This window comes from Coloeus monedula (assembly GCF_965178545.1).
Source record: "Coloeus monedula genome assembly, chromosome: 8".
NCBI classification, from domain to species: domain Eukaryota; kingdom Metazoa; phylum Chordata; class Aves; order Passeriformes; family Corvidae; genus Coloeus; species Coloeus monedula.
The window spans coordinates 19379318-19523496 of record NC_138788.1 but is presented as its reverse complement, the minus strand read 5'-3'; the positions used below and the strand labels follow the sequence as shown (position 1 = coordinate 19523496).

The following is a 144179-nucleotide window of genomic DNA, read 5'->3' as shown; positions in this document are numbered from 1 at the left end:
TAGAAATTCAGAATAAAAGCTTTATTCCTTCCTCTGTGGTAGAAACATCATCAATGTCTATTTAAAGCAGTTAAACTCTGGTCCCAGAGTTGAAGAGAAGACTGAACTCTAACTTTGGAAGTGATCAGTGCTTGGACTCTACCCAAAGGCAGGAGTTTGACTTCCCAGCCAGCTCTTTTCTGTGCCAGGATCAAGCTTTCATGGTGCCCAGCCTCACTTGCTTTGAGTACCATGGCACATCAACAAGAGGAAGCCCAACACGTGTAGCTGCAATTGTTCTTCCTGTCCAAAACAGCTGATCAGAGCTGTGCCAAAGGCTGCTGCTTGTTTCCTTCTCAAGAGATAATTACAGCAGCTAGAAAACACCATTTGCCATGTTGCTTTTAATTCATATCAGCAGAAAAAACAGCTACTGCTACACTCACTCAGGGGCTGCAGGCAGAAGTCTGGGAAGGATGGAGTTGTTCAGTCTCAGCTGCAAAGGGCTGGGAGACTTTCTCTCAGCCATCACTGTTGTCACCCTTTGCTTTGCCTTGCCTTGACCCACAGTCCACTCTGCTTTCTGTGTCTGCTCTACAAACAATAAAGGCATCTGTAGTCAGGGGTTGAGCCCATTGCTGTGAAGGGAAGGGTGACCCTGTGCTTGAGGCATTGCTGCTGCCTGGAAGAACATGAGTTCAGGTCTGCTGCAAGCTCCTTGACCATGTCTTGGGGAAGTTGCAAAAACTTCCCAGGCTTTTGGTGGTTACTTCTCCTCAGTGAGCCAGAGAAGCTACCATAACCTGGCTGCTGAGGCAGGTGGTGTGTGGTGGTGTAGACTGGCTGAGTGCTCCAGCAACTGCTAACAGGGAGAACAGTGAAATCTGGGGCAGGAGGGACAGGGGTGGATGTTGCACTCCACAAGCTAGAAACACGTGCTTTTTGCTGGGGTGGCGAGGGAAATCCCAGAAGCGAGATACACAGACTCAACAGCTCAATAAAAGAGAAAGGGAGAGGCAATTAGATAACTCATAGGAGCTAGGAGGAAGAGGCTGTAACAGACCCCCACTTGAGAAAACCAGAACTCTTCTTGCAGACCTGGCAGCCATGTCCTTTTAGGCTAAACAGCCTTCAGAGCAGCTGTTGTGATGCTTTACACAGCACCCACCACCACAAACCCCAGCTGAGATGGGCCACCAGGCCATGAAGAGCAGCAATGAAAGTAGAACAGACAACTCAATTCATGGAACATCCCTCAAGCAGAAAGCACACACAGTGAGCCACAAATGCTTCTAGTGAATCTGAAAGCAAGTCCTCTTTAAGGTCAGAACTGGCCCAAATTGCCTATAATTGTACAAACTGATGAAAAGCCTGAGTGACTCAAAACCTAGGGAGTTTCAGCCATGGAGAATCAGGGCAGGGAAAGTGAGGAAGCAAATCAAGCCCTCCTGGTACAGCTGCAACCTCATGCAAGTCAGCACTCAGTGGGTGCTTTAAGATTCTATCCACCACAACCACACCAAATTCAGACTATGCCAGCATGGCAGCTGGAAGTGAAACAGTCAAGTAGCTGGACACCAAGGATAAATAAGATTTCTGCTAATCCTGCTTTCACAGCAGGATACTAGAAAATTTAGCTGACCTTTGTTAAATAAGCTCAATGGGTCCCTTGAGAGATGGTGAATTACTGTGAGTGAGCAAAGAATGTCTGCCCTGGGCTATAGCCTGCAGAGAGAGTTTTTTCTTACACAAGAGGCTGCAATCCACCCCCACTTCTCTGGACAATGTATTTCTTTTATGCTACAGGGAATAGGCCACCCCCAAGCTACTGCAAGGCAAGCCAGTTGTACCACATCTGTAGAACATGCCTCAGCAGCATAGGAGACACTCCGCACCACACAGCTTTTCAGCTGTGGCACTGGAAACTCTCACCACGAAAGCTGAGCTGCCAGCAGAGCAGTTCTTGCCCCAGGATGTCACTACCAGGCTGCCTGTTTCCCTGCTCACAGGTTTGCCCTCTGGACTGCCAGCATGTGCACCTGTGTGGGGCCCGGGATATCCTGTGGGATAATGGAGGACCAGCAGCAACTTGGGAGACAAGCCCATCATGGACTTCAGTGGCACAGGGTCCCCTGACTAATATACTGTGAATCAGTACACGCACAACATGGACCAAAATGTACCACAGCCAGATGCAGCCAGGCTAAAGTTTCATTGCTACACACACATTTCCTTTGGGAAATAAAAAAATTAAACACCTGTCCACCTGTTCCAGCTTGACTAGCAGGAATTTAGACCACCTCATCTGACTGGCTGAGGAGGCAGATGAGACAGAGCAAGGTAACATGAAGCTTTTTCATCTGTGTTCTGGCTGAAGTGGATTTGATGAGACACAGAGGTCACAAAGGGTGACATCAGTTGAGACATTAACATGCTACAGCAGGAACTACAGACTATTTCCTTTCCAGGCATAATAAAACAGAAAACAGTATTGCAAAGCTGCATCTAAGGTCTTCCATTCAGCATCTAACAAGCTGGATCAGAAAACCAATCTGAGCCAACCTCTTTAGAGTGAACTGAGCTAGGACAAATCCCACCTGGAAGTGATATGTCCAGAACTACATTTCTGGGCATCCACAATTTCTCCAGGGGCCCCTACTTTTTCCTTTCACAACCTCAAGTAGTGAGAAGGCGTAGGGATGGGAGAATTGCAATCCAACTATTTTCTTTCAATTTCTCATTTTTTAAGCAACCCCTAGGTACCTGGATAGACAAATACTTGGTTTGCCTACTCATGGCAAATTAAAACCAAAAAGTATGCTTCAGGTTGTTGAGCTCCCTTTATTTCTCTCTCTCTCATCTCCTCCCAACTCTGACCTCTCTAAAGTTCTCAACTGGATCAGATCACAGATTCCAGTGTCCATAAAAACATGAACTCTTTTATTTTAGTTTTGAATCCTATTTCAGTGACCCTGCCAGGACGGGGGGTTGGTAAGGAAACAGGATCATTCATCGTGGCTGAGCAGTACAATTCCATTTGCCAGGCTCTGAAATGAGAGGCACTGCTGATGAAGTCAAAAAAGGAAAAAGCTCCTCTGTGTCATTTTTCTCCTTTTCCCCACCCCAAGCCTTTTTTATTTCTTCTCCCCTCTCCACCCCCTCTGTCTCCCAGCAGGCTCTCTGGAGATAAAGGGGGAGAGAAGCAGAAAGATTGGTATCTCAAGGGAAACCACACCTCTCAACATTCAGAATATTGAATATGAAATGTCAGAGGAGTTATCAATCTTACTTTGAAGGCACAAGGAGCTTAATTTGTTAGTGCAGAATGCAAAAGCCATTCACTGACTCTTCAAAGAACATTCCACCACTGGAGGTTTGTGACTGCTCACTCTACATAGAGTCCAGGTAGGAAAGGGAGACACATCCAGTCCAATCTGTCTTAGGCAGTGAGGAAAGGTGCAGACAAGTAGAAAAATATACAATGGCAGCAGTGTTGTGCAGAGGAGCAGCATGAGGTGAGGGCCAATTCTTAGCTGGTGGAAAGTTATATGTGACTCCAGTTAGCCTGTAACATAAGATGATGCAGCCCAAAACATATAAGGAAATTAAGCAAACTGTCTGCTGACTCCAATGACTACAGCAGCTGTGAAACCAACTGAGCCTAATCCTTTCCTTCAACCTTAGGCTCATCCCTTGTCATCATCGAGATATCAACATTCTTCCTTACCTCTTCCCTAACTCTAGTGCATGTAGAGAGAAGCCTCAGTGAGGACCAGAGAGCAGCCTGAGATACGACAAATAGCCCTCGAACTCAAGAGTCACATACTACACAACATTATGGAGAACTGGATCCTGGCTGACAGCAGAGCACAGGGAGAGCAGGGATTAGGCTCCAGTGAGAACAGTGGAAAACAATACTGGTAGGGCATCTCCAAAACAAAAGAGACATATATTTATATACACACACACTGTCAGTACAACGTTTCTGAGTGAAAGACAGGTCAGCTCTATGACAAGCAGACAGGGGGTGGGACTGCTCCCTGCTGAAGAAAGAGAACACTGGGGCCATAGGCTGCAGGTTGTGTGTTCTGGTCTGTCTGGCTCCCCACCTCCTTGTCAGCCCCACAGTTCAGGAGGCTGACATTCCTAACCATCACCTGTTTTGTAGATTGTGTGATCCACAGCCTTCAAGTCTCCACACCATCCCTCTTCAGGGCAACCAGTAGGAAAAGGTTTCAGTCTTCCCCTAATTCATCTCTCTGATGTTATTCCTCAACACCAGTGGTTGTATATGAATCAGATAGCATATGACCCAGTTCTCTCTTCACTTGTTACCAAATTGCAGACAAATCAGATATGTGTTAGTTTCAGGGACCTACAAGAGATCATGTGTGTTGCTCTCTGACCAACATTTTCAAGCCTTGAAAATAAAGATTTGATTCTTAGTTGTACATTCTGTACTATTAAGAGTGTTCTGCTGCTCAAAAGTTAGCGTAAGTAGCACACCCATTCAGAGGATGGGAGAGGAAACCTGGGCACCCCACAGTACTCAGTGCATCCTGTTTAGGAACCAACTTGTGCAGACAAGTACAACTCCCTTGATTCCCAGGGAGCTACACTGATTTAAGCTGACTAAATGTTCAGACCCCAAGTTTTATACAGGAAAGTTTGAAAATGCTGGACTGCTGCTGTTTCCTGCAGAGCCAGCATGTGGAAATGAGGTGCTGTTTTTTATGACAGACTACTGTGCAGAAAAAAATCTCCTGGTCTCAAATGTGACCTTTCCATCAGAGGTCACCAAAAAGTCATCAGTGATTTCATCAGATATCAACCAACTCAATTACCCTTACGTGCACACACAGCAGTAGCAACGTACAGGTCACACTCATTTCCTTGTGTGAGTCAGTCACTCTGAGCCCAAGGCCACCAGTTAGAAGAAAGAAAGATCGTCTGAGATCCTGAATTAGATTTCTGCTCTTGGCTCAGATCTCATTCTCAGAAATATGCCTACTGAGTGATTACAGGAATAATATGCCCACTTCAGTGTTACAGGAGGGTGTCCTAGGGACAAGTGGGCTGCACAAAGGCATCTACCAACAGCCCAACACCTCTGCTCAGATGTGGATTTGCTCTGGCATATTTACCCCATGGATTTGTATGGTTGCTGCCCAATGTTAGCTTGGAAAAGACAGTAACAAGATGAAAGAATAATACAGACATGAGGGTGACTATTTTCCGAAGAGGAAACACTTGCTATAGCTGTCAATGATTTACAGGGTCATGTTGTTCATTGTTGACATATTTTATTGTCATTATTTATCACGCTCACTGCAGGAGCCCTAAGGAGCCCTGCACAGGAACTTGGGCCATGCAGAGCAAGGTGATGTACAAATACAGAAAGCTGTCGGGGGGGTAAAGGCACCGGAGTCCTGCCAGCTGCTGCCACTGCAGAAGATACTGCAGATTCACAGCAGGACATAAAAGAGGCAGTAGGGGGAAGATGGCAGGTGTCCAGAGTGCCAGAGTATTTCTCAGCTCAGCACAGAACAAAAAGATTCTCTTCACTCCATCAAGTTTATAGAGTTAAGTTCACAAATGCTAAATGCTTGCATCATTTTTAATGCTTTCTTACTGGCCACAAGGCTGTCAAAATGCAGAGGAACTGCCTGCGCAGTCAGAATCCTGAACAGCAGATTACCCAATAATAATTATTATTATTGGTATTATTACTACAGATTTATATAGGCTGCCTCTATCAAGAGAGATGTTGTACTCTCCTTGTGAAATAGCATTTTCTTTGCTCTTCCCAGAAGAATTAGAGGCTTTACAGGCAAAAATATACTGGCAAGTTATTCCAAAAGCACTCCAAGAAGGCAGAGGTCTACATCAACTATGTACATTTGCACCTGCTTAGTCTGTGATCACTTTTGTAGTGGTGTAAATCAGGAGCAATGCTCCAGACACTCCGCTAATACACATCAGTGCAGTTCACTGATTTCATATAAAAACCCCGCAGACATTAGACAGGGAGAGAGCGCAATCAGACCCTGTCCGAGATCACCCCGTGTCCATATGCTGTTATTCATTACAAAGTATGATCTCAGTGCCTAGGGGCTCCTAGGAAGGCCAAAGTCCCCTCCACTACAGTCTGCACTGATCAGTAATGACATACAGCACCTGCTTCAGCAACTTGCAATGAAAGGAGACAGAAACCAGGTATATTCTGGGTACACTCTCAGATGATGAAAGTACTGCCAAGTCTTGCAATTACATGGGGAGCCCATACAAGTCACAATTTTTCTTCAAGCCTCAGCTCCCAGTCTAGTGAGTTGATAAGATCTTGGAGAGAAAAACTGCTTTTTTACCCAGAGAAGCCTCACAACTCAGACCTTCAGGCTGGCCTTTCTGCCCATTTCTGATTCCCAACTGCATCTTCTGTGCATGGATGAGTTGGCTCTCAATCCTATTTATGCTAAATCAGTCTAGAAGGAACAAGAAGCCCAAAGAACAAAACAATGGGAAAGAAAGAATGGTTAACAAATGCCACTACAACCCTTGTGAGTCAAAACTGACACAAACTTTCCAAACTGAATTTTCAACGTGCCTGAACTTGAGTCAGAATTCCCAATTCAACCTGCACATTGATTTTACTTATTATTATTCAGATCTAAAGAAATCATTTATCTCTGTCAAAAAAAAAAAAAAAAAAAGTGAAATACCAAGACACACTAGGAAAGAAAAGAAACACGCCACTGCTCTGATACAGTGGTGGGAGCTATGCAGAGCTGGCAGCCACACCCCTCTTGAGAAACAGTGTGGCTCCTCCCTGCTCTGGTGAGTTCTGTGGTGTGTTGTTTTAGTTAAAGGAGTAACCCAAGTCTCCCAAAGAGCAGCTGCTGCTATTACCGATACATAGAGTTACTAACAAAACAAAAAATGACAAAAAACCCACGCAGGATAAGAGACTGTGCTGGCCCTTCAGGGAGCACAGCACCTGCAGTGCAGATGGGAGAAAAGGCATGGCTGTTAGCAGACAGCCCAAAGGCCTCTCTGAAGTACAGCATCCTTCCTGGACCATCCTACAGGTCCCACAGACACTCACAACTCCGCAGCACTGCCAAGCTCCCCGCATCGAAAGACTTTCAGGAAGTTATTTGGATACTGCTTCAGGACCATGCCCCACACTGCCTGTACCAGTAGAAGGACCCCCTTCAGGATCTTTTTGCACTTTAGCGTGAAATCACTGACCAGATGAGGTCAGAGGGAACTACGGAGATTGTCTTATTCAACCATCCTGTCCAAACCAAGATCAACAAGAGATGGCTGCTCAGGGCTGTGTCTAGTCAGCTTTTAAATATCTCCACAGTTGGAGACCCCACAAGCTCTCTGTGAAACCTATTCCAGTGTTTGACCACCTTATAGAAGTTATTGGTACATGGTTCTCATGTGGAGATATTCAGCCACCTCCTAACCTGATTTGTTCACCATGCATCAGAAATTAAATAAAATAACTCCACTGTCCCTAGTCAGCATGTTACTGGTAGTGTAAGAAACCTACTGCAATAGCACTTGGAGCCCAGCTGGAGCTCAGGAGCCCATATGTTACATCTGTCACACCATGAACAGACAAGACACAGAAAGAGCGAAGAAATAGGGTACAGAGAAGTGGCATGGTTCAGTTTAGCTCATACAATAGGCAGGACTAAAACCAGGGTCTCTGAATCCTCTGTTCACAGCATCAGGAGAACCGTGCTAGAACAGCCACAATAAAGCATCTGTGTTCCTCTCCGCCACCAAATTGGGTGATGTTTTTCTTAGTAAGTACAAGCTGTTACAAGTTTAGCCTTTACCTTTTCTGTTCATAGGTCCAAAAAAGGCTTTCTAGAAGATAGTTCCTTGTTTGAGTATTCCATCCATAAGGAACATGCTCCAATCTCAATTGCAGCGATTCCCCTTCAGAAGAACTTTCATTGCTATACAAGACATCTAAGGTCACTAAAGTTATCTGCCCTTACTACTGCAACATGGATTAACCATGGAAAGAGAAAATAGCCATAAAACAGGAATTTTCTGATGGACCAAGAGCAACATATGTCTGTAGGCCTCTTAGAAGGTCATAGGTTTCCTTCTCATTAAGACTGCCAGGTGCAAACACATACCCCCTGTGCCATGGTCTGTGATCTCATTTGTAGGGCTGTGCAACTTCTCTATCCAGGGCAGGGATACAACTGCTCTGAGAAGCTCCACTTTTCCCATTTGTTACCTTCTGCCAGCACTTTTCTGGTTAAAGGCAAAGCTGAGGGAAAGTTAAAGAGCAGCAACAGCTGCTCCGGTGTCTTCCCCAGATGTTCAGCTATGTTCAGCCGGTTAACGGTTTGAGAAATCATTCGTCAGCAAAGGTTTTGCTGCCTTGCAGGCTTATCTCTGAAACAACATGGTACTTACAGAAAAACTCACTCTCACCCTGCCACACTTAGCACCTAAAAACCCCTTGTCATTTCTTAACCACACTTTCTATTCTCTCTTTGGGTTGTAGACATTATTTGGTGCCTTGATGGACCGAGACCTGACAAAGCACCCACTCAGTAAAGACTATGTGCATGCACTCTCAAAGGTTAATCTGAATGTTTCATGAAATTAAAAAGTTAACCCAGTTTTTCCAAGTCCTGTGCTTCAGCATGTCTCCCTGCTAGAGTGCTTTCTTCTGCTGATTATCATTCAATTACTGTTATGATTCTCTGTTCCAGGGATTGATTGCAGAGGTCAGTGAAAGGAAGATTACAAGGAGTGTTAATGTTGAGATTAGAGTATGGTGGAGATCAGGGTGGAGCAGAGTGGCTCATGTCCACAGTTACAGCTGGTCAAATTGCAAACAGCAAAGGGCAGTTTTAAGAAGGCCAGTGTTAGGACCTCTTAACACCAGGTATCAAGAACTTGGAAGTGAACCACAGTGACAAGAGCTAATTGACAGCAGGATACATTCAGGACACATTAAAAGTGTTAACTGCCAATTAAAATGACAGGGCCAATATCAGGGCCACTACAAAGGTCAATTATGGGATTACAGCAAAGGTCTACAAGTATATAGGAAAAAAGCCCACCTCCAGCCACACAGAGAAACTCAGATGAGGAGCTTCCAAATGTGGGAGAAGACTTTTTTTGCCTTGAGGCAGCTGAAAGACAGAGGCTCAGTCTCTCACAGCTGGCACAACTGAGGTTCGGGGAAGTTCAGGAAACAATGCTGATTTACTCCAGCTGGGGTTTCAGCTGTGAGACCTTTACAGGTGGTAGGAGTAAGATATGACTTATCTTCTCCATGGTGTTAACAGCCTTATGGGTGTGAAAGACCTACCAAGAGGGGCAGGAGACAGATGTCTTTACAAAGGGCTCACTGGAAAAAGAGCACAGAGCACAGCTCTATCAGCCTGAGGAACCAGCCAGGTGTGAAAACAAGACCTGCTGTACTGCTTCTTTGCTAACGTTGACACCAGTGAATCTGGGATCAGAGGTTTTAAACTCAGCCTTGCTCTTTCCGTGCTTAATTACCTGTCCATCCATAAGCACATTATGTAGTGTGTGAAAGGGCTCCTCAGACCTCTGCTGAGCACTCCAATCATTTCAGAGCAACAGATGGAGCTTTATGAATAACTTTAGGGATTTTTTTCTTCTGTTTGCAGAAATGTCACATTGCACTTTGGACCTAACCCATCTTCACAGCTCACACTTTCTCACCCCCTTTGAAGGCATCTAGACATAGCTGTAGCACAATCAGGACAGGGGTATAAAAATGCCATCTCTCCTTTGCCCTCCAAAGCCATCTAGGTGAGGACTGAGGCTAGAGCATAAGGTGGGCAGGTAGAGAAGCCACACTGGGCTGGAGGAACATATGTGTAGATTTCCCTAGAGCCTGAGCTTTGGTTTGTCCAAAGAAAGATGCCCACATTCAGGCACATTCCAATTACAAAACTCTATTCCAGATTTGCTCTCCCCTCATATCAACCCAACAACACCTAAATGATCCCACCTTGAAACAAAATTGTTTAGTGCCCACAGAGACTGACCACATCCACCTTTGGGGCAGAGCATGTCACTCCAGAATCTTTCATACATGGAGAGGACAGTGATTCTCTGCATGCCACCCCTACCAAGTTCAAATTACACAGTCCTAAGTACCACAGAAGCTGCCCAGATTTCTTCGGAGCTGCAGGACCCACAGTGAAATTAACTGCAACCTGACAGCACACCTGCCTCTGCAGCATAACCAAGATGACACCAAAACCCCGTCCCAAAAAGCCTGACTTTTTATTCAAGCCTTGCAGCTGCCCTTACACTGCCCAGCTCCCAAGCTATACCAGAGCACCATTTGCCCAGGCTGCTAAATTATGTCCCTTTTACTGGCTGGAAAAGATCCCCTCAGTCCTGTGCTGTGCAGAGGCAGCCAGTCAGAACTGCACTGCCTCCTCAGCTCACCTCCAAGATGCTGCTGTAAATCCAAAGAGAGATTATCTTACCTGCCACAGTGTTACCTTCTTGACTGCCAGCAACGGCAAAGGGACTGGTGAAAAATGCTGTAAATTAATTAACATCAGACCTCTTGTAGCTGTTTGTTACTGTAAACAAACATTTTAATATGCAGTAATTAATTAAATCTGCCATGCTGTCCCCCTCCTCCCATTGATCTTTCTTCAGCTTTTCTTCTGCTCTGCCTCATCTTTTTCGCTTGGTGAAACAGATCACTTGCAAACAGAGACACAGCTTTCCCAGTGGTCCAACAGCAGCGACCCAATTCAAAGAGATCACTTTCCTCTTCTTAATCAAATGTTAGGTTCTTTTTTGCCCATACATCTAGGGTTTTTTCCTCCTCCTGTGCACATTCTTTTCTCTCTCTGACACTTTCCTTCTCGCTTATCAAATGCAAATATAAAACTAATTTTTTTTAATAAAAATTTAAACAACATTCCAACACTTACCAGTTGTTCCCCAGACAAAAAAGAAAAAAAGAAAAAAAAAATTCAGATTATGTATCTTGGCACAGTCCACTTCCGTTCATCAGAATCTTTCCAGCCCCCTCCTATTACAGCTCAGCTTTTTTATTCTCCCTACTCTAAACCAAGCCCTAAGTTTTCGCTTAAGCTGTAGGCAAGCTGTACTGGGCACTGCTCAGAAAAAACACATCTTCCAGTTAAGTTTTCCTGTTAGCTTCTGCTAACACTGTTACAACTAGTAGAAAGCACAAGCCCAGCATTCCAGTCAGAATGGGCTGAAAAACATCAAGGAGCTGGAAGTATAGGGCTGCTCCATGACAAAGTATAAGCCAAGACCCAAAGGTGACTGAGCAGCAGCAACACTCACCAGTTAAGTTTCACAATATCTAGAGAGAACTGCCAGACCAGCATCCATGAGCATTCCCTTCCCCCCTGCAAGGTGTGTCTTCCCATGTTACAAAGACCCAGGTATTGGTCCTGAAACAATTTGCTTTCTGTGGGTTGACTGGGCCTATTTCAGGGGCACACAGAGCCCAGGCACCAACATGGCATGGGGATCTGGCAGCTAAGTCCCAGCTATGGTAGCGACATGAAAACACAATAGAGATGTGATGGCAGGAACCTCAAGGACACTTAGGGCAGTGCCCTTTTCCACTATCACAGCAAATACCATTTGGACTCTGCCTAGCCCAGTCTAAGTTCCATTTGGCATGTTCACCTCACTTCCATGACTCAAAAATTATGGTAATATTTGAATAGTCAGAGTGCATAGGTTTGCAGGATGAGGACTGGGATTTAGGAGCGTCCCTGTATGTGCATACAGATGGAGGTAAGCGTATGACAATGAATTTACAGAAAGGTATGCATATAATAAATGTTATAGCAATGCATGTCATTTGTGGAAGGAACCCTTTCATTGATAGGTTGTAGCAGCTTCATATTCACATAACATTTCCAAAGACACCCAACAAAATTTTATTCCCATGGTAAAAAACCTGTTGGTGTGGGTGGAGCTAAGCCAGCGGTATTTGCAGCAGGAGGCAGATGGAGCAGAAAGGAGCTGCAGTTCCTCACCAGCACTGGTTTGTACTGCCACAGGGAGAAGTTGCCCCTCCTGGCAACCACAACTGCCTAAAGAACTGAGCTAGGGCCAGGAGCAGAGTCAGGAGCTGTGAGCCCCTTTGTGCTATCCAGATCATTTGATGCAATTCTTATTCCTTCCAGAGAACAAAATTTCTGCAGGACAGATAGAGCTGCCAGGCAGACCACCAGTCCTGTTCCATTGCAGAGGGAGAGTGCCCTAACCTCCACAAGCCTGCCAGAGTGTGCATGTCCTAAGGCTGCCTCATACTTTTTAAATTGTGGGCTTCACCACAAAAGCTGGCTCCAGTGAAGCCAACCACAGTCATGAGTACCCAGCCCCTCTAAGGAGCCAGCCTTGTATTTGCAGTTTTATTATCCATTTTTCTTTTAATGTCCTGCACACTTGAGAAACCCTGTGTGAGAGTCAGAATGAGAGAGGGAGAAAGAGAGAGAGCTCATCATGCCCATAAAAGGGACAGATTCTGATTAGCTGAAGTTATAAAAATGATTTATACTTGCAAACATTATTTCTACTTGTATTGTTTGCCTGCAAGCGTTAACATCACGTCATGGACACTGTAGCCAGACTCAGTCATCCCTTGAGACAGGACAGATGGCTAACGTCCCCTTCCTATCAAAGAAACCCCAGAATGCAGAATTGGGGTGACCAGAAGAAAGACTTTGCTCTGGCTCTTGGCACTTCCGAGCCTCATGGGAACATTCATCCTCATGCAGCCAAAACAGAGTCCCAGGCATCAAGAGGAGCAATCCTGATGTCAGCTCCTTCTCTGTGCTTGGCATTTCTCGAGCAGGAGAAGCATGCTGAGTCCTGCCTATATTGTGTGCTTTCCCCGCCTCCTGCCAGCCCAGATCTGGGTTTATTTCCTCATCCGTGATTATTGTAAAGAGGAGCAGAATGAAATGCAGATGCAAAACATGCTCGTAAGAATTTCCTCTCTCTCTCTCCCCCATCTGCCAGAGAATAGATTTTAATCTTTAATCCATGAGCAATCAGCGAACACTAGCGAATTGCAAATTACAGATGTTTTACTGTCTTTGGCATTTTTAGCTTCCTCGCTTCCCCACTGCCACTCAGTGTCTTTCTCACATCCTCCCCTCTTCTGCATTCATCGAATGCCACGCGCCATCACCAAAACCATATGACACTGTCATCATTTGGTAATTAAACCTTTACTCACTTTAAATACGCAAAGCTGGCTGGGGTAAGCAGCACTTAACCCTTTCCTGACAGGCTTTATGCATATTTGGAATGAAGGGAAGGGGGTGGATGGTGGACAGAACAGTAGGTGAGGGGAAGCCCAAAGTTTGAAACCATGTCCAGGTGCTGAGAGACTTCTCTGAAAGTATCCCTGCTCTAAGAGAGGCCAGAAGAGATGGCACAGGTCTCTGCTTGTTTCCATTTAGCTTGTCTGGACTGTGTGGTGGCACTGACAGAAAGAAGCACAGGCTCCTCTGTTAAACAAACCCCATGGGCTGCTGGAAGACATTAGGTTCCTGGTAAAGGAACTGCTCACCACAACTATAACCCTGCACCACACTTCATACTAAGCAATTACAGGCTAAGCCCTGGCTACTTCAAGTTGTTTATTAGCACAAACTGTCCCAGTCTGAGGTCCTTGGTTTGATTCTTTGCTGCCCCAATGGAAATCTCCAAAGAAAATCAAGTGCAAGGACAACAGGCAGACATAGAATAGATGTAGAACCATAGGTAATGCCTCAAGAGGGGTAGAAGGTAGGTGCGTAATCACCCTTCCTGGAAGTAGGTTTCAGCTGTGAAGGACAAGGAAGAACATTTATATTGCCTCTGTTGCAAGCTTATGGAGAAAAGACAAAATATGGCATAAATGCTTTCAGCAAGAGCTGCTGCACTGGCCTGGGTCTTGTATCTTAGGGTGGCTTCCAGCAGGGCCCCAGGCACAAGCGAGCTCTCAACCCTACTAGTCAGTGAGAGATCTGAATTCTCAGTGGAGGTTAAATCACAATTCATTATCAAAGGAGTCCAAGGTAAATCGGAGCTGGAGAGAGTAAGACATGGCAAGACAGGAGGGAGGGAGGGAGGAAGGAAGGGAGGAAAATGTTGCTGCAATTATTTTGCCATAGATTGGCAGGGCCTGCTTTCCCTGTAAGAAGACTGCAACATTTGGGGAAACATAAATAACAGTTGACAAGAGACTGCACCGTAGAGACAGGCAGTAATTGTTTCACCTCCCTCTGTGCCCTGTCCACTGTAGGCTCCCAAGGAACTACCTTTGTATCTTAGCTCGAGGCAGCAGCTCAGAGCCCCTCTGGACCAGGAACAGCCAGAGCCTTAATCATTTTCTACAAGTTTGTCAATTTAACAAGTGTTTGCCCAAGGGGCATCTGTCTTCCTGCCTTCCTTTATTCCTCTCTCTGCTTGTTTGTTTGTGAGCTGGTGCGTTCTGGCTGCTATCACCAGCTTCACACAAGTCTGGCTCTAAGCAGGATGTGGCCCTCACTGGAAGCAATATGGTTAACCCCAGTTTCAGAGGTTACTAAATGGTATCCTCTCCACTTTCTGCCTTCATTTCTTTTTTTCCCCCACCTCTCACTCCTGCATGTGTGGGCTGCAGCAGTCACATAGGGATCATTCTCTCCTGCCTCCCTGCACCAGAGACTGAGTTTACCCTATGGCAGCTGGAATTAAATTCATCAAAAAGCTGAGCACTGGCTGTTCTTGAAAACAATGTCTTTCAGCAAGGAGGAAGCCACAGGATCTGGGGCAGCACCAGGGAGCTCTGGTTCATCAAGGCATTTTGGCACAGCATCCTGCTGATAGGTGTGTAAGCTGAAGGTACAGCTGTGTTGGGTGAGGAAGAGGAGGAAGGCAGGAGTGAAGACTGACTGCTGATGGGAAGGGGATGCAGTCCCCTCCCCGTGCCAGGCCCCCAGGCCCTCTCAAAGTGTGACAGATTGAAACACAGAACATAGGAATTTTCACAGTACTCGAGACAACCAAAAAATAGGTACAGAATCATCTCTCTTTTTCTCTTTGAATGTAGCAATTAGAAAAAAAGAATACCATAAGAAACTTTACAGTGCCTGATTTTAAATGTATTAATTTGTTTTAAATTTCTCAGGGTGGGGTTACTTACAGAGACACTGTTCCTATTAGCCATGACCCTCAATATCATTGTAACATGCCATTAGAACAACTGAGCATTAAATCAAGAAAACAACTTACTCCCTCTCACATTACTCTAAGCTTCTGTTCTAAGAGAGCACCAAAATTTGGTGCCCATGATTACCAAGACCTGGTCTTAACCTTAGCCCAAACCCCAAACTTCAGGGTCAAGTCACTCATCTCTACAGTGAAGCAGAATGAAGGACACAGAAGTCCAAAGGCACCAGATCTCTTCCTTGTTGTAAAGGCCCAACGGACTGACAAAAAAATAGGGTGCTTAATCAAACAAGTGATAGCCAGAACTGTCATCCCGTAGTAAGAGAGAACAAAGTCCTGATGAGAACCAAACATCTCCCTAAGGATGACAACCCTACAGAACACATTCATTTTGGCTGCCTCAACCTAAAGCTTCACTTGAATTATAATGGACAGCCCATCCTTGCAGTCAAGAAAAATTAAAGACTCAGCAGCTGTGAGAGCTCTGGAATGTCCAATCAAACTTAGTTCTAGCCATTTGGATTGAGATGATTCTCCAGCTTGTATTTCTGGCTGCAATCAGACCTTTATTCTAATTTGGTTGTGGGACGACAAAGATTGAATCTTCTAGTTCAATGTCCCATCATACTGCTATCTACATCTCTATAGTGCTGTGCCTTTCTTTCTTCAAGAGAGGGCTGTGTTTGCCCGGAAGCAAGACAATATTTTTTCCTGAATCACTTTTATGGATTTGATTGTTCTAGTATTTCAGCACCAACACGTTTTGGAGATCCTTGCGCAGTATCTCCAGGACAGTTATTGCTGTCTTAAAGACAGGGTAAAAACACAGAATAAATTCAGCCAGTATCTCCTACAACACTCAATTAAGCCACAAATAGGAACATGGTGGAGGTTTGGATCCTATCCTCGCTTTGTTTTAGGTCTAAATATTAAATATGTGACCAAATTACTGAAGTGTTTAAAGGAGTCATTAAAGATGGGAGTGGAAGGAAACTGCTGGCAATTACTCCCCTGTGAGATGGGACAGGGAAGAAAGGATTGACTGCAAAACACACATGTTCCAGACATGGCTCTTATAACGGAACTGGTTGATAAGAGCTCAGCCAACATGACATTACTGCAGGCAGGCAGTACAGCAGTCCCACGAAACCTCCCTGCCACTCACCTGTCAGTATTTCTTTTTTTACAGGGGGGCTGGCCTTGAGCTTTGTACCTAGGTCAGACTAACTGATTACAAGCGAAGACTTGACCATGATCCCTTTAAGAAATGTGAGGAGAGGAACCTCCACTTAAACACTTAGATTGATGGCACATTGCATCTCACATAAACCATATGAGAGGCAAAAAGTCTCAAGTCCAAAGAGAAATCTACCAGGATGCTCACCTGTTGGCTTTTCTTGATCTTTGAGACAGCAAAGAAATGCTTCACAAGAGCCAGAAGTACCACAACAGCTACAGTTGGGATTGCCACCTCCAAGAAGGTATCACTGTGAATAACTATGAACCACAGATTCCAATGTTTCACTTCAGCTGCAAGAAACCTACAGCTGACAGCAGAATTTGTCTCTGTAAGCTGCCCTCTGTTCTCTATATGCTTGGAACTGCATCACAGCTTCTCCAAGACTTGCTGCCCCCAGGCCCTTCACATGCCAATAGCGGTTTATAATCTCATTCTCCTTACCACTGGCAGGCAAGTCTTTAAGAAAAGTGAGTGAAAAACCCAGGAAATGTGTGTCCTTATTAATCACTGTTAGGGCTGACAAGGAGGAAGTAAGTCCTGGACCGTATCTGGATACAGGAAGGAGAACTGGAAAGACTGCTTCCCAAACAGTAAACAAGGCCCCAGAGGCAGAGCCCAAAATTACTCACATGCAATCAGAGAAGCTGCAGTATGTTTACATGTTCCCTTCACTCTGACATGAGGATGGACAGGACCAAAGCAGACATACCAGGGCGCTTTCCACCTGCCACTTTGATCAAGAAAAGTCTCTTCTGCTTTCCACACCCACTTCTTGGTGATAAACATCTTCCCAGGTCACTTATAAAGCAGGCATGGGTTTAAGGAGAGATGAGCAAATCACAATACATGGAGCATTTGCCAAGTCCTGGTAACAGGCTAGAGAAGCAGAAACACAGCCACCCTTCCCACCAGTCTCAACTCCTTCTCCAGCGGATTTGGCCACAGTCTGCTATGTGCCAGAATGTTTTCCTCAGTGGCACTCTTCTCTGCATGGCACTGTTTAATATTAGAGACCCCAGGCAAGACAGAACAGAGATGGAATACGCACTTGCTGAGCACTGACCACTGTGGAATTAACAGGGAGACCAGTGAGGAGTTTCTAGGGAAGAGATCTTATTACCCATATTCTGTCCTCCCCACCACCCTTCCACAGCTTTGTCTGACTCACTGACATGTCTCCCTCAAGTCTTCTCCAGCCCTTCCACTCATCTAGCCTAGGTGTTTCACTGGCACACAGCCTGTAAGAACAAGGACTGCTCCAGAAAGCAACTTGAATCCTAGGTCAAATCTAGGTTCCCCGACTATATCTCTGGCTCTGCTAGCAATAGAAAGAGCCTCAAATATCCAGCATTCCAGGTGAAAAGATCCAACAAGACATTTTGCTGGGGTGGGCAAAGAGCTGCAATTGGGCAGGCAGAACAAAAAGGAGGAGTGGGAGTGAGTGCTGCAGAACATAAAGGCACTGTACTTAGAGGGACAAATGATGATGCAGGAGAGGTGAAACTAAAGTACCACCAAACTTCAGAGAGTCACTAATTGACATATACCAGTCACAGGGCCAGAGCTTCATCTGTGCTGCCATCAGTTTCCACAAGCCAAACTGGAAAGTATGTCACATCCTGTTCAATCCTGGGAGGTAACAGGAGGCTTTCAGACATGCAGGTCACTGTGCATCTATACCCTCCTTTCTAGCACACTAAAAGATCATGTAGAATAATGCAGCCCTCTCTTAGCACACTGCCCAATAATACTCACAGAGCAGTCTGCACAATGAACTGCAAGGAGAGATGGAGGCTTTAGGAGAATGCATGGACATGCAGTCCAGATGACTGCCATGGAAACAACTTGGCTAGGCTGGCTCCATCAGGAGGAATACCTGCCCAAGGCCAGCAACCCAGCAGGAATGCTGCTCTGTTGAAGAGAATAGGAGCCCATTTCCAGGCCATTTCTTCCATTCCTCCTGCCAACATCAGCTGCTCCCCTATTGTCAGGCTTTGGCCAGGTGCTTTCCATCAAAGTATCGTCACAATCTACTTTCCATTTTCCCTAGGCCAAAGAAGCTGAGGTTACATAGGAAGATTGCAGAATAGGCAATACATTGTTAAAGAGCTTCAGAAAGCAATGGAGGTAATTGATTCTGGAGTACTTGGTTGAAAAGAGGCAAGGTAGGAAAATGTTCAGAAGTATTTAACCTGGCCTTCTAGCAAACAGAGATGAGAAACTCTTAATAAGAGTCTCTTTGTAATGTTAGGGGAAGCAATACAAGCCACTTCCCTTCCCTTCTCAGTGCCATTTCTTATGTCTTCTCAACTTTTCCCCTCCAGCCACCCTCACCTCAGTGCTTTTAGGTACATGTGCTCTCTGTCTCTACAGCACCTTGCACACAGCTGCTGGCCTTACAGTGGTAACAATGACAAACTCCATTGGCAGACAGTCTCCTGGGAAAGATCTGGGACAAAAATGAACTTGTATTAGTACAGGAAAGGAAAGTGGGAAGTCCAGAAGTATTGTCATAGTCAGAAAAGGGCCTGGCAAAACCCTAGTAGGAAAGCAACACCAGATGGGCCTGCACAGAACACCATCACATGGACTGAAACCTGGCTGATGGCCCATAAAACAAAGGTAAGGTAACATAATAGTGATCAGGACGGCGAAGGGAATAGCTGAGTCTGGTGTCAGGCCAATTCACTGGTTTACTAATGACATAGAGCAAAGGATATCAAACACCTTAGTAGATTATACCAAATTTTCGCCTTTGTCAGCTCAGCAATGAAGGCAGGGCCAAGTAAAGACTCTTCACTCATTTTACGCCTATGGTCTAATACAAGTTCTTCTGCCTCAGTTATGGTCACAGCACCCACTCTGTGATGATCACTTCCCCTGCAAGAATGAAATAAACCCCATCCTGCTCAGCTTCTAAAAGAAAAAGAGATCAGTCTGCCTAGAAAAGCTGGAGGCAAGCTGATGTGCTGGGGGTTACCTGATAAAAACCCAATATAAAACCAGACAAGACATGAGGACCATCTATATAAAATAACTATCCATAGGTGCTTTCCAATACTTAGGAAATTCACAGCAGCTTAGGCTTTTTTTTTTTTTTTTTTTTTTTTTTTTTGTGGTGGGAGGTGTTAAGAAATGAAGAATGTTTGCCCTGGATGACTTTGCCCTCATATGGAGTGCTGCAGGACAAGGACATGCACAAAACCTGCCTGAAATAACCAACACTCAAGGCATTCCCAAGGTCATTTCACCCCACAGTAACTAGTTCAACTGTGTCTCAAGCAGCCACAGATGAGAATTTCCTGTTACTCTCTGAGGACATTTAAACAGTAAGACACCACGTCAGTCACTCCCAGACAGTAACTATCAGACTGGTGGCCAGGATCTGTGCAATCAGCACTTTAATTAGTTTGGCTATAGGTCTGTGGTAAACACATGCCAGTCAGAGGGCAGGCAGATACCCTCCCACACCACTCTGGTGGCATCGGAGAAACCAGCCAGAAGGAAAAAAAGGAGAAAGGTGGCTTTTCAGCAAAGTAGATGGGAAAGTCATGTTAGAAAAGACAGTGAGCTGGCCCTCAGCATCAATATACAAAGCTCATGATCAAAAGAGGGGTTTCATTCATGAATGAGGGAAGGAAGAAGCAGCATTTTTATAGGGCACCAGAGACAGAGGAATATCTCACTAAATGGAATTGAAATGAAGCAAGCAAAAGTCAACTTGCAGGTTACATGGAAGTGCCCTAAGAGAGAGGATGAAAGCCTTGGGATTATTTAGGTCACTTGAAACTTTCCTGGATAAGGCATCTAATCTCACACGGTAAAAAATCTTCTGCTCACCACCCGAGGAGGGATAGCCAAAGGACCAACCCTTATTCCCTATGCAGGAGTGGTTTCCACCAGAACATGACTGATGAAACATTCAGCTATCCCAGAGCATTACCCAGTGGTTAGCAATGCAGCCAAATGCAGGCAGAGCAATACTGAGGGCTCCTTGCAGGCTCCCGAAGCAGTATTGGGAAGTTTGGCTCATCATCAGCCCCTGATGCGAGTTCCTTCCTTTGCCCAAGCAGACTGCTGATTAACTAGGAATTAAGCTGGCATGAGACAAGATCTTGTTGATGTCTCTATAAAGCTTCAGCTGATAGACAAAAATAACTTTCATGTTGTCTATTCTGTTTTGTCTTCTGCAAACATGCCTGGTTCTGCCAGGCTGTCAGCCAAGGTCCTCCCAATACCATAGTTTTCTGCTTGTACTCAACACGAGGAGATGTGCAGCTTGCTCATGCTTCCTTTCCCACACATCCATGCTCAGCCGTGTGCAGGCTCACATTCACAATGTGCCCCACACATTTCCACTCACGACTCGGACACCTGCACGTGTGTTCACATAGAAGAATCCCCAGGCTGCCTGCATATGGGTGTCCACCAAGCGCTTGGGGATACACAGGGGATCTTATATTGTCACATAGACACACACTTTCTCACCTCCCTCTCAGGCATAATCATATCCCTATAAATGTGTGTGCATGTTTGACAATGCCTTCACTTGAAGGGATACATTCCCTCTCCTACTCATTCCCCACCCAAGCACTCACATGCACCACAGCACATATACTTTATGCAAAGCCCATACCCTTTAGACATGCTAAGACAAATTAACACTTACTCACATACAAGACATGCATACAACATGCATATTTTAACATGCTTGCAAAGAGTGCAAATACACTGCAAACCTACAGAAAGAAATACTTTTAAGTCATTTTTATCTATGTGTGTGCAAAGCAACCTCACTGAGAAATGAGTTGCTGACATTTCTGTAAGGGGAAGAGTCACTCTTTAGTAAAGATTAAGCTCTTTTTCTCTTCACAGTTCATCATTAGGTTGGAAACATGGAGCAGTTTTAAACTGCAGATATTTGTTACCATAATTAACATCAAAGATTCCTCACAAACCAGTTTAAGAGAAAAGAATTCTGTCCTGTTCCCTGTGCCCACCATACAGTCACCTCCAATGCCACCACTGATACTCATACTACAGCAGTACCAGGTCCCAGGTGAGGGATCAGGAGCCCACACTGAGCTGTACAGGGTGATCCTACAGCCAGTATCTGAATTCCTTCCTGTGCAGTACAATAGATGATGACAGTGGTAGGGCCTGTTTTGCCTGGATGACCAGTACCTGCTTGCACAATCTCCCCTTTCCCACCCAGCACTCTCTTTCCCTCTGCACACCTCTGTGCCTCTGGCTTCCTGGCAAACACACAGCTTTCCTCTCTGGACTCACCAGCGGGCACCTGGTTCTCGCCAGCCTCCACAGAAGAGTGACGGCGCAGATCTGTGCAAGCGCCGAAACAGGCAGCCAGACAGCTGTGACAGGGTGAAGACATAGTGGTCTCTGACACACACATTTACATCATCAACACAATCACTGATGTGAATTTGAATTCTCACCTGCTTAGAAGAATATTTTCCTCTCTCCAAAAGGTGCTAGTTGATCACTGCTCTTTCCAATGAAAATTTTTCATACTTTTTTGAAAGTATATTTTCTTCACAAGTCAGTGATCTGCAAGTAATGGAAAAGCTACATGTATGAACTTACTTGTTTCAGAATTATGTCTTTTCTTCTCTTTTCCCTAACTCTGCCCCCAAGAAGTATGAGGTGCTATCTAAGTGCAAAACTGCTAGCGCTTACACAGAAGACACTTTGGCAGGCCTGTCTCCTGATCACTTTAGCAGTCATAAGCTAGCTTCGAACTGTGTAAATTTTTTCAGAAGAGAAGCAGTGAGTTTAAGAAAAAAGAAAATAATTATGAGGAAAAACTCTCTGCTGTATTTTAGTTGTGAAAATTAAGAAATTCAAGTTAATTTTGTATCACATGCCAAAGCAAATACATGGGGGCTACTGTCCCAGGCTAAGAGAACACCAAATTTGAGTCAAGACTTGCAAATTTTCATAGGGGATTTTGGCCATAAGGGCTCATACAAGACCAAACACGGTCATATCAGAAAAGCATCTAGCAATGCATTCTTGGAGTATTCTCAAAGACTTCAGGAAAAAAAGGTACTGGCACTAAGATACCCTAACACAGATGTTAAGTAGGAGAAGAGAGAGTAAAAAGAAGTTTAAAGTCTCAATAAGGAATAATCAGACACCACAAAGGTTTTGATGTGAAAAAAGTACCCAAACTGTAAAGGGAAGGAGAAGGGGAAAGGGACTGTTCTTAACCTCTCCATCAAATTTTTTTCTGACACGGAATCCTTCACTGACCCTAGGAAATGGTTTTGAAATATTGATTTCACAGACAACAGAAGAGGGACACCTCTTAATCGCCACCAATTCACAAAATATTCAACCCTTACCTTGCAAATATTTATTGACCTCTGATGGTGAAAAACACTGAGGAATATAGGCTTTTAGATACTCTTTTGAATTCTCAACTGCAGCCAGATTACAAACAAACAGTATCAACAACCTCAAATAATCCCTCGATGGAGCCTTCAGGCCTCTGTTTGCAACATCAGCTCTCAAAACAAATGCAAACCTCAACAGGAAGCGCAGAGGGCTGCAGTAGCTCTGTGGGATAAGCAAAGACATCTGTGAGGAAGAACAAGGGCCAGCTGTGCACTCAGGGAGAACAAGCCAGGGGCCGAGGGCAGCCCCAGTGCGGGCACACAGTGGTGGGGCAGGACTGCACAGTGCCTGAGCACAGCAGGCAGAGCCAGGAGCTGCCAGCAGGCTCCATCAACAGGGTCAGACAGGACTGGAGAAAATGCTGCAACATGGGCCTAAAGACCATGCAAAAGCCACAGCTAACAGACATAACTGGAAGCAAACTGTAAGACACATATAAAGGGGGCATCCAGGAGACAAGCTACCTAAAATGCAAGGCCAAAGTCTATCCAAAAGGTCAAGAAAACAAGCCCACCAACTGCATAAACAAAGCAAGGCCCAGGTCTGAGCTTAAGTCGACCTCCTGGGTCCCAGCCCATGGGCCAGAGGGTGAGGGGCATGTGGAGGCTACAGGTGAGGCTGGTCAGAGCAATAAAGTTCACTGGGACATTTGATGCCATTTCACAGGATAAGGTACTTTGTCCCAGCAGGATGCAAGCAGCCTAACATCCAAGCCCTGCTCAGAACACAGTGCTCTATAGCCCATGCCCCTTCACAGACATCCCAAGAAAGAGCTTCCAAGAACTGCCAGAATGCTTCTGCCAAGAGGCGCTGCCTCTCTGTGGGATTCAGGAAACCTGGTGTGACCTGCTTTTAGACCAGCAGGTCTAGACAGGAGAAGAGCAAACCTGCTCTTGATTTTGTCCAAGCCTGAGGAGGCAACTTAAATATTTTGTTTAATAGTTCTTTACTAAATTAGCAATAACGTAGAGATACATTCCATCTGTATCCAGAGGTTCCCAGATCTGCTACTCATTTTCTTTGTGCCTTCCATCTACTTTTGCCTTCACTTCTCACGAGTAACACAGAAACCCTCTGTCTGTTTTTCCTACTTATCTGCTCTGTGCTAACTTTGAAAAGCATTTCTGAAAAGCATCCCATAAGGTTCTCAGATAGGTGCTTTGAAGAAAAATTCTTTCCTAAATGAAGATTTCAGAGCAAAGACTAGTCTGTATCTTTGCCTTCCAAGGTGACACCAGAGTATTACCTAGCTAAATAATGACATTACTGTTAAAATAATCTAACCCACCTTCACCTTTTTTTTTTTTTTAAGAGAAACTTGCATCTGTTGGACTTGTTCACCTTTAAAAAAATAAATTTAAAAAAGGAATAGTATAACTGAAAAATAATTTTTTTTATATTAGGTTGTTTTTTGTTTGTGTGTTTTGGTTTCAGGTTATTCTTTAACTCTGGACCATACGAATTTATGTGATTACCCAGCTGTAGACTTCTTAGAGAAAAATTATACTCAGAAATTACTAGTAATCTTGTTGTGTGTTGTTAAAAAAGAAAAGTGTTTTGATTCATAAAATATACAAGACTCCCACTGTCATCCCCAATGTATCAATCACGAATTAGTTATAGCTTGAGATATATATGAACAAATTTACAAACTTTACATCCTTCTCATTTTATTGCTAAGGTTTGAGCTATGCTTTTCTCCGCAGCTGTATTAGTTGAAAATACATCAAAGCTGAGACTTGCATTTAATCACTTGACTCCAGGAGCTGGGACTGAGACAAATTGCTGTTAGGGTAATCTTGGGGACTGCATTCCAAGAGCTGTCAGGGCAGCTTCTGAAGGTAGCTGGTAGATAAGGCTGAGAGGCAGCCGTCACACATGCCCTGCAATGAATACAGAAACCCCTCCAGTATTTCAGGCTGAGTCTGAGACAAAGTTCTTAAATGCTAGTGACCAAGGGAATAACAACATCCAATCCTTGTTCAAAATGCAGTCCCTCAGTTAACAGGCACTCAGTTCATTGCTACTGTATGATTCCTTTATCTGCTGGGTGATGATCATTTCTGCTTGCAAGTCTGATTAATTTGTAAGGGCATCTAGAAGTTGGGGAGCTTGTGTGCGGGGGGGGGGGGGGGGGGGGTGGTACTACCGGAGGCCTGGGCCCTAGGGTATAGCACATGTCCCACAGCCATAGGGAGGAGGAGGAGAGAAGATCCAGCAGGCAGGAATTGTGCAGCAAGATTGATTTATTTAATTATTTCACAAACTCTTTTATAGACTTTTTTCTTCATAGTCTAATTGGACAAAGGATCAGCCACCCCTTGGGGGTGATTGGCTAAAATCCTACAACATCCATTGTCAAAATATTTCTCTACTATACCATAAACAAGACTTTTCAAGGTTGCAGGTGTTTGGTTGTTTACATACTCTGCTACCTCTTCTGTGAGAGAGAAAAGTCTCTCACGGACTTAGAAAATAGCAAGAAAATCCTCGCTAGCAGCATTTTTGTATCTACAGGGGAGGGGGGGTGATTTCCAGTTTTATTTACATCTAAAGGGATTTGTTTCATTAAGAGTCCATCTGAGTGCATTTTCTGAACCTATACCTCTTGTAGATCTATCTCAGACTACTCAGCAAAACAAACAGCTAGGACTTGGGCACCTCCAGCCCAGCTGAGGTCAACAGAAACCAGAGAGCTAGTCGAGCTCGACTGACTGACACCAGCAGGACTTGCTCTAAAGCTGCTGCTCTGTGGAGCATCTCAATCAACCCACAGACAGAATTGCGGAAGGAGAGGCAAAATAAGTGCCTAACTTTCCCTTCTTGTGGGCAGCCGTGAGAAGGCCACCAGCTCACGCCCACAGCACAGCCAGCTTCCAGGCTGGCAGCAGAAAGCAGCAGCAAAGGAGGGCCAGAGGGACCAGAGCTGGGCAGGCCATAGTCCCCATCCACAATGGAGTGACCAGGGCTGGGTGATCACCACCCCTGGCCCACCTCTAGCTCTGCCAGAGGTACACCCAAGGAGCGCAGCAGAGGGCAGGGGCTGGAGACTTCCAAGGCATCACCCCCTCCCAGAAAAGGGAAACTGAAATAAAAGGCAGAGGGAGCCTTGTGTGTGTTTTTATTATTATTATTTCTGATTAAAGAGGAATTCATTTCATCTTTGCCTCCTGCCAGGGGCTGAGGTGCCGCCATTGAGGTTAACGGTGCGGAAGAATACAAAAAAATTTCATTGAGGAGGATTATAAAAGTTACTAGCTGGAACATTAACAGAAGAGTAACTTGTAAAAAATGCAATATTACAATATTCACAAGGACGGTAGAGCGTGGTAAAGCTATAAAATTCAACATTAAAATCTTCTACAGCCTAGATAACCTAGTTAACAAACATTGTATTGGAACTACTTTTTTTCCGCCGTGCTGAGGTGCGTGGGGCCGGGGGCGGCGGGGCCGGGGCCGGGGCAGAGCCTCTCCGCGCTGCCGGTCCCTCCGCGCCAGCAGCGCATCTGCGGAGGGGACGCGTGAAGGCGTGGAGCCGGCGCGGCTCCAGCCCCTGATTCAGCACTGATGAACTTTATGTCATTAGCAAAGCGTGGGAAGTGATTTGTCTCATCCAAACCCGCAAACAGGAAGCACGGATTCGTGTCATTTGTCACCAGCACCTAGTGCCCATACAAATAACAGCCGATATCTTTCCCTGCGCTGATGAAATTCTATGAGGCAAAAAGAAAAAAAAAAAAATACACAAAAAGCACAAAACCCAAAACAAGCAAAGCTCAGGAAAAAAACCACCAAAGTGGAGAGGATCAGACATTACTGTTACTATTACTATTACTATTACTATTACTATTACTATTACTACTAGTATTCTGCTCTTAATAATAACGGTCTCATGCAAAGACATCAACCGCAAAGATAAATTGATGCCATTCTCCCAAAATCGGCAGAAAGAGCTTTAATCTTTAGAGTCTCCTACATCAGGCGAAACTTATTTCTCTTGCAAGAAGTAGGGACGCATTTCCCCTTGTTGTGAGTTATTTTAATGTTGTTTGTCTCCGCATCCTTCTCCCCCCACCCCCTTCCCTCTGAGTCCTCGCTCCCTCTGTTCTGGGGGCTGCGGAGTCGCAGGAAGCAGATAGTGTGAAAGGGCCGGGAGAGAGGGAGAGGGAGCGAGAATTGCTCTGAGCGACTGCGGAGTGGAATTCAGTTCCCTGGGGAGTTAGCAGACAGTTTGTGGAGATGTTACTCCAGAGTTTCAGACTATGATAAATATGATAATTTGTATAAAATTTGAATGGGTTCTTGTTTTCAGGGAGAATGCCTCCGATGATGAATGTTCATGATTTTCAGATAGATGGCTGATAAAAAGTGTATTGAATTGTTGAAAGCGATTTTAATTTTAATTCTCTACCTGCAGATGTCTGATAATAATAATGTCTCCTAATAAAATAGGAAGGTGTCAGTTTAAGCAGCAGTATTTCGCTTCACTTCATCCTTCCCATCCCCAGACTGTGGCAACATTAACCTCTTCTTATAAAAAGGCACATAAAATTATTATAATTACAGAGTTATTAATTTTAAAAAGAGGGTTAGCAGGATTTTTTATTATTATTAATAGAGCTCGCACAGTACCCCTGCAAGTAAATCCCCGTGTGAAATGATGGATCCGATTGCTAATTCTATTATTAGATATTGCCTAGGAATTGCCTTTCGGGTTTTTAATTAGAGTAATTGAAACTAGAAGAGGCGGGGCTGATTATTTTTATTTTTTCCCCTTTGTTATTATTTAAAAGTCATTGATAATGCTCCCTGCATTCAGATATCGTCTTCAGAAGGAGACTTACAACAAAGCAACAAAGGGAAAACAGGCAGATCCGCGGGTCTGGAGCTTGAAACTCCCAAGCCAGCAGTGTGCGTGTATTAGGTTAATTGGGTTTTGTGGGTCTGGGGGATCTCTGAGACTATCCCTAACCCAGCTCTTACTGCCTCTGAGCTGGGCTGATATTTCATGTGTAAAAAAAAAAAAAAAAAAAAAAAAAAAAGGAGGTAAAAAAACCCCCAACAACAACAACTCTAGTAACGTGAAATCAATGACCTGGCAGTTACACTCTAATTAGCGCCTCCTGCGAAGCAGCCCAAAGCCAGCCCAGGAAAACCGCGCACAGGCACCGCACGCCGGGGAGCGGAGGCAGGCGCGTCCTCGGCGGGCTGCGGCTCCCGGTGCCGGGGGCAGCCTGGCTCCCGTCCGAGCCTTCCCCGCTGCCTCTCCCACCCGCGGCCGCAGCCGCATCCTCGGCTCACCCACTCGCGGCGGGGAGAGGCGCGGGGGAGGGCTCGGCCGAGCAGCGGGGACCGGCCCCACTCGGCTCCCCGTGGGGCAGCCGCCGAGGAGCCCCCGGCTTCGCTCTCGTTTGCCCGAGCTATTTTTCTCTCGCCCTGAAAAGAGCAGACAATATTGTCCATTCATCAGAAAGGCAGGAATTTGGTGCTTCTGGTTGACTCCGAGACGGGTAATTCAGGGAGAAATGAAAGCTGGATAAATGACTCGGTAGTGTGAATTAGTACGGAGGGTGCAAGCCGCCTGGCAGAGAAGTGCGATTTTATAAACAACGGCATCATCTGGCAAAAGGGTAAAGATCTGTGCAGAGCTCACAGCTTTTCTAAAGCATCACATTGATATTTTATACATGGAGAAGAGGGGGGAGAGAGATACATGTGATATATGTTCATAAGCACCGACTATGCAAGCACAAGGGAACATTCCCGTTCAGATCCCCAAACAGGTGCATCTCTCCACGTAGTAAATGCTCCCTAGCTGTCTCCAAAATAAATGGTTATATGCAATAAAATATATATAAAGTCTCTTCATTTTGATATAAAGATTCGGGTTTATATTACACATTTCTTATATATCGCCACGTATTCCTCTCCACAGACGTATCTATTTCGGGTATATGTGCGTAGTTGTGAACATAACATATATACTTATAGTTACACAGGGAATCCGAGAGTTGGCAATACGTCTAGCAACGAGAGCGCTCGTTAGATATATGGTTGCATAAAGGATCGCGTACAGTTACATTAAGTCCCATTAAGACAGTGAATGTCGGTCTGCACCGTTTCGCACACGAAATTACAATTACAAGTTCCTGACTAAAGAGCAGGAGGAAATTGCCAGAAGCTGGGGTGGTCCGGTCCCCCGGCCTGGTGCCTGCGACCTCCTTCCCACCGGGGTGCCATTGGACTTAGGAAACCGGAGATGGGGAAAGGTATTTATTCAGGGCAATTAGAAACCAGGTACCGCTTCAAAAATCGATTTATTAAGGGGAAAAGGAGTCGAAATTATTGTTAAAAAAATGCGCATAAACGAGTCTAACAAAGTAGGGAAGCAGAAGCATATTGGCGTGTAAGGTATCACACTGGAACTGCTTCTACTTCAGACCTCGGGATTAATCAAAGAAATCGGTGCTGCTGATGAGGAGTTATTCAGCAGCTGAGCTCTGGAAAACTGCATCCCTGCTTTCTTTATACATTTTATTCTTTTCAATTGGTTTGAAAAATTAGAAGTGTTTAGAAAAAAGAAATACACATTTCTTCTTCCAGCGGGCTGGAAAGCTTCGATTTTATCGCCCCCCCCCCCCCCCCCCCCCCCAGCCCATCCCCTCTCTCTTCTTATCTTTCCTTCCCTTTCTGTTTTTATTTCCTCTCAAGTTTGTGATGGGGACCGCAGGGAAGGATGCTTTTGAGAAAGAAACTGAAGCACCTTTTTGGAGGGCACTGCTCTCCTTCGCCACACCCTCGGCATTCCTAAGTCCTGTTTCCACCGACGATGCCAGTCCTGGAAGCCAGCAGCCCGGGCGTTTTGTAACCTCCGACGCCAGGCAGGGAAGAGACAGATCAGGGCTCTTCCTGGCAGTTTTTCTGCATTGTGCTTTTAAACCTCCCCCTGGCAGGGCTCGGCAAATGCTTCTTTGTCCGTTTAGGAGTGGCCGTGGCAGGGGGAGGCGAGTGCTTGCCCTTTACATGGACATTCGTCGATGACAAAACTTTATTAGGAAACTTGGAGGAAGACCCGACTTCTGGCAATCGGGGAGAGATGACAACTGCCAGAGATGCCCGTGGCCGTTAGCTTTAACTTTCTCCGCTTCCAAAACAGATGTGAAAACTCCTCTTTCCAGACTGGCCATCTCCTCCCTCGAGTGTTTTTAAGTGCAAATCTTTAATGCTGTTGAACCAGAACCTCTGTCCCTTGGACGGCTCGCAGGCAAAGTTGACAAGCTAAGGGGATGGTGGAGAGTGAAAGTTACTGATAGGAGTGGGACGAGGCAGGAGTGGCCGCACCCCTCTGCACTCACTCGCTGGGGTGTCACGCCTGGCCCTGTCCTCGCAGACATGGACCGCTCGGGAAGTAATCCCCCGAGACCTACTGATCTCCGGGCGAAAAGCAGCGGATTGCATCTCTCCCCTGACGGTCGACGACGTGTTACGGTGGAGGGTATAGGCCGGGGGGGTGATCGCGGAGGGGGGAGAGGGGAAGAGGGAGTTCGTGGGACAATTTATCAGTTATTAAAGGACCCTTTCTGGACCTACAGAGCTCAGGGGCATTTCTCATCTCAACTCCAAATAGAAAAAAAAAAAAAATGTAGTCAGCTATCTTTAATCATTGACTCGAGGGCACATTTCACATCATCTCTCAAATCTGCATTTTTTATGAAGTGGCCAAAACGTGTGCTGTGTGCCTAATTTTCTCTCCCTTACAGGCGTTAAGAAGAGTAATGAGAAATCGGCTGGAAATTAACTTGCTTCTGCCCCTGCAGCCTTCTCCCCTCATGAGAGACTGGAACTTTTATCCCGCTCACACACACTTTTATATCAACTGGTTCAGAGCCCGGGGGCTGCCGGGGTTGCGGGGCAAGGGGGGGAGGAGGAGGGAGCTGCCCGCAGCAGAGTTAGGAGACGGACCTGCAAAGTTCCCTTTTCTCTACAGCTCCCAGACCATAACAGAGATTCTTGTCACAAGGACAATGGTTGTGTTCCCGGGAAAAGGTGAAAGGCACACGAGTTACATCTCCCCCGGCTTTTACTCTTCCACTCAGTGTTCCTCTCTCAAACCTACTCCAGCCTCCAAAATACTGAAAACTCAGCGCGTTCAAGAGATCCGGGGACCAGGGAGGCAGCGGATGTAGGAGGATATTTACTTTCTGTCCTTTAAGATACGGAAACACATTGTCATTGATGTCATTATTGTTACTCTTATCTTTACTAGTGCCTGGAGTATTGGAGTTTTCCACCGAGGTTTGGAGTTTTCCACCGACGTGGAGACGGCGTGTAAGAACAGGCTGGGAAGGGAGAACCACTGTTCCCTCACTTCTTGCACCTTGAGGTCTATTTTTTGTTGTTCCCGTAGCCGTTTCCCAACCCTCGCCCCCGCGCCCGGCAAGAGCTGCGGAGCAAGCAACTCGGCAAGGCAGCCCAGCCGTGCCGTCCTTTGCTCCCTCCCCATCCCGGAGAAAACCGTGCCCAGGGGAAAAACAGGTTCTTCCCTTCCCTCGACGTGCCGGGGAACTGTTGCATCTGCGCACCGGCCCACACCGGCGCCTGCGAGGCAGCTGCCAGCCGCTCCTGCTGGTACCCCCGGGCTGCCGAGGCTGGCCAGGGCTGGAGACCCGGGAGTTGCCGCGTCCTCCCTGGTGCGGAGGGGCCAGCGCCCGCTGCCCTCTGATCGTCGGCCCGACGGGAGGCGCTTGTTCGCGGGGCAGCTGCTCCGGGGCACTCGCAATAGAAACTGGAAGTGAACCTAAAAAAGAAAAGTGTGGCGGAAAACAATTCTTACAGCTCAAAACAGCGTTAAGCTGAGATTTAGGAGCTCCATAAAATGCCAATGGGGAAATCACCTCGGCGCAGGCTGCCATAAATGTTTCAGCTTTTCTGTTCTAATTCTCATGTCTACCAAGTGTTTGACGGTTCTTAAAAACCTCTTTACTTCTTTTCTTTTCCTTTTATCCTTTCCTCTCTTATCCTTTCTCTTCCTCTGCCCTCTCACTCACTTCTTTCTGTCCACAAACGATAGAAAGGTGGGGGGATTGTTTTCTTCTTCTCATATGCTCTATTTTTTTTTCGCACATTCTGTTTATTTATCCATCCATCCATCCATCCATCCCCCTTTCATCATCAAATTAAACGTCCCCGTCCTTATTCAGACCTTTTCTCTAATATTAGTAAAGATCAATGTTGGTCTCTCTATCTACCCCTTCACCCTGATTTCCATCTTCTCACTTAGTTCCATGCTTCTTTTATTTTCACCTTCTTTTGCACATTGGCCCAGGGCGTGCCCTGCGTCCCCAGTCTCTCATGGTTTTTACATGATCTTCCATTTTTCCTTTCCTTCTTTCCAGTTCTGGCAACAGCGAGCGGAAGCCCCCCGCCTACGTGTCCACCTCCTTCATTCCTATCCTAATCCACGCTGGGACTCTCCAGATTCCCCAGGCCCCGAGGCACCTCCCGGCCCCTGCGGACCCAGGCTGTCACTAAGCACAAGGGCGCCCGCAGGCCGTCTGGCTGTCGGGTCCCCTTCCTTGAGATAGAAACTTGTGTCGAACTACCTGGAGAAGGAATAAGCAATCAAACCGACTCTTCCCAACTCCCGGGAGAGCACTGCCGCCCGCCCGCCTCCAGCCCGGCGCAGGGTGTGCGGTAGCCCCGACCGCGGGAGACTTCACCTGGTTTTGCCAGCCACCATCTCCAGCCGGGACCACCAGCCGGGGCCGTGGAAACATCCTGGGAAGCGCTTTTGAATCTAAACGTCATCACAGGGCAGAGAGGGATTAACACTCCCCGGCTCCAGGGCTGGGGCAGCAGCCCCCTGGCCGGGCCGGGGCCGGAGCCCCGAGCGCGGCACCGCCGATCTGCACTGCCCCCTCTGGCGGGACGCGCGGCCCGGCCGCCCCGCCGGCAACGGGGCCGGGGCCGCCCTGCTGCTGGGGCGCCGGGAGCCCCGACCCAACAGAGCTGCGCCCCCCTCCCGGCTGCCCCCGAGCCGGTGCAGGAGCTCCCGGCCTGATCCTGGCGGGGGACCCGGCTTCCCGCAGCCGGCCGGGTTTCGTGCGCCGGGGCGCCAGCGGGACGCCCGCCCAGCCCACTCCTCCCTGTGCCACGTCCCGGTCGGCAACTTCACGCCAAGAGCCCTGCACCGACGTCGTCTGGCGCAGCTACCCTGGCTCCATCCCGCCCGCTCACCTCCCACTCCCGCCAGCACCCCGACACCCCGCCGGAGAAACTCGAAGGCAGCGATAGTCCCTGCAGCCCGCGGGCGGCCGGGCGGGTTCCATCCCACGGCAACCCTAACCCACCTTCTCCCAGGCACTCACCCCACCCACCCCAAACTTCTCGCAAACCCCTTCCCACTCCGCTGCTCTGACGCCAGCTCAGCCACGGGAAAAGCAGCCTTTCCCCGTGCCAGCAGCATCCCTGCAACTTTGGTAGCTCGAAGTACTCCTGCTCATCTCACAGCCTCTACGGACGGCCCCGGACCAGGGGAGAGGCCCATTCCTTGCTCTGCTCCTCTCACCTCTCCCTTTGTCCTCCCCCGTTCCGCCATCACCACGAAAAAGCACCAGGTGGCTAGCCCAACACTAAGGCAACAGTGCGGGACAGAGCGGCAGCAACACGAGCATCCCGCACCTCTGAAGTCACCCCGAAACTCTCGGGAAAGGGCTGGGTCTGCCCGTGCACGGCTGCCGACCGGACGAACCGCAGGGAGCGGCCTCCGAGTGCCGAAGCCCCCGGCCGGGGTCCGGCCTCGCCTCTGTCCTTGCGTGTCCCTTGCCGGTTCCTCCGCAGGTCCTCTTTTTAATATCCTCTCCACCCTTCAAAGCACACCCTGCCTCACAGAAAGGGAGAGGAGACCTTGGACAAAGGACAAGGCACTCGTTTTCTTACGATGCTCTCAAGCCAAACAGCCAAGCGATGTGCATTTCCCCTCGCCATTGGAAAGCGTCCCTGCTCCCCGTGTCGCTAGTGTCTGCCCTATTACCTGTTGCACCACTTTCTGTCTCGGACTACGGGGAAAGAGCCTGTCTGCCTGCCTTGTGCACACCACAGCCCCATCAGTTTATTCCTTAAAACACTCCATCCTGGTTTCTTTCCTAAAAGGTGCAGGCAGCCAGAGCCCGAGCCCGCAGCGGAGGAGCGGGGGGATTTTCCCTAGTGGTACGAGCGGCCGCGGCCAGAGGGAAGCGGCGGCCGGTGCTGGCTGGGAGCTGGGAGAGCCGCGCTCGCTCTGCCTCCGCATTTCCCTGGGAACTTTCTATTCCGGAGTTAACTATTAACTGCAGGAAAGCAGGCAATTTTCTTCGGAATGCGAACTATTTCCTTTATCCAGCAGATAGATGTTTGGGGTGATTGATTAAAATAGAAATTGATATTAAAATATGTGTCGTAGAACACTTTCCCTGTAGTCACAGTCGCACGGCTACTGCCGCATGCAGGAACAGGCGTCCTGGGCAAGCAACGCACCGAGCTGCTGCCGAGGGTTTTCCTGGCTCGCTAAGAAATGTTTTAATTGTGAAATACATGCAGATATAGTTATAATAGCTCGCATTCATACATTCTGAACAGTGCTGAGCGAAAGGGCACACGGAGGGCGCACAGCAGCACTCACGCGGGGGAAGAAACGCCGGGGGTCCCACCACAGAAAGGGGAGGTGTTGGGATAATGCTTGGTGCTCCCCTCGGGAGCAAAGGCGGGGGCGGGCGTCCAACGTGTCGGCAGGGTCGGTGGGTAAAGAGCAGAGATTCACGTATATAGAGACGGTGTAGAGCCAAACAAGTACTCTAGAACCATTTGTGGGGCACCAGTTTGCTGCAAAGAGAGAAACAAGAAATTTTAAGAGGGAAGCCTGTCATTCTAGACTCGAGTTAGATAATACTTCAACACAGATTCAAGGTAGGAAGAGATGTGTGTCCGTTAAGGTACCCATGATCGTTCACTCCTTTTATGTGTAGCAGCACCTGCGCTCCTTGCTTAAGGATCGCAGTCTGACACCGACGACGACTGTTACACCCCGGGAAACCGGGAAAAGTCCCGTTCCCGTTTATCCCGGCCCCACCATGTGTTGCTGCTCTCCCTCGGCCAGCCTCGTGCTAATTAACCTGTGCCCCTTTTAATTAAGAGAGGACTCTCTTGGCGGCGCCCCCCGCTCTGCCCGACGGCGCGCAGCCGCACCTCGCCCCTGCTGTCCCCCGAGGGGCTGGACCCCCAGGCAGCCCCGGCCCGGTCGCCAAGCCCGCCCCAAGCCCCTGGGCCGCCCGCCGACCCGCCCCATCGCCCGCAGGGGTGGCTGGCATGGGCACCTGCCCTTCTCGGCCCGCTCGGCTCAGCCTCCTGACGATATTTTTCATGCTTCGGCCCCCTCCTTCCTCTCTCTGCCTATTCACACAAACACTTTTATCCAGAGAAAGGGAAATTTTCCGTTCTCTTTTGCTGCTTTTCCCCCTCTTTCCCGGGTTTGCCCCTCTCCCCCTTGCTCCCTTCCCTTCTGTTTCCTTGCTCCTCGCCCCCCCGCCGCAGTTTTGTTTGTCCCAATGCCCGGCCGATCATCGCGGTGTATGAAGTTCTAACTGGTTTGTGTCAGGCAGCTCTCTCTAAGCAGTCTGGCGTGACGGATTAAACATCAACTAGTTAAATAAAAATTAATATCAACTGCCTCCTAACTTCTAATGTCATGTTGTTTATAACTAATGAACTGATTAGGGGATAAACACATCAGGAAGACATTTCTGCTTCCCTGCTCTTTCGAGAGAGATTTGCAGAATTCAAAGTAAATCTCCCAGAGTCCCTTCTGGGTTTCTCCCATACCAGTCTGGAGAGGGAGGACGGGGATTCCGTGGGGTTTGTTGGGGTAAGCTCGGAGGAATCTGATGCATGTGTCAGGGTTAGCTGGACTTATTTACACATCTCACCCAGGAAGCGTTTCAGCGCGGCTGCGAGCAGGGCTCGGGCTGCAGGGAGGTGAGGAACCGCTCCAGACAGATCTGGCGGCTGCTGCAGACCGGGCTGGAGACGGCGTCTGAGGCAAATACTCGTTGCTGCAATTATTGACTTTTAGTGTCCCTTTTTAATACTTAAAATGAAACTTATTTTTTCTTTGCTTGAAGAGGCAATCGATGATTTTTAAGTGATATGAAGGAAAGCGTTCCCTCCACCTTCCTTATTTTCAAAATTCTCCACTTTTCTGGGGCGTGCTTTTTGCCAGTCCGCGTTGTTAACATTTTCCTAAACACTTTAGAAAAAGAAACACATGCACACACATAACCCCCAACAGCCTCATCTTGGAGAGGTCCCAAGCTTTTAAATACTGTTTGCCCAGCACCGCCGGCTCTGACAAGACAATAATAACAGGGGAAGCTTTTTAAAACCAATTTAGCAAATGCAGAAATGTAATTTTAATGAAGAATCGATAGCAGAATGGTTCATTTTTCCTGGGACTCCTTGTTGGAGCTGAGACAGACTTTCAATCAATGGGGAGATAGAAAGGGGGGGTAGAAAGAGAGAAAGAAAAATATTCGTTCATTGATGTCTTTAGCACTGGGAATTTTTCTTCTTTTCTTCGCAGCTTTGTTCTATTTATTATTTTTTTATTTTCAGTCGCCAAGCCTTTACCAAAACGCGGTGGTAAGAGAAAGAAAAGAGACTAGTGGACAGATAAGTGGAAGGATGGATGGATGGATGGACGGATGGATGGACGGATGGATGGACGGATGGATGGATGGACGGATGGATGGACAATCTCTCAGAGGCAAAAAGCTAGGCGCTCACAGAGGCAGACTTCACAGGATTGCCTTCCGTCGCCTCCAAACTAAACAGTGGAATCCCCGTCCCCCGCCACCCCACCTAGAGTCTGCCCGGACCCCCGAGCTGAGAGCTGCCAGCTCCCGGGTGGGCTGCACCACCATCTAGACCAATCTCCCACCCCGTCCCCGACGCGCTCCCCCCTCAGCCTGAGCCCACCGCCTCCCTTTTCAACTTGGAGGAAGTTCCTCCTCTGTCCCGCGTCCCTCTCTCCTTTGCCAGCCCCTCTCCGAGCACATTTTTATGGTAATAAGACAACAAATTAATCTGCTGTTGCAACAAGACTTCCCTACAGGTAGCCAGCTTGAGGGAGGGGGGCAAGGGGAAGCAGATTCAAAGTCCAGGCATTGTCCCCCCTCCCGCAGGATCCCCGCGGGACCCCCCCAGCCCCTTCCCTCCCTGGCTGCACAGCCCTGGTAGACTGGAGCAGGTGAGTCCCTCTCCACTTTTATAAGCAGCAGCGCTGCATTTGCTTTGATTGTTATTTATTTTCCCCTCCTTTTAGCCTGTCCCGGCTCAGTAGAGCGGCATTTCTTTCTCTGTGGCTGGCTATTTTTTTTTTTTTTTTTTTTTTTTTTTTTTGGTGGTGGTGGTGCTCTGGTGTGTGTGTGTTGTTATCTAAACCGTTTAGTTTTGGGTGGTTGCGCCTAGATCTCGAAAGTCAGCGGTGGAAAGCAAGACACCCAAGCGGGGAGGAGGAAAGCGAAGAAAAGGCCGCGGCGGATCTACTGGCTTGCAGCCGTCCCGGGGAGACGGGCCATTAGGCAGAGGAGCCATGGCTCAGAGCTCAGGGAGAGCAGGTAAGGCGGGGGGGCGCTGAATATTCAGCAGGGAGGGATGAGACCGTCACCCCCAACTCCCTCCTTTGGCAGGAGGCAGCCTGCCTCTGCTCTCCTCCACACACACCCTCCTCGCCTCGTCAGATCTCCCTCTAACACTTGCTATCTCACCTGATAAATACCCTTTTCCTTACGGGTGCCCGCTCCAGTACCCCTCGAAAGGCCGTGTTCCCACCGTGTTTACCGTGGGGGCTTCGCAAGGACCCGCAGCGGAGCCCCCAGACGCGAGCGAGAGCCGGTCCGAGCCCCGGCCCCTTCCCTCCCGCCCGGTCCTGCCGCCAGCGGCCCCGGGCGCTCCGCCTCGCCTCCCCCAGGCGCCCCGGGCGGCCGAGCCAGCCCCTGCCACCGGCCTTTGTCGATTTGCCCCAAACGCGGAGGTCCCTCCCGTCTGCAGAAAGTTCAGGGCATTGCTTAAACTCTTCCGCCAACGATTCCCTCCCCACCTCGGGAAACTTTGCTCGCTGTGCTGGCTCTGGATCTGCGTTGTCCCCGCCTCGGGCCCCTCGGGCAGCCCAGCGCCTTGCCCGGGCTCCGCGGGGCCGAAGCGCGGGGCTGCGGCGGGCGGGGGCCGGGACTGCGCCGCCCCCGAGCGGGGGCTGCCTCTGGGACCCCAAACCTGCCCCGCCGACGGACGCGTCTCCGGATCGCCCCCGTCTCCCAGTCAGCAATTTTATGATTTGCAAACAAAGCTTCAAACAAACCCCGCCGGAGAGGTTTTCCTCGGCGCTGCCGCTCGCGGTAAAAGCACAATTACGCGGTTTGGTTCCCTCAAATTAAGTATATGAACAGAGCTTTTAATTTAGGGATTTTTGGAAGTAAAAGGACATAGAGGTTTAAAATACAAGCCTCACCGGCTGCCAGCACAGAGCCGTGCTGTTGCCCCGGCTGCCAGTCGTTTGCTGCAGGGGAGGGTTGGAAAAGAAAGGCTGCGGCGGGTGCCGGCAACCGAGGCTAGGAACCGGAGCTAGCAGCGCCGGTTTTCCTTTGTCATTTTTGATGGAGTCGCAGGGTGAAATATCCCCCACCTAGAGAGGGATTCAAGTGCACAAACAGAGAGACACGTATGGGAGACAAATAAAAATATTCGCCATTCAGAAAACAACATCTCTTCTGTCGATAGTTTTCCCGATATAAATGTATGTGCACCACCTCTGTAAATCTCAATATTAAACACGTTGTGTGTGAATATATATATATGCATATACACGTACAAGCTTATGTTTTCATAATCGAACCAATTAAATCTATTATATATGCTGTATACTATATATAAATATGACAAAGATTCACCAAAACGTAAAGGAAAATTACGAAGGCAACGAAAAAGGCCTCCTAAAAGAAAAGGCTACAGAGGCGCTTTTTCGCTATTCTGCACCAAAAATCTTCTAAGCCAAAACTGAAAAAAACCTTCAGAAAGTTTGCAAACCACTCTGTTCCTTTTCCCTTCTGTGTTTTTAAAGGATCTGCCGAAGTCCCTTTGCATCTGAGGTTTAAATAGGGAGATCAATAGAAAACAGTTGTAATGATCTAATTAATTATGGCAAAATTAAAAGCGAGTAGAAAATCAATCTCTGATGGTGTTGAAGATGGAATTAAATTGATAGTCCATCTGTTCACCTCCTAGACCGTATAAATATGCAACCCAAGGACGGAGCTAATGGGATCGAGCTGCCTGGGAGACTCTCTCATTCTCTCTCTCTTCTTTTTACTTCATTCCTTCCCGAAGTTCAGCCCCGCAGCCCCCGTGCTCCCGCTCGCAGCCCTCTGTTCACCCAGCATTTCCCCTCTCGCTGGAGACACGCAAAACGCTGCTTGTGTCGAGCAACTCAAACCGGCAGCAGCAGCCCGCAAATCTGAGGGTACAAAGCCGTGTGGTTGGGGGGGGGGGGGAGGAAAGAAAGCTGAGGAGACAGCGTTCAGTAAAAGCGTGCTCCCTATCGTGCTGTTTTTAAATCAAACGGACATGATGATGATGACGATGGCAACGGAGTAGTTTGAGGATGTTCTCCCTCCTTCTGAGCGTCTTTTTTACATTGGTCGTGGGTTCAGGAAAGTCAGCCGGATTTCTATAAAATACGTGTGTGTTCTGTCAGGGAGAGGCGACACATTGAATTAGTTTTGTTTGTCCGGTTTTCCTGACTGTGAAGCTCTAAGAGCAGAGACACGACGGGAGGCCCTCAGTGCCGCCCTGTCCCGGCACTGTCCCCCTTCCCCACACACGCCCTGTCCCCACAGGGCCAGCTTTCCTCAAGTGGGCACTGGGCACTCCTGCGCCGGGCTGTCCTCGGGCTTCCACCCGCCTGCCCACCACGGTGACATTCTGCTGAACGACCAGCGCCACTTGAAAATAAAGGAGAATCGGTGTAATTGCTAAATTAGAGGCATAACTGTATCTGGCCGTTTAAAAAAATAGTAATAAAGAAATACCCTCTTTCCCCATTTCCCCGATAATTTGTAGGTGCTGAGCATACGCTAACATCAGGGAGAACTAGGGCGAGCTGTCAGGCTGGAGGAGTTTCCCTCCATCCCGGCTGCTTTTTAATTGTGAAAAATTAAAGCTAGGGGCTGCGGTTCCGTTGGAAAATAACCAATCAAACCGATGATATTATTGCCCGGGTTAGAGCTGCGTGGGGTGGGACGGTGGGGGAGGGTCGTTTAAATAAGTGAAGCCTAAATATAAATCAACTAAGACGGGGGGTCCCGGGCCCGGATCTAACCGCGTGTGCACACCCCCACTACGGGGGCGAAAAAAAATTGACCGTATCTCACCAAGTTGTGTCAATTTAGTTCTGCCAAACCCCGAGAGCCGACGGAGGGAGTCCCGCCGGCTTCGCCTGCCGCCCCCAGCGCCGCGCCGAGGCTGGAGCCGGTCCCGGAGCCCCGCGCAGGGCCGGAGCGGGGGAGAAGGGGAGGGGGGGAGGGCGGGTCGGGTCGGGCTCTGCCTGCGGGGACTTCCCTGCCAAAGTTTGCCTTCCCCTCACACTTCCCCATCCGGCCAAAAAGAGTGCCCCGGGGGGCGAGGGGGGAGGGGGAGCAGCCCGCAGCACCAATCGGATTTATTAATTGATGTATTGAAAAGAAAGATTGATTGACATCTCCTAATGGAAATTACAGCCTCACTTTCCTGCTGCACGCTGCCCTCCCGGCTATCCCTTCATAAAGAAAGCCTTGAGGCAAAAGGTAGATTTTCATTTAAAGTGCCCCGGTCCTCAATTTCACAGATTAGATACATTTTAAACACAGACACACATATTGCTAGAAGCTAATTTAATTATAAATCAAAACTGGGCATAAATCTGCACTCACCACAAAGGATCCATTTAGCAGAATGCAACCACCTCCTCTAACCCTGGAAAACTGCCTTGCAGAAATAACACTACATACACATTGCCAAAGTTATGGATTGTGCACAGTTTAAAGACATCCACGGGAGATATTTTTCCCCACGCTGGGGGAGGGTAAAGCCCAGTGTGTCAGAAATCAGCCGTTCACATGGTGACAATTTCTCTTTCTCCTAGAGCAAGGAATTCTCCGACAAAAAAGTTTGTATAGATGTAGAAGGTTGTAATTCTGAACTTACAGGCTGGGAGGGAGTCAGAAGAGGCAGATTTTTGAAGTCCAGCAGGTCAGGATCAACAACCATGCTCACACACGCACTCACGCACACACACACCCACAGAGCCGGGGCTCGTATTGATTGGTGACGTTTGGTTTGCAAACCTCAGAGAGGAGAGAAAGGAGGAAAGTACCAGGGTCCGAGTGAGGAGGAGAAAAGGCAAGCACCCGGGAACAACGCTTCACGCTCGGAAAACCCCTCTCCTTCTGTCCGTCCTCCATCCCGGATCCGCTCGTCCTCTCTCCTCACTGCGTGCCACTCTCCCGCGCCCGCACAGTTGCTCCCTGACTCCGCATCACTCCCGAGCTGCCCAGATGAGGCAGCCAGGGAAACTGGAAGGATTTGGTGTCGGCTCACAGTTCAGTCCTTCCCCGCCCCCTTACCTTCCAGCTCCTCTCTATAAGTTAGAATTCTCCATTTCCCCCACCTTTCCTTTAATCTCTCTTTCTCTTCCTCCACTACACTGAGAGACACCCCCCCGCCCCCCACTTCTTTCAGCACCTCCGTTTCCCCGCACACTTCATTCCTCTGCCTCTCCCTCTGTGTCTTCCTCCTCAGAGGCAGTAAACTCCGAGGCCATTAACAGCTGATGTTAAAGAGGCATGAGTCTTCTTGCCACTTTTTTTAATTAGGCGCCTAACTTGAGCTTTGGCGGCTCTCAGCCAGGGGAAGGGAAGGAGCGAGCCCCTCTTTGCGAATGGCACAGGAGGAGAGAGAGCTAAATTCGCCCGCTTTCCCGGCTTTCCCACAAAGAGGGGAAGGGGGAAGAAAGTTTCCCCACCAACTTACGACCACTTTCTCCTGAAGCCCTGCAGACTCGCGTCTTCCCCCCCGCCGCCGATTCAAGCACTGCTCCGCAAGCAGGACCCCCCGCGCCCGGCCGGGCAAGCCCCAGCCCTCACCTGCGGCTCTCGCACGGGGCGGAGGGGCCGCGCCAGGTCCTTTGTTGGTGCGTTTCCAGCCTTTGTTTAGCGGTGGAAACGAGCCTGCCTTTCCCGACCCGGCTCCCGGCGCATCCCATCGGACCGGAGAGCCGTCCGTGGTGGAGGGAAGCGGGGGGCAGAGGCAGGGCTCACAACAGGGCTTGGGAAGTGCTGCCAGAAACACAGCAACTTTCTCCGGGGAGGTGGATTCGTGTGTGTATAGAAATTGTTCGGGCTCAGCTTGGCTGGGAAGGAAAAGAATATGGGAAGGAAGGAAGGAAGGAAGGAAGGAAGGAAGGAAGGAAGGAAGGAAGGAAGGAAGGAAGGAAGGAAGGAAGGAAGGAAGGAAGGAAGGAAGGAAGGAAGGAAGGAAGGAAGGAAGGAAGGAAGGAAGGAAGGAAGGAAGGAAGGAAGGAAGGAAGGAAGGAAGGAAGGAAGGAAGGAAGGAAGGAAGGAAGGAAGGAAGGAAGGAAGGAAGGAAGGAAGGAAGGAAGGAAGGAAGGAAGGAAGGAAGGAAGGAAGGAAGGAAGGAAGGAAGTCAGTCAGTCTCGAGGCAGATCTATGACTTTCTAAGGCATATGTGAAGAAGTCTGCTTCCAACTTCCCCCGCCAGCCCTGCGGAGGGAGTGGAGCGAAGGGGTCGCCCCTCTCCCCGGCGGGTCTCTTTGTGCGATCATTTTTGGAGATGTGAATCCCAGGCAGTCATTACCACACTTTGGCCCCTCTGACTGCTGGAATTACCCTTTCCGGGGACTTTAATGGGCAAGCCATAGGGTTTTTCGCTGATCCGCAGCAGTTTTCGCTGCCTCCCCGTTTTTATGGGTGTATTATAGTTAGGGGTTATATAAATGTTTTTGCGTGTGATAACTGTAAATCCTAACATTTGCAAATCGCCCTGAGGCAAACTAACCTTGGACGGGCAGATAGAGGGAGGGAGGATCTCCCACTACTGCTGATTAAAAGGAGACTTTAATAAGCGTCTAATTCACTCATCGGGAGTTTTATGGAGAAATTAGAGGACAAAAAAAAAGACATCTCCAGCGTGGGGGGGAGGAGGCAGTAGAGGGGGGCTCCCACCCCTCTACCCCAGCGGCAGCCCAGGGCAAAGGCAAGAGACAGCAGGGCCTTGCCAGTGGCACAATCTCCTATCACGGAAGAGACAAGGTTCACATCTGGGCCAGTTCGTTTTTGGGTCAGAGGAACAGCACGAAACCCCCCTGCCCTCAGCCCGCTCCTCCGCTCCGGGGCAAAGAAATGAGCAGGCGGACGACCGGAGGGGCTCTGGGGCTGTGAGACAGACAAAAGGAGAGATCGGTGGCAGGAATTTTGTGGCGAGTGGGCGAAGCCGGCCCGCGGAGGCAGCCTCGACGGGAGACAGGTCTGGGGACCCCGCTTGCAGAGGGGGCTCCTCCAGTCCGCACTGGGTGCGAGGTTCGGGGGCAGGGATGGACCGAGACCCCAGCTCGGTGCTGGGAGTCGTGTGCCCCCTCCCTGCCTTCTTGCTTAGGGTGAGACGGGCAGGCTGGGGCGGCCTGTGCTGAGGCCGCCCCTGTCCCCGTATGTCTGTGGCCCGGGAGGCTTGGAGACTCGCCCCAGCTCCGGCCGCCCCGGTGCGCTAAGAGGCGGCTTTGTTGCAGAAGTGTCTCTTCACATTGTTGGCTCTCCCCCCCTTCACTCTTTCTTTCTTTTTTTTTTTTTTTTTCTCCTTTCCTTTTTATTCCTTTTTTTTTTTTCCTCAATGAGGCTGCAAAAGGTCTTCGGCTTGTCTCGTTTTTGTGGCAAACGCTCTCTTGTAAAGAGGAGAGGTTAAAGTGTCGGTGACTGAATAAAGAGCAGCACACGTGGGCTATTACCATTCAGGGCAAACAAATGCAGAGAAGGGAAAAGCCAGCAGCAGGCAGGGAGAGGGGGGAGCGCAGCCCCCCCGGTGCACACACGCACCCGCCCCGCTGGCAGGGCCCGGCCGCCGGCCTCCTCGCGGCCCCGGCATCCCCCAGACATGCAACCCACCCATGGCTCACAAAAGAGCTAGAGAAAGAGAGAGGGGGAGACATGAGGGGGTCTTAGATGGGAAAAAAAGAAAGTAGCTTTAGGGGGAATGTGCTGTGGAGTGTGAAATTGCAGCCCGTGGTGCTCCATATTGTACCAGAAGCTCTCCAAAAACTCATCCTCCAACGTGACCAGAGGTGCTTAGAGGGGGAGAGAGAGGGAGAGGGGAAGAGGGGCTCGGAGACACAGGGGGAGGGGAAGGATGGGGGTCTTTTATTCTTTTCGCGCCCTCTTTCTTATTAACTGTTCGTTTAAAACCTAACTTTATGTTTATTTGTTGAACTCGGCCACCAAGAGCAATCTCGGGTGTCCTGGGCAGAGCGGCTGGGGGAACGGGGAGGAGCAGATGGACGCTGGCTGCCTCCCTTAGCCCTGCTGGGCCCTACCCGGCCCTACGCGGCCCTCGGGAATCCTCTCATACAGCGTCGATCCTGTTTCCATATCCCCATGCTACTGCTCGGCACCTCCGCCCTGCCCCATCGCCCGCTCCCCTCCGGGATGATCAGACCACAGCACCGCTACAGAGAAAGTGTGGATACCCCTTTCATCTGGGCGCTCGTTGGCGAGAGGCGGGGAGAAATCTCAGGCCAGAAATCATCCTGTCCTCAGACAAAGCACCCCAAAAGTCGTCCGGGAATGTTTTATCAAAGCGTCCCCTTCCTTGAAGATCCCTCTGATGCTCACACACATGCCGACCCCTTCCGTTAAATGCTCGCATCTTTGTGGGGCCTTTTTATAATTTTTTCCCTCTTCATCTTTTCACAGACAGGGATTTTGCCACTGACTTTCTCACGAGAGGTTAAATTAGTTGACACAGAAACTATGTATCAGAAAAATACACATAGAAGGTCAGCATAGATCTATTCTGTGAATTCGTAAATATGGTGCTGAGAATATTAAGGGTTGAGCTAAACCATCTCCAAACTACCAACATTTAGGCTGTAAGTGTTTGCGCACTTGACAAGGGGAAGAAGACAGGCAGGGTGCGGAGCCGAGAACTTAGCAGCATCTCCATGTGGTACAGATGTCGTACCTCCGCAGCATGCCCTCCTGCATCCTATGGCCATAGGTCGTGTTTAGCTGTTTTCCAGCATAATTGGCTACAGACAACCCACAGAAAACAGGGAACCAACATGGGTGCAAGTGCTGGCTCTGGAGCCGACTGCGATCACAGGCGCAACCTTTTACTCCAGGCCTGAGCTCTCCGAGGGGCTCCCCTCGCTGCCCGACCCCTATTGTTCCTGGGCATAGCGCCCTTCCCGAGCGGGCAGCGGAGCAGGGGGAGCAGCTTCCGAGAGCAGTGTCTGTAGAACCTGGTTGCCAGGGACAAGGCGAGGCGGCAAGTTAGCGAAGCCAAGGCAGCACGGCAGAACTCAAAGGACTTCGGAGGGAACCTGACAGGGCCCTCGAGGTTATGTGTATTGGAACCAAGGGTGGGAAACAGGATCAATGCAGAAGATTTCGACTAGATCAGCTGGAGAAAGCCAGCTAATGAAGCAGATCGAAAGATGGCTATCACTACTATCAACTCACCCCAAAAGTTTATTTTTCTTAAAATTTCCGCAGGGAGGCGGCCGCCTCTTTTGAAGTGTAAATGTTTCTAGCTTGGGGGGGAGGGTGGGAAGGGGGAGGCTGGGCTAAAGAAGAAGGGGGAGATCCTCAGATCCTCTTTGAGAAAAAGAAATAAAAGCAGGAGAGAGGAAAAGGAAAGCAAAGAAAGGAAAAAGAAAAGAAAAGCAAAGAAAGGAAAAAGCAAAGCAAAGCAAAGCAAAGCAAAGCAAAGCAAAGAAAAGAAAAGAAAAGAAAAGAAAAGAGAAAAGATTAATCTAAAGTGGGGCAGGGGAATAAGTACCCAGGGCTCGTGAAGTGGAATAGGTGTGAAACTATGGGAGTGGAAAGAGGACCGTGGTCTTGGCCTTGCCCGGTTCCTCGGGACACACGGCAGTGCCCGGGGGCGTGCGGGCAGGCCGGTATTTTTAATTTGGGTAGGCAGAAACTGTTCAGTGGATTTAAACGTTGACAAAGCAATACTTCCAGGAAGTCTGGTGTGGGAAGGGGCACCAGGTGATATTGTGGTATGTGTGGTGGGGGGAAGGGGACAGCTAGCAGACAGTCTTCCCTTCCCTTCCCTTCCCTTCCCTTCCCTTCCCTTCCCTTCCCTTCCCTTCCCTTCCCTTCCCTTCCCTTCCCTTCCCTTCCCTTCCCTTCCCTTCCCTTCCCTTCCCTTCCCTTCCCTTCCCTTCCCTTCCCTTCCCTTCGGAAGCTGTCTTGTTCTACCAGGCTCAGGGTTCCCCGGTTTTCTCGGGTTACCTCCGTGCCGTGGGATTCAGGCTTCGTGTTGCAGAGTGCTCATTTTGTGTATTTCTCGAGTCTGTCATTCCTGTCTTTCTTCTCAGTGATATGGGAAAACAGTGAGGAAACTAAGGCAAAATACATTATCGGGAGATTTGGGATTCGCCGGCTGCCCCAGCCCACCACCAAGCTGTTATCTCCTCACCGTACAATCGGCAGCTACAAAGGCTCAGAGCATCTCTGAGAGAGGGTCCATGAACTCACCAAGTGTTAGTGCAGGCGCAGGGAGTTCCCTTCCACCGGGCATTGCCGGGGGCTCCGGCCCGCATCTCCCGCTGTGCCTTCGGGCTCTGCTGTGTGCCTAAGCACGCCCCCAAGGGCGCGGGGCAATGGGGGCTGCCTGGGGCGGAAGGGAGGAAGAGCAGGGGTGGCTGCTGGAAGACGAGAAGTGACCTAGACCGGTCGGTGAGGGAGAGTTGTAACAGGGCCATTTCCAGCCACGGGCAACGCGGGAGGCGCCGAGTGGCGGGAGGGGCTCCCGGCAGCGGCGATAAGCAGGCTCCCGGCCCCGCCGCGAACAGGAGACTCTGCTGCCGGGGGGCTCGACAGCCACCGTTGTCCCACCAACAGATACACGCGGGCCGTGCCGGGCCGTGCCGGGCCGGGCCGTGCCGGGGATCCCGGCGGGATCGCGGCGGCCCGGGCCCGCCGCCGGCCCTTCCCCGCTCTGCCAAGCGACCGGAGGGCTCCATCTAGAGGCCGCGGTGGGGAGCGCCGCCGCCCGCACCTGAGCCCCGGCCGCCCCCTCCGCCCCTGCGCGGGGCGGCCCCGCCGCGGCCGTGCCCGGAGCCCGAGGCGGGAGCGCTGATAAGGGACCCGGCGGGTGGGCGGGAGGCGCTGCGGGCCCCGCGCGGGAGGGCGAGCTGCGGCCGGCGGGTCAGAGCCACGGCGCGTCCACGGTGAGCCGGGCACCCTGGTCCGGCAGCGGGGCAGCCCGCGGAAAGCAGTGGCCGCCCTCAGCTTGGCGTGAGGCGGCAGTTCCCCGGGAGGGACGGAGCAGTGCCTTTGCCTTCGCCAGGCGGGCGGCAGCGATCACCGGTCCTGAGCGGGCAGCGCAGAGCCCCCACTCCCGCGGAAAATTCGCCCTGTGCAGGAGTTGCTGCCAGGAACGGGCAGGGCCGCCTCAGCCGTGCCCTCCGCGCCTGTCCTCAGCGCAGCCCCGCAGTCACCGAGGACTCACTTCTATGTAACCCCGGTGGTGTAACAAAAAAATTTTATTTTCCAAATCATCCTTTTTTTGCACACAAGGGAAAGACAGAGGGGAGAGAGAAAGATAAAACATCAGCTGAAGTGCCAAAATGATTTATGAGACAGTGGAAAATATTTCATAAAGATCTCTCAGACATTCTTTACTTAAAGCGGTTAGAAAAAAAAGGGGAGGGGGGGCTGTTTTGTGACAGATAAGCAGAGGGATGGGGAAGGATGAAGGAGGAAAAGAGAAGGAAGTACATTTCAGTTGATGGTAAACTCTCAAGTCTGAAAGTCAAAATTGAGCTCATAGCAATTTCTGTCTTCCCTTTTTGCCCCTGGTTATTACGCTAGGAAGGTGTTTCTTACTTGCTCTATATTGCTCTGCTAGGTCAAAGCCATGTCTTTTAGCAGTAGACTTATTAGTGAAATAATTTTAAAATCCCACGCTAGCATTAAAAAAAAAAAAAAGAAAGAAAGAAAAAGAAAAAAAAAAAAAAAGACGCAGCAGAGATGGGGAAAGTGTGAGATTGGATTTGCTGTTATATTCCCCAAATGCGTGTGAGGGAAAACTTTGCAATGACTGAAACGGGCCCAATCTCTCAGTTTAAAGAGGTGCAAGAAGCTCGCTTGCTCCTTCGTTCTCTCTCTGTCTCGTTCTTTCTTTCTCTCGGTCTGTCTGGCTTCTATTTATTTTTCTTTTTTTTTTTTTCCTTCTTTATACATTCCCCTCTTGATCTCTCTCTCCTCTGGCTGTCTCTCTCCTTTTTCTTTTCCTTCTTCTCTCTCCCTCACCTCCTTTCTTTCTTTCTCCCACACTAAGCCGCACACCACGGGAGCCCTGATGTGTATCGAATCCCCCTCCTGTGCCGCTTTACCCCGAGTAAAGTCTCCGGTACAAAAAAGCGGAGCGTGAGAAGGGAGATGAAACTAGCAAGGCGTGTGTGCTTGTGTTAAATAAGGGAGTTAAGGATCCTGAGCCGCAAGTGACAACAAAGCGGGGCTCACGTCCGTTCCCGCGGGCCGGGCAGGGGCGCCGCCGCCCCGCACACGCAGGGCCCGGGGCGCTCCGGAGCGCGCGGCCGGGGCTCCCCCGCCGCCGGGTCCCGCAGGCAACGGCCCCCCCCGCGCCGAGCGCCGCCGGCCCGGCCCTCCTCTCTCTCCTCTCCTCTTCTCTCCTCTCCCCTCTCCTCTCCTCTCCTGGCCGCGCTCGGCTCGGCGCGCTGGCGAATCAGAGAGTGTCGGAATCTATTGCCTTTGTCTGACAAGTCATCCATCTCCGGGGAGGCGGGCGGGGGGCTGAGGGCGCTGCGGCTTTTAGAGAGACACACACCGGGAGCGGAGGCTCCAGTCTCCGGCCCCGGCTTCTCGCAAGCACTTCCCACCTCGGGCGAAAGTCCGCCGGGTGCCGGATCCGCCGCCCGGCCGAGAGGAGGGGTCGCGCCCGCCCGCCGCTCGCCGCTTTCCCGGGGATTGCTACTCTGCTTTGAACTTAAATGAACTAGCCCCGGACCGCGGGAGGAGGAGGAGGGAGAGCCGCGTCCTCCTGCGCCTTCTGCCGCCTGGCCGCCGGCCGCACCTTGCTCCGGCACCCCCTCCCCGCCGCCGGGGATGCTCTGAGCCCTCCCAGCCATGACACCCACCTGCCCCCCGGCGCCGCCAGTCCCTCGCTCCCACGGACTCTGCTGACTCCCCCAAGGCCGGCGCAACCCTCTCGCCCCCCGGAAAGTACTTCGCTGCCCGCTCTGCCGGGCAGGGGGCCCAGCGCATCCTGCCGCTCCCCTCCTCTCCTCTCCTCGTGTGCTTTTTTGTTTTGTTTTGTTTTCCTTTTTTTTTTTTTTTTTTTTAATTTTTTTCTCCCCTAAGTCTTGAAGTTGAGTTTTAGAGGCGACACGGCGGCTTCAGCCGATTTCTTCCCATTCCTTTGCCTCCCCATGGATATGCACTGCAAAGCAGACCCCTTCTCAGCAATGCACCGTGAGTACTGGAGCCCGGCTCCTTCCGCTGCTGTCCCTTTCTCATCCCTTCATTCTTCCTTCCCCAACCATCCTTCCTCACCTGATCCTCCTTCAGGTCCACCTTTCCACCCTGGCCGATAAACGGCTTAGAGAGGCGTTCAGAAGGCAGGACGGATACTGCCGGCCAGACCAGCAGAGCGAGGATGCCAGGCAGCCCTGGAGCCGAGGGGAGCAGAGCTCCGTGCCGGCACTGGGGCGGGGGCCAGGACCCCCAGTCCGAGGGCAGGGGACTGTGTGCGGCTGTGCCTGTGCTGCGTGCCCTGTGTGTGCGAAAGAAAGGCCCCTCTGAACCAGCTCTATCCTCTGCAAATACACTTTCCCCATCACCCCTCAGACAACAGGAGTTTATTCGGACTCGTGTCAGTCCCCGGGACGGGCCCTTTCTCTGTCCGTGCCCAGCCGGGCCGGGACTCCCCGCAACCCTCCGCGGCTTTAAGCCCCCAGATTTCCCCGCGGTCCGATGCTGTTTGCTTTGACTTCGGATTTCAGTGGCAGGAGGGAAGACGCCAGTTTCAAATTAATGGCGGGTTAGTCGGTGGCTGTTCCGTGAGTCGTTTTGGTTTGGCGAAAGGTTGGACTGCGGGAAAAATAGGACAATTGTATGGTTGGGAGACGAAGTGGCTTTGGAGACTCCCAAGAAGCCACGATCCCTCCTGGTATATTTACAAGATACCCGGTGTGAATTTTAAATACATTCCTGGCACAGAGGAAAGGGCATTCGTGCTTTATTTTCAATTTTAAAAGGCTTTCTTAAGAGGGGGACGAAGGAAAGCGAAAAGCCCCCTTTACCAGGGACTGTAACCAGGAATTTCCAGTGATTTTAATTTAACCACAGGAGAGAAAATAATTCCGATATTTAAACTGAAGAAGAAAAAATACAAATAGAAAGCCGAGATTGAGAGTATGTTGAGTCAGGAAATGAATAATTAAGAGCAATTTGTAACTTTTGACACCGAAACTTTTGAGGACACGCCCTGCCCGCTGCATAAAACACACATCGAAAAGATAGAAAATGTAAATGCTTGAAGTTTAAAAAATCCCGATTTTGCCTTGAGAAGAAAGGGGCAGAAATATAAACCCATTACTAAATCCCCAAACGCGGATGTAGGTAACTGCGTTTTTGTTTCCTAATAATTGATTTCCAGAATACATTACTTAAAATGTGAGGTTTAATTTCCGAAGAGCTTTAACAGCAAACAGTCCGTGCATTAGACATTATTTTTAGTTTTCAGCGGTGCGACCTGTTTTCAGATGCGATGTCAGTAATTCTGGCTCCAGTATGATCCAAAATGCCTCGAAAGAGGCATTTCACTGTCGCTGATTTTTTAAAAACTCCAGAGAGATTCCTGACCAATTTTTTGCTTCCGATTAGGGGAAAGAAAAAAAAAAACAAAAACAACAAACCCAGAACAAAACAAAAAAAACCCACCAACATTTGATTCGTTTGCTAAAATGTATTTCTGGAGCTACAGACCTGGATATTATTAAGCAATTAAAACAGATGCGGGCGCAGGCTCCTGACACACAGACAGACAGACAGCAACACACGATTGGTACGACAGCGGCACGACTGGGTCTGTGCGGATACAGATGCCGGCACTTACAAGCAGAAAAATACACGTAAATATCTGACTGCTCCGATAGAAAGAATCTTAGAAAACCATGGGGCAGAGCAAAACAAACTCGTGTGAAAAATACCCGGGCTGCAATAATTTGAATTATTAATTTTTAATCTTTTTGCATCTGTTGCCTTTTAATACTTTGTAATGCGAGTTATAATAGGTGCTTTGAATTATTTATCATGGAGTTGCCGAAGAAATTGCTATCCTGTAACTTTAGAGGCAACATGTGCAGAAGGGGTTCTGAACAAATGAAGGAAGAACACAACAATATATACCCGCGGGTTTTAGTAGAGGAAGATAAATATCCCCCGTCCCCTCTGAAACCCTAAATATGTTTTTTAAAATACTAACAAAAGAATGCAAAAAACAACCCCGGTTCAGCGGGGAACGACGAGAAAGCCAGCCGGCGCCCCGGCCGATGGGGCTGGGAGGGGATGTGTGAAGGTGTTACTGAAGGGGTGGGGGACATGGGAAAAACTCTATTTGTGCGAAAGGACTCGGATCGATCGCAGGGCAATGAGAGTTTCCACTAAGTTCAGAGCCAATAAGTCAGTGTCAGAAGCAGGAGAGAAAAAAACCCTCAACGAAAATACAAACAGATCATTTTTCAGCAAACTGCAAAACGAACTAAGATCTCTTGGCGAGGAAAATACAGGAGGTTAGGGTTGTATGAAAAGAAAGCTTTAATACAGAGTGCACTCCACAGCTATATCAGCTGGATATTCCGGAGACAGAGACGCTCAGGTAGCAGCGCCAGCGAAGCTGTACCGCCTGCGAGTGGGCATCTCCCCATGCCCGGGCAAAGGCGAGCTGCTCTCGGCTCTAACGTAGACGTTGGATTCACGACCAACTGTCTAGTCGCGTCCCAAAAGGAGATATTTCCCTTTATCCCTGTCACTCCGTTTCTCGTGCCCACGCTTAGCAGGTGCATAGTTTTTTTTTTTTTTTTTCCCCAAGTTATTTCTAGAAATGGAGAAAGACAGATCGGGGGGGAAAAGAGATCCTAGCAGTCCTATCTGAGAGAGAGCGGGCTTTTGCCTGGAAAGGGGGGAACAGATGAAAACAGATAATTTAAAGTCTCCCTGAATTAGGTTTTTGTGGTGGAACAAAAACCCGGAACCGTACGAGTCTGTTAATTTTTTTTTTTTTCCTGGAAAATTTTTCCTGTAAAGATCGAAAGCTAATGAGAGAGACGGTCCGCCTGTAAAGGAGCACCAGCCGCGGGTCTCAAAATATTTTCTTTCTCTCTCTCACACTCCATTTCTTTCCCTTTCTCTTTTTCTCTGTGAGTCTTTTCAACTCGCATCCCAAAATAACGGTATAGGACTGCTTGCATGGGGGACATGCCGCGGGGTGAGGGAGGGCGGAGTTCGCGAGGAACTGTAATTGACAACGTGATAGAAAATCCTGGAAAGAAAATGAGAGAAAAAGCCCAGGAGTAAAGAGAAGGGGGTCTGCGGCAGAGTCTGCCCGGAGCCTCTAAGAGGTCGAGCTCTGGAGTTTGGGAGTGCATTGCTACCCTGCTCTGGGGAGAGGAGCGGGCGCGGGCGCTGTTTCCATCTTCGGCCCATCACAATGGCCCTGAGAATCCACCGCTCCGTCATCCCGGTCGGGACCGCAGGAGGAGAGCGGCTCGGGGAGGGAAAGTGGCGTACGGGAAGGTGGAGGACAGTCTTCCCCCGGTTCGGGAAAATTCACTCTGCCTTCTCTTTCCATCTTTCCATCTTTCATCTTTTTTCTTTTTCTCTTCCATCTATCTAGCTTTCTTTCTTTCTTTCTTTCTTTCTTTCTTTCTTTCTTTCTTTCTTTCTTTCTTTCTTTCTTTCTTTCTTTCTTTCTTTCTTTCTTTCTTTCTTTCTTTCTTTCTTTCTTTCTTTCTTCTTCCATTTTTTCTTTTCTTTCTCTCTTTATATTTCCTCATCCTTTTCTTTCTTGTTATCTCTCTCATTTTCTTATTCTCCCTCTTTTTTCCTTCTTCTTTCTCTCCTTCCCCCTTTTTATCTTCTCTCGCTTCCCCACGTCCTGTCCCCCACTCTCGACCCCCCGCCATCACCTCCATCCATCTGTAATGACCGGAGATTTTGCAGTACGAGTGGTAAAGAATCCACGACTAACGGTGTGTTTCTGGTGTGCGTGGGTTGTTGTGTTTTTTTTATTTCTCTTTCCCCAGCAGGGCACGGGGGTGTGAACCAGCTCGGGGGGGTGTTTGTGAACGGCAGGCCCCTACCTGACGTGGTGAGACAAAGGATAGTGGAGCTGGCTCACCAGGGGGTGCGACCCTGTGACATTTCCAGGCAGCTGCGGGTCAGCCACGGTTGTGTCAGCAAGATCCTGGGCAGGTAAGGAAAGAGGCAGCTCCTTCCCCTCCCCTGAGACTGCAACGTTGCATCCCTTCCCCGCTCCAGTATGACCTTCCGCCCTTCCCGCGGCACCGGGCTCTCCCCGCCACGACCCCGAGCGGCCCCAGCACCTTCGCACAGTGGGGACCCGCGGCTGAGCAGGGCCCCCTCCTCCAGCTGGCAAGGACGTGTTTCTCCCCCGCCTCCCCCCTTCTCTCACCGGCGGTGTTTGAAAACTCCTGGGAAGACAAAATAATTTGAGAAGGGTGGGTGGGAGGGCGGGAAAGAGAAGGGACGGGAGAAAGAAAACGAAAGAACGACCAAAAAACCCCAATCCAGCAACAACAAAAAAACCCCTAACTCACAACAATCCGTAAGCAGCCTTACCAAATACATGGGTAAATAAACAAACAACGGGGGAAATAAATAAATAAATAAATGCCCGCGGTAACCGGTCATCGCCAAATGCGGTGCGCAATATCCCTAGGGGTTACTCGGGGAGACCCGGAGCCCTGGCCCTGCCGTTTGAACGCGGAGCGGTGTGAGCGGGAGGCAGAGCCCCAGCCGCCGGTGCGTACGGTATGCGCGCTGCCGTGCCTGGCGAAGGCCAGGACAGAAACGCTGCCGGCAGCAGAGCTAATGGCCAGCGAGGAGTGGGCTGGAGGTGCCCTCTACGAGCACCCGCTTTAGAGGGACGCCAGGCCGGGATAAACCGCTCTCTCGCACCCGCAGCCCGGCCAGCGCCCCGAGTCGGGAGCGGCCGGCTGGGAGATCCAGGCGGGGGAATGCGAGCCCGCCACTGCTCGTTCCCCACGCCCCCTCCCCGGCGGCCCGGCCCGATCCTGCGTTCGGCGGGCTTCACCTCCGAACGACGGGGAAGGTTTCTGTTTTATTTCCCGACCCCATGGCCTAAAAGAAGTGTGTGCGCATAAAGCCGGGGAAGGGGGAGGCAGCGCCCCTCACTTCTAGCACACACACACACACAAAAAAAAAAAAAAAAAAAGGGGGAAAAAACGAAGGGGGAAAAAAACCCCCAAAAGGGAGAGCGAGCCCTAGAGAGGCGAAGGGATTGCCTTAGCCCCAGGTCAGGCCGCCTGGTGCCTCGCGGAGCCGCGACATGCACCTCCCGAGCGGCCACAGCCCGACGCCGCGTACCCGCGGGCCGAAGCCGAGGTGGGGCACGGGGCAGGGGGCCGCGGGGCGCTCTGGGGGGCAGTCGGGCTCTGAGTGCTCGAGGACGGCGGAGCCATTCCTGGCACGGCAGGACACTGACCGTCTTTTGTGCAGGTATTACGAGACGGGAAGCATCAAGCCCGGCGTGATCGGAGGCTCCAAACCCAAAGTGGCCACCCCCAAAGTAGTGGATAAAATCGCCGAGTACAAGAGACAAAACCCGACAATGTTCGCCTGGGAGATCCGGGACAGGCTATTGGCCGAGGGCATCTGCGACAACGACACGGTCCCCAGCGTCTCCTCCATAAACAGGTAAGAGCAACCCCGCAGCTCGCGGCCCAGTCGCATCTTTACGGCCCTATAAAACCCCTTCCAACAGCGAGGACGGCCTAATCATTCCTCGGTCAGGGTAGATCCAGCCTTCTCCAGTCCCCTGCCAGCAGCGGAATCCGTGGGCATAGCCCGCCAGTCCCCGGCCCGGTCCAGCGGGCGCTCCCCGGCTCCGCCGTGACTTCCGAGCTCAGTTCTGGGCAGCGGGACCGAAAACAGCTGCCCGTTCCGCCAGCGCCCGCAGCGAGCAGCGGGTGCGCGGATCTGTCCCGGGGCTCGCTGCCGCAGGGCCGCAGCGTGTGCCCGCCGCCTGGCCCGGGGGCAGCCGGGGGTCGGGGGAGCGCTGCTGCGAGAGCACCTGAGCTCCAGCCGAGCAGCCCGGCACTGCCACAAGCTTTGGGCGCTGTTCAGGCTGGAGGGGTGATGGGCTGAGGAGCCGGGGTTTCCCGTGTCTCTCGAACACCCCTACCGGGTGTAGATGACCTCCAGCCTTGCCAGGGTATTAGAGCTCTGAGCCGAAAGGCTGCCGTCATTTTTTGCCAAGCCGAGCTCGCAGCCGCGAGCCGCTGAGCGCGGGAGGAAGGATTCCCTTGCACCCACTCCCCCGGCTCCCTCCCCGTCGGTAGCCCGAGGGAACGGCTAAATTTGCCGGGCGGTTCTTTACTCGGCTGGGCACCGCTGCTCTCCGCGGTCCCTGTGGCCCCGACTCGGTCTGATCCCTGCCCTCGAAGAAGGCTGGGCAGCAGCAGAATCGATTTCGCACTAGCGAACCATCCCCCCCCCCCGCCCTCCCCCATTTCCTCCCCCGGCTGTTAGGGTGCGAATTTTGTTGTTGGAGGGACTCAGATTTGGTCTCAGGTTTGAGGTGAGAAAAATAACCATATGACAGGCAAAACCCCAGGATCGATGCAGGAGAAAAGGGAATAGATGTAATCGAGTACTGACAGACGTCAGAGCACTCAGACTGTTCACATGTCTGCACGTTCAAACACAGCGTACATCAGACCTTCACACTTCGGCAACACAACACTCTTGTGCACACAGAAAAGTAATTACACTCTTTTAGTGTTATGTATGTACAGATACCCTGACCATACCCACAGAAATACAACCTCTAGAAACAGAGTAACACAGAGATACTTGCAAAAGGTACATACATAGGCATGAAATACCTCACCAACAGAGTAAAAATACGTGAAATTTTGGATGCAATCCCAAGTGTGTGGCTCTTCCCAGTCAAATAAACATATATAGGGTATGTGTAAATAAGTATGCAGGCTTTTGTAGTGTCTACATTGACAAAATGCACAAATCGGTATATTGGCCCTTTTGATATATAACAAATTTAGCCAGATTAAAAAAAAAATAAAACCAAAACCTGGTGTATTTATAGCAAGGGAAGCGAAAAATAAATAGCAAGGAAAACACAGTGGTATTTTTTTGTCCTGCACTTTTCATGGCAGATTTATCAAAATATGTCTAATAACTCAGACTGTGTATTTCTAAATCTGGCATCCTATATAAATGGGTTTTAATATTTTGCAAATGATATGGAATTATCCCAAATCATCTTGAAAACAGCAGGTAGAATTAGCTAGTGGAATGTACCTTGGCTAAGAAAGATTCCCTCAGACACACTGTCTCTGTAATATACTGCTAGGCTACCCTAGGAAATTATCCCTGTGTGTGCCATCTGTATTAAAATGGTTATTAAGTTATGAACAGGGTAACATAATACTGATCGGCTAATTATACACCCTCCTAAAAAACCTCCAGGTCTCTGTTACTCTCTCAGTCAGGTATTGAAATAATAACAGTTTGACATTCAGACACCTTACAAAGGCAGCTCTGGAAGGACAGACAGCTATTCCTGTAAGGAATTGAGCTGGTGGTATGGAAGTCCAGAGAAACTGGACACAGGCTCTTTGGAGGAATAGCATGTGTGGACCCAAAATATATTTATACTTCAGCTATCTTAAGGGATCTCAGCATCCAAAAGTCACTGAAGTCTCAGTCTTATGCTTGCTGGACTCAATGCCTCATGCCTGGGTTGTGATGTCACGGCAGAAAGCAGAGCTCCCACCATGCTACCAGTCTGCGGCACGACTTTGGGAGTTTTGTGCCTCAGTTGCCCCACACTGGAAATGAAAACTGATTTTTCTCAGAAGGACGTGGAAACAGATGTCAGTTAGATTGTACTTATAAAATACTTTGAGGACAAGTGTTTTGTAGCTACTAAGTATTATTATACTAAAGAGGCTCAGCTGTGACCCACCACTGCAATGGCATTTGAGTGTGTAGTCCCCAAGGCTCAAGAGCATTTTAGCTTCATAAGATTTAGTCTTTCCCCATTCCTTTATGAAATTCAGACCCAACTTCCCACTGTTCATCTTTGTATGAGGCTCCCTGAAACTCCCATCTGTGAGGAAATAAGCCCATAACACAGGTTGCAGAATTTGCAAGTCTGTCCTAGACAAGAACAGGACAGCGAACTGGGAAAAAATTGCCATGAAATAGGAAATATTGAGTATATTAGGGCCCAATCCCAGTGCTGTGGAGAGTAGCGGGAACTTCATCACTCCAGTGACTTTCACGACTCCAGCTCACAGAACTCACAAAACACAAAGAAGGGACTAAGTTCACAGTTTAAATATACATTTTCCTCTCCCTCATTGTAAAAATTCATATACAGAATTGGATCAGTTCTTTGTAACAGCAAATTCCTTACTGGAGTACATTATTATGTCTCTGATCACCAATCACAAATTGGAGTTAATCTAATATGCAGTCTCTGAGCAGCTTCAGAGAGATGACAGTTTTAAAACCTAGCCATCAATAAGTATCTCTCTTCTTACTTCTGCAAAATGTGGAGTTTTCAAAGCAAAATGTGGTTTGGCCCAGTGTCTAGAACAGTTAGAGTTGCATCCAGGAGTGTTTTAACGTATTAAGGCAAATTAGCAAGGCATTTACAGAAATAGAAGTTACCTATATCCCTAGATAGACTATGAATACTGTGCTTCAAAATGGACATGTCCTTGTACATAGAAAAAAAATTACTTTTGGTTATTATAAGATTTTCTGACAAAGTATTATATTTTATTTTCTTTCTGAGAATTAGTTTAACATTAGTAAAAGCTTTTGGGTGAGAGACTACAAAACAACACAGTTTCAATTCAATTTTAAAAGTCTCCCTTAAACAATTTAAATTTTTTTTTTTTTTAATACATTAATTCTGTGTGCCTACATTGCACTGATCTGTCACTCTTGCACTGAGAATAGCAGGATGCATTTGGGACGACATGTTATTCAGTTCTGAGTTTTATCAGAAACTTGTTCATACCAAACTCATGCAGATAAAGGGTAGATAAAAGCTCTAGTGAAAAACATGACTTAACTACCCTGTCAAGATTCAGAAGAAAATACTAAAGTCTTCTGCTATGCAGTAGATTTCTTTTAATTACGGGAAAAAGTCTAGAGAGTATACGAGTTAATAAGCAAAGTGCACCAGAAATGACAGGATGGAGATCAGTTATCTCTACACCAAGAGCTTTCCTGTTGCCACTTCATACATTAAGTATTCTGCAGCATAAACCAATGGTGTATGTGTAGGTATACACACGTACATATATACAAACGTGTATATATACATGCATATGTGTAAACTCACACACATATACACAGTGCAGGTAATTGAGAAGCAGGCAAATGACAGAAGATCTTAATTCTTCGGTAAGCAATTAATGCTTTAAATCGCTTGAGCACCTTGCTTCTTGAGCACTCTGCCAGCCCAAACTTTTCCATCTATCTATAAACCAGTTATCTTTGGTCACTTCAGGTTAGAGTATTTCAACTGAATTTAGACACTGCTAAATTTAGATGCTCCTTGTGGCAATCTCCTAAAAATGAACTTGGAGGCAGATATTAGTGATAACTTTTCCTTTGTTTAGCAGAACATATAGTTTGCCTAAGAACACAGGTTTCATGAGATGATAGTCATCCCAGAAAAATCTTTTGAATTTGACAGTGTACTTTAGTAGGAACAGGATGGAGCACATCATGGACATACATTCACGGTAATGCAAGTTATGCAATGGACATTGTAATTTAAGCACTATTTCCTGCTTCTCTTAAATTAATGAATTATCTTAGATTAATGAATGAGGTCCAGAAAGGCAAAGCAAAACAACCTCCTCCTTGATTTGTCCCTCTATCCCAGTTCTTGGATGGCCAGGTTCAGTACTAGGGACTCCAATTAGTCCTTACCCAAGGCGTGCCAAAGGTAAAGCATTTCAGAGTTCAGTCAGCTTTCTGAATACACTTTGGACCCTGAGTTCCTGAGAGCAGACCTAACTAATGCCCCATGGCAGAAAATAGAATTTAGTGGATATATTATCTCAGTCAAACTACTGGATGCTTTTTCAATCTTCTCATTAATTTCTAGTGTTAAGCACATGGTTTAGGGAGGTGTTTCCATTTTCACGATATAGCAATTCGCTAATGATGCCTAGTTGAAGTCTCCAACAATGATGTGCTTTTAAAAATACATATGGAAAGATGCATACATTGACTTGGGTTATAAAGACCAGTGAAATATACTTGTACACTGAAATATTATTGAGCATATGGCCAATTTCAGTGGCTTCAGGGTGGCCTGTAGTTTAGAGCAAAGAATGGCATATTCGAAGATCAGACTTCTCTTGCTAGTTCTGACATTAATTTTCTGATTGATCTTAGGCAGGTCACACAGACTCCTTAGGAGGCTGTTTCGCCATCTGTAAAACGAAAATAACAGCTTTTAGTTACCTTTGTAAAACTCAGTATGATCTTTCACTAAAAGTGTCTATAGAGCTCAACACATGACGAGAAAAAGTTCAAAACTGGAGCTAGGTTGTTTTACATCAGCTGAGGCTTTAGCTCATGCAACTGAGGTATGTGCAACATTTCAAGACAAACAATTGTCTGGCAAAAACCAGGCACATTAGGGCAGGGGCTGTGTTATATGCGGAAGAAATCAGTATTACGCAAACAGGGCTTTCTGAGTCACCCTCACTAGCCGGCAGCACTTGTGACATCCCAGCCAAAGTCACTGGTGAATCGCTTCTTGTTTTTCTCCCCGAACAAATCTGAAATTCCTGGAAGACAGGTAATGAGTCTAGGGAGAAGCTGGAAGAGTACAGAGTATCTCTAATGGCAGCTTGTTCATAGAGATAAAAAGCAGCGACAACTGCATTGTCTACAGTGAACTCAGAGTGAATTGGCTGAGCTTCAACCCTGCAAGCATGCATGTGTGTCACACAAACCCATCACCACTGCTAGTATTTAGTAGCCACAAGTCAGTTTCCTCAACATAGAGACCAAATATTCGACTTGTCATGTAGACTGGATTTGCCTCTGTCTGACATTGTTTTGGTGCAAGGGAGGGGTGAAGAAAACTTGTCTGACAGTACTAAATGGAGATTACCAGGACATGTAACCTGGCCCTTCCTAGTATGCACAGATTCTACTCAGGATTCTAGCAGGAATCCTCTCTCCCAGCTGATGCTGAGTCTAAGGTTCCTATGCAATTTCCTGCACCAGGGCATGCTCTGAAGGTAGAAGACTTCTACTGCCAGTTGCTTTCAGCTGAGCAAAGAATCTAATCGGGTCACACAGGGCTTCATTACAGGGAATATACTCCTTTAAATTCAGACTCTTTTCCATCAGACACAAACCTGGTATTATCTTCTTTTTATCATTGCAAATAAAGGACAGGCTCATAAAGCAGAGGTTACAGACAATGTTACTACAGCTGAAAGAGTAAATGAATACTCACAGCATTTCTCTTTGTCTTATTCATCATATCTGGCCATTGGAAGGTTGTATGGGGGGAAGTACAATAACCTAGCTGCATTTTTTCTAATTTTCATATTGCAGAGATATTAGCTCAACAGAGGCAGTCAGCAAGTAGAATTGGTTGTGCCTGGGAAGTTTTGAACTCCTTGTTCTGTGAACCTCGAAGTTCAGAACCGTATCGGCCCCTTTATCACCTAAAAATCCCAGCCCTTCCTGTTTTTATAGATGTACAAAAAGCTTGATTTTTGCTGGAAGTTGAATATTTTCAGGATTTTACAATCACTGAATTATTGTTGCATTCTGCCATAGAGGTAGCTGCACTTCTGCGCTGAGTGAGTGAGTCTTATGAAGCTAAACCTCATTTACCAGAATCACTATTATGTGAAAAAAACTAATTTGACTTTGGGAGAAAAGAGGAGAAAATGTAAGTGGCTTGGCCAAGAAATGACGAAGGGGTGAGAACAATATAGTGATCTGAAGGGCACAGTCCTTCCAACAGGAAAGGAATTATTCACATTTAAACAAAGCACTATAGCCAGGAACGAAGGGAGGGAAATAAGAAAGGAAGCATTTAAATGGTAGCAGAAGGTATCCCCTGATAGGGAGGTCCATTAAACTGTGGGATTGCATCCCATAGGAATTCCTGATTTCTTGGAATATATATAACTAGGTGGCATTAATAACAAGCAAATATACAATAAGAAATAATCTTGTATTGGCTAAAGAGATAGATAATGGTCTAGCAGGCCAGCTGGACCTTTTATGATATGATGACACGGTGCGTACAAAACAAAGTTGTGTTTTCAGACACGTATCAAATGTCAAAAAGCTCCCATGTCTAACCCTAAAGCCAAAAGATTTTCATATTACTTGAAAAACAGTATATGACTTCAAAACAGTTGAACAAGGCTGAGCTTCACTTAGATTCCAGTGTCCTTAATTAAGGCGTGGTGAAATTCAAATGGAATTTAGGCTCTCCACTTAAAATCAGCAAAATATTTACAGATCCCACTTTTGGTGTTGGTCTTTATAAATGGAAAGCTAGAGACTTCTAAAAGCATTTGCCATTGGTCTGACATCCACATATCTCACTGGGGGCTTAGGAAATCCCATCTGTGTGTAGGTGACTCTAACAATGATTACTACTCATGAAAGCATCAGAAAGGTTTGAGTTCTTCTCCCAAATGATTATTTTTAAAACTGAGAGTAACAGGAATGAGGATTTTTTCCACTGTAATCCAAATTAATCTGTTGGAGCCTATAGCTGCATTGCCATACTTATCAGTCCCAACTGTTTAAAAACGCCAAGGCAGAGCCTGAACTGTGTAATTGGCATAAGAATCATGAGCACTTGTAATACAATGTAGGTTTGTTTTTACTTGTTTTCGCCTTTCTACTCTAAATTTTAAAGGGGATTTGGATATCTGACTCCTATTAAACAACTTTAAAAACATCTTAACAATGCAGTCCTTTGAGTCTTCTGAGAGCTGACAGATCCCTTTTCAAGCCCCCACAAGCACTGGCAACATACTTTGCTAAATTCTCATGCTACCACTTGACTAGAGGAGCTGAAAAACCCACAAAAATCACCGTTAGGCTTGTGATGAAATACTAGACACTATGATACTCAGCACTAGCCTCCAACGTTCTCTAGTGCCAGTAACTGAGGGGTGATTTAGCAGCACTTACATGGCTATCTACCCAGCTGAAAATCACAAATCTAATCACTTGGTTTCCAAACTCCTCAGGGCTCACTTAGAAATATTCATTTCCAATCAATTTGCACCTGCTAATATTTCTCAATGCTCACATGTGATCACAGAGTCAGAAGCAATGCCAGTACTTACTATTTCTATTGCAATAGCATAAAGAGGCTCTGTGCATAGGTCGCAAACCATTGTCCAAAACAGGCACAGCATAAATAGGAATTTCTTTCAAGAGGTGCTTTTAGAAAATCAGTATATACACGTCTTGGTTTACACCAGCCCCTTAGCTTCTCCTAGGCTCATAATTCAGGCAGTCCTCAAGGTTTCAGGGGTCCTGAAACAAACATCTTTGTCTGTCATAGGAAATGAGATATGTGGGAAGGGCTCACTCATCAAGTCCAAGTCTAGGTAAAAAACAGAGCAAAACTGGAGAGTCCTTCTCTGTGGGCTCATATTTGACAAGACGGAGGCTGAACACCAGCTAGGCTGAAAGAGACTCCCCCCTCTTCCATGATAAGTAGGCATATAAATAAATAAATAAATGGCATCCTAACTGCACTGAGAACTCAATAAAACAATCACATCAAATATGAGGAGGTATAAATCTCATGTCTGCACAGGTAACCCACTCAATTGCTTTTATTATGGCTCAGCCTGACTCCATTTATTACCATCCGTGGCCTGGGTGAAGGATGCTTGCATGGAGGGTGGTCTCCTGGTGAAATCCTATCCCTGGAGCAGTGACAATCAGCCCATACAGAGGTGGATTTTGGTGGGGAGACCAAAGGCAGATCCATCTGTCTGCATGAAAACCAATCAATAACCCTGTAACTAGACCCCTTGTCACCAGGAAATGGACAACACAATAGTTCAATCCTGGAGCCATAGGAGAGGAATAACTGTGGTTGGGGTATGAAGAATGACAGGATGTATGCATGAAATGTTTGAGACATATGGAGAGAATATGTCTGTCCATATAGATATTGAGAAGGAGTGATGGTATAGGAGTGTAGAGGGTACATTAATATATAGTAGGCAAATTTGAAAGGTTGATGTGTTCAGAGGTGGGCATGGGGGAAAAAAAAGCTGAACTATACCACATTTTTTTGTATAGGACTTTATTTATACAAGGATTTTGAGTGCAAGGCAGATAGGTACCTTTGGGGAAATGTGCCTGCTGGTTGGGTACTACATATTGGTATATGGTAGAGAACACATGTCTCTGAGCGGGCACATAGACGATGACACAAAACGCTGGTACGCAAAAGGAAGCACATGCACGAGCTGGATGCAGTCAGGGAAGGATATTCCTTTGTCCTTTGTCTGGCTTGGGATTTATGCATGTACTAGTTTTGACAGAGAGGAGGAAGAGTGATGTGCCAAAAGCCTGAGCTAACAGAGTGTGAGTCCACAGATACACTTCCCAGAAAACGCTATATATGAAACATTTAACCAAACCTCACTGTTAATTCAGGAAGGGAGATTCTGGTGGCTTGTCTCTGTCTCTATGAGAAACAGAAATAGGACATTTCTTGCTTTTGTCATCCCCTAGCTCTGCAGGTCCTGTAGCATTTCTAAAACCTGCACAGCGTATTGCTCCCCAGGCTTCCAGCAACTCCCCCAACACATGCACACATGCATACATACACAGGTATGATGGAGTTTGCCTCTAATAATTGTTCTCTCCTGGGGACAAATTTACTATTCCTATGTTAAGTTCCATTTTTGACAGATTCTCCTCCTTCCAAGGTAAGAATCCTTCCCTCTTTTTATGGGTCTAAGGTATGAGGGTTGAATATCCATCTCTGCTTGGGAGACAAATTGTTTCAAGATTAGTTATCAGCTCTGCTCAAAATGCCCATCACTGTATTTCATTTGAGCAGGGTGGTAGCTGTGTTTTGCAAGGCAGACTGGGTCTGTTTGCTAATTTACACAAGGAAAAGCAGAGACTGTAACCAGACAATAAAGTCACAAAAGAAACCCTCATGTATCTGTCAGACAGGATGCCCTGTACCACCTCTAGTTCCAGGGTAGTTTGCACAGTTCTGGCAACAAAAAGAGTACTCATTTCATTGGTCAGGAAGGATTAATGTCCCAGCCCTTTGATTCCCAAAACCAATCCTCATTTGTTTCAAACCAGGCCAAAATACAGCAGCAACCTCCTTACCCCACTGCCCACTTTCAAGCTCTCACTTTAAAATTGCACTAGATTCTTTGAGCACTAAGATTTGGGCTCTTCTTAGAGGGATTAATGCCTTTCAATATACCCATGTTTCTCTAAAAATTCTTTTAAGAACAAGTTTTGGTCATCTGTCTCTAAAAAGAAAGTCCACAGCACAATGTAGCTAGGTAATAGTGCCTGCTGTTAATATTTGCCTAAATTTAGGCCACTTCTTTTAAATGCAGACTTTTGAACCTGAAAAATCAAACATTGTACATAAATTACACATACACAAAAAACACATTAATAAAATCAATGTGAAGGGAGGAGATGTATAAGAGAATAGAAAAGGTAGGAATATTATTTCTGGAGAAAAGGATATCATGTTTGCAAACCAAGTGCGTAGGGGAAGTGTATTTCAGGGATACACTACGTACAAATGTGCCAAGGCAGTGCAAGCTGAGGCAGAGTGGAAAATGTGCAGTGTCACAAATTTCCTTTCCCTGTGGAATAAATAGCAAATTTAGAGTTTAAAAGGGACAATGTTTGTAGTGCTGACTCTGAGAGATGAGCCACAACATGAAGTTTCCAGAATAGGAAGAGAGCACAGTTGGGTGGGGTTGGGTAAGGAAAGGTCAAGAGATAAGGATGGAGTGAAAGACTAAAGCAGAATTGTATACGGTCAAAATGAGAGCTGCTGTGGCTTTCCAGAAGGCAGTTTGGGCCACTGTGCCAAATAAGATGCCAAGTCAGTCAGTGTTAACATCCAACTCCCTTATGTGGCTTTAACAATTTCAGGCTACATGTGTGCCTGAGTTTAGGGTCTGTGAGTATGAAGGCAGCCAGGATTGGGACAGAGTAAGTGGGTCTGGCTGCGTGCAGATTCTTGTGAGGTGCGCAGGCTGGAGAACAGGGAGGAACTGCATGGGTGAGTCTGTATGCTTGCACATGAAAAAGCACAAATAAGTTTGTAGAAAGATGAGTGCCATGATTCTAAACCCCCTTTGCAGTTTACATGAGTTTTTGTGACCTGCAAATATTAAAAGAAAAACACATGCCTATGGCTCTTCATTCCCCACAGACAAAACTGGGAGAATTGGTGGCACAGGAAGGCGTGAAATGGAAGGGAGTGTGGCCCATTTCAGGTGGATGTGTACACAAGGAAATGCCCCTGGCACAGTGAAGGACAAGGGATAAAGTGATCCTGGGGAATAGAGTCTTTTGAAGCCGGCACGAGGAGGATGCCAGCCCTGAATGAAGCCTTAGCACTGTTCAGAGCACCACCTTTCCAAAATGAAAGCACCTTCTGCACCACTTGAATGTGCTCCAGGATCACTCTGTGCACGGTGAAGTAATCTGAGCACGGAAACCTGGGTGCATTTGTGCAGATAAACCGCTGAGTCTCTATTGTTCCATCAGACAATCTTCGCTGTAATGGATATTTGGGCGAGACATGCCCTATACCCCATGACATGTGTACAAGGAGGAGCATGGGCATATCACTAGGGCAACATGTCCAGCTGGGAGTATAGACTTAAAGCAAGTAGGTATTACTGGTCTGCGTAAGAACTAAGAATAGTCTTATCCATGGAAACAACAGCGCAACTCTGCAGTTACATGCAGGGAATCACAGTGGTGAGCAAAGGCATGGCACTATGTGGGACTCTGCACAGGATTCTGTGTGACTGCTTCCTGATGGCCAGATAGTCTTGTAAACACACTGATGAACTATGGCTATAAGCAGATGCAGGGGGGACTCCTAGCAGTGCTCATATCTTTGTCAGCAGTTCTTTTGGACAGACATGGAGATAAGGTGCTTTGGCAGCCATACCACCAATGTGCTGAGGAAACACAGCTGGTGAGATGGGCAGCATCAGTAACACAAACACATGTGCAAGCATGTGTGTGACAAAGGGGCATCTGCTGACATGTCCAAACACTAAAGGTGTATGGAAGGGCAAATACATGTCATGTACAAATGTAGGGACAAGTGCCTGTTGTGCGTACTGAGTGCAGCCGGGGGAATGAGGGGTGTATATGGCATGATACATTTGTCAGGGAGTGGATGTATGGTAGTTCACCTGACATATGATGCAAGAAGAGGATAGTGGGGGCAGAAGAGATTACACTAAAGGAGATATTTCTAGTTATATCTATACTTTAATGCACTGGACTCTGCCCTTCTCTCGTCTCCCCTCCCCTTGCACTCTTCTCCTCATTACCCAGGTTATCTTGTTTGGGTTAAGAGGCCAATTTCAACAGACTATAATTGAAGAGTGAAGCGAATCTGATAAGATAAGGAAGGGACATCATTCCTCAAGGGATCAATAGAGGTTTCATGTTCCTCCTTCCCCTGCTGTGTCCCTAACATGCTAACACTCTGTGTCCATGGGCCTGGTTTATTTACTCTGCTTGTCTGCAAGACTGGGAAGGAAGTGCAGGAGTAGATGGGGGCTGTAGCCTATCTGTCACACAGCCAGAGCAGGGAAGGGGGCATAAGGAAGGGACCACGGTCTCCTCTGGGACTCATGAGGAGGCAGGGAGGTGACAAGTCTGATACCCTCCTGGCTCTGGCAGGGGCACATATTCACAGGGGAGATGTTCACCTTTGGCCTTTTATCTCGTCATTGCGCTCAGCGAGGAAAGGATATTGATAATTTTTCTTTATTTAGACTTGCTTTCCCTAGCATCCATGTGCAGACAAGCTCAAGCTTTTTATAAGTACCCACACAGCAACCTCTCAGGGCCCCCAGGATGACTGAGGCATAATTACCCCATCCACAAGGAGGGCTGGTAGTTGCTCCTGAGTAGGTTTATGTTAGTATCTGAAGTTCAGGCTTGGCAGACCCAGTTTCTCACAAGCTGTTCTTAGCAGTGTTTGGGACCAAACCAGCATGTGAGGATCCCCTTAAGAAACATGAAGCTGTCTCAGCAGTGAATACAGGTGTTCATGGCAGGTCTGCCAGGGCTCCTGCACTGCAAAGGCAGAGTTTGTTCCACTCCTGATTCGTGCTCCTTGGCAGGAAGATGCGTATCTCACAGAAGCAATGTGAGATCCATAGGAACCCATGCCCATGCGAGACACATATGAATGTGCAGGCAGCTGGGGCACTGTAAAGAAGTCCCTCCAGGAGGCCCAGACTCTCACAACAGGCAAGCTCTGTGGATGTTCCCCTGGCCCTGCAGCAGGCACAGGGAGATGAGCTGAGAGGTCACCACAGTACAGGATCCAATCCAGATCCCATGCAACAGGGCTGGGCAAGTTGCTGGAGAGACTGAGACACGGAGGGGTCTGGGGCTGAGATATCTTCTTCCAGCTGATTTCTCTTTTATTTTTAACACCCAGAGAAACAGACGCTGAGAGCAAGTCAGTCATGCAGTAAGCATGTGGCAGAGTTGGGAATACAACCCAGATCCCCTGACTCCCAACCTCAGGCTTTAACCACTAGACCATGCTTCCCTCTAAGCCACCTTGAACTTTCCTCAGTGAGGATGGGGGCTACTAAGCCTCTGTGGGCTGCAGTTTACCAAGCTGTCAGGAGTGTGCTCACTGGACCGCCTCACCAGAGACAGCCTTCCTCACGCATGCTAAAAAAGTTGAAAAGAAATTCATTTCATGGCCGGTGGTTGCTTAAAAAAGGCGATTCCAGCATATGTATGTGATAAATGTTAACTGTGCATTAATCGCATTAAAGAGGACCCTATAAACTTTTCATTTCTAATTAAATTCTGGCCGGTGATTCTGGCGAAGCCAGCTCACTCCGGGCCTTTGTTTATGTGGAAAATTAAAATGCAAATACAATGGAATTTATTTCCATTACTAGAGTGATATGCTGGGCTCCTCTGTTTAACAGCCTCCAATTATTTTTCAAACAGGTCTCTCTCCCTCTTTCCCTCTCTCTCCCTCTTTCCCTCTCTCTCCCTTCCTCACTCCCTCATTTTTTCCCCTTCTCCCTACTACCCTGATGCTGCTACCCCAGTGTGAGGGGTGGGAGGTGGTAAAGCACTAGGTGGGCTAAGGATCATGTAATCTGTTCAAGGTCAAATTCAGGCCAGAATACAGAGGAGAAAGTGGGGGAAACAGTGTGAGAGCACAAACAAGGGAGCAAGGGAAGTAACAAGGCTTGAGCTACTGCAAGGATGAGTAAGGAGTTACCTGTTAGCAACCTCACTGAAAAATATAAACTAAATTCACTGGCCATCCATATAGATGGCCTGACTGAGACAGGTCATAGATCTTTCCCTGATGAGATATTTTGATGAGAGAGTACAACTGACAACTCTCTCTGGAAGTTTTCTGATTTTTCACAGCCTTTTTCTTAGACTTTGTCTGGATGTGGCTGCTACTGGGCTAAATCCTAATAGCTGGGGAAGGACAGAACAGGCCCAGTGCCAAACACATTGCCTGTGCAGAGCAAATAAATTCATGCAGCAATGACACATAGTCATCAGCTGAAAAATAACTGAACTCTCTTGTTCATTTCCAAGGGACCAAATGTGGCCACACTGTCTTAAAGCATTATTGCACAATATCCGCACAAGTCAGAAGCCATTGCACAAACCCAGAGATTCATTGTACGTTTAAAATTTAACACATATATTTACTGCTAAATGCTGCTGACACAGAATCTCATTCTTTCTTACATATTTGAGAGACCCAGGTCAGTTCAGACTTGGGAACATTGCTAGTCAGTCACACACAGATCAGAGGCATCTGTTAACTGACACAGATGCCCTTCTATGCATTAATGTAGAAAGTCATACAAGAAGACCCTTGCAAAGGCAAGCGTGTGCTTCACTGAAGACATGTAGTAATTTATAGATCCTTTCACTGACTCAGTCAAATCTATTTGAAACTGCATAGTATAGTCTTGCTTGTAATTGTGAAGAAACTTACCCAAAAACGTAACTGAAAGGTCTTAGCAATACCCCAGAAGACACACACACCTCGAAGCATGCAGCTGAGAACCAGCCAGACATGCCACCCCATGTGTCATACACATACGTGAGAGACGTACCTTCGGCATGCCCCGCTGGCAGGGACAGCTTGGGAGCCAAAGTGATATTCTTTAACGCATGTGAGCATCTTAAGGAATCACCTAGTGTAAATGATCCTGCCCCAGCCGAGGCAGGGAAACAGGAGAAGGACACATTCACTTACAACACTGAAAAGAGGCCATTACCCAGTCAAACAACCCAATCCCTGACATCATTATTCAATACACAGGAGCCCTGAAATGCACACTAACTCAATCACACGATTACAAAATAATACTGATGGAATCAATGAGACAGACATGCGGTCATACAAAGCACACCCACCCTGGTGTTAATACACAATAACAGCCGCCCAACAAGCGAATACAAAACAGCCATTCACGACCACAGGGCAAAACACCAAAACATGGGGCCACATTCTCAAAGGAGGCTTGAAAACTCTGGTAACAAAACCCACCCTTGCCAGAGGGGTCTGAGGGTATGGACAAAATCTGGCAGTTGTCAGCCTAGTGAGCAGCAAATAGTAACAGCCTTGTTGAGCAGCACAACCGAGCACATTCGTGTCCTAGTGAGGCTGGTGGACTCCCAGGGCACTCAGAACCGTTCAGGATTGCACCCACAGCCTTGAAATAGACTGATCTAGTGAAGTGACACCTGCTCAGCGGCCAAAAGTATCATGCAGGCACTCTTAACACAAGCAGGGGTGCACGACATTCAAGCCTCACCAAAACCCAAGCCAATATAAGAAAGGAAATCCTACAGAAAATCACAAACAAAAGAAATTCACACCGTGGACAGATGAAAATACTGTTCAGCACCGAAAGCCACAGAACCATCTCACAGATGTGCCTCTGCAAAACAGCCAAATCCTATTCCCAAACCACAACAGCACACCAAACCTAACACAGCACTACTGTCTTTCCTCTTTAGAGAAGAAAAAAGCAAAGTGACACATAGAACATGCTCATAATGCCACAAATAATCAACCTTCCTCATGCCTTGCAGATTGTGCCAGACCATGCTAACCCAAGCGCTTAACACCCAGCCCAAACAGCCAGCTTTTGCAAATCCTGCATGATCTTCTTGGGAGGGAGATGGGGGAACCAGACTGTAAGTCCTTTCCCTGGCACGGCAGGCATCAGCTCATAGCAGGTTGCGTGCACAAGAATATGCTGTTATTGAAACAGCCAGCAAGGCTGGAGGAAGGCTGCTGTTGGCTGTGTGTGCCTGCGTGCGTTATGTGTACAGGAATTCCCCTTCCTCTACCCAGTGCCGCTGCTTGTAGCCATTAAAAAGCCCAGGTCCTCATGCCGGGTGTTCAGTGAGTATTGATTCAGTCTGCAAGCAATTTTAATATTTCTTCAGGGACTTTCCAGCAACAGCACAAGTCATTAATTCACCCTCCCAAATTGCTTATTCAATAGAAGGAACATGGCTCCTGAATAAAGTCCCAGAATTTATGTGACTCACATGAGTCAGGAGGTCAAACAACTGTTATGGAGCGAAGTTAAAAATCCAAATAAAATATTGACACTTTTTTGGAAGTGAGAGGAGGGAGAAGGAGGAAGGCAAAGAAAAGGTATTTAAAACAGGGTTTTGTTGCAATGCCCCCAGGATAAAGAACGGAAAGAGACTGAAGACAAGCTGGAGTTTGTAAAATCAATGGGATTTATTGCATATCCGCTTGGCATTTAATAACTCCTTCCTTTCCATCTTTCCCTGCTCTGTTTGTACACGGGGGAGATAAAAACTACAAATAGCCAGCCACAAAGTACACAGATGGACACCCCAAACACGAACACACAAAGGCAGGTACATGCATGGATGAATGTTACTGTGAGGCAGTGGCACAGCATCAGAAGGTCCTCTCAGGACTCAGTATCTTGGCTGAACTAGATAGAGCCATTCACATAGGGCATTGTGTTATGCCTATATAGTAGCAGGGAGTGTGTGTCCACAGTCTCAGTCACATAAAAAGCTGGAAGGGGAAACCGAGGCACAGAGTGATTTAAAAGATTCTGGTCACTCACAGAGCCCATCAACGGGGATCCAGGTCTCTTGGTGCCCAGTTTGTGTTTTTGCCACTGAATGAGGCTGCTTTTTACAGGAACGAAAGCACTCACAGTGACCAAGATCAGGCCTCAAGAAGGCATCCATCTCACAGGAGGGACACACAAACCACACAAAGAAATGGATCTATAAACACCGTGCAAGCCCATCCATATGCAGATAGATGCATACACAGATACAAATACATACATGCTTTTACTAAGGTCATTGATATTCAGAAAGCAGCGCAGCCAGATCACACACAGAAGCAGGAGCACACCTGCAGACAGACAGACCTGCAATGGCCTGCTTGTACAAATGCACAAGCACACACACACACACACACAGATCCATCAGTACAGCCCCGTACAGCAGCACAGCCACACTGAAAGTCACTGCTTCTGCAAGCCTAGATTTTACTTATAGTGGTATCCTCTTAGCTAGCTGCACATAAATGGATGCCCACATACACATAAGTGCATTCTGCACAAGCATATTAATATATAGGACTGTCTCCTTATTGCCTTATACTGTGGCTGTTTCAGTGAAACCATGCTAATTTTCTATCAGTCAAATATCTGAGACTGCTGTAGCCATCAAAAACATTATTCACAAGCAATAACTCCATAAAAACCAGCACAAAAGAGTATAGCCTAACCATCTAATCAAACAGTACTGCATGGCTTGGGACATTTAAGTGGCTTTCTCTGGTTTCTTTGGGTTTTTTGTTTGTCTGGTTGACTTTTTAGCAATATCTTAGGGCAGCTGTTTTCTGAGATGAGATTTTCCAAAAGGCAATTTTTCAAGGGCTTTTTTGCATTGTGATAAAGATATTTGACAGCATTTCTTTTGTAAGGTATCTTTTGACCAAATACACAGTGTGTTTTAAAATTAAGGACGGTAATGAAAAAGATGAAATTTCCATAACGATGCTTTAAAAATATTAATATTCTCGCATTAAAATATGCTTCTGTCTTACTTCTAAGATTATTTTGTTCATGATTGATTTTGCAACTGCCTTTTAAAAATGACATGATAGAACCTTTGGCTCACCTTATGCTACCTCCTGTCTTCTCAGACTACAATAAATTCTAGAAAAAATGTAAAGGGAGTATAGTTTTTTAAATACCACTGCCTATGTCCTTCTCTATTCCTCTGCCTATGAATCCTGACTGCATCTGATCTTGTTGAACTTAAGTTAGATTTAAAAAATGAAATACATGTTGATTTACAGCTAGAGGCATTCTGATTCATTAGGTGAACAAGTACTTGATTCAGATTAAGGGGACCATGTTTTGAAATAATGGAACTGAATAAAATCACTAAAATTCTCTAGAATATAATGATTTGCAGAAATAATACACCATAATTTGCAATACAGTATTCCACTGCAAAATCCTAAACTGCAAAATTTGAATAATTTAATATTTATAACTCAGGTCTTCAGATAGTGTTAAACAATTGCTGCATCTCTTCTGTGTTTACCCCAGCTAGTGCCTGGTTCAGCAAGTCAAGCTCTAGACAAATCAGTCTTAGAGATCACTAAAGCTCACTGGGAGAAAAGTTGCCTGCATGGGGATGTAGGGATAAGGAAACACTTGTGCGTGTGGGAGGATCATTTAAACTGCTCCTCTTGGGAGGTTGGTTGTCAATTCAGAGTTGTTGAAGGAGTCTCAGCTGAGATGGTTTCATTGAAAGGGAATAGGAAACAGGCTTGTTTACACAGGGGCAAACAGGAAAATTAATCTGAATTAACTTTGCAAGTACATTGGTTAAAAGCATTAAAACATTGTTCAGGTGCTCATTCAAAATTTGAGTGTCCTAAATTGAATTTAGTTCACTTCATTTCCAAAGTGAATTAAGTTAAACTAAATTAAAGCTGCCTTAATTCTAAACAAGGGAGTCAGAGGTGTAATGCAGTTTAACTAGACTACTTTAATTTCACACATTCAGTTAATTCAAATTATTTTGCAGAGCCTTATGTAGATAAACCCTTAAACTGCTAACTCCTATGGACAGAGACTGTATTTATCCAGGAGCCAGGAAAAGGGTACCCAGAGGCTAGGGCACTCTACCAGCCACTGCAACGGTAACAGAAAAGGATGGAAGGCTCACAGAAACCCACAGTTCTGCAGTTAATCTGATGGAAGCCAGATACATTTTTTAAAAATAGAGCAGATCTGCATTCACAAACTTACACAACTATGCAAATGTACACACTGGTATGGGCCTTATAACACAGCAAGTTTCCACATTAATTATGTATCAGTATTCAGATACGTTAGCTCTTACATCATAGATATTATAGCCTTGTTAAAGACTACTGCTAGGTGATTGTGACTTATTATTTGTACTAAGTAAGTGCTGTACAAAAACATCCATATAGATAGCTGAAGATGGTTACAAGCCACACATCTGAATATTTTCCTACAAAACTCTGTTAAAACCTGAAATAGTTGAACAAATATTTATTAATTCTTCATGCAGCCTGCATATATAATATGTGACCCAAATGTCTAACTCCATGTAGCCACAGCCATAAATGCGGACCCACAGGCAAAGATAAAAAAGTATGCTGGCTGTGTGGTGAATTGAAACATACTAAGAAAGAAATGTTAATGCATTTGCCAACACAATATGGACACATAAACATACAGCTTGTATCTCTAAACACTAGGCCTGACAGTGACTTACACGAGCCAAACAGACTGGTTACGGAATTATCTTTTCACTATATAAAACTGGCTTTGTCCTATAAATATGAAAACTAGACAAGAGACTTCTACAGAGACAGGCACCAACTTGATGCTGGGAGCCATGTAGCACCCACACCCTGAAGTGCTCACCTGTGCTTAGCTGCTTTGGGCGGCACAATAAAGCAAGGAAAAAATTATACTAAGAGCAACAAGGACTAGAACAGGAAGGGAAAGATTCAGGTTCTTGAATATTTGATTTGATTCAATTGAAAATGGAGTATTTTCAATGTGGTTTTGAATCAGAACTTTATTAAAATTCTACAGCTACATTTCAGTGCAGTTGGAACCTCCTTTTTCAATAAAATAGAAACATGTTATTCTTATTTTTATTTTTTAGCATAGTCACCAATTCACCTGAAAAAGGTAATTTTAAAGGGAAAACCCACAATTTTGCCATTCTAATAAGACTTACATTCTTCTTACAACTTCATTGATTTCTTTAAAACCCAAGATAAAAATAAGATTAGATTAAACAGACACATTCTCAGCACTGTTTGGTTTGTTTTTTTTTTTAATTTTGGCAAAAATCTTGTAATGATAAAGGGTCCACCGTGAAAATTTTCCCCAGTCCTGACAAGCATAAGGGAGGCACACAAAATGACACCCCTATAAAGGGGATCATTTACTTATCCAACACATGCAAGCATGTACTGCAGTGCAGCACTTTGAAGGATGCAGAGATAATACACAGCTAATACACAATGCTGTCAAAACCAAAAGTTAAAAAGTCTTCAGTCAATAACCTCCAAAATGAAGAGACTGGCATAAAATTCCCATTGCTGTAAATAAGAATTTTTTTTTCCCTTGCCTCCAGTTCTGGCCCCTTGGGAGGCAGCCAGGTCCCACTTCCACCTGGTCCCTGCAGTTAAGAAGGCCAGAAATACCTTGGTATTAAATGAAAGCTGAACTAATTGTTTATCTTCAAGATCTGAGGCTTTACACAAAATACCAGGTATGGCATAACTTGGAACAGGGCTGAGAATGTTATCTACATTTATCTGATTCCTCCCAGTTCAAGACTCCCTTCCTAGTACACACATATCTTCTGTTAATCAAAATGAATGTCCACAAGGAATTCAGCACAGACTCTTGAATTTTAATAACTGGAAATGGGCTCAAAGCAAAGCTTTCAATTAAAAGTTCCCATACTCCAGATTAAGATACTTAACCTTGGCAAGCCCATGTGTTTCTGTAGGTCTTCTTAACTCACCTGCTGGTATAGCCGCTGTTCTGACAGCTCCAGCCCACGCTGCATGGCAGTCACTGTGTGCTGGCAGCTTGTGGGGCTGTGCCCCATGCCAGCTCCACGCTGCTGCAGCAACACTGCTGGCAGGACCCAAACCGGCCAGTCTAGAGGTAACAGAAGATGACACCCTGAACTGCAGAGCTGACACTCTGAACTACACATCACTGCAGTGTAGGTGTAACCAGAAAACAATTCATTCCTAAGAGCTCAAAAATTTCTGGGCCTTTTCATGGCAGAAATGTCTTGCTAGCAAAAGGGACTTCAGCAACTGGCAATGTTTTTCTCCTGTTCTCTTCCTGTGGCTTGTTGGTTTTGTAGCTTTTGGTCTTCTGTTGCAGAGATTATAAATTTGTTGAGGGGGAAAGGTAGATCTGTAGCTGCTTTGATGGATACTTTGATGGATGCTCTGAGCTGAATGTCTGCTCCGTGGTTGCCTATGGTATTAAAATTTGGAACTGATGACTGAGGTGGTTCCTCCCAGGCCTGTGTTTCTACGTCCAAGACCAGTAGAACTCTTTTTGTCATTTTAGATTTCCTTAATTCACCTTAAAACCAAGATGTCAAAAACCCAGGATCAAGTTTGCTTCCAATATTTTGTTAACTGTATGATATCTTCTAGATGTTTGGATTTCAATGAATTGCTGGAAGAAAGCCTTCCAGACGTGAACGGAGTGTAATGAAAGTAGAAACACCTGAGAAAAGTAGAAATGCTTGAGGACATTTCTATGCTACAGTCACTGCTTGAGAGCAGCTCATAGCTCATATTTTAGCCAGCTCTAAGCCAGCCAGCCTGGGTCCTGATGGCTCAGTAGCCACAGCTTTGCATAACACAGCAACTATTCAACTACACCTATTTCCCAGGTGGGAAAATGGTTCTTATAGCCTCATGCAGCAATTCATTCTAGGAGGTCAGGCTAGGCAATGTATACACATGGGGCTGACCACTGTCAGTCACCAGTACCAGGGGCATGAAGTTGTATGTTAGCGCTCTGCAGAATGAGGTGGCAGGCCAGCCTCCTGCCTGGCACACCTACTCTCAGAAGGCAGACGTCTTCGCCTTTCTTTCCTTCCACCCCTCTTCCTTATGTCTGCACTGGTACCATATAGCACAGCAGAACTGGAATGGGTAGAGATCTGCTAGAAGCTGAACGTTAATGCTCTGCTCAAATTAAATGAAATAAAACCATATGGTGTCATCATGGGTCACTGATTTAAAACAACAAAAAAAATCCTAGCTCCTCTCTAAGCCCTTCAGATAGTAAAACTGATGCTGTGAATTGTGTGTCTTCTTAAAGTGCAGCCAAGAAATGCAGTGAGAGAAACGGGCAGGATTGGGCTTTCTCTCGTGTTTGTAGTGAGCAGGCTAACCTGGAACAAAGTGACACTTTTTTGCCCATGTCTGCAGGGATGATGTCAGTATAGCCTCAGTGAAATTGATGGACCTACACAGATTAACAGCAGATAGAGAGTAAATTCTTCTCAGAGAGGGCTGGGATTGTGTTTTGAGATATGTAAGGCATCTCCATTTCGACCTCTCACCTATTTGGAAGCTTTGGGGAAACAGATAATCCCTCTTCATGCACCTTCTAGGTCTATCAATCTAATCAATCTAATTTATCTGTCATACTTGCGCTTATACACTAACATAGTACATGATGACCCTTCTTCTCCCTCCTTTTCCAAAACGTAGGGAGAAGAAAATGCAATTTTCACGATAGGAACAAGTTTGAATGTTGCTTGTGGCCCCTGAATATGGCAGGGTTTGAAGGCATTCTGCTGTCTTGGCAGGGAGTGCCAGAGCCCCAGGCCAGCTAGCGAGGAAGCTGAGTCTGCTGCTCCTGACAATGTCAGCTGTTGTTCTGAGGGTTTTACGTGTTGCAGGAGATTTTGAGAGCAGGAGCTTCTACTGCTCCCACCCTACTTCCTAGGAGAAATTATGCTGTGGCTTTTATGTAGCAACTGCAGCTCTGATCTTCCCAATTACATCTGCTGTTGCAAATTCAAACACGACCACCAAAGCCTGTGCAGCTGAAATAAAATTCTTGTTGCTTTTGCCTATTTCCCTTCACGTACAGCCACTGTCAGCAGGGTACATGTCACTTCTGCTTCAAGCAGGAGAATGAAGCCAATACTGTGCTACAGCTCGCTGAAGCACTTACTTGGCCCCTGTTTATTAGAGAGTCTGAGCCCTTCACTCCTCCTTCCAGCTGTCCTCACTGTGCCCCAGGTGGCACGGCAAAGCTCCTATCTTCACACTTCAGGCAGGAAACAGAGCACAGAGAGAAATGCCATTTGTCCAAACTCTTGATGAGAGGTCCATGACAGAGCAAGAACTGAAGCCCTTCCCTAAATCGGATTAGGCTCTAACTATCAGACTTTCTATTTCCCTTCCTTCTCCCCCAAATCCCTTGGCTGTTTTTCCTCACCACATTACAAAGCTTACTTTCCATTTTGAACTTTGTGCAAACAAGTCTTTCCCTCCCCCACTTCTTTTGCTCAACTGTGAATTCAGCTGTGTTTCATCCTATGCACAGAAACATAAGACTGTCTCCTATTTGAACCAAAGCCACATTCAGACCTCTTTATGCCTCTGCAGCACCAATCTGCAGGTGGGATATTTTTGGTTCCATGGGGGCTTTCCCGAAAGACCCCAAAGCTGCCTCTTCTCATCCCATGTTCTCCCTCTCTGCCAGCATCACTGGGATGGTCACAAGCCCTTTTGTAGGAAGCCATCGGATGCAGAGAAGGCTTCACTGTCTCACTTAGCCCTGCTCCGCGTCCCCCGCAGGCTGCCTTACGCGCAGCGCCGGCACAGCCCGTGGCTCAGCAGTGAAGCCCGGCACTAATTAAGTAGTGCGGCACAGCAGGGTGTGTGTGCCTTGGCCATCACAGACTGCCCTGGACACACTGCAGAGAAAAGGCTGAAGCTTCACAATGTTAGCCTTCCAAGAACCGCTTTAATTGCCCAGTAATGCACACCCTGGGGTCTTGTAATGTGCCTCTAATATGGAGCATTTAAAATATGAATACTCCAGAACAATTACAAGGAGTTTGGTGCTCTTCTGAGTGTATCCTTCCACTCTCAAAAATAATCCACGACAAAGGAACATGATCAAAGTGAGGATACCAGTGCTTTCTGAAATCTGTCAGGTCTTCTTGAGGCAGCAGGACACACCAATCTTTCCTTCAGTTCAACTTCATCTTGTTCTTCCAGGATTAAAAGAATTGCTAAATTGTGACTCCAGATGATTCAATCCTACCTTATCTTCCTCTGATCGGCCCTAGTATGATTTTTTTTTTTTTTATTTGAGATACTGTCAAAAGACTCTGCAAGCCATAGTAAGAGAAGAAACCACAGAGTATGTTAGGCTATAAGAGAGTTTGGATAGAAATGTCAGAGAAGCAAGGTGAGTTTTCTGTGATCTGTAATTCTTTCAGCAAGTAATTTCTGGACAAGTTTAGAAGTGATTTTCTACTTGCTTATTTACAAGGAATGAAAGTTCTTCTCAGAAAGCACTCTGGCTCAACTAATTTTAACTTCTAATATTTCTTGCTACCTCTCTCGATTAGAGCTTGTTGCAATTGTAGTACTAGAAAAGAAGATTTTTTCTGCGCATCTGTATTCAGAATCAGCAAAAGGAATTGCATTAAAACTGACAAAAATGATGAAATAGAAATCAAACATTGGAAATTCATGATCTAATGTTGAACATTTAAGAAAGTCAAAGGCATTTGGAAATAAGCAGTTGGTTTCAGCTGGTGTTGTATGTAGTATTAACTCTAGAAGGAGTTACTACAAGCCAACTATGGCAACTCATGAATTCCAGGATGGATGTATAATTCACAGCATGATACTTTTTACTGTAATGACATTATATGCCATTACTTAAGATAATATTGCATATTAAATTCAGATTGTGAAATGAAGTTCAGTTGCTTTACTGCAATCAAAGATCTATAAATGTCCTGTTGCTGAGACTTCAGAAAGTTATGTATTAAACCTGTTTATATTATCCAAAACTCAAAGTAGTCAACTTGTGCAAAAATCTCCCACTGGAAAATGAAAAATGGGAATTTACAGTAAGCACCAGTTTATGTTCCTAATTAAATACAAATGCTGTTATTGGAGTCACTGATTGTAATGGAATTAAAGCAGGGATGAATTTAGTCCAAAGGGTCGATTTCTCTCGGAAAAAGATGCTTGAAAATATCGGCATCCATCTCAAGAAATCAGCACTGCTAACTGATGTGCCAGGACTTGTGTCCCTTCTGCTTTTGGGAAGGGATGAGGATGTAGTCTGCAAGACTTGTCTTTCTCCAGTGTCTGAAGGCAAGAACAAGCCATCAAAGACAGCAAGAAGTGATTGAGGTTTTGCGACCTCTTATACAGCAGTAATCCAGAAATCCTAGATTTGAGGCAGCAGAGCTGGCTTAGTGTGTATTTCAATCCCTGGCAAGGGCGAGAAGCTTTCAGCAACACCGAGGTTTAAAGACAGCATTATTATGCTGCATTTGTTGCTACGGGGCCAGGTCAGCTCTGTTCATCTTTCATCTGCTGTTTCATTAGGTGGTCTTGTGTAGGACAGACTCACTTGAAGCCTCTTAAAGCAGCAGCAGTGCTGCCTAGCTAGCCTGCTGTTTATCACTGTCCCTAAGTGAATCGACCCAGGGGGATGCACTGCCGTCTTCTGTACTGAGCATTAAGATCCTGAAATTTCTGCTCTTTCCTTACAACACTAGAGTTCTGTCATGACTTTAGGGCAAAGTAACACTGCTGGGGAGAGCCTTTTCAAGACCTGCCTCTTCTTTTAGCCATAGAAAATACATTCTACCAGAGACCTCATTAGGTTCACTGTGCATTTGATGCCAAAAATTATTTGACCCAAGCCACTGGAGGCTGCACAACCAGAACTGCTCCCCTCTGCTCATGGGTTCTGGACACTTCCTTTTGACATAAAACCAGTTTCATTCTTAGGAAGGGAATGTTCTTGAACAGAGCCTTTCACCTCTGGGTCACTAGCAGAAATCTGGCCCTGCTTGGTAGTGACCGAAAATCATTACCAGCTGACAGCTACTTGGTGCAATGAGCTGGTGAGTCTCATTCCGGTTCCTAATGGACACATCTCAGTAAACACAGTCACAACTGGCACTAACTGGTGTTCTCAGCCAAGAGACCTCGAACTGAATGGGGAAGGAAATTGAACCTTCCTCTTCATCCCCTGCCTGGGTTTTTGGAATATTATGGACAGGCATTTTATACCTGCAGCGTTTCACAGGCTGTTTTTACTCTAAATGGCTTTTTGAAACTTCGCGATTTTCATGCAGCATGATTCAGCACAGCCTGATCTGCCATCTCAGTATAATTAGACTCGTCTTATGGTTCCCCTCAGTAGAAACTGAGCTGTCTAGTGCCATCTCCCAGTACAAATGGTAAATCTGATGTCATATCTCAGTATGAATGGAACCGTCTGATGTCACCTCAGTGCTAACAGGACATTTTATAATATGTCATCTAAGGCTGCAGGGGAAATCTTCTAATCCATTCACTATGCTACACTACAATAGAACATAACACAGTATAATGTGTAGGTTAAGTTAGACACCCTCAGGCAGATTTTGGATAGACGGATAGATGGATGGATAGAAACATTTATACAAAGTATACATACATTATATCACTCTATTGATTTTTAAAAAGTTCCAGGACTGCCTGGCTATAATGAGATTTTTGAACTTTGTGTTGCGATCAATGAGGGGAATATTATTGGCCTGGAGAATTGATATACCCGCTCTCTGTGGCTTGTTCTGCTCCTGGACTGCCCCTGCCCCCAAGGTGTACGATTCCATCAGACACTTAACCTCTTTTACAGTGTCATCAGGCTAAAAGGAATCTAATAGTGACACGGGACTTGTGCTCAGCACTCTGGCACTATTGCTTTCCTGTCACAAATAATTTATAGCTTTCTATTTCCATCCCTTTGCCTGCACCCCATCCCCTTTTTCTGTTTCTATGGGCTGGGGGAAATCAATAAACTCAACAACCAGAGTGGCACTTCAGGGGGTTTTAGGGGGAATGTGAGACAAGAGGGAAAAAAAGAAAAAAACAGAAAAGAAGAAAAAAAGTTATATAATTTGCCCTAGCACAGTTTTCAGATCAGTTCCTCACCTAGTAGAAGCTGCATGACCTCAGAATCTGGGCCTGAGGCCTTCAGACGCTTTTTGGTATAGGTTCTCAACAACTGTAGATTAGGGCATCTGGTACCACCGGTCTGTATGGAGTGAGGATTTGGATCTCCATCCCCAGCTAGAACCTTGACATTCTCCGTCTCCAGCTATGTCCCAGGCAGCCTCTCTGCCACTCCACTACTGGTCAGGTTTTATCAAGCATGTAGCAGAGTATTCTAACATGCTGAGTTGAGATGTTCTCTTTCATTTCCTAAAAAGATTTCACTCTCAGGAGCTGTGGTTTTTTAAAATTGCCTTCACAACGTCTCTACCTATCTCTATCCATGCCATACCACCCACTAGTCACACATTTGCTCTTTGAAGTTTTGCCAACTTTTTCTTTAGAACAAATTTTTAAGCTCTCAAGTGGGCAGGGAGAATCTTCTATTTGCTTTCACTTTCTGGAGAGATTTTTGGGAAGAAAATAAAGCCAATAGAGTGCAGGGCTGAGAGTTCCAGAAACCCGGGCTAAAGAGAATCTGCAGCCTTTACCCTAACTGGACTGGCTGAAGAGAGGAGAGGATTGTTTTAATCTCAGAAAGGAAGCTGGGCCTTCACAGGTCATGGCTTATTTGCTGAGTTCCTTGGTGGAACAGCTGTTCCCAAATCACAGACACCCAATATCTGCTGGTAGTCAGGGACCTTGGCAGTCAGGTACTAGGTACTAGTTATTTTCTTTCACCACTGACCTCAGTTAGATTTAAACCAGTGACCTAGAGGTGAAAGATTTCATGTAACAAGAAATGGAGCACTGACAATTACAGTTCAGTTCATTGTCATTCTGAGCTACATTATGAGCTTTGTGATGTCTTTTTGAGTTCCCATGCTGTGTTCATTCACCACTTGACAAACACCAGATTTTGCCCTGTTTGATGGAACTTCTTTTTCCTGGTGATCTATATCCCACCACCACTCCCTACAGATGCCTTCTGTTTTCACCTTCTCATTTATGAAGGGCAAGGGCTTTGGGCAAGCCTTCCACAGTTCAAAGCATTTAGTCAGTCAGAAGGGTATTTTTCAGGTAGACAGCAAAATTAAAGCTACACCATTTGTAAATTCAGCAATGTCTCTATTAGCTGCAAAGACTGCCTTGTGATTATGCTCACAGATCAGACCATGAATGACAATGCAGCTGTCAGCACCCGGAAGATCCTAGCTTGCTCATTGAACACCATCCTCATGCAGTGAACACCCAAGTTTGGGATAAAGATGACAGAGCAGAAAAAGGATGATTCTCTGAGAGCTGGACTATTAAAGCTGTAGAATCAGGACCACAAGGCAAATTAAGCCATTCTGATGCACTGAGAGCACAGATCAAGCCTTCAGATTCTGATAGTTGGGACTGTGGGTCTGCAGAGGCACAGAGAAGATGCATTTGAGCTCTGAATGTGTTTTGTTCTTTTCCAGGATCATCAGAACCAAAGTTCAGCAACCTTTTCACCCAACACCAGACGGGAGTGGGACAGGTGTGACTGCACCAGGACATACTATTGGTAAGTCAACCGGCATGAGGGGTGGTGACAGGTCAAGTGGAAATGGGAATGAAGCTTAGTTGAGGGAACAAAGTCTGACAAGCAGATGCTAAGCAAAGCAAAAGGGAGGAGGGGGTGGGGGGAAAGAAGCCTCCATGGAAATCAGAGTTTTCTATTCTTTGTCTCCCCTGTTACATTGCAGAGAAGTGAATCACAGAGAAACTAGCCCAAAGTAGGGGTTTGCCCAAGTGATTCTGCCTTAACATCCGTTTCACGTTCATGGTCTCTCCTTCATCTCCCTATAGAGAAGTATTTACTGCTGTCCTGTCCAAGCACCAGTCTTCACCTTTTCTCTTGTCCTTACTCTGACTCTCTTTTTCCTCCCTATGAATTTTTCTTCTCTCCTCTCCCTTTGCTAGAACTGGTCCATTTCTCAGCGCTAGTAATACACAAACATGGGTAAGATACTCCAGCTGCCTCACAACTAAGTTCTTCATTGCTCTAGCTCTGCAGTCAGGTATCCCATGGGTGTATTTCACTGAGAAAACGCAAATTTTTTTTGCTGGGGGAGATGTTTTGCTGGTTTGTTGAGGTGAACAGAAATGGAGGCTGTAATACAGGGACCAAATGTCTCCTAGTCTATTTAAAGGTACTGTGTTAGATGTGTGATGAGATTCTTTTGATCTGTATGGTGGATATGTCTGCTGTAGCTAGCATAGCTTTATCTAGTGACCAATCAGAGCAAGAAAAACATGCAGTATTCTGGGATACTGTGAAATACAGTGGCTTATTTGTGGCCTAACACTTTCTTAGATTCTGTTGGTTATTGAGAATAACCTGCTGCTACACAAGGATTTACTGGAAAATGCTCATCTGCGTGGGACGGAGCTGGTAGATATAATCCTGTACACAAAACGTATTCAGGAGTACAATGGAATTATTGGGCCAATATGGAAAAGCATTTCTGGATGCCCTTTTAATCTGGGCTTGCTCATTGGACTGGCAATCACTGATCACGACAGATGGAGTGGCAGATATTATTCCTTCCTGGAACAGTAGTGCAATGTCTAGGGAATGTAATGGTTGAGCTGGGATAGTGCTTCTAGTGGGGTCTCTCATTGCTCTGGGATGTACTGGGAAGTGTGGGTCTACATTGGATAGTGTTGAAAGGTTCTTCTACATCCTAAAAGGCTTGTGTTAGGAGTATTGATTGCTTCAGGTCAATGCTTTATGAGCTGAATGATGAATAGTGGTCTGTAAGAGAATTGGGATATTCTCTCCATTACTGGGACACACTGGGACACAATAGATATGCCTGCTGGATGCACAGCTCTACCTGTTCTACCTTCTAAAGGCCTGATTATAATGAAGGGATCATTTCTAATCTGGATAACTTGTCATTTTTGATATATTGGAAATTCATGAGCAATCTTGAACAGCCAAGTGGCCAGAGTATTCTGCCTACTGATATTGGTCCGTACAAAAAGAAAGCACTAGATTTTCATTAATCTGGGTGGTAGCATGTATCACCAACCAGTTGTTCTAGTAGGGAACTGAATTTAATAGTCCAGCACTGAAGTGCTTCTAACCTGTGCTAAGAAGATAATTTTTCACTGAGTGTTTCAGGTGGGCATGTAAGAGGCTATTCTGCCTAAGATAGAACACGGGCACTCCTGGTGAAAAAATGCTGAGAGGAAATGATCTGGTAAAATATGGATGAACTATGAAGTCACTAGAGAATGTGACCTATGCAGCATTTCACTCGGTTACCTTGAAAGCCTGCTCTGAACAGGGATGTAACAACAAAGTTTAGCTTCTTGATGGAATACGCTTGTTATTAATGGCCCTGTACTGGAAGGCTGTGAAGCCACAGTATAGAAATGGATAAGCAAAGCTGGGATGCAGCTTTGCTGGGATACAGTAGAGTAAGTCCTTCAGCATGAGGGACCGGGAATCTGATTAGTGCCCAGGCTTTCCTATTAGACTGGTGACATGCATAGCTTTCAGCTGGGGATTCCTGAGTGCTGTGCTGCTCTCCTGATGGCCCTTTTTCCCTTTTCCTTTTGTCCAGTGCCCAGCACAGCATCCCCTCCTGTCTCCAGTGCCTCCAATGATCCAGTGGGCTCTTACTCCATTAACGGGATCCTGGGGATTCCTCGGTCGAATGGCGAGAAGAGGAAACGTGATGAAGGTAGGGGGAGGGGAGAAGTTCATCCTCCCTTTTATATTCTTTGTCCCCATGTACAGGCTCCAATTTCAGGCCAAGGTTTGCAGCTGCTCCAGGGGCTAGATCAGTTTTAGCAACAGAGACCAGTTCCCCGCCACTGCCCTGCTGGCTTGGAATGCTCTTCTTCCGAGGCCCTTTCATGACAGGCTGCGTCTCCAGACATCTGCTCAGCAGGCAGAGAGCCGTCTCCATTGCTGGAGCTGATCCCAAGTTCATTCACTGCTGGAAACGGCTGGAACTGAACTCCCCAGGTGCCAGCAGGTGCCCGGACTTTGAACTGTGGGTAAACATGGTTTCCCTGACTCACTCGATTTCAAACTAAATGCCATCTCGGAGAAGCACCAGCAATGTGGGAGTTGTCTTTCATCCCCCTTGCAAACAAGTTCCTGCCCTGTGACGTGCCATGAGCTACATTAGCTGGTGATCACAAGGGCCCAGTTTTCAACGGGTAGCATCTACCGCAGCAGAACTATCATGCTTGAAACAGTCTGAAAGGAAAACAGGAGGTCTTCTGAGTACTGTGACCCTAAGGTTGTTTTCTAACCCTTTCACTAAGGCTCTAAGGAAATAGGACTAAGCTATCTCCTTTTGCTTCCTACTTGCTGTGAAGTATTCAGGGCAAAGATCCTGAAATGAATCAAAAGCTGGAGCCTCCATAGACTGAGTCTGGAGGGGTGGGTGAGGTCTTGGTGCTCTTATGGTGGCTTCTAAACACTTTTCCTTAAATCTGGATCTTTTAATTTGGTTTGTTCTAAAATTGAGGGCCAGGAAGTGAACTTTTAAAAGAATACTGACTAACCAGTTTGTTGGGTTCAGCTCTGACTTCAGTATGTTGAGTTGCTTGTTGCTTGGAAAGACCTCTTAGGACAGGTAGCTCAGTGTGCTGTGTGTGCTGTAATCCCAAGGCTGTCCAGTGCAAGAGCACATGAGAGTTCTCTGTGATATGTGGTGAGAAGAGAAAGCCCTCCTGAGACAGATGCTGCATTTTGACATTTTGCTAGTAATTTTCTCAGCATTGGTTCTGATGAGGTTCACATCTCTAAGTTTTTGATCCAAATAAATACAATAATCCTAGGAATAAAAGGCAGTCATCATATTCCCTTTCTCTCTAATGCAAAGTAAAACTAGATGCAAGGACCCAATCCAGCTTCTATTAGAGCAAATGGGAAGATTTTTTGCTGATGTCATTGGAAATTGGATCGGGCCCCAGAGGAAGATCCATTTCCCAGCTAGATGGCAGTAGGGCCCAGCTAAGAGAAAAGTGTAGCAATGGGAGGGCTGAGTCAATGCCTCAAAGTCAAAAAATGTCAGGAATAAGAGACTACAAGTATTGCAAACCTTTCCAGCATTTCCCATCATTACCTATACAGGAAGTAGACATTTCAAACTAAATGACACGTTTCTCTAATGGTTGTGCAGATCTCCTGGCAGTCATTTGGGAGTTTTGTGAATCCCTGTTCTCATACAGTCCAACGTGGTGATCACCAGCTCTCAACATGGTGCCTCCACATCTCATTAGAAATGAAGCTCCTCAATCTGGCTTTAGCTACTGTTCAGGCTAGATGCAGCCACACAGTCACTTCCAGCTTCAAAACCTGAGCTTTCTTTGGAACAGTACAATTAAACACAGAAACAACAGAGCAGCCATCTAAGTCGGTGACACTTCACAATGATATATTGACAGTAAGAACTACTCTTTGTGTCTGTCCTTAATTCATCCCAGATTTGATTTAGGCAAGTGACACTATGCAGCTCCTTGCTGTTGGCCAAGTGCCCACATATGCCACTAGGAATCAGAAAGGTACCAACTAGACAATCTTGCAGATGTTACCTGTCTTTAGCTCTCAGAGTTTTAGGTGGCAGTTATATGACATGGTTGCAACTGCCTTGGATAACAGCCTTAATCCTGCCATCCCAGATATCTGCTGCAGGGACGTGTGCTTCTGACCCAGAGAAAGCTCACATGGGACCCCCAGCTAGCTGCTGGACATCTCTGTGAGTTGAGTTATCTGGGCTCACAGTGGCCTTCAGAAATGCTGAAAAATATCATCCCTTTGCAGGGCTAGGTCCTAAGGTTAGAAGGGTCCGAGGGGAAGTTTTGCAAAGCCAGTGACCTGCACTCATTCCTGGGCAGTCTTCTCTGTAGCTCTGAAGATTGATTGCTCCTACTTGAAATGGGGAGTAGGAAAAGTCTGTCATGAGATCCAATGCGAGTATTTCTTTTATGCTCATGCTGGATGCATACACCTTCTCAGTATTTCCCAGAGCTTCTGAACACTTTGTTGGTGTTTCTTTCTTAACTGCAGGGTTTATTCTCACACTGAAAAGCCCTTGTGAGCTTTGCACATCTACTTTCCAAGCATTTAGGGAATGGTTCTTCCCTAAAGGAGGCAGAAGAAGCAGCACTGCTCTCTCTTTCTTTCCGCTCTGTTGGACCAGCTCTGCTGCAAGCATTCCTCTGTGAGGAATACAGTTCAGCAGAAAGGGGAAGTACCAAGCTGCTCCTGAATCACCAGTTATGAAAACCTTGTTAGCAACCTCTGTGTTGGCTGGGGGGAACAGGGTGGGAGAAAGACAGAGGAGCTTCTATCTGAGCACACCCCCTCCCCCAGGTCCTCCTTGCTGCAGCTGGTGCCTACATTAGACAGTAGCACAGATGATTAAGAAGAGGAGAGATAATTATGTGTCAAGATGATGTAGCAGAACTCCCGAGTTGGACAGAAGGAGCCAGACGGATGCATGAGGTGGGCTCAGAGATGGACGCTGACAGCCAGGTGTGAACCTCACAGGGGTTAGAGGCAAGAGTGGGAATCCCAGCCTACCAAATATACTGGTTGCAAGTGCAAGGGTGGCCTGGGAAACCTATAGCATTGAGAGAGAGCTAGCTGGGAAGCAGCTCTGAGTGTCTACTGGTCACAAGTCTTTCCTCAAAACTCAGTATGCCTTCCTCAGGCGAATGCCAAGAAAGGATGGTCAGGATTTACCTTGTTAAGACCACATTACTCTTTTGTTTCAGTTTTTAACCAGTGATTGCAAAACTTCTGACTTATGTAATAGATTAGACAGAGTTTGTCTCCTGCGATTTTAAAAATAATTTTACTAAAAAAGTTCACCACCATTTGTGTAGCACAGTGTGTGCATTTCTTGCGGTCTGTGGGCATTGCCAGTGGAGCTGTAACTTCCCTCTGACTTTTCCCAGCACTTCCACCCACCATCTTCCAAAGGCAGATGTGATCCTGCAGCATGTAATGACTTTCCCAATACCAGTGAGGGTCTTAAAATATCAAGCTGCATCTGAAAACAGGAATTCCTGGCTCTTCATGATTCGAGTGTTGTAGTACTCTGTGATGGCAGGCCAACCATGTTCAGCAGGGTCATTGCCAGACTAAGAAGCAGCAATATAACGTCCAGAACGATACAGGGGAAAAATATGCAACTATTTCTGTTGTTTCATAACCCCTTAATTGATAGCTAAAAGAATGAGAACTGGGTTGACCCAGACGCACAAACAAAAACTTAGTATCACTCATGTTGTAGTCTTGAGCACAGATGTAGAAGGAGAAAAAAGGAGAAATGCAGAGAAAGGGAAAGATAGATAAATACACAGAGAGATAGATGGATATAGATAGATAATTTGTAACAGGAAAACATCATATCAAACTGCTGCCAGCATGCCCCAGCATCTTCAGCTGGGCAAAACTTCGGCGATTTTTACAAAAGCATTCTTATGAGACATGGCCCTTTCCTTCTGTAATAGGCTGCAAACAGACGTCCTGTCTAAACCCAAATTCTCATTTGGGATTCATCTTCCAGTGAGGTTGGTTCTGTAACATTCTCAGCATTATTAATCTTGGTCCTTGACAGTATCTGTAGTATTTGACAGCATTACTGGCAATAATATCTGCAGTGCCAACAATGGCAGAGATAATATCCCCCAGTATTATTGGCATTAGCAGGGATCATATCTGCAGCCTGTTATTGGTGGGAGCAGATGCAATGTGTCCAGTATTCTTAGTATCAGTAGTAATAAAACCCAAAGGCTTGTTAGTGTGATCAGTGCTAACATCAGCAGTAGGTTTGTGGGAGAGGACGGGACGGAGTGATTACTACTTTAAATGGCAATAATACTCAGGCTGTTTGCAGTAAAGGAATCCCCAGCAGAGATGGAGGAGCAAACCTGAGAAGGCAGAATTCTCTCCTTTCCTTTCTTCACCTGTCATTTTGATGATTAGAGTGAGTTACATTGATTCCCAGTAATGCAGGATTGTGTCAGCGCAGGGGGACAGTGAAGAGTCACCAAAATTTCTGCAGTTCTGGTGGTGTTTTCCAGAAAGTGTTAGCTGGGTCAGTGCAGATGGTTCGCCATACTCTCCAAATGGGATTGAGCTGTGCCAAACAGGGTGTTGCCCACTAGCTGTAGGAGCATCTGCACTGTAAATTCTGTAGCTATAGGATAGGCAACATCACTGCCCTTCTCTTTAGTGCTGCTCATGTAATTTTCTGACTGTTATTGCCACAACACCCTCTACTGAAAATCAGCGCTTTTGTTACATGTGGTTTTCTCTTTCCTCACTCCAAATGGGAGTACAGAGCAGGGTTTTGACAGTGTTCAGCCTGGGACTTTTCCTACCTTGCCATAATCTCATTTTCATGTTGGGAAATTACAAATGTCTCCTTCCGGTGGAGTGTGAAGCAGGGAAATCTGTGACAGTCCCAGTACTGAAAGCTGTTTTTTAAAATACTGCCCCAGGACATAGACTGTTTTAAAGATTTGAGTTCAAAAGATTTTTCAAATAGAAAGTAACACAGAGTGGAGAGGTGTGTAACGTGTCTAAGTTTTTGAGCAGATATACAGCAGCTGAGTATGCCACTGTGAGTATGATCCCATTTGTGTTGTTCAGAGTGGCAGTGATAGTATAATTCGAGAGATGTAGCTATGACATTTCAGATGACTGTGTCATTGTCAGTGGCACCAGTATGTTTTTGCAGGCAGTTGTGGTTGTGGTTATCCTGTTGTTGTAACTATCACTATTGGTTGTGGGTTTGTGACACTAATGATGAGATTAACTGTATCACTACTTGCTCTGCTGCCCCATTACACTCAAGGCCATTACACTCTTCACAGAAGCAGCTGTGAATTGTTTCTTGTGGTACATTTGCATCACGGCATGCAGTAAGGTTGTTTCAACATGGTAATTGTTGGTACACTGGTGCAGTTTCTACTGTGCTGTCACTGCAATTCATAGAGTTGTTGCTGCAGCTGATGTAACATGTTGGTTGAAAACAGACTGTCACCTGGCCATGACAGTGAAGTCAATACAGCTATGTCACTGCAGCACCGTGTTCAGAACAGTATGTTTTCATGAAGCATGGTATTAGTGTTCCACAGCACACTGGGATTGTTTCATAACGTACAGTGTGCTTATGCTGTCATCTGCAGTATGATGATGCTTTGCTTGTGCTGGAGCTGTACTAGAGCAGAGGTCTAGCCTGTAACTGTCCTGTAGGGAAATGCATTCATTCATTTTTGCTATGCTGCCTGCATATGTTTGCAAAGAGTATGAGTGAGTCATTCCACTTGACCGTGTCATGACCTGATGTATGTTCATCTCTGGGCATATTAGGTGTATTTCTGTCCTCCCCAAACCCTAATACTTGTTGAAGACAACAGGGTGTGTTTGGACCCCTGCAGGTGACAGAACAGCACTACTGTCTGTGGTAAGCCTGCATTGTTTCACAGTGTGATTTTTTGTCACCACAGCTGACCTGTTTGTGCTATTCTATATGACTGCTTTACTGCAGGTCAGCAATAGTCTTAATGACACTGGAGACACATGCAGTTATATTGCCTCAGGTGCTAACCCCATGTTCCAACCATCACACACAGTTGTGGGGTGTGCACACAGCAGTTTATGGCTGTGCAGATGGGCTGAGCAGATTCTGGAGTCTTTCTCACAATGTCTTTCTCCTACTTTCCCTGGGACTGTGTTGTTTTATGCAGCGTGGCTGAGCTTCCAGTGGCTGGCAGCTTGCAGCAATGGTGTATCTCTGCAAACAGGAGTGGTCACAGGGGACCAGGCTCACTGTGTTCATACACACAAGTCTACGTAACACTCTCTGCCATTCTAGATGAAAATATAAATTGAAGAGGGAGTTTATTCTAGGTAGCCACCCACTTCTCCCTCCTGAAGGTCTTTGGCTAGTGAGACTCCTGGAAGAACATAAGAAAAGCACCTGCTACTACTCATCCTGCACCTCTCTAAATAAACTGCAGGAGGATGTCAGAAAAGGGAGAGTACATACGGAAAAAGAGAGGAGGGGGAAACTGGATAAAGCAGAGGACAATGAATAAGCAGCACAGCACTGTCAGAAATGTGGGCTGCTGCACCAGGAATCTGGAGGTCAGCCTGTAAGCAGGAGAAACAGGATACGTGTGTTTGTGTGAGCATGTCTGCACAGACCCTGGGAGTTTGGGGAGTACGCATTGCTCAGGAGGAAGTCAGGTAAGGGAGAGTTAACAGCTTACATCACAGAAAGCGGTTTGGACAGAATGCCCTGCTTCTAAAGCTTATAGTGCTGCTTAGTTTGGCAGGGGTTGGTATTGTCTGAAGACAAGCTGGTCTGGCTTCAGTTGTATTTGTGTGCATCTCTGATTGTGTATTTGTGTCTCTAGGAATGCACGCCTGTTTGTTTTTTGTATTTCTATGTTAGGATCACTGGTTTCTACTTATCTGTGCTTATGTACTGGGGTGAGTGGCAGGTTGGACCCGTATTTTTGTGCATGCCTATGGAGACCTGGAAAATGTGTATGTTAAGCTGTGTATAATATTGCCTAGTAGGAGAATGCATACTGTGGATCGTATGGATGTCTGGGCTTGTATGGCTCAGTATTAGTGCTATGTATTTCTATAAATGCCAGGTATTTGTATTCACATTTTGAGCATATATGTGAATGTTGTATATTTGTATGTATATTCTGAGTGTATGTGTTGCTACATACTTGGAGTATCACTGTATCTTTGTGGTTGCTGGATATGAATATGTAGCCTGTTAGTGCTGTGCACTTCTGTATATATTTTGTACAGATGTGTATTTGCATTGAGGTTATATATTTGTGTGTATGTTACATATATATACACATATTGGTTGTTCTTGCCTGTATAAAGGCTGTTTATTTCTGTAAATAGCTTGTATTTGTTTACATGATTTGATTCTGTACATGTTAATTCAAGGAAATTACTTTGAGTTATAGGTTTTCATTTAGTTAGTGTACATATACTTTTGTAAGTTATTTATTCAGAAATTACATTTAATTGACATGCATCTGCATTTATACCTCTGTGTGTCCCAGTTTGCATTCTTGTGTCTTTAATATTATTTGCTAGGTTTTGTGGGTGTTACCTGTGCATAGAACTTTTCTTTACATTTATTTGTGTGAGTACCATGAGTGTGTGCTTTTCTGACTGTTTATTATGGGTATTTAGTTTGTGGTTAGATCTTTCTCCACTGTTTGACTCATTCTTGGGAGGGGTTGTTGCAGCTAATGTGTCAACAGGAGTCAGGCAGCTACAACTCCTCCCAGTGTCTCTGCTTCCTCCATGAGTCTACCTGTGCAAAGGCTGCTCCCCAGCTTTGCTAGATGCCCGTCTCTCTGGATCTTCTTGTTCACTTTAGATGAGTTTTACTTTGGGTCTGCCTGCAATCAGGGAGGTGACTGTTACATTTTTTCATGGATGTAAAGTGTATGGAAGTCAGAGGGAGCACAGTGTCTGAATCCATGAGGATCCCAGGTTAATGTGCAATGGATGACAGAATCAACTGCAAAAGGAATCAGAAATAATTGGCTATGTGCAGGCAAATGGTATTTTAGAGGGTTGTTGGTTGTTGGTATAACAGTGGATGAGGATGCCACGACAGTGAGAGATGACACTGCTTTGGGCTCAAGTGACATGGCAGTGAGACATAAGGGCAATACTACTGTGGAATCAAGGTGACATGGCACTGAGACAAAACATGGGTCAAGGTGACATGCCAATGACCCAGGCTGATCTGTCAGAACAGGAAGAGCTGAGATCTGCCCGTCAGCTGAATCAGCTGACTAAGGCAACAGGAGAACAGGAGGAGATCAGAGGCAAATCGACAGACCTGTACCTGGGCTGTAGGACCCAGGTCACCAGCAGTGTGGGACACGCAGTGTCTCCATGGGATCAGTTGCATCCTGGTGTGAAGGGCAGGGGCAGTCTGTTAGTAGTGGCTGTTTGCTCACAGTGATGGAGAGCAGGGATAACACAGTGATGACATCAGGTGGTGGCCATACCCTGTGAAGGTAGCCATGGACCATAGGGACTGTGTGGGCAGGGGCATTATTCCCAGTTGCTGGAAAAACAAAGAACCTAACAGGCAGTAAAACAAAAACAAAGGAGACTTGGAAGCACCTGACAGCCCTAATTCATCACAGCCCAAGATTTTTTCCCCCCTCATGTTCCCATTATATTTGTTTGTAAAAGTGGAAATCAATTTTGAAGGTAATTTTCTGGAAAGAATGGAAGGGAGGTGGGAGGGCCGGATAAGGCAGAGATGGCAAGAGGAAAAAAAAATTTAGGCCAGGCACAGCCCAGGGGCAGCTCTTGGCAAGGTGAAAGAAAATTGCATATTCAATCTCCATCCATGAATCTCCCTTGCTGCTGCCCGCCTCCTGCTCGAAAACAATGAAGGCTTTCTCCCCTACGCCGCACAACGCCTGAGTATCAGCGCTCACTTTAACTTCAGGGTCATTAATTCACCTGATTATTGCAGGAGAGGAGAGGGTTGCAGAGGCATCTATTCTAAAGAGCCCTCCCTTAGCTCATCCTTTGATTAGTTCAGGGTGGGGGGAGTTGAGATAATGTGTTGTCTTGGACACAGTTTAAAATGGGAGGGGTTGAAGAGGGGGTGGAAGGAGGTAGAGGTGGAAAGGGAAAGATGTGGCCCAGCTTGTTGTGGAAGGGAGGGTTGGAAAGCAGTCATTCTTGCATCCCTCTGCTGTGGTGTTACAGCAAATTAAAAGTAGCATGTTCCACTTCGTAGCTATCTTTCAGGGAGGGGAGGGGCATGGGTATATGTCGGCATGGGGATGGGGGGGATCTTATCATTGCTTCTTCAGCAGCCCAGCGTAGTGTCACCCTGTGAGGTGACATTTGAATTTACAATTCCGCAGAGAAAAGCCATTAATTCACAAATTAACATTTCTCCCTCTCTCTCTCTCTCTAGCTCTTTCTCTCTTCCTCTCTCTCTCTCTTTCACATGGATGTGCAAGCAATTGAAAAGACAAAGGAAATAGCCTTAAGGAAGAGACTTTACTGCTACTCTGTCTGTGCAGAGATTGCTACTACTGCTTCTAGATAGATAAACCAATTACCTGAGCTGCTCTGTTCATGGCAGCCTGCTATTACCTCCTTTTGTAGAGCTGATTCCATTGCTGGATTACACTGTGTGTATCTCATTAATGTAAACCAGCATGATACTGGGCACTGTTTCTGACCCTTCTTGCCATAGTCCCTTGCTCTGCAGTGGAAGAAGGAACTGGGAGAGGAGTTGAAGAGAGGTGACAGTAGGCACAACATACTTCCTAGCGCAGGCCACACATAGAGCTTGTTAGAATACCTGTGCTAAGCTTTGAGGAGATGGGGGCTTCCCTTCTACAGAGGAGATTGCATGACATTAACCCTGATCTCTTCCATGTCTTGATGAGCACTGAGGGTGCTGTGCAACAGGCCTTGGTGTGTGGGCACCTGGTATGGGCAGTGCCTTGCATTCTCAGCCCTACACAGCGTTTTCAACAGGTGTAGAAATGTGCGCAGCAAGCAGACAGAGAGGTGTGAGTACAAATATTATGTATTCATAGCTATAGCACACGTAGCTGACTGCGCCAGGACCTGACTGACTCACAGAGGTACACAACAGAGCTCAGAATAAGATGCAAGAATAAGCACTTCAGCTTAGAGACTGAGAGGGCCAGATTTCTCTGCAGTGCAACTCCATTGAACGCAAGTAAAGGATGCCTGTAGAGATATTTTTGTCTAAGACAAACACTGGACATTACTTCCACACAGGCCTGTTGTCTTCTGATTCCCTCTTGTTGCTCTTTCCTGCCACAGTCTTTCTCACACGCTTACTTCTGCTATCACTGCTGCTGTGGCTCCTTGGACAGCACATGTACAGTATAGACACATACCACACACATACACACGTAGGCACTCAGCCACATGCTGGTGCCACCCCAGGCACACATCTGTGACACTGGCAGCCTGACTATGCAAACTCACACCCCTGCAGACACAGCTTCTCCCCACCTGCTCTGGGAGGTCCCTTCAGTGGCTCCAAGCCCGCCTGCTGCGGAGCACACTGGCAGTCAGCTTTCTGAGCACCTTCTGGTGCTCTCTGCAGACAGCCTTGTAGGAACACACTGGATACCCCTGCTTTTTGGCCTGCTCACACAGCTGCATGTGTTTGGGGAGAAAATGTCCAAGCGGTGCTGTTTACATAAAGACTTGCACATACTAATGTGCAGGTCTTTGCTCACTAAGCATTCCACCTATACAAAACTGGACAGAAATCTTCACTAACATATTTTTCACCCCAGAAGGGTTTGATATGCCATGTTCAATCCATTCTCCTAACATTCATGAAAGGACTAAGCTTGCAGAGGGCAGTTATCCAGGTAGAAGAAAAATGGATCACAGTGGCTGTTTCTAGAAACCTGGTCTCCACATGCTCAGTGGTTGGAGTATGTGCCTTTCTTCAGCATTGGCTTGGCTCCTTAGATCTTCCTAAAACCTTATCCTCTTAACAAGAGCATCTGCCTCTCTGACATTCCCTGTGCCCCACACCGTGCACAGCACATGGCTGGGGAGCATCATCCCGCAGCTGGTGCTGGAAGACGGATCACGATCAGCGGAGGAATCGGCAGGCAGTGCCAGTAATTCAAACCATCCTGACCGTTCAGTGAACCTGAACCTGCTGACCTTGACAGCACTAGACAGCAGCGGCCTCAGGAATCCCAACCTTTAGAAAGGCGTTGGCTGGAGGATGGCTCCTGCTCTCTCCCTTTCTTCCTCTCTTTCTCTCCGTGATCATATCCAGCAGCCAAGGGGACCCAACAGTTAATCCCCAGTGCACCAATTAGCTCCTAATTTGTCTATCTCTGCACTCCCAAGTCTACATCAATGTAATGTTAAGCATTGCTTGCTGTTCATAGATGTAAATCATTCCTATAGAAGAGTGTCTTCTTGTGCTAAAGGAAAACACTAAGCACCTTGTTCTCAGTCAGGGCCAGAGAAACCCCTCCTCCCAAAATGGGAGCTGCTGCTGCTGCTGTTTGGAAGGAAAGCAGAAGCACTTTACTTCCCTAAGTGTAGTATCAGATCCTCTAGCTTTGTTTCACTGGATCCCAGGGGGAACAACAAGATCTCACCAAGCTATTATCCCGTGAGAATCTTGGTTGGATAGATGAGGGGCAAGGAGGCAATTTGATTGGAAGGGAGAAAGAAAGAAAAAACAGTGTGTTTAATTTTGTCACCAGACCTTGCATTAAAAAAAAATGCAGTTTGTGAACACTTTAGGATGCTTTCAGGAGGCACCGGATTTACTCCAACTATCTCTATAGCTGCCAAGCAAGACCTGAAAAACACAGCATTTTGTGCTGGCCTGCAGAGACTATGCAAGCTCTCGGATGTTGCATATGGAGGACAACTCTGTTAATAGTAGATGGCTGGAAAGAAGCAGTTACAGATACATATTTGTATCTATCTATTTACACACACCAGGCATGTCTGTCTTCTGTCTGTCTCCATCCATAACTCTTTGAAGGTGATTTTTCCAAGTGTCAATCATATAAAATAAAGGATGCTTTAAATAGGTGTCAAATGCAATTCATGCCCATCTTAAGGCCCTTTAAAATGTCAGAGTTTCGTTAAGGGGCCTAAAAATAATACCTAGATCCACATTTTCCTTTCACTTTTGCTTCATTCATCCAAGCATCCTACTGCTTACTTCCCAACAGGTTCAAGGTACAAAGTCCTCTTCCCACAGAGTTCAACAGCTACAGGAAAACACACAGGAGTACAGTGCCCGAACAGGAGCTAGGTCATGAGTATCATGGTTTCCATTTGGATGTGCATCAGGTCAGGACTTTTTCTCTCATTGGCCCTGCTTTTTTTTGGGAGCTCAGAGGAGCTATTCTGTTTTTAAGCTAGGTGGTCTGCATTGGAACAGATTTGTAGATATCTGATTAAACCTTAATGAGGTGGTTATTGTGTATGAAATGTCCATCAATTCTTGAGTGCCTTCTACTGCTCTCTTAAATGCTCTAGAAAAGGCTGTTATAAAGGACAGGAATAATTCCATGCCTGGTTTCCCAAAGGACCTGTTGTTCTTTTGCTTTGGCTTTTGGCATCTAGTCTGAGAAGAGGTAGGCCTTGAATAGAAGGGTTGACTTTCCAAGAAGATCAGAACTGTTCTAGAGTTTGGGACAACTTTACTAAATCCCAGCAAATGAAAAACAATAGTCCACTAGCTAATCCTCAAGGCTACTTATGGCTCTTCTCTGCACAGACCTCACTTGTTTGTGAAATTGATTGCTGCCCATGACTGGGTCCTCTCTTGTTTGGAGACTACCTTTTGCAATTTGGAGCATATCTCCAATATACATTTTATAGAGGTCACATCAGTATAGGTTCCTTCATATACCAGTAACGGCCTTTACATGACCTCATGCAGAAAGACGACAAATTATTCTTCTAATAATCTACAATTATTATAGGAATGAGCATTCAAAAAAAAAAAAAAAAAGAGGTTTGCATGGTGACATTTCAAGCAGATTGCTGCCTATTGCAAGTCCGTAGCTGTTTTATTGCATGGCATTTCACAGTTATCCATCCTGTATCATATGTTGTATATTAACCTTCCCATTCTTAAGATCTCATTTTCTACTGAAATGTGGCTGACTCTCAGGTGGACCATGGCAGATGTTGAACAATACAGAGCATCAACTGTGAAATTTTGCTGTGCCATGTCCAAATGAAACCACAGGAGAATTAAGATATGCTGTGGGTAATCACTCAGGCTGGATTTTGTTCAGGACAGCCAGGTTAATGTCTGCACTCTTGCAAAAAATGCCATGGGAATTTTAATGACTGTGAGTGATTGGAGCCTTTGTTTTATAGCATGTCAAAAATGGCAGCTCTAAAAACACTCTGCTTGAATACTGGTTTAGTGCTGACTCAGAGGAGCTTCCAATAACATGATTCACGAGTAGCTGGCTCAGGGGCAGGTACAGACTCCTTTGACTAGTGAGGTTAAGGTAAAAGTGTGTATGAGGGGAAAATACGTGGAATGAAAGGAAGGGAAAGTATAGAGCAAGAGAAACAGAAGCAAAGGCAGTATTAAGAGGCGTATGCATGGGGGACCAAGCCAATGGAACTCAGCAGGCTAAAGAGGAATTCATATTTTCTAGACTGTTCATTAGAGGTCTGATCTGACCCTGATCTGCTGAGTCTTTGTGCCGGTGTCCTCTCAGTGCTCTCCGCTGGAATCTCAGGGATTCCCAGAAGCTGGGAGATGGAACTGGATGGTGACAGTCCAGCTCTGTGCTCCCTGCCTTGTCTCTAGCAGTCCTGATAGCAGTGTTGATTTGCATGTCAGGCAAAGCACTGCTTGAGAAAAAAAAAAAAAAACAAACCCTCCAAGTGTGGCGGTGTCAGCGCTCGCTGTTGTTCGACAGTGTAAAATTAAATTAATAAAGCCCCCAACACAGGAAAACATAACAGGAAATTAATGGCCTTTACTGTCGCTCTGATGCAGTCATTTGCAACCCTGCTTTCCGCACCAAAGACTTCATAAATGCAAGCAGTTTCTCTAAACAAGCATAGTTAGGGCTGCATGCGATGTAATTTTTTGTGTTGCTTCTGTCCTTTGGAGCTAACAAAAGCCACCCTTTTTTATATGCTCACCAAGGGGGATCCTGCCAAGGAGTAGCTCCCTAAGAAACATGCTTAGGAAGATGAGAGAAGAGAGCTAAGTCATGCCAATGATGCTAAGAACATTGTCTGCTCTGGCAGAGGGAAAGCATAGCTTCTGAAGCCCTGCTTCCCTGCAGCAGCAGCAGCAGCAGCAGCAGCAGCTGTCCCCGAGGGCACTGCACTAAAGGAAATGTTGTGGACACCACAACAGCATAAATCAGGATAACCCATCTGATTACTTTTAGGATGTGTAAATCAGTATAACCACTGAATGCAAGAGGCTTACAGATTTACACTGACCAGAGGATCTGGCTCACTGTGTGAGAGTGCCGATTACTACTCTGTCAACATAAACAAAGCCAGTGTACTGGATCCTGGAGCCAGCTGCATTTCTATTTGTCTAACAGTTAAACCTAATAGCACTAGTAAGAGATACTGGACCTAGGAAACTACTACCTAGGCTAACACCCCTCACCTGCACACCCACACGTGCTGTAGTGCACGTTGTATACACACCTGAGACAGCTGCTTGCATCCTAACACCTGGAAAGACTTTTGCAGCCATTGTCAGTAAGGCTGGATGTGCTTATTATTACTATCCAACACAGACTTAGTTTCCCAGATGCTCTTGTCCAAATTTGCAATCATACACTTAGATACAGTAGTAAATACATATGATTTTCATATGCATATACACACTCACTTCCTTAAATGCATTTTGCATGCTCCCATGATAATCCAAGACAGATCTGAGCACATACTTCATTACACACACAATTTGCACAATTACTACATTTGCACACACAATTCATTACATTTACATTCTCATTGAGCACTACCATTTTTGCTCATGTAAGCCCTGTATTGGAGCTGCACTGCCTATCCCTGCTCCATCTAGGGTACTCAGTCATACAAAACTCCTGTCTTAAAAGCACTGCTGTCAGGCACCAGCACACATCTCACTCTTCCTCAGTCTGGCACACTCACTTCCCTGCATGAGCAGCCTTCCTTACTCACCAATTCCTCATGTGAGCTATACTCTCATTTCAAAATGTAAAATCCCTTTGTTTCTGAGCCTTTCTGCTCTAAGTAAGGAATACACACTGTCTATGTGTTGCTGACACACTTAAATTACAGAGACACATGGACCAGCACAGTACTATCAATTAGTATACTGAAATTCAGGCTTGTGGATTCCCTTGAGGCAAATGGGCACAGGAATCTGAACAACTGTGGAGTTCATGAAGGCTGATGCACTTCCTTGAGGTGATAATCTTCCAGTATTTATCTCCTACTATCCCTATTTCTGCAGGATACTGTACATAACCTGAACTTGTACTGTATCTTCTTTCACCATCGCAGCATAGATCCCTGATAACATTCCTTCTCTATGCATTCCTGAACCTTGCCAGCCCCTTCCGTGCTCCGTCATCTCTAGTCTGCACTCACTTAGGATCCTCCCCACCTGAATTTGAGGTTCATCTTTCTCCACACCAGTTCAGTTATCACAATCAAAGCACTCAAAATTCTTGCAACACTACTACATGCTGCAACTCAGAACTGACCCATCTAGAGATGACATCTTCTTTCACACTGCCTAAAAGACCGCAAAAATTCTCATGGAAGGAAGCGTAACCCAAAATTTACAGCCTTCCTTTTCCAAATCCTACTGAGTAGGGCAAGAAAGTTACACAGGTGAAAAGATCACCGGGTTAGAGCTGCCACTCCTTGCACTTGTCCTTACTGGGGGGAGTACGGTATTAGTTTACTAATTATTGAGGATGCAGTGTCTCTAGAAACATTGTGACAGCTAGACTGGATCAGCTTGTGTCGACCAGGACCTGAGTACCAGACACTTCTGGCCATCTGAAAATGTGTGATCCACTACCTCAGGAGAAGGTCTTTGTCCTTGATCTTTCTCTTGGCTGGGGGTCAGTTCAGACACAGATGCAGGAGGGCTGTTATTCCCAGTGGGAGCTTGAGACCAGGGTTTGAAGCACAGGTCTGATAGTGCTGGGGTCCTTTGCAGACCCACACTGAATGCAACACAAGGGTCTGCACAGGGCTGGCTGCTGTGAATGACAAGCACTGGCTATCGATCGCGTTCTGAACTCGGCCCAGCCGATAGAAGGTAATTAATGACTCCATTTGCCTCAGTACCGAGGAGAACAATTGAGTTTGAAACTGCAACAACTGGCAGTGTGGGGAAAGGCCCCCCGGGATGGCCAGGAAAGCTGTCTGACAGGCCCAGGCTGCATGGGGACACAGGAACACATCAGAGGGGGAAAAAAGAGAAGGGAAATCGGAAAAAGAGAAAGAGCAGTCTTAACACAAAAGTGTGACTTGGGAAGGGGAAGCACATGTAGCCACAAATGCTCGGAGAGTGGGAGAGGCATGCTCTGAGTTAAGCACCCCAGCAGGGATGGTGCAGCAGGCTGCAAGAGAGGACAGGGCTGCCTTGCTGGTGCAGAGGGACAGCATTGCAGCAGCCGGCTCAGCACCACTGCATCAGAGAGTTGTGCTTTTCTCAGAGCCTTTGATAATTAGATGGGTTCTGCTGTGTCACCTGGCTGGCAGTTCTCATGCCAGTCACACTCGTTTTTATTATGACTGTGATTTTTATTGGTAGAGCCGCTAGGCCCCAGCTGAGATCAGGGCCCCACAACGCTGCAGGCAGACATGTCATGGGGATGGTAACAGCCCCTTCCCCAAAAGAGAGCAGTATCTCCATATTTGTGTGGCAGCTGCACAGCTTCTCATGACCTTCCTCCATGTTTCTGTGCCACAAAGGTCTCCCTATGTCAGCAATACTTCTGAGTCATTTGTTGAGATGGTCCTGTCCCACCCTGAGCAAGAGTTCTGTCTGTCACTTGTAGCCAGGGAAGTAACTGTATTATGCTGCTCTGTGCTACTTGTCCATTATGGTGTCTTTGTGGCTTCCAGACCTGGGAATGTCTCTTTGTTTTGGAATTATTTAATGGACATATTCCCTGTGTCAGATGCAGTTAAGGTTGTTCTGATGTTCTTTGGCACAGTATTTCTTTGTTATCTGTCAGGATACTTCTGTGACACCCATGGAGCATTTCTATATCTTGTGTTGAGGGTTTACACTGAACATTTGCTGTGTGTACTCCCTCAGCTGCCCCTCAGGAGAAGAGAGATTTCCTGTCACATGTGCAAGGCCTGATCACACTGACAGCAATTGTGCTCTTTTGTGAGGGACACAGTGACTGAGGCCATGGTTCACCTCTCAAGCTGTTTGTTAAGATTCTCATGATTTAAAAGAGGTTTCTCTTGCCACTAAAAGGGAACTGGGAAAGGTGGTGGTGCTTCCTATTGGTACAGTTACTGCAGTTACCTAGGTGGCAGCCCCAGACTCATCCTGCAGTTGAAGCTTCACTTTACCCCTTTGAATAGCACCCCTTCCAATATCTGCTTTCTTGGCAAATCCCTGTCCCTTAAGCTTTTACTCCTAGCACTGTTGTTCATCAATTGAAGTGACTGTTGCCCACCACAGTGCCATTCCTCGTGGGATCTGCTAGTCTTTCCCAATTCAAATTTTCCCCATAAGCCCCTTCTTCACTAGCACCCACAGCCCTTTGATGGACCGTGTCTCTTCCCCAAAGTCCTCTGTGGTCTTTTCTGCCACCTTTGCTATATCCATGTGGCTGTCAGCTCTCATACTTTGTGTATTACACTATTTGAAGCTTCTCCGCATGGTCCAGCTCACAGTCATACATTCAGATGAGAATTGCAACTTTGATCTAAAACCAGATATAAGTGTCTGGCCCTTGCAGTTTCAGGAAAAAAATGAAAACACATCCTCTATAGGTTTTGACACCAGAAAACAAACACAGGGGATTTACAATCATTTGGTTTTGAAGAAAATAAAATGATCTGTGACTATGAATGCCTCAATGTTAGCAACACAAGACATACAAATCTGTCATTCACGAACATCTCTGTGAAACCTTCTCTGCCTCATAAGTAAAATATATATGTACAATTCATATAATTGCTCTGTGAAATTTGGGATTCATGCGTCCTATCATTATTAAGCCCAATACTACTGCAAGCTGTTTAGACAAGATCCACCTCAAGGTACCCTACAGGCCTCTGTCAAAAGTTTCTTTGCTTTTGTAAATTTTAAAGCCTAGGTCAGGGCAGAGTGGCCCACCCCTTCCTTCCTCCCTCTTCCCCTCAGGAATTTCCACCTAAACTAAAGCACTGTCTTTCTCCTTACAACTTTTCCACCCCTCTCTATTCATTTGCTCGCTTTGATCATTCTTATTTCTTCTTCAACCCCATTCTTTACCCTTATCTTTCTTTCATCCTTATCTTTCATTTCCCATAGACTATACAGATCCTCACTCATCAGCTGGTCCTGAGTTTCCCAAATATACATACACGCTTATGTGTGCTCATGCACACACACACACACTGACACAAATAAATAAATAAATAGAAAGGTCAGTGAGCAGAGCAGCAATAACCCCTAAAACAGTACTATCAGAGGGACATGATTGATCAATTGAATTCCATAGCGGCTCAAAAATGTGGGATTAAGTAGTGTATTATACGCACAATGAGTTGAGGCATGATGTTCATTTCAAGTTCATTTCGCCAGCCCTCTGCCACCAGATCAGGCAATCAATAGGGGCAGCAGATATCATATATCACCTCTCTCCGTGCTAGGCAGAGAGCACCATAATCTCTCGCAAATTTAGAGTGACAGATTTGTCAAGATCTGAAGGGCCCCTGAATAAATGAAGGAAAAGAGACTCTTACAGCGACTCAAGAAAGCTGTGATTTCAGCTTCTTCACACAAAGGCATGGCCTGTGCACACATGGAAGACACATGTGCTCAGGGCTCTGAAGGCAGACAGAATTGCAAATACATGTGCATGTGTGCACAAATCTGTGTAACCACCCAGGGCAACTCACTAAGGGTAAAATCTGATTTAATGACAATCAGTGAAAGTTTTACTGTACACCTGTCCACTCACACCAAACACCATGCAGAGTATAGGGCTGCCATCCTTGAAAATCAGATATAGTCAAAACCAGCAACCAGAGACAAATGCCTGGTCAGGCATGTACTGTGATGCAGAATCTAAAGAATACCAGAATAATTATCTACTGCAATAATACCCATGTGTATTAGCATCATGGTGTGTACAATCATGCACACTGACTGACACATGTGGAAAAATCCTCAAAGGCAAACAGCTTCACGGGCTGCAGACAGGTTGAGGCTGATACAGAAACATTTTTTTCTGAGTCTGGACCCAGGAGTTCTGTGCCAGCTTTCTGCAGGGAAGACCAGAATTCTCTTAGTCCTCCAGAAAGCCACCCCCTGAAGAAACAGCCCAGTCCATCTAAAACATGAAAACTGTAGTGACCCACACAGTGTGCAGTCCACCAAGCCTGATCTTTGCTTTGTTTTCTTAGTCAAATCTGTAATGAACTTCAGATTTCAGGAAATTGATAACTTTCTCTTGTGCAAATAAGCCTGGGGAGAGGAGAAAACTCCAGGGATCAGTGCCAGTAAACAGCCTTACTCTGACTTGGGGTGGAAAAGAAAGAGAGAAGAGGCTGCTCGAGGGAAGGCTGCTGGCAGGGACAAATCAATATGTAATATTTTCTATGGTCTTGTGAGTGGTACTGTACTACGCTACTGTATATAATGTACTATTGATTATATCATATCGTATAATCACCTATAAACGGATATATCTCATAGCCAGAAGGCAGCAGGCTCAGTTGTAACTCTCAGGCACCAGTTGGGCATTAACTGTGCCAGGAAAATACCATCTTGGCACCATCCGTGAGCTAGAAGAGGAAGCAGCAGAGTGCCATTGTTCTGGATGCTGCACAGTGAATGTCACTCCAGGCTCCTGGGAGCATCATGTGTCCATGAGCACCTTGTGATTGCATGGAGGAAGGAAAAGGTCTATACAGAACCCTCGAGCAATTTCTTGACAGACAGCAGGTTTCTGAGATTCACAGACTAGAGACCACTGAGAAAGGCTTAAGTATGACGCATATTAGTGAAAAACCAGGAAGATAATTGCAGCACAAGAGGAAGAACCTGATCTTAGGTTAGTCAGGGTGATAGGGCAGTCAGACTTGTGTCTGATGAAGCCCAGTAGGTAGGGATGGAGAGTATGGAGGTATATCAGCATGGATGATGCAGGGAATTATAACCAGGCCTAACCTATATATATATATATATATAAAACACCTATATATAACCTAACCAAAGTTAGGCTGAGATGTGACAGCAGAAAGATACTCAGCACAGTTGGAGGAGATTATAATGAGCAGATTTGCCTCAGATGAGATGAGGGATTATGACAGAGGAAGATTCACTTCAGCTGGGACAGGAGGTTATAACAGACAGACTCACCTTGGATGTGACAGATGCTAATAGCAGGAGACTCACTGGAGATAAAAAGGGGTTATAACAGAGAAAAATGCACCTCATCTGAATTGGGAGATAACAGGGGAAAAAAACCCAAACCAAACCCATATAGGTGATCAGATGGTTTATCACAGGAAAAGATTCACTTCGGATGGGGCAGGGCATTTATAACAGACTCACAGCAGAGGGGATGAGTGGGCTATAAGAGATGTGGGATGGCACAACAGAAACAGAGACACCCTGAAACATGGCAGGAGACACTGCTGTGAAATTGGACTGTGTCAGAGGACTGTTGTAGGGACAGAGATGCACTTATAGGGAAGCTTCTACCAGAAGGCAGCTATATTCCTAGTAAGAACAAAGGAATACCAGGAAGGTAGATTCCCACTGAACAGGACTAGGTTTTGTAACACAATAATTCATTTTGGATAAGAAGGGAGACTGGCAGAGACAAAGATTCATCTCATTTTGGAGGGAGTTTTATAACAGATAATTTATAACAGGTCATGATAAATCACAAGCTACACATAGGTGAATAGGACAGAAACCAACATTTTTTGGATGGGACAGCTGCCCCACAGGGAGAGATTGGTCTGTGGTCAAACATGGAGTCAGAAACCAGATTTTCCTGTTATCTAAGGGGGATGAAAGACTCATCTAGGACATGATCAGATGAGAAGGAAATTACAAGAGTGATAGCTGCTCATGGGACTGGGGAGCTACAACAGAGACTGGCTCCCCTCCAAGCTGTAAGAGAGACTCTTTCCCATTGCAGGCTTCCTCAGTTGTCTCCAGTACAGCCCATCCTCAGCACTCTTGTTTCTCTGTGAACTGCCTCTCCAGTGGTCTTCTAGCGATGCTAATCGCTTTGCTTTGCTCCCATTTTATGCTCAGCAGTGGAGATTTGGCAATTTTTAACACCGAAAATCAGCGGAACCGAAACTCATCTCTGAGCTAAGCACTATTCTCCACAGCCTCACTCATCCTGGGCAGGAGAGTCCCACAGAACCCACTGGAGCAGCCTGGCCACTCCATCGGAGAGGAGGGGGCTCCTCTTGGATCCCTGCAGCCTCCTCTTCCCTCAGGAGTGGCACAGCTACCTGGGTGGAGGCAGAGAGCCTCATTCTTTCTCACTCTGTCCTTGTCCTGCATCCATTACCAATTCAAGCCAGGGTGGTGCTAACTCCCTGTTTTCTCTGTCTGTGCCCTGCAGATGTATCCGAGGGCTCAGTTCCCAATGGAGATTCCCAGAGCAGCGTGGACAGTTTGCGGAAGCACCTTCGTGGCGACACTTTCACCCAGCAGCAGCTGGAAGCTTTAGATCGAGTTTTTGAGCGTCCTTCTTACCCTGACGTCTTTCAAACATCAGAGCACATCAAATCTGAGCAGGTGAGGGCTTGGCCTGGTAATGGGAACCCACAGGCACTGAGAGGATGATGGCAGGGAGATTCCCTCACCAAAATCCCTCTCCTCCTCTCCACCCCTTGTTCTGACACTGACCTGTTAGTGCACGTACCTTTTACAGCTCTGTCTGGTTGTAACTATATCACTGTGCTGATACTCGTGTATACACAGGCTTTACCTCCTCTCGTGAACTGGCTGTATACATGCACACTGTGCTCTCCTCTGTCCCCGTAACATCTTTTCCCTCTGCACGCACACCTGTCTGTATGCAAGCCTGTTCTTGCCATGAACATGCCTACACCCTCATGCATGTTCACTGGCATGCAGCACTGCACAGAAACTCCTGCACACTGAGATCCCACTGGTGACCAGCGAGCCACAGGGTTTGGTTTTAATGGATCATTTTCCTTCATGGCCCAAGGCTGAGACTTGACTCCCATCTCCAACATAGTTTTCCACACTTCTGCAGCTCTGCCCACCTTTTCTTTACTCCCCCGCTCTCCCGGCCTTTTATCCCAAAAGCTGTTTGTCTTAATAAAATGAAAATCAAAAGTCTTTTTAAACCGCCCCAAGCCATAAACCAACAAAGGAAGAGAAGGAGAGGCTGGCTGTGGACTCCCTTCATCCCAGAGTCCCTGGGTTTATTACAATGAATAACCTTTATTTACTTTCATTAGACTATTAAGCACCAGCACAGTCATTTTTCCCCCTGAAACTCTGAGCAGGGCCCATAAAGCAAATCCAAAGCCTAATTGAGTTCATTTTAATTTCTCTCCGATCACAGCGAATTACTCTGGTGATAAATCAGGGGGCAGGCTCACCCCCAGTAGAAGGCCTAATTTGCAGCTAATTACAAAACTGATTTCTACAGGAAGATCAATACAAGAAGGAATTGGAAATGACTAGGCAGTCCTAGCCAAGCAGGGACAGGGGCGGGGAGGGGGCAGTATGCGTGGAGCCTGCTGGAGGAGGGGAAGATGTGGGGAGGGGGTTGGGGAAGTGCATGGAAAAAAACGGAGGAGAAAGAGCAGAAAATCAGTTTTAATTTAACGTAATATTAATCAGAGCAACTTTTCCTGCTGTTTTGTAGCCTTCCTGGTTTCTCCAGCTCCCGCGTCTGGTCTGGAGGCTGCCACAATAAAAAGGCAATTACCAGAGCCTTTCGGACAGGACACCCTTTCAGATTCAATGGCTCTCCCCCTCCCACCCTTCTGTTAGCCATGTGGCTCCCCCCTCCCCAATTTCATACCCCAATGCACAGAGTGACAGAGGCAGCGGATGAGGCTTTGTTTCTAAAAAGCTAGGACAGAGGTAACAGTGGAGGGGAGGCAAGCGACCCAGGCAGAGACCCTGGAGACAGTGGGATAACACTGGCTGCTTCCTACAGCCCGCCTGTCCTAGTCATGTCATTGTAGTCCTATGCCCCAGCTGTCCTTGTCATCAGGGCAAACACCTCCCATCTCCACTCAGCCAAGAGGAGGGGATGTGGATTTCCCCTTTCTTTTCCCCTGGGCAGACACAGACAGCCATCCCCACAGCACTGAACGAAGGTTCAGCCATACCACAGATAACAGGCCAGATTCCTCACCCCTCTTCCCCTTCACAGCACCAAGCAGGCGGGTGGGACAGTTCATCCTAGGATGCCCTGCCCTCATCCTCCTCAACCCTCTTGTCACTTCATCTTCTCCATTTCCTCCTCCTCCTCCTCTTCCATCTGTGCAGGGGTTTGCATCTCTACTCTTCCTCCCCCCCATCTGTACACCCTTCCCTTTCTCCCATCGCATCAATAGCGAGCTGTCTTTCTCCTCTCTTCCCCAGGGTAATGAGTACTCCCTCCCAGCTCTGACCCCTGGTCTCGATGAAGTCAAATCAAGTCTATCCACCTCTGCTAACCCAGACCTGGGGACAAATGTGTCAGGACCCCAGACGTACCCTGTGGTGACCGGTAAGCTGCCTGACCAAACAGCAAAACCAAGCTTTTTATTTATTTCCCTCATCACCATTAGCTTCTGCTTTTTCTGCTAATGCAAGATACCCCTCTGTGGCAAACAAGGACAGAGACAGAAAGACTGTGGAGAACATAAGAGCTCAAAAGAAGTTTGAAATTCAGAGTGTTGGCAGTTTTGGGTACACTTAGATGTGTCCAGGTGTGACTCAAAGACAGGCAAACCCAGACGTGAATCACGAACTTGTGTGCCCAGATGGGGCTTAGGGTTGGATGCTGGTGGAGGACAAATATGTCCAAATGCGTACTGTGATTTTTTTCCTTTGTATCTGAGAACAACAGGGTCATAGCTTACCCATTACCTCCACTTGGTTTTCTTTTGGAGAAATAATAATTTAAGTTTTATTCAGCCCTGGCATTTGGAAGGGGCATTTGCAAATTAAATACCAAGATCTGCTGAACTGTGAATGCTAAACTCCCTCCTGCTTAAGCCCATGAGTCTCTAATGAAAGCTGGCAAAAAAATTTGTTCGCAGCCTTTCCTCATGTGTGGGCACATATAAACTCAGATATGTCTGAGAGAGTAGAAACTGTGAGCAAGCACATGACAGCAGACAAATCTGGATGCAGAGAAATAGGAGGCAATCTCTGTGCAGATGCATCACTGAAACTTCCTTTTTGCTGGTGGCACGTGCAGAACCTGAGTGGCACAGCTTGGCCTGGGGCCACAGGTCACTCCCACACTGTCCTGATACTGGTGTTAGACTGCCGGTCCTGTGTGTGTCTAGAGCCATAAGGAAGTATTCTGATGCCACGGCCCTTCTTCTCAAGGCTTTAGTTGCCATCTGTGGCTGCTCACACAGCTACCATAGACTTGAACATCTCCTCCTGGGTAGCTAAAGAGGCTGCAAGGCTCAAGTGACTTGCCCCTGTTTGGTATATCCCCCTTTCTTGACAACTTCTCTAGCCCCTCTAGAAACCTCACGGCAGAAGTTGAGAAACAACTCAAGACAAAGAGGTCTCAGTCCTGTTAGCAAGGGAAGAAGCTTCTTGTCCCTTGACCAAAACAGTCCTCTGATGGCACAGAATCAAGAGCACTGGAGTTTGTATCTCATTTTTCTCTTGCAGAAGCCCCAGCTAATAGCCCCCAATGTCAAAGCAGCTCATGGCTGAGGCAGGCAATCATTGCTTGTTCAGCAAGCACTGACCAAGAGCATATTGTTGCACGCAACTTTTGGCTACCAAGAACTTTGGGACCAGGCAGGATTAGTAACAGTTAACTCAAACACAGAGAATATCCAGTGTGAGGTCTGCAAAATCTTTTGGAGAACATGGGAGATGAACTACATTATTCAGGAAGTGTCTAGAAAGCATGACATCCCCAGACCTTTTTCACGGCTTTTACAGCTATCAGGCTTGAGTCAGAATCCCTGTAGCCATGCAGTTTCTTAGCCAACCAGAAAAAAAAAAAAACGGCCTAGCTGTGGCAAAAGTGTTTTACTTTTCTTTGTATTTGCAAAACTCAGCTGGTGTTCATCTACTGTTCAGCAGATCCACATCTCTTACAGGAAATATCTTCTTGTCTTTGGGGAGCAAAGCCAGTAGGAGAGCAAGGCAAATCCCCACAGCTGAATGCAAAGGCGACATGTCTACAATCAGAGTTTAAGATTCAAAAGGACCATGAAAATAATTCTTTTTAGTCCTTTTCCCTAAGTGAAGATGGTGCATTCCAGCCTGTTAATGTGAGAGCAGGCTTCCTGAAGGCTGGGACACTACACAGGCCTTGGACATGACTCTCACAAGGGCACAGCAGGAGACAGATTTGGTCTCACAGAAGAGACTATAGGCCAAGACAAAAAATTTTCTTCATGTCCCCCCCAACCTGTGCCACCCCTACTCTGTTCCCTGCCACACTCCCAGCTCAGCTTGAGAACATCCCCATCTGATCCATCTGGATCCAAGAGTGAGAAAAGTTCATTTCAGACCCAGCTTGACATTCCCAGGTGGCAACTTAGCACTAACATCTCAATCTGTATGCGACATTTCAATCAGTGCAGAGTAACAAAAGCAGAACTATTAGCACTGGGAGCTGTTCACTGGTTGTAATGATGGAGAAACTCAGAAACTGGAAATGAAAAGGGGAAGAAAAAGCCCCTCAACACCCTGAAAGGCATCAAGGGAAGAGGGGCGGAGAATTTTTCCTCTACACTTAGGCCAGGATCCAATGTTTGGATTAATGGTGCCATTACCCAAGAAAAGACTTCAGATAATGCTCATTCTTAAAATGTTTTTGCTGGCAATTAAATGGTTGCAGGTATTGATCTTCATTGATCTGATGTTCTCAATTTGCATAATCTATTAAAGATGAATGATTCATGATACGTTTGCTATGGGGCTGGGCAATGCTTTCAGGAAGGACCAGAGAGGTGAGTAACTCAGTGCTGCCTCCTGATCTACCCCAGCTAGGAAATTAAGGAAGAGGCATGCAGATTTCTTTGGTACCACCCAGATCCTGCTCCCAGTGAAGGGATATTGGAGTAATAGTGAGTATTGAATTGCTGGCTGCCTCTTTTGCTGCTATGGTGTCATCCTCAGAATGCCTCTTACTTTTGTCCCAGGGCAGTCTGTGAATCCAGGTGATACCTGAAACAAATGTGAAACAAATCTATGCATTCAGGGTACAAATTCTGTGTGCAGTCACTTCAAAATGTAAGATTTAGAGCTTCAGTCTACAAGCAAGTCTCCCCAGGTTAGTCTTCCCAGACAGAAGAAAATATCGCTAGGTCTTTCCAAACCAAAGCTGTATGACACTAGATTCTGTCCTTTCTGAAGACTTAAGAGAAAGTCCTTCTCTCGGGCTCATGACTAACTGTCCTCAGCAAGCTCTTTCAGTTCATACCATTCTGAGAACACACCCCTCCAAAAGCCATCAAAACCTCAACAATATGTAGCTACCTAAGATTCTGAAATGTAGTGAGATCATTAAGGAACAGTGTTACTGAAATCCCTTTATCTGGGGACTTGTCTGGGGGCTTCTTGGAACTGAAGAGCTGAAAATGCAGCAAAACAAGCAACCACCACTTCAACAAGCCAGGTCTTCCCCAAAGTCCTGGGCATCTATTCAAAGACACAGCTTAGCACCACAGCTATGTACAGCCCAGCCTTACCTAGTACTGCCGATATCAAACACTCCCCTTCAGACAATTATTCTACTAACATGTCTTAGATGGCTCATTTATTACTCATGTCTCCTAAAGCATTTTTTTGCTGTGGAGCAGACAGGTCATCCTTATTTCTCCCTATTAAGTACATGCAAGGAATTACCATGAATGAGTTGACACTTAGGGACTAGCTGGACCCTAGGCTAGGAAACATACTCTGCTGTCCTGCATATGGAACAGACAATGCAGAAATTTTCAACTTCCTTGTGACAATTCAGAAAGAGAAAGCTCTTAAGAGTTACTGCACACACAGGCCAGCAGACCAGCTACATCTTGCCTTGATATTGCATGGCTCTCATAGCTGGATTGGTGTAGATCCCTCTCAGTTTCTTGGACAGTATCTTTGGTCAGAATTCCTAGAAGCAAAGATCCAAGCTTGAACATACCATGATAAAGCAAGTACATGCAGTTGAACACTGTTCCAAGAATTTTGTTGTTCAGAGTTGTTCTACTTCAATTATGTCTCTTGAAGGCAAACAGTCAAAGCAGATGAGCATAAATCTCTACAGGACTAGGTAAACACAGAAAACCTCAATAGCTTTCCTTTTTTCACTCGTTTCCATGGATCTTTGAGTTTGGAAGGTACTCAATAGCTAGGTAGGTACTCAACAGCCAAGAGGGGAGTGGAGAAGAACCTCAAGATTTTGGCACTAGCAATAGGAGTACTTTAAAAGCACAAGGATGTTCACAGAAGCCTTGAATCAAGAAAAGAACAAAGGTTAAGATCTGTCTTTAAGCACTACCAAAAGTCCCAGCTTCTGGAATAGTTGTGCAAAGAAGTGAGATGTCTTCAAAGCAGGTTCTGGGGACTTAGATTAATCGTTTGGGAACAGAGCCCTTTCCAACTCAATTATCTAGCCCAGGAGTTACCCAACAGAAAGGCAGTACTACAGCACGATGGACCTTTCATGTATGGCTTGAAACTTGCTTGTTAACTACTAAAGGGGAGGGTTTACCTACTGGATGGGTCATAAATTTACAGGAAAGGTGAAGAAAAATTTCCTTTAGTTGAATCCCAGAAGTTTTAACTAAATAGACCTTGTTTGTGAGCCCACTACAATCCGTGAGAGGTACAAAGAAAAAGTAAAGGTAAAAGACAAGATGAAAAAAACCCCATCACTCCAGGAACTTCTACGGTGACTGAAGTGGGAGTATGTGTCCCCTTCTCTTCCTGTGAGGAGGTTTATGAGTGCTTCTCTGCTACAGTTAGCACCTATTAACAGGAATACAGAACTTTTAAAGTCATCACCACCCACACCAAAACACCTACCATGTACTATATGGAAAATGTTTCCTTCTCTCTGGGAAATATTTTTTTTCCCTAAAGCAACAAATATCATCCAGGCTGAGAAATCCTGATGACAACTCATGGTGTATCAAACAAAGGCACCACAAAAGCAAAAAGTTCATGGATTTCACTTTCCTTTAGACCTCCCCTCTCTGACATGGGATCAGATTTTTTTCAGTTTATTTTTTAAATTCATACATGAATGTATGCAAAAAATAGTTGGAATTACTGACTAAAAAGGATACTTGCTATAACTGAAAGACATAAAAAATGCAGTACTCAAACAGCATCTGATTTCTATGAAAGTTTTCAAGAAAGCTGTGATGCTAATCATGGAGAAATCAGTGGCTAGACACTTGGATCCAAAATTTTTCTGAAATGCAAAACCATCCTTTGAGAACCTTAGCCTCCTGCCAGGTGAAAAGATACTATTTCCTTCATTTAAAATTAGTGAGTGAACCAAAGAAAATTTTGTTCAGTTCAATAACCTGGTCATTTAAAATGAAGAAACAAACTAGGATTTGAAAAAGCAGGAACATTTGTTTTCCTCAAATTAAGTGAATTAGAGTTGGTATGAAAGGATGAAATCTATAAGTTTTAAAATAGGGTTCTTAAATCAGTCCAACTTCCTCCTTATATCTATCCTTTCCTCCATTTAATAAATAATTTTTTAAGGCAAAACCTGATTAGAAAAGCTTGCTTTTCTGTTCTAATATATTTAGGAAGTCAGGGAACTTATGGTCATTTTATTTAATTAGCATGAATAATTACAAATACTGTGTTTAATTTAAGTCTAATTTCCATCCAAATATAACTTGACACAGATAACAAGTAAAAAGTTAATAATCTAATAAAATAGTAATATGGACTCATTGTTCACTATTTTCCCATGTAATAATATGTGAAGACAAATTATATTAAACAACATAATTGCTTAAATAAATGTGCACATGATGCAGTTCATCTACTTAGCAAAAACTGAAATAACTATGTTTAGGGTAAATTTTGTATTTGTCAAAATATCTGTTACGTCCCATAAAATTCAAGCATGTAGAAAACAGCCTCACAGTGGAAATGTAAAACAAGTTGATCCAGCTTGCTGTTTTAAATCATGACTAAAACTGACCATTACATTCAGTTGTACTTATAATGCTATGGTGAGAGCGGAAGCATTTCCTTCCCCTTTTCCTTGTTTGTACTGGTGAAAAATTCCTGTCTTACTCCAGTCTAATTTAGCCTCTGATACCAGTGAGCAATGGCCCTGGCTAGGGCTTGACTAAGCTGACTTAAGAAAACCTCTTTAGCAAACTGCTGTGGGGGCCCAAGTTGGCTTTGGTGATGGCAGATCCCACAGATGCTGACCCCGCTCAGCAGCACAGCAGCATGGCTGCAGTCACCAGCAGTCAAGCAGCCTCTTAGGCACACCTCTGGATGCTCCAATGCCATGAGAATGGAATATGATAATCATTCATGCGACTGCTACAAGGCTCTTACTATCCTGTCTTACTAAAATGAAGGTCATATTTTCTGTGAGCAAGCCTCTCATATTTAAGATGAGGAACTGGCGAAAGCAGATGTCCACAGGACCTCCAAGTTTAATCAACTGTTTCCCCTCCTTAAGAAGAGATAATATCTTCTTATCTAGTCAAGGAATTTGTAAAAGCAAAAGGTGTTACTATTCTTCTCTGGGACCAAATGGCTGAGAGTGATAGATGGTCAGATGAATGATCCCTGGAACAGACAGGAACGGGAGGTGGAGGGGAAGGAATCACTTAAACTTTATATGCATTCAGTGGAATTTTCACTGACAGTAATTTTATGATGCTGAAGAAAGCAGCTGGTGGGCTTTAAAGGCATATTCAACCAAAGAACACAGAAACTGATGGACCCAAAAGAAATAATATCTTTGCTTTCCTTAAATTAGTATTTAAGTGAACAATAGCAGTGAGTGACAATAATGTTATATAATGACAATGGCAGTGAATTGGCATTCCCAGTCCAATTTTCTTCAGCAAGAGGACAGCATTGCAGGCTGCCACACTCTGTGGTGCTGGACAAAAGGGGACTTTTTAAAAGAAAATAATTGTATTGTATTGTCTTTCCAGAAATTCAAGTTTTGCCTTTTCTTCTGAGGTTAAATGAAGGATCCAAGAAGTACAACTTTGATAAAAATTCTTATGATGTAGATATTTGCCCAGTGTAGCGAAGACTGTGCTTTATACCTGAGTTAAGCAGACATTAATAACTTTTGATGTCCATCAGCTGTACTGGAATTAATCAGAATTTCTCTTCACTTCTTGTACAACCAAAATTGCCTACTGCAGTCTTTCAGAGAACTAGAGAGCTTGGAGTAATCTTTGTCCCATCTTTTTAAGTTTAGGACTGCTGTGGGTTACCAAGGAAGATCTATCCTATCTTGTGATCAGTAAAATACCATTATGATGAAACCTTGGAGTTACCTGTGATGAGGACTGCATGAAAAACTAACAGGTTCTAATTGCATTGCCCAGTACATATTTCAAAAGCATCTTGTTTAAGAGGTAACATTCAAGTCCCAAACCAACAAGGAATAAGCACATTATATTTCAAGACAGGCAGAACTTGCCAAATCCAATGGGACTCAAGAAAGGGGACAGGATAAACTCCACTGAATTTCTCTTTGCCAAGTGCACAAGTTGCATACACATCTTTCTCCCTTCCATGCAGGACTTTAAAGCATATCTTCCCTCTTCAGGTCCATCTTTAAACAAATGTACTGAGAGCCATATGAAATAGACTTCAGTGGAGTTCTCAAGTGATTAATCAGTACTCAAGTAGCTTCAAAGAGTAAGTCCAGATCACAGGTCTACTGGAAGCTCCATGTTTAACTCTATATGAAGACTATATAATTTTCTCTTCAAAGTAACATACAGAGTTAGCAGGTCAGCTTACTTGGAAAGCATCAGTTGATCAGATCACACACAAAACCTAGATTTATAACATTCAGTTTAATGAAAAAAATAAGGTACATGGATTACAAAATTTGACATGGAATATGATGTCACAACAGCTTTGACTCTTAGGGGAAAGCAATCCTACAAAGGTTGTTTCTTTAAACACGTACTCAACAATGTAATGGGCTAAGAACAGGGATTAATGTGTGCAGAAACAGAAAATAAACCTGAACACACAAGGCTCACTCTCTAGTCAGTAGGAAGACAAAGGTATAATGAGAAGCAGGCTAATCTTGGCACACTTTTAAGTTCTTCTCGCAAAGGTCTGTTATGATCAGAGAAGGGAAGACAGTCTTTATTTTCAGTGCAACTTACAAAATGCTCTTGCAACAGAAAACCTAGGAAACTAAGAACAGAAAAAGTGGTTCTTCTGACATGACAGTAAGCAAAAGCAAACAATATGCTGTGTCAGTCATGTCTGGTCTTTTGTATGGCTTTTGGAACTGGAGGCAAGATTCCCATGTAGGAGAAAGTGATGTGACTCCACAGCCTATAGTGTAAACTCACCAGTCCATGAGCTCTGAGGACCCAGTCCCATTCTGTTTACCACAATGAAACTTTCCGAAGGAATAGAGAACACAAATACAGAAAAAGATGTTTCAGAGGTGGGTACAAGGATAGAATTCACCTGAGATAAGATTCAGCTTTGGCACAGGGTTCCTACACGAACTTGAATATTCTTCTCTGGGCTCAGTTCCTCACAGATAAATGAGTGACCCCTAAGTGATGCTGTAAGGATATGGGTTCTAAAGGGTGGGGCACTGGGGTCATACAAATATTTGATAGAGACCTCAGGAAAAGACGAAGAACAGGAAACATTGTCAAAATGGTAAGCAGTGTTGAGTGGGTGTGTAAAAGCCATCCGTCATGTGTGGATGTGCCATCTTGGTATTCTTTGTGTACTGTAATGAAAAGGAGCACTGGATGCAGATAGCTTATCCTCCAGGAAGCCAGCAATGAAAAACAAGCAGCTTATCTAGTCCTGCAACCTCCCCCTTCCCTGCTTCCCTTCCCTTCAGCACGAGAGAGCATGATAAAAGCTGAGATGAGTCTCCATAGGAACCCAAAGCTGTGAATCTTCCTCTCACTCTGCCTGGCCAAAATCCCTTCATTCGCAGTGGGAATTTAGGCTAGAGATCACCAGTTCTTGCTCTTTGCTAAAATAACAGAGGAAAGGGTTAGAACGGAAGAAAAACAACCATAACAAAGCAAGTACAGTCAGAAAGAGAGGAGTAGGTGATGCACAAAATGTTGTTCTCTGCTGTGTTTCCACCTATATCCCCACCCTGCTGACTTTCAAGTTTCCCCCACCATGACAGTGGGCAATTTTTTTTTTGTCTCCTACAAACAAGGATACTGCTTGCCTTTTAGAAGAAGAAAGGAGACTGGGGCAGGAATAGATTTCTGCTGCTTTGGAAAGGGGTTGCAAACTCATTCCATTTCCCCCCATTTGATTACAGGTTGGTATTCCAGCCTTAGGAGCAAGACATACCTTGGCATTTGCTTAAGGAGCCTTAGAAAGGAACACTCCTCAACACAACATAGACAAGCCAGTATGGCACTGCTCCACGGCTTGCTGGCATTAGCAGGACTTCAGATAGGCAGGGGCAAGTTCTCCATCACAAATATGAAAGAATTAGAGAATGGAAAAAATCAAAATTGAAAACATAAAAGATGCAGCTGAAGTTTGAGGTGGTTAAAATGAAAAATGGGACTGTGCCATTCACAGGTGGAGAGATAGATCAATCAATTGATTTTGTATACAGTGACATGCTTTGGAGCTATAATTCACTGCTGGGGCAATTATTCCAGCATAGCAGTGGCAGGAGTTATACCAGAGACAGAATTCTGGTGCTTTTAGTCAGTGGAGAGTTGGACAACAAAGGAGTAAAAAATGGTAAATGCCATCCATCAGTAAAGATACATGGCATATAAATTATGTCTGTGCAGTTGCAGAGTGTAGAGGGAAAGATAGACAGACAGATAAATAGACACATAAAAGTCTGAGTTTTGGTTGTGCAATCATTCGCTGTCTGACCTTATCCTTGCCTCCTTTCCACTATTCTTAGAGAGAAGAGTGTTTAGCATTATTGTGTTCAAGTCTCTTTGCCATGTTACCATTGACTTCTTTATCCCCCCACACACTGAGTAAGTGGTGATGCCTCTGGAAGGTGCAAGGAATTTTTCTTCATAAGCCTTGATGTGTTCAAGAGAGGGCTGGGCTCATCTCCACTGTGAGTCTGACAGGGGTTTTAACAGCCTCACAACATCGGGACAAATAGCTCCTGGTCCCTTAACCCTTCCCAGCTTTGCAAGGCAAGGCCTAGCACTGTTGTTCCCATTGCAAGGGCTTTACACAGTCTTTCAGGCTGAAATCCTCTCTGTGGTGGCTGGGCAGAGCGGAAATCCAGGGGCTGGATCAGATTGGCCTAATGCTACAGCAGCTTAAGCAGTCTGTTTTACCAGAGATTATGGTTTCACTTACACAGAGCGCCTGAAAAATGCCACGGTTTAGGAAGGATTATAGCTGAAAATTCCACGCTTTAAAAGAGAAATAAAGCAGGGGAGGGACTAAGAAACCCAATGTGCCTGGGGGCTGTGCAAACAGGATTAACCCCTGCCCATAGCACCTCTTGCTTCTGCCCACCCACACTTCCATGTCCACCTTACTCTCTGCCCTTTCCTCCTCAGCAGCTCCCCACACCTGCTGTCTCTTGTATAATAAAGAGAGCTGAAAAAGGAGTATGGAAAATGCCCAGGACCGAAGTGTCCCTACTTTATTTATGTATCACTGTCAAATGGATTTCTTGAAAAATATCACTTCACTTGCAGCCTGTGAAAGCCTAGGGAACTTTTGGCCCTCTGCCTGTCTCTTCATCCAAATTATCTTGTATCGACATTATTTGGATAAAGGCTTCAAGCCCTCCCAGAATGCTGGTGATGACTCTGCCTGTCTGGTCTGAAAGTAAATCTGTGCACTCCTTGCCATCTGATGAGAGAAGATGCAGGAGAAAAATAGCTTGGGGGGTTCTCGATCTGCAGAGACTGGCTCTGGCATATGAAGTCTCCACTAGTGGGATAGTAGGACAGTGTATGGTTGTAAAAAGCAGAAGATGGGTGCTGATGTGCTGCCTACTCTGGGCACTTTAATTAACTGTACAACAAAATCCAGATACTCCAACTTCTGTTCCCCATATCCTCCACAAAAGGTCCTTGCCAAACAGAGCTTCCTAGCAAAGAAGGGAAAAGAAATTACAATCCTTACTTAGCATACCAGAGACTTGAAGAACTGTATCCCTTTTGTCCAGGACTGATTCTTCCCAATTAATTGAAACTTTCCTGCAAAGAAGTCTTGGGGATCAGAGACCTGTGCTGGCCATCCATGTTAGAAGTACTTGGAGGAGAAAACAGATGGCAAACTATCATTTCTGCCAGGTAGCAAATCTTTAGGAAACAAATGTCTCAGGATAAACAGCATTCGCAGAGAGAAATTGCCCAGCCCTTTATTGTCTAGGTGAGCACTACAGCCTTGCAACAAGGTGCCTAAAATTAATTAAGCCAGTTCTACATTAATGAAGTCAGATTTATGACCTAATTATATGTCATATTTCTATTTCTCTATATAAATCAAAACCACCAGAACTAACTTATTTCATAGGCCATTGGCACTAGTTGTCATCACAGCAGAGAGATGGCTTTCATTTATTGGCTTGAATTTGTTTACCTGAGGATGGATGATTTGCTAGATAATTTGGATTTGATCTGATCACATCATCCATGCTTTGCTTTCAGATGTCCAAATACAGAACTCTATTACTGCTGACACATCAACAGTGGGTGTTCTGGAGTACCCATGCTTTAGGTCACAGAGTTCTCCAATTCCCAAACATCCTACTTGGCAGCCAAGTTAGGAGCAGTTGCAAAGCTGAATCTATTGTGCCTATGAAAATCTGCACATCAGAAATGGAGGCCCAATGCAAACAACAATGAAAATTAGACCTTTTATAAGTCCCCCACATTCTCTCTCTTTCATTATGTCTCCCTGTCAAGGTATCTATCTGGCAAAACTACTCTCTGGAAATAATCAGAGTAGGTCCTGACTGCTTTTATGGTTAAATCTCCAAAATGCGCCACTGTGAAAAAGATCAATTGATTGATCCATCTGTCTATTAATTGCACAGTCCCATTTGTATTTTAACCTCCTCGAACTCTAGCTATACCATTTTTGCCAAACTTTTATGAAATTTGGCTTGAGAAGCTTTGGCCATTAAACCCAGCAATCTGTTTAATAGATGCTTATAGCAAGACTGCTCTCCTGAGGAAGGTTACCTTGGGTTTGAAGAGAAAAAGCGGTGTAATTCCTTGGGCCCAACTGTGTAAGTGTAGCATCTTCATATGCCCTTGGCCAGCAAGAAAAAACAGCAGGAAAGGGAGCACAAAAGCTTCAGAGCATTCTTCTTTCCAATCCTATGCTTCTTCCTGTCCTCCCTCTCCTGCATGTTCCCCCCCTCACCTCTCCTCTTCCTGCCTCCCATTCCTCCCCTCTGCCACTGCACTCCATTCCCCTCATCTCCTGCTGCCCTGCAGAGGCATTCCTGCAGTCCGAGCCTAGCCCCCAGGCACATTAACTGCTGTTGTCTCAGCACTGGCTCCTCTGATCTACTCCTAGCCTTTTTATTTTTGTTTTTGTTTTAAAATTAATTTCCCTGTAGATTTTAACCACTCCATTTTCATTTACCCATTTTGTTCTTCCTCTCCTCCCTTCCCCACCCTCCTCTTCCTTCCCCTGTTCCCTTTGTCTGTCTGTGTCCATCCCTTACCCTACCACAGAAAACCTCTCCTCTCCCCTCAGTATAAAGCAAGAGCCTCATGGAGCCTCTCTCACCCCTTTCACCCCCACCACGCCGGTCGGCTCTGGGCAGGCTGATCTTCAGCCCTTCCACATGGCCCTTTCAGACGATGCGTCCACGCCTTGCTACAGTGCCTTCCTTCATCATGGTGCCCACTTTGGGCAGTCCAGCAGCCAGCCTCTGATAGCAGGTAACCGGCCTTGGCCACGAACTGAGTGGGGATGCTGTAGGCAAGGGGTTCAGTTTCGTCTGACGGGGAGGCCAGTAAATGCTGCAAGCTCTTTGAGTGCAAGTGGGAACCAGAGCAACCATGTTCTAGGTCTGCATATGCAGCATATGTTTTCAGCTCCATGAAGAATCAGAAAGTTTTCATGCCTGTCCTTCATTTTTAGAGCAAAACGGGAAAAGAAGCTCTAACTACCTAGAAGTGACTGGGTGTCCCAGTTGGATTGGGCTTGGGACTTAGTACAGAATTTCACATACAGCAAAACATCCTGTGTTGCCTCAATTAGCCATCCAATACCCTGAGTACTCAATACCTTGAGTACTGCAGGTGCAGCACACTGTGTGCTAGCCCAAGGCAGATGATAGCAGCGTGAAGATCCCAGCTACCTCCAGGCCTGTCTGGGTTGTTCAGCATGGGTTGTAGCTACTAAGTCAGATAGACATTGGTGAGCACTGCCATAGCCATGCTGTGAGCAGCATTTGAGTCACTGGTTTTGGGAGTGTCAGTATGAGCTGGTGCCTTCACACAGCAGACCAAGCAGTTAAGAAACCCAGCATCATGTCTGAATGTCAAGAGCAGGAAGGATGTGTGAGAGACTATGTTTTACAGTCAAAAGAATACAGAGCTGAGACAGGTGGCCTTCAAGGGAAGAGCAGGAGTGAAGAAATAGGCTGCAGAAGATGGCAGCACTTATGAGCAGCAGGCAGCAGGGGAAGATGGGGAGGAAGGTCAAGTTTCAGGTAGGTAGTAAGGGAAACTCCTGAGAAGGTGACTGAAGCAACATTGCTGCAGAATCCCAGGGGGGACTTGGGTGAAATAGTGGGTATCATTTTAGGTGACCACTAAGCATTTTTCAAAGGATGTAATCTGGGCTCTTTCAGAACAGACAAGTCTTAGTGCAGACCACAGTTCCTAGTACTCAAGAAACATATCTTACCTCCGCCTCCTTCATGTTCCTATATTATTTTTCTTTTTTGACTTAATATCCTTCCTTTGTCTTGTCATGTGAGATTTCCATTTGTAAACCTCCATGTAGGAAAACAGCAAGTAACAGCAGAGAAGACTTGTGTTCATAACACTGTCTTGGTCCTACCTTACTGCAGCCAGTAAGAGCCTCTGAGTTCTGGGCACTTCCTAACCCAAGAAGTCTCCTGACTCTCTACAACATTACAGATATCTGGGGATACTGTCATATATGACCATCCTCTAGCCTAGAAGGTGCTGTGTTTCTTGAGAGGCACTTGCCTTAGGACTCTTATAGGGAGATAGACATGGTACAGTGTTCAAAAGCGCAAACAATGTCACAGTGATTCAGGTGCTGTTCCTCACTCAGACGGTTCTTGCATGAGAAGAATGGCTGGAGTTGGAAGCGTGTTATGAGCTAGCTTTACCATAGCCCTGCAGTACAAGAATTTAATAATCCTGTCTACCTGTTTGTAATGAGAGGATGTTATGGAAGGGGCCTGTTTGTATGTAACAGCATTTTAAGAGTTTCTCTGTGAGACTCTTACTGTTGTTACTGATACAGTACTTGTTTGTTATCTTCTTTTTCAAGACTGGGATTTTGACAGATGATCACTTCCCAACAAATTTTCCATGCTCAGTTTTAAACATCAACCTCTGTGTGCTCATGTCTGAATAAAAACACAGGGGCATATGTGCACACATCAAGTAGCAGAGTGAGTGTATATGTGTTCCCACATGAATGGAAGTGTCAAAATGAATAAATTTTGCTTGCAGCTACATAATGTTATCTCTAACTTTTCAGTGATACTGTTTTCTCACTCATCACTTGTTGTTATTTCTCAGGCTAGTCAACAAATGAAACCAAAAGAACAAGAATTTTAAGCATAAAAATTTCTTTCCCTAAACCAAAGTGAGACAAAAAATAACTACATCTACTAGGTGTTATTCATACTGCTTAACATACAGCTACAAATCACTGAAGAAGTAACGGTGATAAAAGAGTAAAAGAGTGTAGAATATTAATCCCTGATACATTATGTATTTATTTTTATTGGTATTGGGGAGTGGCTGGAAAATGGCTCAGCTGTTGTCTAAGAGGACGTTAGCTAGGAACATCAGCCACTGATCAGGAACCTCTTCAGGGAGAAAGAATGAACTCTCATTTCTGTTTTCTTGAGTAAATCACCTCAGTAATCTTTAGTCAAGACCTGTGAAAGCAATGACACTAGGTTATCCTACCTCATCCCAGAGAAACTTCCTCCCTTCAGGTTAATGTTCCATGCTTATTAGTTTTTGCTTTGCCTTGTAACTGTTAATTATTTCTGATTCCTCAGCCAAGGTTCATGCTTGTTCCAGGGCCTGCTTTTATCAGTTACCATTCTGCTGGTAGTAGAGCTAAACCAGTGCTGCTGCTTCTTTCACTGGCATATCCCAGCACTGTTCCAGTGACTCCAGTGGTGTTAACGGGCTATATTTAACCTGTCACTCCTAAAGGTGAATCAGACTCTTGCCCTCCAGTTAGAACAGACAGGAGAGACAAAATTTAACAAAAGAACAACAAATGGCACAAATTTCTTGGTGAGCTACAGTTCATCTAGGGAATGTGAAAGGCTTTAGATGCCTGGAACAGGCTGACATCTCAGTAGGCAGTGTTGGAGGTTGAGTTGTAAATCTCTCAGCAGCTGTGGGGGAAAGATTATCTTAATTTATTTAGCGTTTTGTTTTGTTTTGTTTTTCTTTGTTTGTTTTGTTTTGCTTTGGCTTGAAACTCCCAGCAGCTTCTGAGATTATTTTAGTTCATTTAAATGCAATAAGCGCTAACAGCAAATGCCCTTCTGGCTGGCCCATTTTCAGGCCAACCAGTCCAAATGAGGAAATGCCTCTGGCATCAACCAAGAAGCCCCCAGCTGCACTTCCTAAGAGAGGAAAAATAAACTATAATCATTCACCCAGTCCACACCCCTCTTTACTACTTTGGTGGTGAAAAGAAATCACAGCTTTAAGTATTACAAACAAAAACTTGTACCTGTGATAAAAAAGAAGTGGGACTCAAACTAATTTGCATGATCCTATTATTACATGTAGTACACCAGCACCTGGAAGGAGTCCAACCAGTACTGGTCTCATGCTAAGCACTGTGCAAATGTACTAAAAGTGTGCCCTTGCACCAAAGAGTTTGCAGCATAAAAAGAAGCACAGAGAGGTAAAGTGACTTTCTTAAAACCATCAGCAGGTGAATGGCAAAGGTGGGAAGAGAAATAGGCACAGAAAACTCTTGGATCACTTCCCAGTGCCTTGCACATTGATCACGCCCTAAAGCAACATCACCACAGTTTTGGAACTGCATCCACTGCATATATTTGGGACCTCAGCTACTCTGGCAATGAATATGCTGCCATTCTCTGTGCAGATCAGGGCCATTTTGATTTAGTTAAAATAGATCCAAAATCTGTGAAACAAACCAAATTCTTTTGAGCCTCATCAAAGCTAAGTTTTAACATCCATCCTTACAGTGCAAGATCAAAAGTGCCCCCCCAATTTTCACCCAGAATTTTCAGTGGGTGGACAGAACTCATGTAAGAGAAGGGGGTGCAGTAGTTGCCTATCAAGTCATGTGACAGTGGGACAAAAGGTGATACCAAATCAATATTTAAAGATCTTATCCATATTGATCACCTGTCCCGATTCTCTCCCTTTTCAGGTCGTGATATGGCAAGCACCACCTTGCCTGGCTACCCACCCCATGTTCCCCCAACTGGACAAGGCAGCTACCCAACATCAACTCTTGCAGGAATGGTTCCTGGTAAGTCAGTGCCAACCCTCGGTAATGGTGCACACATGTTTGAACTGTTACCAGCATTGTGAGAGTTTTCACAGCTGGCTTGGCTATTGCTTTGCTGACATGAAGCACTATTCTTTTCATAAAGAAACCATCAGTTACCTGTAACCAATGTAGCTAACAACCCTTTTTGTAATGTATCTCTTTCCCCCTAGTAACTGATTCACTGCTGCTATGGGCAGCTAGCTAGCTATAACCTGTGGCAATTAATTGGTAATTAATTAACTCTAGTATTCATTAACTAATATAATTATTTTCCAATGACCTATGCAGATTATTTTGTACTGCTCATGGCTCAAGATACTCACCTATTCACTAACTTAGGGTAACAACTCACCTTATGCCTAAAGCCATGGCATCAAGCTGAATATTATCAATGGTAATTTAATACCTGCAGTATTTGAAGATCTACTGTCTATATAGCTTAAACTTACTAAGAACTCAACAATGATTAACAGCATTTCAGGAGAAACTAACTATTCACTTCTAACAACCAACTACTTACCCGCCTCCTGTTTGTAAGATAGTGCCTCCAATCCAAGAAACTATCAACCTACTCCTACATCCAAAGATAAACTGTTTCTTTGCTACGCAATGCTTTGGAGAAATACCTTATCTCAGTATATGGATTCTCCCACTCTTTCAGAAGAAGAGAAGACCATTAACTCTAGGACAATTGAAGAGTTCATTACCTCAGGCTCTATTACCCACTCTCCTCTGATGACAGTTGTCCCCAGTAGATAAATGAAGAGGTAGGATTTTTTCTCAGACCTGGTAGCTCAGAACTCAGAACTCATCTGCTGCTAATTTCTGCTTGTTATGGGCCATGGCTGTGAGTCGTGACGGTTACGGTGCAGATGCACAGCCCGTTCTGCAACCTCTGCTTCTGAAGGGATGAGTCCAGAACCAAAGAAGAAAAAAGCTGAGGACAGAAAGCTCTTAAATTACTATCATATGATTTTCCAGGGCTTATGAGTGGAAAGCCTAACTTAACCCTCATCCAGATCTCGGAACACCCAGCTAAATGAACATTAACTTCAGTGAAAATACAACTGATAGGAAATGTTTTCAGGTCAAAGTCTGAACATCTTTAAGTGACAGATCATAGAATGGCTTGAGTTGAAAGGGACCTTAAAGGTCACCTAGTTCCAACCCCCCTGTCATGGGCAGGGACATCTTTACAGGTGGTGCAAAGCCCCATCCAGCATGACTTTGAACACTTTCAGGGATTGGGTATCCACAATTACTCTGGGCAACCTGTTCCAGTGGCAAATTTTAGGGCATGACCTACACTAAATTATTCAGGGAGATGGTTTGGCTTCAGAATCAGAGAACCACTAAGACAATATAAAATCAATTAACACCCCCCCACACCACTCCCCCCAGTAACAGTAGGTATATTCAGTTAACAATATGTAGATCAGTTAATGGTCAAAACATTTAGGAGGTCACAGCATATAGAAATTACTAATAATACCAAAATAGCTGGCTCTTTGAATAGAGACTGTTCAGTGATTGCTATGTATGTTTAATGTCCTCATCACAAGGATGATACTGACTTCTGAACTGGGACAAAAACTTTAAGACCGCAGTTATCAGGTTATCAACTTATAAGTTATCAACTTACAAGTTATCAACTTATCCAAGAACAGGGTATTTCAGCTCCTTGATGTGGAGGCTGCTTATCTACAAGACAGTCCCAAAAAACCCCCAGCAATATTCCCCAAAAGAAAAGGAACAGAATTATACAGAAAAAAGTTAAGTTATACTTAAAAGTTAAAAAAAATTATTCCAGTCAAATGGATATCTTTACTTTAAATCTGATGTCAACATTCAATCAGAGGAAGTTTTTCCAGTGGCCTATTTGGGCATCCCACAGTAGTTACTGCATCTTTCAACAGAGCATCAGGTTCTGGCTGTTTCAGTCATATCCCACTGATCAGACCCAGCCAGGAAGCCCTTCTCTTCCTGTCTTCTAATGTGACTGAAGCCAACAAGATGGAGATAAAGAGGCTTCCTGGGAAGAAACAGAAGACTTGGCTTTAATGGGTCACACTGCAGATCTCTGCAGCCACTACTCCGTGTCAGGGGCCAACAGGGGAAGTACGCGGAAGGGTGTAAGAGTAGAGCAAGCATGTATTGGTACTTTCTCAAAAGATCTCCCAGCCTCCACACTGCAGCTAAGAGACTTTCTAAACCAGATTTAGTATCTTTCTATTTAATATTAAATCCTTGATAGATTTTCCCTCCACAAATGTAAAACATGTCTCCTGAACCCATATATGCCTTTAACATGCATAGAAACCTATGGCAAGAAGTTCCGTAGCTTAACTACATATTTTGTGAAAACTATCTCCCTTATTTGTTCTGAACCTGCCACCTGCTAGGCTCACTTCATGCCTCATCGTTTCTGTATTAGAGGACTAAACCAATAAGATTTAAATACAGATGCCAAGTAATAGTAAAGATTCCCTGAGCACAGACTGCACAGAATATAGGCCTCCTGAGATCGATCCTCTGTGCTGACTTGCAACCTCTGTTACAAGTCCAGTTTGAACAATCAAATACAAAGGTGCCAAGGGTTTGTTACGTGCCCTCAGGCCAAGAAAGTTCAGAGGTCAGTGCTCTAACTACACTGGAAACAAGGAGCTGGCAAGATGACTACTTAGGAAGTATCTTTAAGAAACGTACTAACATCCAAACAAACCTATTGTTCGGATATGAGCCAATATGACAAAGAGGCTCTGTCTTCTCTAAACAAAGGTGCAGAGCTAAACACACAGCTGTTCAGAAACCAGATTTCTAACCCATGCAAAATTCTGATTCCTTGATATTTGCTTTTATCTTGCATTGGTATGAGGAGTCAGAATCTTGCAACAGTTCAATTTGCAAACATCAAGATGAAACATTTCAATAACATCAACATGTACTAGATGTCAAGACATATTAAAATAATGAAAGAATTGAAAGGAAATTAAATGAGATGAGAAAGGCAAAATAAAACAAAACAAGAAAGTTGAAACATAATACTTTTTTTCAATTTGCAATAATTTCAGAACTTTTCCTTCCAAAACCCTATTGAAGCTGACAAGCTCAAGCAAAACATTTCCATTTCAATGAGACAGCATTTTCCAGTGGAAAACTGTTTCTGAGAAGATTGTTTAACCAGTGCTAATAATCAAAGCTGCTATGTTCTACCCATGACGACCAACTAGACTTCTACTTGCATAGTCTAGAGAAGAGCTTGTCTCCTCCTACATTCACACAATACGGCCAGCAAATGCACGTCTCTTAGGTTTATGCGGATGACATGACAAGATACATATCCTGCATTTACTTTTCCTGTAACTTCAGGTCTCGAGCTGTAAACATGGATGAAAGCCAGAAGTCCTGAGCACACACTTGAAAAAGCAGGGCTTAGTCACTCACAGAAAGATGAATCAGGTATTGGGCTACACTTAACCTACAGATCTCAGAGAAGTTTCCTACAAAGGTAACAGAATACCTTTGATCCATGTCTCAATTCTTCCTCTTTCCCAGAAAGGACATCAAGTTTCTGCAAACTGTTTTAGTGAAATGAGCATCCACTGAAGGAACTGCAGTATACACAGAGCAGTGCGGAGCCTGCAGAGGGCCGGGGACAGCAGCGGCAGGGAGTCGTTAAACAGAATCCAATGTTGATGAGGAAATTACACTTGTTTCATTAGTGATCGGGGAAGGCGATAGCTCAGTTCCTCTTGGTCACAGTTGAGCTCAAAAGCTCATTATCCTGCTGCATGCATGCTTTCACTCCTCGTCAATAAACACTGTTTCCAGTGGCTGCCCTGCCTCCTCCCCAGCGCTTCATAGCTGTGGCTCTTTCTCCTGTGCTTAACCCGTGCTTTAGGAACACTATAAACAGTTTAGGGTGTCAGCTCAGGAGGGGGTGAGAGAAAAGTGTTGAAATATCAGAACAATTTCTCTCCATACAGTGAAGTGATGTTACATGAAGCACTTCAAAAGGAGAAATTCTCATGTGAATAGTTTTTTTTCTCATTCTTTGGGAGGCAAACTCATTCCAGTATATTCCACAGATAATTCAGTAGAGAAGAATCTGGACTGTGCCTTGCATGGTCATCTTAGTAGGTTTCACCTATTCCTTCCCAGCTAGTTGTCAAGATTTTTGATGCAAGATGTTTCTAGCTATGGAATTATGCTGAGTTGTTATCATTAAAACAGTAGTTAGCAAGATCTCTCACACAAAATGAGGTTTTATGCTGAAACTAAAAGCTACTGTAAATATAGCTACTGACTAAAATACCTTTGGATGATGATTTGGTTTGATTCATACTCATTTTTGCACTGACTACTTTGGTTATCACCCTGAGTACCTTTTAAAAACCTTGCTGGAAATATTCTCCTTAAGTTTAAAGCAGTACAAATCCCCTAACTTGAACAGACTTCATTTCTGCCATCTGAGAATCTGTGGTGTTGGCTTTAACACTCCAGTGAGAGGAGATTTGCAGAGATTATGCCATAATTAATTGACAGTCTTTGGTAATTGTATCACAGGCATCCATCCCATCTTGCATTACCTTCTTTTCCGGTTCCATGGTATCTAGCAGGAACAGCCAGGTGTTTTTCAAACACTTCTGTTGTAACAATTCCACCTCCGCCATAGGGCAGACCAGAAGCTAATATTCACACTACTCTTCCACTGCCTTTTGAGCACATAAGGCCTTTCAGATGGCATTAATTGTCTGTTGTTACTACATTAAATTGAGCTTATGATCAGATCATGCCATGATTTTCCGTAATAGAATAATACATGTTTAAGTTTGGGGGAGATTTATTTATTTTGAATGTAGCACCATACCCCTTCAGTAACCAAATACCCTGCACAGCCTTCTAAGAAACAGGGAGACTCAGCTCCTTCTGTACAATAAAATGGAATGTTTTAGAGGACTCTACACCATTCAGATCTTGGTTCAGAGTCTTACTAGATCACAAAGCTTGGAAGTATTTTGGTTTGGGCCCATTTTACTAATGTGAAAAGGGGAGCTGTAGCTCAACTTGTCTTTCAGGTTCAGCACAGTACCTAAAGTGCTAATCATTAGAAAATTATTTTCCAGAGCTAGAATGCAGCAAATTTTCTCTATAACTCACTAACTAAGCATAAAAGAGAGGTTAATCATGTATGAATCACTTTTCCGACTAATACCATCATCCAGAGTAAGAAAGAAGGTGATTCATGTGTTTTCCATTTTGTTTTATATATAGCCTACTCAGAACATTTCCAAAAATGAATGATACTCTTCAAAAATATGCCATCACCCTCAGTACCCTAATAACAAAACTTAGCGATACATATTGCCATCAATAGCACTGCTAGTTCCAAAGAGTTTCTTGTGAGCTTGTCCTATCAACCTTCCATGCCTGATGTCTTGACACTACTGAAGAACCTTAGATGTTATTCACAGGAAAGCTGATAATTAGGTGCATAAAAAGCTTGCATATGCAGTCCTATTGCAGCTTGAGAATTGGAAGACAGAAGGCAATGAAAAATAAGGAAACTAAAAAACCCCATGCTAATAATTTATTTGTATTATTGAATTTGAACTGATTTTTTTATTGTGAAGCGGTCAGTCTTGTGATGATTAATGGTATGGGTAAGCAACTTTGCACTGAACCTTTGCAGCTTTGCACTGCAGTGACTTAAGGGCAGAGTACCAGCTAGACAAAGAAGCTACATACACCAGTTTTCCTGCTGGTAAACGGATTCAGCATGAACACTGGTCTGATGGAACAGCAGATGTAAATCTTTATTCCCAACTGTATTTCACACCTTCCTCGGTTTCTTCCAGGGAGCGAGTTTTCAGGGAACCCCTACAGCCACCCTCAGTACACGACCTACAATGAGGCCTGGCGGTTCAGCAACCCTGCATTACTAAGTGAGTACCTCTTTCCCACAGCACACCCCCAGCCTCGCGCTCCTTCTGTTTGTCTCTTTGTTTTCTTTTCTTTGTTTTTTTTTCAGTTTGTTTGTTTCTGAAGAGGGTTTTCAAGTATTTGGGCAGGTGAGAGGCCTTTTTCCTCACTCTCCAGTCCAGTTTGAAATGGGTATCTACTTCATGCATGTTTTGTATCAGTTCTGAAGCCAAAATTCCTCTTTCATGAGGAGTTCAGAACTCCAGTTCATCTCCAGCTTCTCCATGGGCTGCATCCACAGTTTATTCTGGATTACACCAGAAGTTAAATTTAGGTTCTGCTACTCTTAGGCCACAACCAGCATCCTTTCAAGGCCTGGTTAAAAATTCACATAAGGTTTCACTCCTCTCCCAGGCTAAATCCAGAGTCAGTTCCTGGGGAATCTATAAATCCCATAGAATTTTGTCCTATTGGACCAGTTGGAATAATGTCCAGAGTGGGAGACAGGCTGCATCACAGGATTTTTATAGGCAGTAGAGTTTTCTTGCAGGGACATATATCCATCTCCAGTGACTAATATGCTCAGAAATAGTCGGGGTTCTTCTCAAAGGGAAAAAAAACTCCTACAAGACTTTAGGTTCTAATACAACATTTCTTTGCAGGGAATAGGAAGAGATTTATTATATGTAAAATAAATCAGTTGTGATTATTATCTACCTTTTTACTGAGGTTTAACAACTGGATAATAGATGCACATTTTATTCCAGCTGTTAAACTTCAGTAAATGTGATCTTAATAATCAATCACTATTTAACACACATTCGATAACCACCTAAAGAGCTTTCATGCCAAATGTGACCCAAATCCCAAGTAGTAAAATCTTGTAATTTTGTTTCATTTCTCCCCTCCTGGTTTTAAAAGTGACCCATTATACTTCATCAGGTACACTCAGAACATCCGGCCCTGACACTTTCCTTGTGGCTACGGATCAGGTGTGGCATATTTGTACTGCAATGTTTGTTGTGGTTTAGCCCCAGGCATTAGCCAAGCCCCACACAGCCACTTGTTCATTTCCCCACCAGGAGGATCAGGGAGAGAATTGGAAGGATAAAAGCTAGAAAAATCCTGGGTTGAGATAAAGATAGTTGAATAGAGAAAGCAAAAGCCACACATACAAGCGAAGCAAAACAAGGAATTAATTCACTTCTTTCCCATGGGCAGGCAGGTGTTCAGCCATCCCCAGGAGAGCAGGGCCCCATCATGCATAATGGTTACTTGGGAAGACAAACACCATCACTCCAAACATCTCCCCTTCCTCCTTCTTTCCCCTGTTTCACATGCTGACTATGATGTTATCTGGTTTGGAACATCCCTTTGGCCAGTTCAGGTCATCTGTCCCGGCTGGACCCAGACTCCTCACCAGCATGGCAGTGCAAAAAGCAGAAAAGGCCTTGGCTCTGTGTAAGCCCTGCTCAGCAATAACAAAAACGTCTCTGTATTATCAACCCTGTGCTCAGCACAAATCCAAAACACTGCCCCTTACCAGCCACTGTGAAGAAAACTAACTCTGCCCCAGTCAAAACCAGCACAAATGCTCATTGACTTACTCTACTGATTGTCAGTAGATGCAAAAGGATCTCCTTTCTGTAGAGGGGCATCATATATAGAGGCCACAGTAGCATCTATCCACTGAAGTGTGGCCCTCACTTGGCTTCCACTGATTGCCTTTCCTTAATCCCATTAGGAGCTCAGTCTCCAAGTTCTTTTTTTTGGTTATTTTGCTTTTCTTTCTTCCTACCTTTCTGTTTCTTTTCAGTTCTCCTTTATTTCTTTTCTTAGTTTGATTGTTCCTGTTTTTTGGTTTGGTTTGGTTTTTTTTTGTTTACTGTTTGTCCTTTCAACCAGTCCATTCTTCTCCTGTGTTAACTTTCAGGTTCCCCTTATTATTATAGTGCCACATCCCGGGGCTCCGCACCTCCCACTGCTGCCGCTGCCTATGACCGCCACTAGTTACCATGGAAACCACATGAAACTGCAGGGCGACAGCTTAGGCCTCCACATTGTACCTGTCTGATCACCTCCCTCCATCCCTGGGAAGGGTGAAGAGACCTTCTCCGTTCCTCCCCACAGTCCAGTTCCTTCCTCTTCATCATGAAGGCGCCGGACCAAGCGCTCACCACATGAGACTGAGACCCCCTCGTTCCCCCTACCCTCCACCCCGACCGCTCCCCCCACGCCAGGAACAGCCTGTGGCCAAGTGGCATCCCCTGAGGGAGCCCTCCAACACCTCTGGGTAAAGCTCAGCCATGCAAAGTCCTCTCAGCTTCCAGGACTCCAGGGGGACTGGGAAGCAATGCAGCTGGCAACCACTGCCCTACAAGACCCCTTTCTGGGAGCGGTAAGGGCCAGGGAAACGGGAGAATGCCGCTCATGAAACACTGTTCCCCAAAGATATACTCTTCTGTGGTGGACTCTTGAGTGTGTGTAACCTGTGATGCTCACCCTGTTTCCCAGGACAGAGGGAACAGTCTGGCTAGAACAGAGATGGCAGCACAGAGACCTGGCCCATCTGGCAATGAAGAAAGGACCAAGTAATGATCTGCACCCCATGAGGGGTTCTCTGTGCACCTCATCCCCACTTTCCAGCATGGATTCCCCCAGAGTTGGCTTCACCTCGTGGGTGGTGACTTTGCAGGCCAGAGTCGGGAGGAACCTCACACATACACCCACAATTTCTGTGACACACAATCAGCTCAGACAGGAGGATGGAGCAACATTTACAAACAAACCAACGAAATGAAGAAATATATAAATAGATATATAAATATAACTGTGTTTTTATGCTTTGTCATGAAGGTCTGTAAAAAGGAACAAAAAAATCCCCAATTTTCTAAAAAACCCAAGCAAACAAAACCAACAAAAAAACCAAAATAATAATTAAAAAACCCTACAAAAATAAAACTCCAAGTCCCATCTCTCCCCACCACCTGAATGGCAGACGAGTTCCTCTGACGTTTGACGCTCCTCTTTCACTCTAGGGTTTTGTTTCCTTTCTGTTTTGCACTACAATGGGATGATGGTATTGGAGAGGATTGGATGCCAGCTCCACCCAGTCGCCTCCTCCTCCTCCTCCCCCTCCTTTCCCAAATCCTGTCTCTGGGGAGCAGTGTGGACAAGTCACATCTGACAAAGTTACCAAATACATCAGTCAACAAAAAAAAGCACTCTGAGGCAACAAATGTTTTCCATGTCACTGGTTGGCAAACAAAGAAAACAAGCCCAGCTGCGCTCTCACTGCGCTGTGTGGTGGAAAGTGTGGGGCTTCATGTGGGCCCATCTGATTGCCCTCTGGACAGCTGAGACTGAGATGGACAAATTCAGGATTGGCTGGGATAATTGCTTGGTTCCCTAGTCCTTAACCTTCAGTCCTTTTACCTTAAACTCTGTACTTGTGACAACTTCAGTTCACCCACATCCCAACTTTTGCAATTTTAGATATGCCCAACACCCTTTCTCCAGATCGCCACTGCCGGTGACAACCGCCTCATTATCTGTGCCCAACACCTAATTTCCTAACCATCATAGCCCTGCTATATGGGCCCCCCTTTGATTCCCCATCCATCTGCTCATACACCTACTAATTTATAGGCCCCCATTCAAATCCATATGCTTGCATCCTACCAGCCAGACTCAAGATACAGCCCCATCTTTTCATCATCAATCCCGTATTGTGCATCCTAATATTTACCCCTTATCCCAAATGCTCACCTGATGATTCTCTAGGGATTCTCTGCTCATTTTGGTTCCCAAGTCATGGACAAACACTGTTCTGCAAAAGGCTAACTGTCAATAGAAATGCTTATTACTCCTGTATTGTCAGCAAACTCATAAACTGTTCCTTGCACTGACACTTCCTAAAAATTACTCAAAGAAAACATGAAGGCAGCTATAGCCTGTCCCCAGGGCATCAAGTCTGCCAAAGTAGATCCTTGTTGTTTTAGAGAGGTTTCAGATAAAACTCGTGGGCTATTGTCCATGGACAAAAACAGGATTGAGAATAAAACCCCCAAAGGGCATAAAAGTGAACAGTGGAGCAATCTGTACAGCCAACATCATGTATAAAATCCAAAGTTCCAAGCCTCTGAGGAGATGTGGTAGTGGACTCAGTATTCTGTCTCCAAGTTTAACTTGTATGTATGAAATCCACCATCAGTAAACAGCTGTGTTGATCCCAAAGGCCCCTTTCACCTAACTCTTTTAGCCTTTGCATGGCTTTAGCTGATTATAGGTCTGTGTCTTCTTTAATGGGGTGGCCAAATGATAAGGGTATTTGTGGGGACATTTACGTAGAAGATATAGAGCTAAAATCTGTTCCTGTACAGAATAAAATCAAAGAGGTTACTCCTAATCTATTAAAAGTATCATTCTGTACACCTTACCTCTGAGTAACCTGCTGCAAATAGCAGAGTTGTTACACTGTCACCAAGACCAGAATTTGGCCTGTTGTCTCATCTTAATCTACGAGAGAAGAAAATTCTGAGCAACTTCTAAAAATATGCTTTCACCACTCCTTCTGTTCTCCTTCACAGACACCAGAGAGATGCTGAAACCTGTTAGAATGGTCTATCTTTTAGTCTCTCAGTACAACCTCTGCTCTACTTGTGCACCACCCAGATTCACTCAACAGGTAGTCAGTGCAGAGGCAATAAATCCCAGGACCAGAAAAGAGAAGCTCCTGAGGAAGCTAAAGAAAAGGAGACTGTCACACCTCACACTTAGCCACGTGCAGCCCAGGGCGCAGCTCAGGAGAAGCCAGCAGCTCAGAAATGCTTATTTTTATAATGGTGTTTCACCAAACTTGAGGACAAGAGCTAGGGTCTGAAAGCAAGATTTAGTTGTCTCACTCATGGCTAGCTTGATTTGACCCTTGGAGGGCCAAATCTATTGTTGGTTTAACTCCACTGGTAAAAAAGGATTTCCACCAAGCATTGGATTGGTCTGGAAAGTTCGTAAGTACAGCATGTAGTTTGACCAGGAAAATTCAAAGGAAAGCAGAATTATGCAAAGGACTGGGCAGTCTAATCCTCTTCCACCACCATCTGTAGACCCTCATGCGAATGTACTGAATTACATTTGCCAAAGAGTTTCTTGTGTTGGTTGTTTTGATTTACAGTCGGTGGATGCATTGTAAAGCAGTATTATAGCCCAAGTCTAGTAGCTGACATGGGGATTTATGTGGTGATATTATGCAGAAGAAAACCATCAATATTCATCTAGATTTCATTAGACTGGACTATGCAGGAAACGCAAAAATTCTACCAATTATTTAATATTATGTTATTTGCAAAAAACAATTGCTGCTTTGTAGGAAGATAATGTGTGTAATGTGAAGGCAATTCCTCTTGTATATAAGTTCATCTCCATCTTCATCATGGTAGTTATTAAAACAGCCTCGTCTCATCCTGTAGATAAGGAACACGCTGTGTGTACTGTGCAAGTCTCGTTGTGCTCACTGAAAACAAAACAATGTGTTCAATAAAGCACAGCACAAATCCAGAACCTGAGGGAACAGCCAAACCTTGGAAGGACCCTTTCCCCAACAGGCCAACAGCTGCTTTGTTATAGGTGGGGGGTTTAAATTATTTTTCTTTTAAAAATGTTACAGGAAAAAAAGAAATTTTTATGCAAAATCCAGTGAAGTCTATAACTCAAACCTCTCCTCCATTCTGCTGTCACTTACCTTTCTCACATATCTTTCTCACACCCTCTTTCCATTCAATTTCTATCCCTCTCTTTTATTATTTCTCATTCCCGATGTACTTTTCTATCCAGGGAGGGAAGAGCATTACTGATATGAGAGCAGGTATCTGGGACCTCCAACTCCCTAGTTCTCCTTGTGGCTCTAGAAAACCTTTGTCAAGTCCAATTTCCCCACACACCTCAATTCCAACACTCTCTAAAATGGGAAGAACAACAGTTTCTAGTTCACAGGGGGATTGCACAGCTGAATTAATTATCACCAGTTCAGTGCATTGAAATTCTGGATAGAAAATTCTATCAAAATGTTAAACATTATTGTGAATAATAACTAATGTTTCCATTATATTTCTCTCTTTTCCTTTTTCTCACAAATCATTCTTTGTTTCTTTATTCTTCTTCCTTAGCTCTCCCTTCACTTCTTTCTTCTCAGGTCATTCTTAGTTCTGTTGCTATGTTTGCTTTATCTAATGGACCAAGCAGAAATATTGTGAGGCTCGGTCTCCTCTGTCTCTACTTGATCATGGGGGAAGAACCTCGCGAATTCTCAAAAGCCGTGCTTGGCTGGAAACAACAAGGACCATGGCATTCAAAACTGGGCAGTACCTTTGAGTCCTGCTCTCTGAAGCTCTCACATCCTTTTGGCCCGGCGGAATGTGGGGAGGATTGCATGAGGTGGATGCATTAAAGCTGACACTTGTGGCCTGCAAATCTGTTGGGGAGAGTTGGTGGCAATGAGCCCTGCTGTGGAAATAGGGAGAAGTTTGCATGCTTTCCGACCCATCAGTAGCAATGAATCAAACTCAGAGTAAGACTTCAGAATTAATTGCAACATGAATATGAGGATGTTAAACAAGGAAAGGAAAACAAAAAGCCCTGCACCTCTTTCTTCTCTTGAGTATAAAATTATATATGCTTATTAACATTTTCCCAAGGGAATTTTTGTTTTGCTGAACTGTTGGAAAAACTCCACCCTTTTGTCCCTAAGGAAAAGCACCCCTCTGGAAAAAGAAATAAGAATCATAGCTGAGCTGCCCCCTTTGGCATTGACAGAGTCAGGGCTTCTGAGGGACCCACAAATACCACAGTGTGCTCCTTGGCTGAGCCCAGGATGGTGGCAGACTTGCAAAGCATGAAGGAGGGACCAAACTGACAATTACAGAACTGATAGCAAGTGTAACTGTAGAGCAGTTCTGCTGATGATCTCCAGGCTAAGCTAGACATGAGACCCGGGAGGGAAGGGGGCCAGTGCCAGGTGCAGGGTCACATCCATTCTAGGCTTCTGCAGCCCCTCTTGGCTTTTCCTCATCACTTCCGTTCTGTTTGACTCTTTTCTTTTCTCTTTTTGTGCACATGAGAAATAAAAGCAAATTTTTTTTTCTATGTCATTTTTGTGGCTTCTGGCTTGTTTCTCTTTCCTTCTCTCTCTCTCTTCCCCCACTCCCCCAACACTTCACTCTCCAAGAGATTCCCCTTGAGGTCTCTGGTATGTTACGTTTGTTGCACCTGGCACCCTTTGGGCACCATGTAAACATTGTGATTGTTAACAACCACCATGCTGCGTGATGAAAGGCACTGCACATGCTTGCAACACCCTACAGTACAATCCAGCCTCTGAGCCCCCACCAGCCACCATGCGCTCCAATGCATTGCCAGCAGGACTCCCTCTTCTGTTGATCTCACTCGATTCCCAATGATCTATAATACATCAGGTACCCCCAGGTAGTTCAGAAAATCAAAATGTTATTGGGTAGCCACAACATCACAAAGATGTGAGGTAAAGCCCAGAGTCTCCTTCCCCTCTATGCTTGTTTCCTCTTAGCCCCAGTTGGGAGACTCTGTCTAGGTCAACTGGGGAGCAAAACCCAATGTAAAGTCATTAATAACCCATTCTCCAAGCTATTCATTGTCCACCCAACAAACAGCTGGGTATTATATTCAGGTATGCTATAAACATACCAAATGCTGAGGTATTTACTCAATTTCTCCTCAGTTAAGCATTAGTTCTCCAGGAAGTCACATGCAGTTTAGGGTCATAGAGGTGCAATAGAAATGTAGCAAGAAGTCATGCTAGACCAAATCAATTTTGCTCCTACAATTTTTAGTCGTTATAAAATATTTTCACAACAGCTCATGAAAGCCAGTGGGCCCCATTTTCTGCCAGTGCATGTGTATCTTAAGGAAAGCCTGCGCATAAGTCCTGTCATGAAATCAAATAGTTTTGCTCATCAGAGAGTTAAAGCATTTCCTTTTGTTTAATTTTCTCTTTTTCCCTTGCAGTATTAATAGCATAGGCTGAAAATCCCCCAACAGGACATTTTCCATAAGTGAAAGTCAATTTGTTGAAATCCAAACAGACTGTAAAAGCAATTCAATTTTCACAACACTGCGGCAAAACTGCCTGGCAACTCTCCTGAAGTTGGAGGGCTCAGGTTCCCAGGGTTTTCCACCTGTGAGACAGACAGGCCTGGGATGTGATGCAGGGATCAGCTTGCACTCAAAATTGGAATAAAACTGGATTCCCAAATTCTGACATTTCTTATGCATCAGAATTCTCTTCCTCTACCAAAGTTTAGGTGATAAGAATCAAACACTAAATTGATAGATGAATCCTAGATGTTAAACTGACTGAAATCAAAGAAAATTAATAATGTACATTCACTGTGAGAGGTGAAAGACAGGCTAAGAATCACCAGATATATGTGTCAGACGAACGCAAAATGGATTTTCAAAATTCATCCTGGTAAAATAATCTTTTACTAGCATGATTATCTCATTTGTATCACAAAATACAGCCCAGAAATCTTCACTCTGACATTCCTGTGTAAGTCTCCATAACTGGCAGTAGAACTACAGCAAAACTTCTGCAACTTTCAAGAAATTATATATCTTGCAAAAATAAATACTTGCATGAATGAGCTATTTCCACCATTCAAACTAGTACTATGTTCCTTTAATAATCCTACAGAATCAATGGGAGTTCTCAGTGTGAAAATGTTATGTGATAAAACTAAAAAGAGCACCAGTCTGTCTCCTAATGAGGAAAATGATATTGTAAGGGTTTATGCAACACTAAGTAAAGAAATCCTCTTTATGATTACTCTGACAAGAAAAATAAAGAAAAGTTTGAACATTCTGAGATGATGACAACCTTCTTTAAAAATAACTACACTCTTTAATGAGTGTAGGCAAGAAAAGATAATACACATCTGAAGGTATTCATTTAGGTAGAAGATGGATTACTGGACACACAATCAGTACTGAAAAACTGTAAGGACCTGGGGAGTGGCAAAAATGGAAGAACAGCAAACATAGCATCGATGTTTTAAAGGAAAAAATTCATCCTGAAAACTATAATCTAGTAAATCTATATGATTATGTCTGTAAGCAAAGGAAAATACTTTAAAATATTAAGGGAAGGATCTGCTCACTAAAAAAGCAGCTGTTAATTAAGATATGCCTAGTAAACAGTCTGTGTATAAATTCTTCTCTGCTTTAGAAAAAAGCTGGGAATATCCTCAGGACAGTTAACTTACATAATTCAGGCGCTCTCTGCAGTGAAGTAAAGAAAGTTGGTATTGTCAGCACCTTATACTTAAAAATCATGATCCAAGTAAACACAAAAATTACAAGATTGACTAGAAATAATGTAATTTGTATATAACACCATTTTGTATATATGTATACTTATATACATGTATATAAAATAAATACAAAAAGAACTTTTATTTGACTTCTAGTTTCAATGTTCTCAAGACATCTACAGCTACGTTATTAATGGTGCCTCTTCCTCTGTAAGAGTCAGAAATTTACTTCAGTGAAAAGGAAACGTCTCACTGCATCACGGGATGTTGTGGCTTAGTGCTTTTGGACGCAGCTCAAACGTCACAAGACCTGGAAATGGTCCAGTAACTCCTGGCAAGGCTGACAGAGCTGGTCTGATACCAAAGCTTATCAAAGACTTGTGTTTTTTCCTGTTTTCTCCTGTGTGACATTGTGGTGGAAGATGCCATCCAAAGCATACCTGATAAGTTCGGGTTCAAAATTCTACCTGCAAATTCATTCTGTAGTAGCAGCTTTGAAAGGACTGTTTTCCACTGGTTCTTATCCCTGTAGCAGGAGAAACCCTCTTGTCAACCTTGGCTGCTTCTTGCAAGCCCCCTGCCATGCCCTTCCTTCAAGATCCCTTTCTGTGCCTTGCCAGTTCTGCCCCAGGCATGTTGACCCCTGATATTGCCCACCATGAGGAAAACACGGATTCTCTGTAAACTCCCTTCCTCCTCCTCTGCCTCCTACCCTCCCAGGTATGAACCCCCACGTTTCTTATACAGACTGGGGAGCGCATCCAGCACCCCACATTCCATGCTCAGGCACTGCTGGCTACTCCGCACTATTCCCTTTCCCCCACACATTCAAAGGACCTTGTCTATCCTTACTGCTTTTGTTGTTCTCCGAAGTCCCCTTTACTACTCTGACAGGAACATCAGGTTTCAGGAAGGAGGCAACATTCATCTTTACTATAGGCATCCTAATTTTCTGCTGCCAGAGCTCGTAAGCAAATGCTGGCCCTCTGAAACTGCAGCCACCTGTGGCTTCTGACCTTTGGGAGTAAAGCTGTAAGGGACTGTTTTGAGGGGGGTTTTTTGGTGTTGGAATTTTTTTTCAAACTGAAAGAGGGTTGATTTAGATTAGATATTAGGAAGTAATTCTTGACTGTGAGGGTGGTGATACATTAGAACAGGTTGCCCAGAAAAGTGGATGCCCCATCCCTGGAAGTGTTCAAGGCCAGGTTGGATGGGGCTCTCAGCAACCTGGTCTAGAGGGGGGCATCCTCACCCATGGCAGGGGAGTTGGAACTAAATGACATTTAAGGTTCCTTCCGACCCAAAACATTCTATGATTCTATAATGGCTTTTAACCTGAGACTAATTTCAAACACATCCTGTTGAACACTTATGAAAGGAATAAAAAAAAACCTACACAGAAAACTCAAATGGACTGAACAGGGTGAAACTTCACACAGGTAGAGAACCTCTCTGTACAGAAGAAAGAAGTTTTTTTTTTTTTCCATGTCAGCATCCCTAAGAATCCTGTTTTAACCACAGAGCTGCATTTGGAACTTCCTTAATACATCAGCAGTGGTTAGTTACAGTACCTAGCTAATCAGGCAGCTTCCACATATATACTTTACAGACTCATATGAAAGTCAAATCATCGTTACCAAGCAAATCAATTGAAAGCCCCTTATTTTCATGCTGCTTTTTCTAACATCAAGACCAGTAGTTTTTAGCGTGCACTTTTAAAATCACTAGTTTATTTTTAAGGAAAATGCTTTTAATATAACTAGGAAAGGCGAGCTTATGGACATAGATGCACTGTACAGGCAGCTTGCTTGTTTTTTGTTCTTACTGTTTGCCAACTGAAAAAGATTGAAAATCATTTCTCTAGATATGCTTAGAATCTCAAAATATGACATAAAATCCAGGAACCCAAATTTAAACCAAACAACATCTAGCTAACAGTTAGCTGTCTAACCCATCAGGAAAGTTTATATATCCCATCCCCTTGTCAAAACTGAGTAGAAATAGGATAATAGCTTGCTAATGCTACCAGCTGAGCCAACCTTTTATCTCAAGCAGACACAGTCCATACTCAGAAAGTTCCAAACAGACTCTGCACAGAATCATTCTCCTTAAAATGTCATGAATTGCCTGTTTGAACTTGAAAAGTCCCAGAGAAAAAAAAAAAGCAGAAAAAGAATTGAGCCAAGGCTGCAAAGCTGGGTACCCAAAACTTAGTGAGTGCCAGAATACAGGAAGACTGGACAGAACGCTGCAGGCAATGCACCAGAGGGAACAGGAGAAAAATTAAATCAACATGATATTCTTTTTGCTAACTTGGTAGAGTCTATTAGTAACAGGGTAAGATTAGCACAAGAGATTTGCACCATCATGAACAGAAACTCCTTGTACACTCCCTACCATCCACCTTTGTCTAGCAACCCATTAATATCAAGCAAGTATAATATGCTAGTAGGTTAAATTTGCTAATAAACCAGGATGTGAACATGTTATAGCTACTTAGTATTCAGTTTGCTCTTTTATAAATGATTTGGTAGAGAATCAGGCCCTCCTCTCCCTCTCTAGCTGACTCTCATCTGATTCTAATTCAATTTCTCTGCCTATTGTTTATTTCACCGCTCCCCTGTGAAGTGTCAAATGCTGATGTTCCGTCAGCCTAGAACTGTCGTTTATATTTGTCATTCAGTCCTTGTTAAAAAATAAAACAGGACTGCGCCTGCCTTGGAGCGCTCTGCCTGGGAATTCCCTGTGGTAAAATTAGTCCATTTAGATGGAAAGTTTTGTGTCACTCCCCTGTCTAAATTGGCAGATCTGGCTCTTTTGCAAAAACCAATAAACTGTGAACCTTGATGCATCTGTCAATCAAACTCATCTTTCGTGAGCAAAGCCAGATGACAACAAAAGCTGGGCAGGCTCCTCCGATTGGTTCTTCTCATTTAGGCATATCAG

The 144179-nt window shown here is 45.5% G+C and overlaps 1 protein-coding gene across 4 annotated transcripts; it reads left to right on the top strand.

Annotated features, from left to right (window-relative positions):
* Nucleotides 1-49550: 49550 nt before the first annotated feature.
* PAX2 (paired box 2) lies at nt 49551-133966 on the top strand (the record flags this gene model as incomplete). 4 transcript variants are annotated; one of them, XM_082286089.1, is made up of 10 exons in its annotated part: nt 49551-49656; nt 53490-53658; nt 54946-55143; nt 83542-83627; nt 85678-85797; nt 107468-107643; nt 109477-109603; nt 125848-125949; nt 131829-131915; nt 133826-133902. In XM_082286089.1, the coding sequence occupies 10 exons, from the start codon at nt 49614-49616 to the stop codon at nt 133900-133902; spliced, it is 1185 nt and encodes a 394-aa protein (XP_082142215.1). The 4 variants fall into 4 exon arrangements, with proteins under 4 accessions (XP_082142215.1, XP_082142213.1, XP_082142212.1 ...); XM_082286087.1 differs by having other exon boundaries at nt 49614-49656; nt 133845-133966; XM_082286086.1 differs by having other exon boundaries at nt 49614-49656; nt 85678-85839; nt 133845-133966.
* Nucleotides 133967-144179: the final 10213 nt, after the last annotated feature.